This window comes from Tuber melanosporum, assembly GCF_000151645.1.
Source record: "Tuber melanosporum whole genome shotgun sequence assembly, scaffold_7, strain Mel28".
Classification (NCBI taxonomy): domain Eukaryota; kingdom Fungi; phylum Ascomycota; class Pezizomycetes; order Pezizales; family Tuberaceae; genus Tuber; species Tuber melanosporum.
Genome location: NW_003299117.1, coordinates 706,531 through 846,153, shown reverse-complemented (window position 1 = coordinate 846,153; position 139,623 = coordinate 706,531). Strand labels below are relative to the sequence as shown.

Here is a 139,623-nt window from a genome sequence, read left to right as displayed (position 1 = left end):
GTTATGTGTGGGATTTGTGATGCTTTCGCACATGGCTCAAGTATGAGTCATGGGACATGCGCCTGACGAGTATGCCTTACGAGTGTGCCTTACGGGTAAGCCTTGCGTATATAATTTATGTTTCGCACATGACCTCATTATGAGGTCGTGGGTTTCGTGCATATGACTCAGTCGAGTCATATGACATGTTTATTGCATTATGATTGGTTTATGAGTTTTGCACATGACCTTACTATGAGGTCATGGGTTTTGAACATGTGATCACTTTAGTCATATGATTAAGTTATTATGATTTGGTTTCGCACATGTGACCACTTTAGGTCACATGACTAAAGACGGGAAGAACACTATATAAGGACGCTGATGCGGCCGAGGAAGATAGGTTCTTCACGCTGTGTTCTAAGTACTTTTCCTATTTATTACTTTAAACGAATATAAAACACCTTTGCGATCATTATCCTTATTGCAACAATATCGTTACGCCAAAGAAGGCGCTTTACGAAGAAGAGTTAGAGAAAGGTTACGATAGGCATTCCCGGTAGAAGACAAGGGTCTTGCACTATTGGTAACGTAGGCAGAGGCCTAGAGCTATCGTAAGACAAAGGAAGAAGATGACAGGAAGAGAAGTATCGTTCCCCGTCACCAAGCACTAACTATCCAGAGAGGGATCGTTACATTACAAAGCGTCACCTAGTGCGACGCCAAACGATACAAGACGGCATCGTTCAACCCAGACAGGGAAGGAGATATTGACATCGACGATCAAAATCTTACTCTAGGAGGATTCAGCAACGCCCTAGATCACGTCTCAGCAGAACCCTCGAGAGCAGCAAGCTCAGTAACCCCAGAGAAAGGATCACCAGTCGATAGCTCTCCTGCTGGAACTCCACGACCCGAGAGAATGTCGGGATCCGCAGTACCTAGGCCAGCGGCCCCGGCCACTCCGGCACCAGGAACCAGCATACTTGGAATGACTGAAAATCAGTTTCAGGCATTTCTTGCAGCCACGCGAAATACAGGGCAAGGAAATGGCCAACGACCAAAAGCAAAGGAGCCCGACACATACAAAGGAGCCGAAGATAAGCTACGAATATTCTTAGTGCAATGCGAGGGATATTTTGCCGTTAAGGGATACGGAGATCACCATGATGAAATTAAGATTCCATATATGGAATCTTTACTCAGAGGACTCGCGGGATAATTGATCATGACCTTCCAAGATGGAAGAAAGCAGAGGGAATGGGTCATATACGAAGAGTTCAAGATGACACTCTTTGAACAATTTGGAAATCCCAACGCCAAAGAAACAGCAAGACGAAAGCTAGAAAAACTGCAGCAAGGAAAATAAACGTTGTCAGCATATTGGAACGAATGTCGACTGTTAGAATACGAGGCCGAGTTTGATGATTGGACTCTCTACATGATCCTTGTGAGAAACTGCAGTGAGAGACTCCGAGAGGCATGGGGAATCTCTGACCTGCGCTATACGACAGGCGAACGATTTGCAAGATGGGCAATCGACAAAGAAAGCAAATTAAACATGGTTCGGAGCAATTTGGAAAATACTATAGCACATAGAGTGGTCCAATCATCCAGGAATGTGGACAGGTCCTTCAAACTGCAAGCACCTCGAGGAGAAAGTCGAGCATTACCACCAGGCGAACTAATAGAATTAGACATGTCAAGAGCAGGGCCTGCTCTGAATCTGTCTAAGGAAGAATATGCCAGAAGGATGAATGGGAAACTATGCCTAAGGTGTGGAAAAGCAGGGCATCGGATACGAGAATGCAGAAGCCGGCCGGACAACGGATACCAGGGAAACAGAGCTGCTGGAAATAATCGTTTCCAAAATCAGAAAAGAAGTAACATCGGCGAAATGATAGTAGAGGATTCACCCGCGGAAAACAACAAGGGTCCTCAGTAAACGGTGGTCTGGGAGACCCAAGATGTGGCCCTGGAAAACCCATCAAATTAGCCAACTACTACACGGCACTACACATGCAAAGAGGAGAAGAAGATAGAGATCATGTGATGACCAAAACGAAGATATACAACAGAGAAAGCGAAGAAACAACAATATATGCAATGCTCGACTCGGGGGCCACTGAAGACTTCATTGACAAAGCAATATGCCACAAATACGGCCTCCACACCAAACAAGCGAAGAAAGCAAGACAAGTCTACTTAGCGGATACAAAACCAAGCGCTATGGGTCCTATAACCCAGACGGCGAGAGTATCGATGCACATTGACAGCCATAGGGAAATGGCAACCTTTCAAGTGGCAGATCTGAAGAACCATGAGATAGTCGTAGGGATGCCATGGTTATGGAAGCATAATCCGACGATCAATTGGAACGAAAACAAGATGACCTTTACAAGCGAACTATGTGCAACACAATGTCTTAACAGTTCACCTAATCTATTCAATACCAATACAAGAAGCGGAGGAAGAAACTTTGCATGCAAAGTTTGCCGAGATGCGGCAAGACAAGAGAGTCCGGATACAAAGACTGGACTAAGAGGCAAAAGTGCCTACCAAGGGTTCCAAAGGGGCAGCAGGACATGACCTATATGCCAACGAAGGAATTAAGATACCTGCCAATAGGCAGGCAACGATAGCAATGGGAATAGCCATTGGACTCCCAGAAGGCACCTATGGATGAATAGCACCCCGCAGTGGTCTAGCAGTCAAACACCGACTCATGACCATGGCAGGGGTGATTGACGTCGACTATACCGGTGAAATCAAAGTGGTCCTGGCCAACCTAGCTCAAGAGGACTACCAAGTCCAGAAACGCGATCGAATCACACAGTTGATAATCGAAGAAATCAACAAAGAGGCTCTGCATGAAGTAGATCAACTGGAAGAAACCATAAGAGGAAACAAGGGATTTGGAAGTACGGACCAAAACCAGCTCAATACAACAAAAAGAATTGAGATCAAAGAGATTACAGTACAAGCCTTTGGACGATATTATCGAAGAGGAGATACAACAGGAATTCTCAAATGGACATACGAAGACGAAAAAGTGGTTCTAGCAAAAATCAATATTAGCACAGAGCTAGCAATCCAAGACAAGAAATACCAAAGCAAAAAAGGATAGAAAGAATTGGTTCCAAAAGAATATCACTAATTCACAAATCTATTCCAAGAAGAGGAAGCAATAGAGCTACCAACTCGAAGACCAGGAATCGACCACGAAATTCAGCTGGACAAAGACGAAAAAACGGGAAAGATAAAAGAGATTCCCTCTAAGAGGTTATACCCCCTAGGGGAAGCAGAGCTCAAAGAACTTAGGAAGTACATCGAGCAAAACCTAAAGAGAGGATGGATCCGAGACTCATTGGCGGCAGGAGGATCCGCAATACTATTCGTCAAAAAGAAAGACGGAAAAATGAGACTCTGCGTGGACTACAGAGCCCTCAATTCGATTATCAAGAAGGACCGATATCCACTACCCTTGATTGGGGAAGCACTGGACAGACTACGATTAGCAAAATACTTCACCAAACTCGACATCAAAGACACATACCACAATATACGCAACAAGGCAGGAGACGAAAGGAAGACTACATTCGCCTCAAGATACGGAATGTTCGAATACTTGGTTATGCCCTTCGGGCTAACCAACGCACCGGCTTCATTACAGAGATGGATCAACAAGGTACTTAATAAGTACCTCGACATATGTTGCATCGTATACTTGGATGATGTACTCATATACTCGGAAAATATACAACAACACCAAAAAGATATCAGCAATATCATGGCGGCAATACAAGGATCAGGAATGAAGATCAAACCAACAAAATGCGAATTCCATAAGGAAGAAACAAAATACCTTAGATTTATCATCAATCGAAGTGGGGTCAAGGTCGACCCTGTTAAAACAGCAGCCATATGGAATTGGGCCAAACCAAACAACAAGACAGATGATCAATGCTTTATGGGATTCTGCAACTTTTATCGAAGGTTCATAGAGGGGTTTAGCAGGCTTGCGAAACCATTCTAAAACCTAACGAAAAAAGACAAGAAATGGGAATGGGGAGAAACGGAACAAAAAGCATATGATGCAATACGAACGCATCTAACATCAGCACTCATATTGGTTCATTTCAACCCAAACCGAAGGACAATGATCGAGACGGACGCCTCAAAATATGTATGCTCAGGCATACTATCGCAACAATGCGACGATGGAAAATAGAGGCCAGTGTCCTATCAATCCAAGACAATGACCCCCGCAGAGTGCAACTACGATGTTTCAAACAAAGAACTATTAGCAATAGTTCAAGCATGAAAAGAATGGAGAAGATATGTTTCGAACAACGACCATCCAGTCCGAGTTCTAACCGACTACAAGAACCTGGTGCCGTTCATGACTACGAAAGAACTGAACGATCGCCAGATAAGATGGATGGAACACCTCAGTAAATACAACTTCAAAATCAAATACCGACCAGGCAAAGAAAGTGGAAAGCCAGATGCTCTCACAAGGATTGCACATGACAAACCACAAACAAAAGAAGACGAAAGAATCAAACAAAAAACACGGACCCTATTACCAAAAACCTACTTCGAGGCAAAGGAGGTTATCCAATTCACATCAAAGGAGGAAAGAGGAATTGAGAACGCAAAGGTGAAAGACAAAACAATCCAGGCAATAAGAGAAGCCTTGGAAGAAGGAAAAAAGCAGAGGAAAGGAATTGCACTGGGGTTATGCCAATGGAAGGACGGAAATATGTGGTACGATAGAAAACAAGGGATCCCGGAAGAAGAGGAGATAAGGACAGACATCATACGACAACACCATGATATCCGAATGGCAGGACATGGTGGAACAGCTAAAACCACGGAATTCATCATAAGGTCATTCTATTGGCCAGGACTGCACGAAGATGTCAAACGATATGTCAAAAACTGTGACATATGCCAGAGAACGAAAACAGCTAAACACGCACCATATGGATTACTAAAATCAAACGAAATTCCCGAACAACCATGGGAAACAATTACTATGAATTTCATCACGGACCTACCAACATCGGAAAATTGCGATAGCATCCTGGTCATGGTGGATCGTCTGACCAAAATGAGCCATTTCATTCTGGTGAGAAAAGATATCAACATGAGGGATTTTATACAAACCTTCTGCAAAGAGGTCTTCCAACTTCATGGCCTACCCAAGAATATCATCACCAATCGAGGAACACTATTCACATCGGGACTTTGGAAAAAGGAAACTGGAGAAATGGGAATACAAAACAGAATGAGCACAGTGTTCCACCCACAAATGGATGGACAAACGGCATGGGTAAATGCGATACTTGAACCATATTTAAGGGCTTACGTCAATTATCAACAAGATGATTGGTACAAGCTGTTATCAATGGCCGAATTCGCATACAATAATGGAAAGCAAGAAATGATCGGTACATCATCATTCTTCGCGAATTACGAACAACATCCACAAAGTCAGACCAGATATCATACGATTAATGATGTGATACCGGAGAAAACGGATATGGGAAAACTACACGAAACCTTACAATACAAAATAAGTCTAGCACAACAAGGGCAAAAAGAACAATACAATAAGCATCGAATACCAGATCCGAACATACAACGGGGAGATATGGTATGGCTAATACCACGCAATATCCATACGACATGACCATCAAAGAAATTGGACTACAAGAAAATTGGACCCTTCAGGATATTGGAAAAAGTGGGCAGCCGAGCTTATAAACTCAACCTTCCCCCCTCAATGCGAATACACAATACATTCCACATCTCACTCCTCGAATTATACAACGACAATAAGTTTCCTTCACAAACACTTATTCCTCCCCCTCCGATCGAACTCGACAGAGAACCAGAATATAAGCTCGACGAAATAGTCGATTCCCGCTTCTTCCACGGTCACCTCCAATACCGAGCCAAGTGGGCAGAATATTCTTCTGAACACGATAAAACTTGGTACTTCACATACAACTTCGAAAACGCACAAGATGCCATCTCAACCTTCCACCAACGATACCCAGGCAAGCCCGGCCCAGGTGACGATCACATTCAACCAAGACAAAGGCGAGGGAAAGGCTTCCATGCTATTGCAACCACATGAGGGGTGGGGCGATAGCCCCCGCCAAAACACACCCACCAGCCCCGAATACTCATTCATGGGGCCAACCGACGAGGAACTTAAGGAAAGGGAACAACAAGCACAGCATAACGCCATGTCATGGACGGTATGCTACGATGACGGTTGCCAAACACACTTTGGTGATAAAGAAGGCTCGGGATGGTTCCCGAGAGAATGTCAAAAGCGTGGCCCATGCCCGGACCACGTTCTAAAGCATTGGCAACAATGCTTCAGAAATGGGTGCAGAATGCACAGGGCACAGAAAATATCTGCGGGATTCTACACGCAGAAAGATGGAAGCAGGAAAGAGTTGGAAGGAGAAGATGCCAGAAAGGCATAGGCCACGAGGAAGTGGTCCAGGGAGGGAGGGGCCCAAAGCTCCTCCGCAGACACGGAACCAGATGTCAGGAGCCTACACAGGCAGATCCGGGGACTCCGAGAACAACTGGGCCAAGCCGAGGCCACAATTTCGGTAAATGACAAAACGATCGCAGAGCTTAGACAGCTGAACGACAATCAGCGGCACACGATCGAGATGGCGAATCTGACTCTGGAATTGGTAAGAGTCAGATGGAGGATGGCAGACGAAAGGTTCCACAAGCTGAGAAGGACCATGCGCTCGGCAGGACGGGAACTATTGAAACTGTGAGAAAAAGCCTGATGGGACTCAGGCTTAGGAGGAGGGGAGCTAATGTCACGAACATGGCTTAACGAGGAAAGGGTTTTCACGTGACGCATAGTTATAAGTCACAGGTATGTTATTGTTTTGCACATATGACCTATTCGGGTTATATGATTTGTTATATGTGGGATTTGTGATGCTTTCGCACATGGCTCAAGTATGAGTCATGGGACATGCGCCTGACGAGTATGCCTTACGAGTGTGCCTTACGGGTAAGCCTTGCGCATATGATTTATGTTTCGCACATGACCTCATTATGAAGTCGTGGGTTTCATGCATATGACTCAGTCAAGTCATATGATTTGTTTATTGCATTATGATTGGTTTATGAGTATTGCACATGACCTCACTATGAGGTCATGGGTTTTGAACATGTGATCGCTTTAGTCATATGATTAAGTTATTATGATTTGGTTTCGCACATGTGACCACTTTAGGTCACATGACTAAAGACGGGAAGAACACTATATAAGGAGGCCGATGCGGCCGAGGAAGATAGGTTCTTCATGCTTTGTTCTAAGTACTTTTCCTATTTATTACTTTAAACGAATATAAAATACCTTTACGATCATTATCCTTATTGCAACATTATCGTTATGCTGTAACGATCCCCTTTCAGATAGTTAGTTCTTGGCGACGGGGAACGATACTTACCTTTTCTTTCACTTTCTTTCCTCTTCTTACGATAGCTCTAGGCCTCTGCCTATGTTACCGATAGTACAAGACCTTTGTCTTCTATCAGAAACACCTATCGTAAGCTTTCTCTAACTCGTCTTCGTAACAAGTGCTTCTTGGCGTGATGATAAGGTTGCAATAAGGATAAAGATCGTAAAGGTGTTTTATATTCGTTAAAGTAATATGTAGGAAAAGTACTTAGAAGTCAATCTAATTTTATTTAAACTCGTACCGCCAACACTGGCATATGACAAGCCCCCGCCGGCACAGGGATACCGCTAACCGGCATACCACTAATCCTAGGCTAACTAAGTCTACGGTCCCGCACCTGCCATCCCCGAGTCATGCCCGCACGGAAACTAATTACAAGACGATCAAACAACCCAGCGCCCTCCCCGTTCCAAGTCCGTAGCCCCTCTGGTATGAAGCCAACCAGCACCAAGCGTAGCCGAAGCCGAGCAAGAGACCAACCCAACCAGGTTCCTCGTCCAACAAAATTAAAACCACTACCACCTGGTCTAAATACGGTCCCGCAACACCTCCACCACAGTAGAAAACCAACAAAAAACCAAAATAATTATAAACTACAGGCGACACAATGGCAGAGAGGAGGTGACCAACATGTCCACCTCTCGCATCCGCATGCCAAGCCGTCGACCCTATAAAGCCTCTTTGCCAAGTGCCTCCGAGGAGCGTAATGGTGAGGAGGACCTGTACCCGCTGCCTGTCCCCCAAAACGAACTCGTAAATAAAGGAAATACATAGAGGTGGTGACAGACCGAAATAGTCAGTGGGGCCTATCTCCCACCCGTGGTGCCTTGCCCCTGCCAGCCATGCCCATTGCCAAACTAAAGAAACCAAACAAACTTCCACAACACCCAGCACGCAGAACCCAAACAAGTCCAACCAGGTGGTCGCAACCCACTATCCGCACAGGTGGCCATCAGTCCAGCGGTCCGCCGGGGAGCTTTACAGCACTCAGCAGCTTCGCCCAGCAGCCCAAACCGGTCCGGAAACACTTAATTAGACATCCTCCAACCTGACGCATGCCCGACCGGTGCTCGCAGGTGCCTCTCCCCCCCCAATCAGCCCCGCCCAAGCCCCACACACCAGATGCCACAGAGCCCATCCAGCCCCCCCAGCCCCTGAGACAGATTAACCATCCGACGACCATAGGACAGCTTATACCCAGCCCCGCCAGGCAGCCACTGATCTTGGCCACACGAACAGAGCCCCAACCCCCAGCACCATATAGCCGAGGGGAGCCCACCAGCCACAGCCGGGAGCCACAAAGGAGGCTGCACCAACACCTGAAGGCACAGGCACCAGCCATACCATCCAACCCAGCCGAACCGAAATCCAACCGAGTTGGGAAAAAGTAAGCAGAGCCAGCCAAAGCCAGCCCCACAGGTCCGGCAACAGGCACGGACCGAACAACAGGCAAGAGGCATCCCCAACTGACGCAACAAGAAGAAAAAGGGCGAACGAACAGAAGCAGACAAACGGAAGGTAGGCCCCACTTGCAATGGGTGAAGCCGCCAACCACAGACCACAACTGAACCACCCAGACGCACAGATAACGCGAGTGCCAGGCAGCCAATCGTCCCACACCACCCCAGGCAGCAAAGAAAAATCACTCCAGGGGGTAAGGTTTTTCAGGGTCAAAGCCATCCCCACCGTAGCTAGGAGGTGACACCTGACTGAACCACCGTATATGCCGCAAGGATAAAACTTCCAAGGGAACGGTGATAAACAACATCGTAGGATTCCGACCGTAGAAACATAAAGTAACGAGGCAGGAAGGGGCCGGTGAGGCACCCTCCCTTGAGGAAATGATGCAGCCGGTACGACGAGTTGATACTTGGGAAGGTCATCAGTCTAACCCAAGGGCATTTTGTATCGCGTGAACTAAGGACTCCGTTAAAACCCAACAAAAAACATGAGCTGGCCCGAAGAACGACACGGGTGATCCCCCCAAACACAATGTTCAATCCCCCCAATCGAACGCGAAACCTGCGAGTAGACGATATACAGGAAGCCGTAGACATTTTACCGAAAGGGGCTCGTATGCGACCGTGATGAGTGCTCGAAGTGCCAGTATCGTGAGATAACCAGTCCAACGAAACAACACGCAAACAAGTTATCCGCCATGCAACGCCTAACAGACCTCAACACCAAAGACCCCAGGAACTACTGAGCGAACTCAGATATCTCCCCCAGAATCAAAGGCATCAAGGCCCACCATGATGGCGAAAGAAACGCTCGGGGCGAAGCGACGGCAAGGACAAGGAAAAGTACTTAGAACAAAGCGTGAAGAACCTATCTTCCTCCGCCACATCGGCCTCCTTATATAGTGTTCTTCCCGCCTTTAATCATGTGACCTAAAGTGGTCATATGTGCAAAACCAAATCAAAACAAACTAGTCATGTGACTAAAGTGATCACATGCTCAAAACCCATGACCTTATAGCGAGGTCATGTGCAAAACTCATAAACCAATCATAACACAATAAACAAGTCATATGACTCGACTGAGTCATATGCACGAAACCCATGACATCATAATGAGGTCATATGCGAAACATAAATCATATGCGCAAGGCTTGCCTGTAAGGCATACTCGTAAGGCATACTCATCAGGCGCATGTCCCATGACTCATACTTGAGCCATGTGCGAAAGCATCACAAATCCCACACATAACTAATCATACAACCCGAATAGGTTATATGCGTGAAACAATAACATACCTGTGACTCATAACCATGTGTCATGTGAAAACCCTTTCCTCACTAAGCCACGTTCGTGACATACACCAAAGAAGGCGCTTTACGAAGAAGAGTTAGAGAAAGCTTACGATAGGCATTCCCGGTAGAAGACAAGGGTCTTGTACTATCGGTAACGTAGGCAGAGGCCTAGAGCTATCGTCAGACAAAGGAAGAAGAAGACAGGAAGAGAAGTATCGTTCCCCGTCGCCAAGCACTAACTATCCAGAGAGAGCTCATTACACTTGAATACCTTTTTGATAATAGTGAGTTGTATCCTGCGATTGCAATTTCTAAGTTAGTTTCCTTGAATTTTTCAGCTTTAACTCTATCACCCTGTCATCATTCTTTATTTAGTATTTGATTTGGGTTTAGTCCCCCCTTTGCAATTATTCCTTACATTTATGCCGTATGCTAAATAATTGGTAATGGGGGACACCTTGGTGAAAAAATAAATACATGCACTTATTTAATTCCCATAGACTTTTTTCCGCAACTTCTCAAACCACAGGTTCATCATTAGAAATGATGATTTGCTAATGCGATCAAATATGAGCTCTAGAAGCTGGGAATTACTGCAAGAGCTGGTCCTGCTCAATAAGATGAGGAATGGATTACAGGGATGACAGGTTAAAGCTAATATTAGAAAATTCTGTTTTTCTGTTTTTCCATAACCTCCAACTTCTTGTATTATTCTCCTTGTTATGAGATTTTCTTTTACTTTATACTCCCTTAGCTCTAATTTGACTGTGGAATCTAAATCCTATCTAGAGAATGGTTTGCAATCCCATATTAGTAGTGTTCACAGTACAGTACTAATAGAGTATTGCTACCATGAAAACTCATTAAATCCACTATTGGTGGCCAGGCACTTTGATTATTTTTTACAGTATGATATAGTATGAAAATATATATCCAAATGTTGTACTAGTCCTGTATGAGCCTGGCACCAAAAATGATCGCTAGTGTAATGGTTATCCACTGAAAACAGCCATATTCATGGCCTTCTAATCACTGATCTAGTGAGGTAATCCAAACCAGATATTGAATTACATGTGAAACAATTTCTGCGATCTTACTTTCTAACTCTTTAGAATTCTATAACACAACTGGTTGAGGGGTTATCAGGAGAGCTATAATTTATTTGAAAAGATAGGACTGATTTGGCGATGTGAAACAATAGAGTGACCAGCTATGATGGAACTGAAATGAAAATTACTGATGACAAAGCAATAAAAAGAGGTTATTAGAGTGAGATGAAAAATTTCTCTCTTCTAATTCAACTCGACACATGATGCTTAGCTAACAAATTGACTAATGAAAAAGACAGGAGATATTTATATCTAAAAAAAAAAAAAAGGACGAGTGTACTGCACGGAAATCAACATTCTATCCTTCTATATATTACCACACATTCATTTTCCACACATGTCTCCTGCTTCCTCATTCAAACTCCTGCACTAACAAAAGAAAGATAAACTTAAGGAACTCTCTCCCTCCTTCCTAGCCTCTGCACATGCCTGCACTCCCTTACCAAAGAACTTTCCCAATGCTTTCCAGCATCTACTTTACAGATTCCTCACAAGAGACTCTCCCGCTCCTGCACAATGGACTCTCCTGCCTTCCTCCAGACGTTAAAGAATAACAATAGCAGTAGACGGTGAGGTAGCAATACAGATGGACAATAGCACACATGCAGGTAATAATGGACAAAAGAGAGGACATATGGGCGGATATCAAAATAACAAAGAACAACGACGGAAAGTGATGGAATATAAATACCTAATAGAGGGTAAACAAACAGGCTATAGCAATAGCCTGTCGAGCAGTATTTCCAACATAGTTGGTGCAATGGTACGGGTGCAATTTTGTTTATCACTTGATTGCATTATATTAACTTTGAATTTTTTCAAAGGATGCTGCTAAATCTCTAATATCCCTGTCTACGTAATCTTCGTATCGTCTTTATTCTCCAATATAATCAGCCCCTTCTATCCACCTCATTTATTCTACTAGAAGCGCAGAATCAGACTCCTTAGTAGCTTGCCATAAGAGTTGTGTAAATTCTTGTCTCAGCCACTCAGTACTAACTGGATCCGAAGGATTTGCCTCTGTGAAAACACAAAACTCATTCCAGATTGTATGAACTACACAATCCATAATATTTATTTGCATGGTACATTTTTAATAATACCAGGACTTGGTAGGAAAAACAAAAAGATGGATGTTATACATACTACATATTCGTATCTCCATTCTTTGGCCATGTTGTTGGAGATCGTACTCATTTTTTTGAGTTCCTTTTACCAGATTCAGTGACAGCCACAGAATTTTAGGTGTATCTGCTTTTTGGCCCCTCTCTGCATTACTTAAGGAGTCATAGATCTGTGCACTTTGTTCCTGCCAATTCATGACTGCCAAAACCCAGTGGTTTCTGCTAACTAATAAATGAAATACAATTGTCTTCTCATGAAAATTAGGATGGCACCTCTGCACCAACACCCACACTCCCGAGTTCATGATAATGCTCAAAGCCAATAGTAGTAAAAGGGCCAGTTTGGCCCCTGTGACTCCAGACAGGATCTATTGGCTACTCCTCTTCTCCATCTTCAAGAGTAAGTACCCCTAATGAGCCCTGGTCACTGCCACTATTCCAGACAAATTCATTTATTGGAAACCCTCTGAGACTGCCCTCACCACTGATATCAGGAAGTGGTCTCTCTCCACCTCCGCTTACACCACTCTCCAGCTGCCACTTGTTGCGGCCCATAGGAGATAGTATTTCAGGTTATTGCTATTCATTGTTCTTCCCACCACCACAAATGTCTAGCTGGTTCACAGTGTTCCCACTGGTCGGGTGTTCCAGTTGATCCACATTATTCCCCCTGGCACAGCCGTCCAGTATTTCACTTCCCTCCCCGCTGGGAGTGTTGTTTTGCATATTTCCATCGCTCTTGCCTGCTATTGGAAGTCTTTGCCTGGCCAGTGCTGCCATCTCCGGTAGGAGGGGGTTTCAGTTGATTCCCATTATCCCCCCTGACATAGCTGTCTGGTGTATCACTTCCCTCCCCTATAGGAGTGTTGTCTTGCATATTTCCCTTGCCCTCCCCACCAGCAGGTATCTTTGGCTAGTCCATACCGCCATCTCCACCAGACAGACCTTGAATATTGATACCAGAACCCTCCGCAGCTAGTTTTACAATCTCCTTGCAATGGTTTTGTAGGTATTCGATAAGTACTTCAATACTATTGTTTCTTAGTCTTTGCTCGTAACTAATCCCATTAGTTGGTTTTCAAGGGGGACTACCGGTGACGGGCTCTCTCTTCTACTGTAGGCAGAAAGTTCTGCACGCCAAGCTATCTACAACGCAGGGTTTTTCATGGGCGCACAAGCACTCTCCCAACTGCTAAACTACCCTATGAGATCGCCCTAGCCCACACCGGAGTATCATACCCGTAATGTGGTACTGGGAGGGGGGGCAGATTGGATGACTAATCGTGGTCTAATATACTCACCCGACAAATGCCAAGACCTGCACTGGTACGTTTTGGGTAGGTTGTTGTGCCAAGAATCTGGCGAAAGCAACAGAAAAACATCTGTTCAATTTCCTTTCCTCCATCCATCCTTCCTCTCCTCGCATCGCGCATTCCCATTAGATCCTACCACATTAAACACAACTACCACGCGAAACACAATACCACAACCGACCCCCCCCCTTTGGTATTCGCTATCCCTAGAAAGGCTTTGGATTTAGCCAGCATTAACGACCTATACGTGTGCCTCCGCCTCGCCCAATGTCACCACTGCGATCCACTCCAACAATCGGGCCAGGGTCCCCGGGGCCTCACGACAAGGGGGGCCGGGAATCAGCACAAGCGACAGCAGTAGTGGAGCTAACGCAGGAGGCCGATGACACCCTGCAGGTATATAAACAGTTCAAGAAAGCGTTTAATCAACACATCGCACTGTACCATGATGCAGGTATGGTTCAGACTGTGACGTGGTAGTGGTCACTAAGCCGGGAGGTATGGGGAATAAAATAATACTCGGGCATCATGGTGAATACGGCTATTCTGGTAAAGGCCAGCTTGGCTCTACACATCACTCAGGCGTTATGGAGTGTGGTAGCAATGAGGGTGGTTATAGCAGGCATATTCTTTTGCCTTATCAATACTTTAGCCTTTCTCCTATCCCTTGGGGGTCTGAAACAGTAAAATTCATTGCCAATTACCGCAGATTGGAGGTACCGAACACGGAAGAAGCAGAATCCGCATGTTCCATAATCCTGAAAACCTCCACCATTGCTGCTGTACTAGTTAGGCGGTAGCAGCCTCGAAGAAGATTGAATCTAACTAGGGCCGAATAATCGATAGCAGAGATATGTCTAGGAAGGCTTGTTTTTAAATAAAGTATGTCGTTCAATAAGGATATGAAAGTGTATGTGTGATCGATTATTGAGTAATAACTTGTAATATTATTAAGATATCTTCTCCGTTGCTTGATGGTTTCTTAAGCTGGGGAGGAACTCTTATATTTATATCCCTTGTGAGTTTCCACGGCTGGTACATCTAATCTCACTATAAACTAAGCACCTCCCACTGTTCCGCCTAACCACTCATCATCGTCTACCAGTGGGAATTACTGTAGACCCTGAGAAATCTCTTAACTAATTTCCTGAACATCGTATAAGTACTGACGACCTCTTATTATTCCAATGTGTGTGGTTTGCATGCGTTGGTAAGTAGTCTTCTACTCTTCAACTGCCAATAACTGGTGATGTCTGTCCATATACTCCAATCCTATATATCCAGTATGTACATGAAGCGGCCAGCTTCGTCTTGTTAGACTAGTAGTGCTATGATGTGTTATCTTCCCAGCTAACTGTCATGTGGACAGAATCTAAACAGTTCTACTCCTTTCCATCACCTGGCATTACTATTCTTTCTTCTCTGTCAGAATACTAATGTCCTATCACATTGTTGCCTCATTACTTCCAGACACGTCTACTACCAATAGTGTCTGCATAGTAACTGTAAGGTGGCAATCAACCGAAATGCCTTGTTCTTCCTAAGTGCCTTATAACTAACCAACCGTTTTCTTCCTATTGACTTCTCACGTGAAGCCAGGAGTCCTTTCCATAGGATAAAGACAAATGCCTTCATTTAGGGCAACTAAGTACCAAGTATGAAGGGTTTGTTTTCTTGCTTGTTACTTGTAGAAAATATCTCAGGATAATTTATTAATATAGTAACTTCTACTGCAAGTGGGATTTGGACACATGATCTCATGAATTAAATTATGTGATATTACTACTGTGTTCCTCCATATGCCTAACACTATTACAAGTACCGTACTTAGGATGTGAGCATAAGTCTGTTGAATTTATTTGAGTAGGAAAGAGTTGGGAGAGAGAGAGGGGAGGGTGGTAATTGGGAATTTAGGGTGAGAAATTTGTGGGAAGGAGATGTAAGGAGGTTAGGGTGGAAGAAGGGGCAGGGAAGTGGAGAGGATTAGGAAGAGGTTAGAGATGGAAGGGGATTATTTTGGGGTTTAGTTTTTGGGGTTGTTTTTTTACTTCTGGAGGTCATAGTTTTTGTATTAAGGCAGATGCATTAAGTTCATATAGAAAGCCTTGTAGTCTTGGTATTCATGAGATGTAGAGAAGATGAGCAAATTACTATGTGTGTAACTGCTTTTTTGCAGCTGTTGAGGCCAATCTACACTAAATTTTAATAAAGGAACAAAGTCTATCAAACTCTTGGTACAGAGACTGGAGCAAATACTATTTGCTGAGTGGCTGTGAAGGCCTGGAATCAATAAGGGTAGGTTCAATAGACTTACTTATAACCCTCAGTACAAGTAACTTTTAACCTCCAAGTTCTGATCCAGCAGTAGATCTTCAGTTTTCTTAAAAGTTATTAATATTAATCACAGTTACAACTCAAACACATTACTTATATTCCTAAAACTGGTTTACTGGTAGACAATCTTCCAGGCCACCTGGACACCCCCCTACTCAGACATACTAACTGGTGGATTTTGTATCAGAAACCGCTATGATTATCACAGTAGCCTCAGTTTATCAGAAAGTTTCTTATTTTAGTTTAGTCCTCTAGGTGAGGGGAGTGTTTGAGTAGCTTTGAAGACTATCTACTCTGTACTTGTAAGAACCTAGATGCCAGAGGATGACGAAATCAAGAATAGACTTTAATGACCTACCTGTAGGTCACCACCTTCCTAAGTCTTAGGTGTTTGAGGAGCAAGTTCTTGGATATGGTATCATAATTGAGACACTGCAGACCAATCTGTAACTACTTGTACTTATATGGAGAACACTTAGATAGTGCAACTTTTTAGTCTTGCTCTTAAGACTTGAAGCCATTCTTTTTGAGATGATCAAAGAGAGTTGATTGGAAATTAACTGTAGGGGAGAACTTCATTGCCATCATGCAGGAGTGGTAGTGGGATTGCATGGATAATGTAACGTGTTCGCAAGATGCTAATCACGTTATCGGTAAAGATACGATAGTTGGCAGGTGGCCTGCTCTTCCAGAGAGGAGGCGAGAGCTGAGAACTAAAGGAGGCTTTGAGGGTGTACTGGGGAACAAAGAAGTAACCGTTCAACCAAGTATATTGAAATACTATCTGTCGAAGTCTGCCTTTTCTATCGTAGAAACAGGCGGTCTTTAAATACACAAATCTATTCATGTCTAGCATGAACGAAACTAATCAAAGGTATCAATTGATACTCTTTGGTAAAACTCCTTAAGTATCAAAGCGATACTTAAAACAAAACATAAAACAAAACCAAGTATCAAAACGATACTTAAAACAAACCAAGTATCAAAGCGATACTTAAAACAAAACATAAAACAAAACCAAGTATCAAAACGATACTTAAAACAAACCAAGTATCAAAGCGATACTTAAAACAAAACATAAAACAAAACCAAGTATCAAAACGATACTTAAAACAAACCAAGTATCAAAGCGATACTTAAAACAAAACATAAAACAAAACCAAGTATCAAAACGATACTTAAAACAAACCAAGTATCAAAGCGATACTTAAAACAAAACATAAAACAAAACCAAGTATCAAACGATACTTAAAACAAACCAAGTATCAAAGCGATACTTAAAACAAAACATAAAACAAAACCAAGTATCAAACGATACTTAAAACAAACTAAGTATCAAAGCGATACTTAAAACAAAACATAAAACAAAACCAAGTATCAAACGATACTTAAAACAAACCAAGTATCAAAGAGATACTTAAAACAAAACATAAAACAAAACCAAGTATCAAACGATACTTAAAACAAACCAAGTATCAAAGCGATACTGAAAATAAAACATAAAACAAAACCAATAACCAAGTACCCGTACCGGTTACAGGTAAAACAATAAGTCAAGGTAACCTGCACAGAAATACTCAATTTGACAATATTGTACTGTATTGTAATCCAAGAAATAGTCCACGGAGTTTTTTTTGTGAGATGAACAAGTAGATCTAGTAATCGCCTAGGTGTCATGAACGTGGCTTAGCGAGGAAAGGGTTTTCACTTGACACATGGTTATGAGTCACAGGTATGTTATTGTTTTACGCATATGACCTATTCAGGTTATATGATTTGTTATGTGTGGGATTTGGGATGCTTTCGCACATGGCTCAAGTATGAGTCATGGGACATGCGCCTGACGAGTATGCCTTACGAGTGTGCCTTACGGGTAAGCCTTGCACATATGATTTATGTTTCGCACATGACCTCATTATGATGTCATGGGTTTCGTGCATATGACTCAGTCGAGTCATATGACTTGTTTATTGCGTTATGATTGGTTTATGAGTTTTGCACATGACCTCGCTATAAGGTCATGGGTTTTGAGCATGTGATCACTTTGGTCATATGACTAGTTTGTTATGATTTAGTTTCGCACATGTGACCACTTTAGGTCACATGACTAAAGGCGGGAAGAACACTATATAAGGAGGCCGATGCGGTAGAGGAAGATAGGTTCTTCACGCTTTGTTCTAAGTACTTTTCCTACTTATTACTTTAACGAATATATAATACCTTTACGATCTTTATCTTTATTGCAACGTCATCGTTACGCCAATGAAGGCGCTTTACGAAGAAGAGTTAGAGAAAGCTTACGATAGGCATTCCCGGTAGAAGACCAGGGTCTTGTACTATCGGTAACATAGGCAGAGGCCTAGAGCTATCGTAAGACAAAGGAAGAAGAAGACAGGAAGAGAAGTATCGTTCCCCGTCGCTAAGCATTAACTATCCAGAGAGGGATCGTTACATTACAAAGTGTTACCTAGTGCGACGCCAAACGATACAAGACGGCATCCTTCAACCGAGACAGGGAAGGAGATATTGACATTGACAATCAAAATCTTAATCTAGGAGGATTCAGCGACGCCCTAGATCACGTCTCAGCAGAACCCTCGAGAGCAGCAAGCCCAGTAACTCCAGAGAAAGGATCAGCAGTCAATAGCTCTCCTGCTGGAACTCCACGACCCGAGAGAATGTCGGAATCCGCAGTACCTGGGCCACCGGCCCCAGCCGCTCCGGCACCAGGAACCAGCATACTTGGAATGACTGAAAATCAGTTTCAGGTATTTCTTGCAGCCACGCGAAATACAGGGCAAGGAAATGTCCAACGACTAAAAGCAAAGGAGCCCGATACATATGAAGGAGCCGAAAATAAGCTACAAATATTCTTAGCGCAATGCGAGGGATATTTTGCCGTTAAGGGATACGGAGATCACCATGATGAAATTAAGATTCCATATGTGGAATCTCTACTCAGAGGACTCGCGGGACAATGGATCATGCCCTTCCAAGATAGACGGAAGCAGAGAGAATGGGTCACATACGAAGAGTTCAAGGCGACACTCTTTGAACAATTCGGAGATCCCAACGCCAAAGAAACAGCAAGACGAAAGCTAGAAAAACTCCAGCAAGGAAAACAAACGTTCTCAGCGTATTGGAACGAATGTCGACTGTTGGAATATGAGGCCGAGTTTGATGATGCGACTCTCTACATGATCCTTCTGAGAAACTGCAGTGAGAGACTCCGAGAGGCATGGGGAATCTCGGACCTGCACTATACGACAGGCGAACGATTTGCAAGATGGGCAATCGATAAAGAAAGCAAATTAAACATAGTTCGGAGCAACTCAGAAAATACTATAGCACATAGAGTGGTCCAATCATCCAGGAATGTGGACGGGACATTCAAACCGCAAGCACCTCGAGGAGAAAGTCGAGCATTACCACCAGGCGAACCAATAGAATTAGACATGTCAAGAGCAGGGCCTGCTCTGAATCTGTCTAAGGAAGAATATGCCAGAAGGATGATAGGGAAACTATGCCTAAGGTGTGGAAAAGCAGGGCATCGGATACGAGAATGCAGAAGCCGGCCGGACAACGGATACCAGGGAAACAGAGCTGCTGGAAATAATCGTTTCCAAAATCAGAAAAGAAGTAACATCGGCGAAATAATAGCAGAGGATTCACCAGCGGAAAACAACGAGGGTCCTCAGTAAACGGTGGTCTGGGAGACCCAAGATGTGGACCTGGAAAACCCATCAAATTAGCCAACTACTATACGGCACTACACACGCAAAGAGGAGAAGAAGAGGGAGATCATGTGATGATCAAAACGAAGATATACAACTGAGAAAGCGAAGAAACAACAATATATGCAATGCTCGACTCGGGGGCCACTGAAGACTTTATCGACAAAGAAATATGCGACAAATACGGCCTCCAGACCAAACAAGCGAAGAAAGCAAGACAAGTCTACTTAGCAGATAGAAAACCAAGCGCTATGGGTCCTATAACCCATACGGCGACAGTACCCATGGACATTGACAGCCATCGGGAAACGGTAACCTTTCAAGTGGCAGATCTGAAGAACCATGAGATAGTCCTAGGGATGCCATGGTTACGGAAGCATAATCCAACGATCGATTGGAATGAGAACAAGATGACCTTTACAAGCGAACTATGTGCGACACAATGTCTCAACAGTTCACCTGTGGTCTACTCAATACCGATACGAGAAGTGGAGGAAGAAACTTTGCATGCAAAGTTTGCCGAGATGCGGCAAGTCAAGAGGGTCCGGATACAAAGACTGGACTAAGAGGCAAAAGTGCCTACCAAGGGTTCCAAAGGGGCAGCAGGACACGACCTATATGCCAACGAAGGAATCAAGATACCAGCCAACGGGCAGGCAATGATTGCGACGGGAATAGCCATTGGACTTCCAGAAGGTACCTATGGACGAATAGCACCCCGCAGTAGTCTAGCAGTCAAACACCAACTCATGACCATGGCAGCGGTGATCGACGTCGACTATACCGGTGAAATCAAAGTGGTCCTGGCCAACCTAGCTCAAGAGGACTACCAAGTCCAGAAAGGCAATGGAATCGCAGAGTTGATTATCGAAAAAATCAACAAAGAGGATCTGCATGAAATAGATCAACTGGAAGAAACCATAAGAGGAAACAAGGGATTTGAAAGTACGGACCAAAACCAACTCGATACAACAAAAAGAATTGAGATCAAAGAGATCACAGTACAAGCCTTTGGACGATATTATCAAAGAGGAGATACAACAGGAATTCTCAAATGGACATACGAAGATGAAAAAGCGGTTCAAGCAAAAATCGACATCACCACAGTGCTAGGAATCCAGGACAAGAAATACTAAAGCAAAAAACGATGGAAAGAATTGGTTTCAAAAGAATATCACCAATTCACAAATCGATTCCAAGAAGAGGGAGCTACGGAGCTACCACCTCGAAGACAAGGAATCGACCACGAAATTCAGCTGGACAAAGACGAAAAAATGGAAAAGACAAAAGAGATTCCCTCTAAGAGGTTATACCCCCTAGGGGAAGCAGAGCTCAAAGAACTTAGGAAGTACATCGAGCAAAACCTAAAGAGAGTATGGATCCAAGACTCTTTCGCGTCAGGAGGATCCGCAATACTATTCGTCAAAAAGAAAGACGGAAAAATGACACTCTGCGTGGACTACAGAGCCCTCAATTCAGTTACCAAGAAGGACCGATATCCACTACCCTTGATTGGGGAAGCACTGGACAGACTACGATCAGCAAAATACTTCACCAAACTCGACATCACAGATGGATACCACAATATACTCATCAAGGCAGGAGACGAATGGAAGACTACATTCGCCTCAAGATACGGAATGTTCGAATACTTGGTTATGCCCTTCGGGCTAACCAACGCACCGGCTTCATTACAGAGATGGATCAACAAGGTACTTAATAAGTACTTCGACATATGTTGCATCGTATACTTGGATGATGTACTCATATACTCGAAAAACATACAACAACACCAAAAAGATATCAGCAATATCATGGCGGCAATACAAGGATCAGGAATGAAGATCAAACCAACAAAATTCGAATTCCGTAAGGAAGAAACAGAATACCTTGGATTTATCATCAATCGAAGTGGGGTCAAGGTCGACCCTGTTAAAACAGCAGCCATATGGGATTGGGCCAAACCAAACAACAAGACAGATGTTCAATGCTTCATGGGATTCTGCAACTTTTATCGAAGGTTCATAGAGGTGTTTAGCAGGCTTGCAAAACCATTCTATAACCTAACGAAAAAAGACATGAAATTGGAATGGGGAGAAACTGAACAAAAAGCATATGATGCAATACGAACGCATCTAACATTGGCACCCATATTGGTCCATTTCAACCCAAACCAAAGGACAATGATCGAGACGGACGCCTCAAAATATGTATGCTCAGGCATACTATCGCAACAATGCGACGATGGAAAATGGAAGTCAGTGTCCTATCGATCCAAGACAATGACCCCCGCAGAGTGCAACTACGATGTTGCAAACAAAGAACTATTAGCAATAGTTCAAGCATTGATAGAATGGAGAAGATATGTTTCGAACAACGACCATCCAGTCTGAGTTCTAACCGACTACAAGAACCTGGTGCCATTCATGACTACGAAAGAACTGAACGATCGCCAGATAAGATGGATGGAACACCTTAGCAAATACAACTTCAAAATCAAATACCGACCAGGCAAAGAAAGTGGAAAGCCAGATGCTCTCACAAGGATTGCAAGCAACAAACCACAAACAAAAGAAGATGAAAGAATCAAACAAAAAACATGGACCCTATTACCAAAAACCTACTTCGAGGTAATGGAGGTTATCCAATTCACATCAAAGGAGGAAAGAGGAATTGAGAATGCAAACGAGAAAGACAAAACAATCCAGGCGATAAGAGAAGCCTTGGAAGAAGGAAAAAAGGAGATGAAAGGAATTGCACTGGGGTTATACCAATGGAAGGACGGAAATATGTGGTACGAGGGAAATCAATGGATCCCGGAAGAAGAAGAGATAAGGACAGACATCATACGACAACACCATGATATCCGAATGGCAGGATATGGTGGAACAGCTAAAACCACGGAATTGATCACGAGGTCATTCTATTGGCCAGGACTGCGCGAAGATGTCAAACGTTATGTCAAAAACTGCGACATATGCCCGAGAACGAAAACAACTAAACACGTACCATATGGATTACTAAAATCAAACAATGTCCCCGAACAACCATGGGAAACAATTACTATGGATTTCATCACGGACCTACCAACATCGGAAAATTGCGATAGCATCTTGGTCGTGGTGGATCGCCTGACCAAAATGAGTCATTTCATTCCGGTTAGAAAAGACATTAACACGGGGGATTTTATACAAACATTCTTCCGAGAGGTTTTTCGACTTCACGGCCTCCCAAAGAATATCATTACCGATCGAGGAACACTATTCACATCGGGACTATGGAAGAAAGTAACCGGAGAAATGGGAATACACAACAGAATGAGCACAGCGTTCCACCCACAAATGGATGGACAAACGGAACGGGTAAAGGCGATACTTGAACAATATTTAAGGGCCTGTCAACTATCAGCAAGATGATTGGTACAAACTGTTATCTATGGCCGAATTCGCATACAACAATGGAAAGCAAGAAACAATTAGCACGACACCCTTCTTCGCAAATTACGGACAACATCCACCAAGTCAGACCACATATCATACCATTAATGATGTGATACCGGATAAAACCGATATGGGGAAACTACACGAAACATTACAATACGAAATGAGTCAAGCACCACAACCATAGAAGGAACAATACGATAAGCACCAAAGACCAGATCTGAACATACGACCAGGAGATATGGTATGGCTAACACCACGCAATATTCATACAACGCGACCATCAAAGAAATTGGACTACAAGAAAATAGGACCATTCAGGATACTGGAAAAGGTGGACAGCCGAGCTTATAAACTCGACCTTCCCCCCTCAATGCGAATACACAATACATTCCACATCTCACTCCTCGAATTACACAACGACAATAAGTTTCCTTCACAAACACTTATTCCTCCCCCTCCGATCGAACTCGACAGAGAACCAGAATACGAGCTCGACGAAATAGTTGATTCCCACTTCTTCCACGGTCACCTCCAATACCGAGCCAAGTGGACAGGATATTCTCCTGAACACGATAAAACTTGGTACTTCACACACAACTTCGAAAACGTACAAGATGCCATCTCAACCTTCCACCAACGATACCCAGGCAAGCCCGGCCCTGGTAACGATCACGTTCAACCAAGACAAAGGAGAGGGAAAGACACCTGCACCGTTGCAGCAACACGACGACTGGGGGGATAGCCCCCGCCAAACCACACCCACCAGCCCATAATACTCATTCATGGGGCCAACCGACGAAGAACTCAAGGAAAGGGAAAGACAAGCACAGCATAACGCCATGTCAAGGACGGTATGCTACGATGACGGTTGCCAAACACACTTTGGCAACAAAGAAGGCTCGGGATGGTTCCCGAAGGAATGTCGAAAGCGTGGCCCACGCCCAGACCACGTCCTGAAGCATTGGCAACAATGTTTCAGAAATGGGTGCAGGATGAACAGGGCACAAAAAATATCTGCGGAATTGTACCCGCAGAAGGATGGAAGCCGAAAAGAGTTAGAAGGAGAAGATGCCAGAAAGGCATGGGCCGCGAGGACGCTGTCCAAGGAGGGAGGGGCCCAAAATTCCTCAGCAGACACGGAACCAGATGTCAGGAGCCTACACAGGCAGATCCGGGGACTCCGAGAACAATTGGGCCAAGCTGAGGCCACAATTTCGGCAAACGACAAAACGATCGTGGAGCTGAGACAGCTGAACGACAATCAGCGGCACACGATTGAGATGGCGAATCTGACCCTAGAATCAGTAAGGGTCAGATGGAGGATGGCAGACGAAAAGTTCCACAAGCTGAGAAGGACCCTGCGCTCAGCAGGACGGGAATTATTGAAACTGGGAGAAAAAGCCTGATGGGACTCAGGCTTAGGAGGAGGGGAGCTAATGTCATGAACGTGGCTTTGCGAGGAAAGGGTTTTCACTTGACACATGGTTATGAGTCACAGGTATGTTATTGTTTTACGTATATGACCTATTCAGGTTATATGATTTGTTATGTGTGGGATTTGTGATGCTTTCGCATGTGGCTCAAGTATGAGTCATGGGACATACACCTGACGAGTATGCCTTACGAGTGTGCCTTATGGGTAAGCCTTGCGCATATGATTTATGTTTCACACATGACCTCATTATGATGTCATGGGTTTCGTGCATATGACTCAGTCGAGTCATATGACTTGTTTATTGCGTTATGATTGGTTTATGAGTTTTGCACATGACCTCGCTATGAGGTCATGGGTTTTGAGCATGTGATCACTTTGGTCATATGACTAGTTTGTTATGATTTAGTTTCGCACATGTGACCACTTTAGGTCACATGACTAAAGGCGGGAAGAACACTATATAAGGAGGCCGATGCGGTAGAGGAAGATAGGTTCTTCACGCTTTGTTCTAAGTACTTTTCCTACATATTACTTTAACGAATATAAAATACCTTTACGATCTTTATCTTTATTGCAACGTCATCGTTACGCCAAGGAAGGCGCTTTACGAAGAAGAGTTAGAGAAAGCTTACGATAGGCGTTCCCGGTAGAAGACCAGGGTCTTGTACTATCGGTAACGTAGGCAGAGGCCTAGAGCTATCGTAAGACAAAGGAAGAAGAAGACAGGAAGAGAAGTATCGTTTCCCGTCGCCAAGCATTAACTATCCAGAGAGGGATCGTTACACTAGGTTGCAAATCTGTGCACAGGGATCTCTCAAAGAGTTATAGTTAAAATACGTATTGTATGTAGAGTGCCCTTAACACAGAATAATGGGCGATTTAGTACCTACTGTGATGCGCCGGGGTGTTGGGCGGCAGTGATGCACCGAGGTGATGGGCGGCAGCGATGCGCCAGGTCATGGTGCGTAGCCCCTGGAGGAACTTGTTGTTTGCTCAGGAGGATCAAAAAAAGGATCCTAACGTGCCCCAAAGAGGCATCCAGGGCACCGCTTTCGGACCTTCATCGTAAAAGATCACTCGTGTTACTTTTCGGAAGAGTTCAATAAAGTTTATTTATCCTTGTATCGCCGACCCGGCCCAACAAGGAGAAGAAGTCTGGGAAACGGAAGGCCATAGCTCCCTGAAAAACTACAGCGCGATATGGGTAGAACTGGTGAAAGGGAGAATGAATGAAAAACGCTTTTTGAGTACTTTATTTGTTTAGCCCCCCCCCTTCCATATTCTACCTCTAGCTTTCCCCCTTCTTCCGACGATTGGCGGTATTTTCTTCTTCTAGTATGGTGCGAACTTCTAAATTGTGTGAATGATTTGTCAAGATTTTAATTTTCGTGACATACGGGAAAACCGGTTAAGATAAGGAAGAAGAGCTAACAATGGAAAAAAGGAAAAGAAACACCTCCGGGAACATTTACTGTCCCGCAGGAGGAGCACCACGTCCACGACCGAATCCGCCACGGCTAGAAGCACACATGTTAGCACCTTTTCCCTTTTTTCCCCATTCAACTTCCCCCAGAAAAGCCGATGGAGGCACATACAATTGAGGTTGGAATTCGCCAGTTTGAGTGTCTTTACCACCATCCTTGTCTCCGAATCTTCTTCTATACCCGCCCTCCCTGTCACCCCTCTCACCACCACGCCCACCACCTGGCCTTCTGTCACCATCACCGCTCAACATTCCCCTGGGGGGTGCATGGCTGCGGTTCTGCTTAACGTGAGTGGCTGGAACAATCTCCGCGGGGAGATGGAGCCATTCGCGAAGGTAGTCAAGACCCTCGGGGGTCAAGGTGTAGTAGTAGTATTGCCAAGAGAACTGGGTCTTAAGGTATCCACGAGAGGTGAGAGACTGGCAAGCCTTGATGACCTATAACGACGCAAACGATGAGACCCGTTAGTTATGCTGGTATACCGGAAGTGGGTCGAGGAGAGGTTGTTGAATAAACTACGAACATAGAGGTTTTTGGTGTCAATGTCGGTATGCTTGGGAAGGTTGAAGTCCTTCTTTGCGACGAGAACTCCCTCTAGAAACGAACAATCAGCAAATCTCGTTGGATGGCTAGCCGGGAAGATGTGAGAGTTTACCGCGGAAGATGTGCTCATGGATCTTCTTACGGTCGGCCTTAGGAATAAGCCTATGTACCCCGCGATTAGCTATTTTCCTCTCTAGTTTCGAAAAACAATCAATCCAGAGAGAATGAGGTACATGATTGCAACTTCTCAATCTGCCCACGGAGAGGTGAGTCAGGTGTGTTATCGGATCGCGGTGGGCGGTAGGTTCGTTGTGTTTGTAGATGGTGAATACTGTGTGGTTGAGAGCTAGGGAAATTTCTGGAGTGACGTTGTCGTTGTGTGGATTGGGACTGTTGTGTTCGGAAGGGGTTTTGCCCTGGTAGGGTACTTGGGGTATCGTACACCGTAACCACAATTCTGCCAAAGAAATGCCGTAGTCTACTTTGTAGTACTGTAGGGGTTTTCATAGTTAAAAAGGCATTATAGAAAAAACTTAGCTTATGATACTTTGTTGTTTCATGTAAACCCGGCACACCCAGAAACAGTTCATTTACCATTACTTTACCTTACCATACAGTACTTTTTTTTCTGGTATGATAGAGATGGAAGTCTGGAGGTCGGACATGGCTACAGGACTCTATTTAACCGAACCTTACCAAGAGCCAGAAACAATACATGAAGCAAAAATAAAATTGACAAAATTGACAAAATTCCTAAAATATTGTCAATGACTCTAGAAATAATTTATCTACACTCTGTGGTGAAAATCTCTTGATGTTGACTTCTTATTAATAAAACAGGCTTTACACAATGTTTGTAAGTACGATACCACCTCAGCCTTGACACTTTTTTCCTTCATTTGCCTTGGTGTATTCAAATATGCTACCCCAAACATGAGGACGTGATTAGCTAATATTATAAAGTCACTTAATCCAACTTCCCTCTTTACTCGTTAATTACTGAGAAATCATCTTTTTTAACTTCGAAAACCCCTAGTGTGCGACCCTTACTCGAGTAGGCCCGGCTGGCGCACCAATAATCCTAATCCCATACTAGTAAGGGTATTCAAAGTTGAAAAACTTGAAAAACTTAGCTTATTTCACTGTTTCATGTAAGCTTGGCACACCCAGAAACAGTTAATTTACCGTTGCTCTTTTTTTTTGAGTAGATATGGATGTCAAGAGGTCCATATCTACCTCAAAACTCAGTTTAACTGAACTCTACCAGAGCCTAGACTTGATACATAATATGAAAAAGAAAATTCTAAAATATTAGAGCGTACATTGAAAATAATTCTCTACTTTCTCTAGCAATAAAACTCTTTATTTTGACTTTGCCTTAACAATAACAGAGATTTTATGGTATTGGTAAGATCGGTGAAAATATCTATACTTTACCCTCAGCTACCTCAATACACTCAAATATGCTACCCAAAATGTGTGGATGCTATTGGCTAACACCATAAGGTAACCTAATGCAACTTCCTGTGTTTAACTCATTACTGAAATCATCTTTTCAACTTAGAATACCCTTAGTAGTCTACCAGGTATGATGGACTGGTCTACTCGAGTAAACTATCGGTGCTTGATAGGGTGAAATGGTAGCGAGAACCACCGCCGCCTCCCTCGGATGAGTCAGCCTTTTTCATGGTTAAGTTTGATACCATACTCGTATCATATCGTACCGTATTTCTCGGAGAGAGGTGTTGTTCTCGCTACCCCATCATTCCCGGCTCCCCATAAGGTATAGTGCGGTATGAGTAGTCTAATCGAGTAATGGGATGTTGGAATGAGGTGTTTCTAGAACACGGCACGACACCGCCTATCACTCGCGATGTTATTACATTCTCGACCTCGACATAGGCTTTAGTTGCTATTAATTATGAGGCTCGCGTCTGTTTCTCTTCGGGATTATTGGTTCAAAAATACTGTTGTATGCATATGATACCGGTATATCAGAATTCTACAACCTCAATCCATACAAGTACTCAGATCATATGATTGAAGAACAAACGACTCACGATGGAGCAAATCTAGAGATTCTAGCTAGCACAATCACGAGGATGATATGGGGTATACTCGTCCGGTAAGGGTATCACATTCCCGTGGCATTGGATAAGAGCAATTTTAGATACACTAAAAACGCCTCTAATGCGCTCATCAATACATTAAATTTTGATCGTTCATGTTTTGCCTGGCTACGCATTGTCGCAAACACAAATCCCAGAAAATAATATTAAGGAATGAGAGTTTTCTAATGAAGTTTGTTGGTTCAATCACTGGCCGCCTAATCGTACCCTTGTGGTTTTGTTACTTTAATCAGATGCCATCTCGACTGTTCCATCATATCCATTGACAAGTAAATGTAAACATAGGACAAAATCATCGGCCTTGGAACCGGCTGTTTGGCCTCCCATTGTTCCAATTGGTGCCGTCCTCTGCGTTGAAGTAATCATGGTGACAAGCTTGTTTGGCTGATATGCGACCCGCAGGATCATACACGAGCATAGCCTACCAGTGTTTTTAGTATGCGTCAGCTGCCAAACCGGCTAGAAAGGTATCAGGAGTGTGACAGGCGTGTGTAGCACACCAAATATGAGGGAACGTACTTCTAACAAATCGACGCCTGCTGCTTCAAGGCCTGGGACCATTTTTTCGGTGTCGACCTTGGCCCATTGAGGGAAGGAAGGTTTGAAATCCGGAAAGCTGGTGACGCCAGGCCATGTCTCTTCGTCTGGGGTTCCAAGCAACCTATTAATGAGATGAGTAGCAAACTTAGCCCAGGAAAGACGAAAAGGTTTAATTGGCAGTAAAGAAACCCTTACTGGAATATCTTGAAAATTTCATCGATTTCCGAATCACCAGGGAAGAGCGCTTTTCGGGTACACATCTCTGCGAAGATGCAACCCACGCTCCACATATCAACGCCGGTAGAATATTGCTTCCCACCCAACAAAATTTCCGGAGAACGATACCAGAGAGTGACGACCTAGATTCAAAGAAAGAGGTGTTTTAGCCACTAACCACCAACTATAGGGGTATCTTAAATTGCCACTCTGGGGGATTAATCCTACCTCATGAGTATATGTCCTCAAAGGCACTCCAAAGGCTCTCGCCAACCCGAAATCTGCCAGTTTCAAGTTGCCCTCTTTGTCTATCAATAGGTTCTGAGGCTTCAAGTCCCTGTGCAGGATCCTATGCGCATGACAGTATCTCACACCCTCGACCAGCTGGCTCATGAACCTCTTGATCATGTCGGTCCCCAAACCCATACCTGATGGAATTGCTTCCATATATTTTTTCAGATCAAGGTCTAAAAACTCAAAGACCAGGTAGAGCTTATGGCCATCGGCGTGTACAATGTTAAGGAGCTTAACAATATTAGGGTCAGACATTTCCTTCAGAAGGGAGATTTCGCGAATGGCGGTGGACGGAACGCCCTCATCTTCGGCTTCGAGACGAATCTTCTTCAATGCAACGATACGGTTACCGTTCTTGAGATCCTTGGCCTTGTAAACAACCCCGTAGGTTCCTAGTTAAGGTCAAGTTAATCGGGGGTTCCGACGGGGTCTCATCCGCAAGAGCTTGCAGAGAGAAGGGGGTTTGCAATGTCGCAAAAACGCAGGGATCCCCAAGGAAATAATGCTAAACGAAGGAAGAGAAAGGAGGAAATCTACCTTCACCAATTTTTTCGATTTTCTGATAATTCTCCATTCCGAGAGATTCAAATTGTTTCTCCCTAAACAAAGAAGATAGGAGTGGGTGTTTGTTTTGAGCGGAACCAAGTTAAACCAGCAAAGAGATTGTTGGACGCCGAGAGTAATTCCAGCTTGAAGTAAGGGAGCTGCCGCGGGAAAGGCGAAGGGTTAAGTAGACTGCGGACAAGTGATTGTGGTTGGGTTTTGGGTCGTGGTTGCGGATGTAGACACAGGAGAAAGGAACGCAGTGAAAAAGGAGTGCACGGGGGGTAAACAACAGAGTAAGTACAAAAATTGCAGCTTTGCCACGTTCGCGTTCTGAGGCTACTTGCTGCACGTAAAACCCGCCCCGCGGTACAACAAGCGGGGCTCAAGACGATCAAAGCCGCTTGATTGGCTGGGCATAGTTGCGTTAGACTATGTCCGTAATTGAAGGTGTCCACTATTCCCTGCAAGCCCCAGCTATAGTATCTGGTGCTGGAATTTGCCAAACACCGCGTTCTGATAATTCGAAAACATAATCTCTCGAAAATATGGCATGGAACTAATCAACTTCTATAGGGATACGTATACGCAAGTACTACCTCTACGTAAGGTAAAAACCATAATACCTTCGGTATTTTTTTACACCTATGCAACGATGCTCGGTGTTTACCAAATTAGCTGGACTAAAGCCCCATAACCCGTGAACTATCATAGACAAACAGTCACTTATCTAGAATACTGTACCACCGGCAGAAAATTATAGATACAAGCAGTAATTCTGTCCACCCATAGCAGTATAACAGCTTCGCGAGGCCACAGGACCGTCCTGCGTCGACCAGTAAGTAGAACATTATTATTACAAGTACTGACACGTGGAGGAATCTAGGATCCGGCCAAACTCAATAGGAACTCGTATAAAGCTGTGATTCTCCACTGCTAGAAAATCGCCATTGAACCTGAAAACAAAGGGTTGCTATTTCTCTGAATTTTCATTGAGATTTAGTGATAGGTGTGGGATGGGACTGGCCCAAATTTTTTGCCCGTGGGGTAGGCAAACTGAAGTTTAAACATCTATTTCCGATCCCAGCCGACAGGTTTTGCGAAATGATACCGCTAGTAATTGGATACGTCCATGGCAAAATCCCAGCCCAAACCAACGCACCACCCAGGGAAGAAAGACCAAAGACAAGAAAAACAAAATGTAACACCGAAAAAAGTTTTTTTGCATTTAGAAAACCAATGCGGCACCTTTAGTCTTCTTGTCACCACTATGCATGGGAAAAGAAATTAGTACCAATAACGTCTAGACAGAACAGACGGGAGTAGCGTACCCAAGCTCGAAGTGTTTGCATCGCTTCAGGGCCAATTGGGCCTTCGTCTTGCAAACTGTGCACTCCAACCTCAAGACGACTTTCTTTGTTGTTTTGGCCTTCTTGTGGAAGACAGGCTTAGTCTGACCACCATATCCTGACTGCTTGCGATCATAACGACGCTTCCCTTGAGCGAATAGAGAGGCCTAACGTTTTTGATGAAAGAATTTAGCGCAAGATCTGGGAAGACCACAACAAGACTCAAGTGTTTCGAAGCTTCTATACCTTTCCGGCTTTGTACTGGGTAACCTTGTGCTGGGTGTGTTTTCTGCAAGTCTTCCCCTTGCAGTAGGTCTTACGGGTTTTCGGGACGTTGACCTAGAGATAAAACCGAACAATGTCAGCATCTAACCATTGAATATCTGCGTTCCCGTGCATTGAAAACTCCCTGGGGGCAAATATTCCAACCGGCGCCCTAAGAAAGGGCGGTAGGTTCAGATAGAGTTGTATTTCGGAGGAGGAGTGTAGTTTCGGTAATCTTGTGCAGCGAGAAAATGGTGTTGGAAAGGATGTTTGTCTTGGTTATTGATCTGTAGTTTCCACCTATATCTTTCATCCAGCCACCACAATCCCAAGTCCAATCAAACTAAATATCCTCCGGGTAAAGCCGCTCACTTTCTTGTGTATTCATATCTCTATCCGATCCGCCCGCTCACGCTTGTCGTCCGCCAGACGCACTTTGTCCAAAATTTCCAACTCTTCCAAAATCCAACCCTGGAGCCCAACCGTAGTAGGAAGGAAAAATAGGAAAATGCAATCTCACCATTGTAAATATTCGCTCGAGGGTAAAAGGTCGACGAAGCGTTTAGGTCGGTGTCGGTTTGGTTAGGTCTCGAAATCGGTTGTCGTAGGTGGTCGGAACGGAAATCAAATTTCGATTGTTCTGTGGTTGCTGTGATGTTGTGTTCAGTGGGGTCACGCTAGGGTTTCATGGGACTGCTTGTGCATTGCCCTAAGTCACCAACAAATACTCGAGCATGGCTGCATGAGACCAAGGATGTTATATTTACATTTCCCGAGCCTAAAAATGAACGTATGTTAATCAAGGCCAAAATGGAATTTATTGTCCTTACTCTAAAAAATCATTTTTTGCCTGAGATACCGTATCGAACCGCCAAAGACAATCTGGGGGATCTGATAAGATCCAATCCGTAGTGCTTCTTTTGCATCAGACCTCAGCACCTCATAGCTACCGGAGCAGCTCCGCAGCGATGATCAACGCAGTGCTGGTCTTTAACAACAACGGCCAACCGCGACTGACAAAGTTTTATTCGCAGATAGTTTGTTTACTCTAACTGCCTCTTGAGCTCCAAAGACTAATACAAGTTTCCAGGACGTCTCACTTCAACAGCGGCTCCTGTCCCAGATCTTCTCTCTTGTGTCAAACCGGCCCCCTGGTGCTTGCAATTTCCTGCCGTAAGCTCTGACAAGGCTCTAGGTTTGTCTTATCAGACTAACTAGTTCATAGTCTTCCTCCTCTTCTTGCCGGCTCCTCATCTTCGACTTCATGGAATACCTCAACGACTGATGAACCTACCACTCTCCTTTACCGACACTATGCTACTCTATACTTTATCATAATATCCGATTCCCTGGAGTCACCTCTGGGCTTACTAGACCTCATTCAGGTCTTTGTCCAAGCTCTTGATCAACTTTTTGAGAATGTTTGCGAACTAGACTTGATCTTCAACTTCGAGACATTACATGCGACGTTGGAGGAAATGATTACAGGTGGATGTGTTGTGGAAACAGATCTTGCACGAATCGTCAAGGCCGTGGGGGATTCTGGTAAGGTCTCCAAGAGGCCTAAATCTGGAGGGGGAGGCGGAGGCGGTGGTGGGATGGGAGGCGGTACCACTGGGCTGGGCAGAGGCGGCTTCATGAGCGGGGATCTGGTGTGGACAGGGAGATGAGAGAGGGATACCAGCATAGCACCGGTATGTTACTGGAATACTAGTGATTTCGGTTCGTTAATTCAGTAACGTGTCTTAGTTTTGCTGCTCTGGGGCTTGGGAGTTCAATGGGTGTGCTATTTGTGCCGATTGCGAAACCTGATATTTCAATAGGATAGGCTAGGAAAATAGGAAATAGTGATCACTTAACAGGAAAGGCAGCTGTGTTTAGCAGCCATTTCTGTGACATTATTATTGCACGGCCTTCGGTGGTTAGTCGCTTCGCCCAAGTGATTCGGCTGTAAGTCGCCGTATCACGATCTCCGGTCCTGTCTAAGAACAATGTTTTAGAGGGTCTCGGTAGTGTAGAGACTAAGTGGGCCCTGTCGATTGGAAAATAGCTATATCTTTCCACCCCTTACTGGTATGCTACAGCTTTCCTGCACCAGGATCCTGAGGAGGTCGGCGAAAGCTCACCGGCCGGGTCTCCGATGAAGCTCATCAATAGAACCTAGCGCTATAGAGAATACCAATGAGGAAATACCTCTCCTTGCCGTATTATGTCTCAATTTTGCCTATGATACCACGGCACCATGCTCCTTCCCCTCAACTCCCCGGACCCCGCTTTTCACCCTTCAGGTTAGGAAGGTGGTTGTGGGGTAAAACACCAAACCTACTCTCACGATCCCCCTGAGCCGAACCTCGGAGCTCCACAGGCTTTTGATACTAGCTTCATCGTAGGTTTTAGTAAGACTGCTGCCTCCTGTACCCGAAGACAACAGTCCTTATGGTGGAAAGTTGCAGAACACGAAAACACCAATGGCTGGCACCTGACTGCTAACCTCATGTTCTTCCATAGCGGCGCCTCGCCTAGACAACTATGAAGCAAGGTATTACCAGGTTGTCGCTCCTTTCAATAGGGGCGGTCCGCATGTATTACTTCCATCAGCTACTTGTTGAGTCCGTAGCAATGAGTTGCTGGTGCAGGTATTGCAAGCATTGCATCATTTCCGGTACAGTACACCCCTGTCCGGCTAGTTGTCAATTTGCAATCCCCTCCCAGGGGCCGGCACACCCAGGTTGCGTCTTGTTACTGCTGTGAAGGTTTCTTGGCCCTTTCAAACGAGAATAAGGGTCGATCGGTGAACCCTCTTGCTCTGCCGAGGTTGGGCTGGTGGGGAAATTGGGATTATTAAATTTTGTTGTTACACTTTCTTTTGTCTCGTTTTGGTGTCTACTGATGGTGCCCGCCTCTCTTGTTTTGAGGGAGGATGTGCTGTTGGTTCCATACCGGAGGGACTGTACTCGTGCGAGTATCATGGGATTAGAGGACATTGGACAGGGTTGGGATGCGCATGCTTTCGGCCTTTAACTTATGTCATGACTTAGTCTAGGTTGTGGCTATTCTACAATGGGCAGCGGGTGAGCCCTGGTCTTGGTACTCGTACAATGCCGTAGAATTTCAAATACCGAGGAATCTGGTAAGATTCGTTGTCCGGCCACTGCCAATCTCTGTAACTAAGACTTGTGCAATGTAGCTGGCGGGATTAAGCACAACCTTGCACCAGTTAACGAGGTTTGACAGATCCCACAATACCGCATTTAGTAGCTGCTATTCCTTCCCAAGCTAGATGGCTTTGTAGACTTTTCGTCTTTTTTGGAAGGATTGCGTGGGTAGTTGCGTGGTGGAGAAAATTAGAGACCTCTGTGTTTACCTGATTATTGTTTAAGCGGGGAAGAAATTCCACCCAGGAGCAAGGACAGTTGTAGGTTTTCTTTCATGGGAGAGAGAGCACCTTTGTTCTTCCTACCGGGCATTTTGTCATGACTCCTACATGTTCACAGATGAGCGAACCTCTTGAAAGTGTCCTGATTGGCCTCAAGCTTCTTCCTACAAGTCGCCTTTTTAGGGAGACAAGTTACCAAGATCGTCAAATCCCCACGAAAGAATGCTGGAGGGAAGAGGTCTCTCACAGTACTCTCTACTTGGGTGGTTGTCTGGAAAGCTCAACTGCCGTTGCTGGTACGGTATGCAACTGGATGCCTTAAACTGGGTACGTTGCCCTGGGCGATATATACTGTACAAGTATCATGGTAATACCATGAAGGGTCAAGACTGAGAACCTTTCAGTCACTGGCTATTTGACCAACTGGATCAGAAATTTCATTGCCACGAGAAATATAAGATTGGCCTACCCGGGAAGCCCAAGATGCACCCATGAGGTGAACAATGGAATTCTGCAAGGCTCTCCGCTATTCCCGCTCCTGTTCGTCATCTATGTGAAACCTCTTCACTTGTCAGATGACCCCACAGAGACCTTCACTACATCGTATGTTGATGACTTCCAGATAACGGTGGCTTCAACTTCTTGGGAGCGGAACGCGCGACTACTGGAGGCTAATGTTAGGCGGAGACAACTTGGTAGACTTCAAGATTGTCCAGGCCAATTGAGATTCGTTTTTGTAGACGGAGATTGTCTAGGAAGGCTCGGACTTGGCTCATTTCGTTTATGACTACTAGGAGTGAAGTAAAGTAGGTAAAGTAGGGTAGAATCATAAAAACAATATTATATTGTTAAGGTCTCTTCTCCATTGCTTGATGATGTCTAAAGCTTGGGAGGCACTTCGATATTTATATTCCACATCTGAGTGTTCACGGACTACATCTATTTATCATACAACTATGTACTTCTTTAATCGTAATTTACAACATCGAGTTTTCTTCCAAGGTGCGAACACCTGTGGACCCTGAAAACCATCACATCCTCTTTGGTAATTACGATATTTCTTCTTAGAAAACGTACTGTCTCCAATAGTAATATCTCGATTAGCAGAGTCTTTAGACTTATGGCTTAGTTCTTAAGTTGAACTGAGTTGGCTCCAGTTGTCTTCAGCATTGATAAAATGATCAGTTTTATCCATGGCTATATCTGCAAAGGTGGTCGTCATTACAACCATCGTAGGTCATCTGACTCTGATCCGTTGTAACTCCCTACCCAACTGATAGATTTTCTCTGGATGACTTCCTATTAACTCGCAGGAAGCTATTCCACCAGATTGGTAATTAATCCCTCGGTCAGCAACCCTTGGTTGCTCTCTGGGTAGTAGGTTTCAGTAACCATTGTAGTATTGAGAATCACCCCATGATTACGATGTGTTCCGAAACCCAGTTGCAACACTCCGTGAAGTTCATTGACTTCTTTGGTAGTGTCTTTTGGAGTTCTAGACTCTTCTGGTGTATGTAAATGTATTGGTCTCTAGCAGAGATCCTTTACCATTTGATACTATCTCTTTGTGCGAAAAGGTCCTGTTACCTACGGCCCATGTCAAAGATGTCATATTTTTGAAGCCAAGTAAGTCTCTGAGTAGTTGACGGAATCACTCCGTTCCACTTCTCAGACCTAGCCAAAGGTCCCCTCTCATATAACCTGCGAACAGGATCCGGTCGGACGGACAGCGGCAACGTATATGGTGTTATTCTAAGACCTTCAATTCTGTGGTAATATAGTCACAGGACGCAACTGAGATTGATATATATGATGACACACGGGCCCCAGAAGGGAGCTGGAGGGGGGTGTTGGAGACCAGAGATTCCGATTCCAAGTGGGGTTACCCTACTTAGGGTGGTTCCTAGGTATTGGGCTCTGGTATTTCTAACAGCTAAGGTCCAGCGGATCAACTAATGTGCTCACAGCTTGGGGCTGTCCTTCAGCATAGTGAAAACAGAACTTATGCACTGGCACAAGAGGAGGGAGAAAGGTCCCAGATCTACGGCAGTGGTTACGATAGATTCCCATTGGGTTGAGCTGGCCAATGGAACTTTGCGGTAGCTGGGTTTTTGGTTAGCGGACAATAGGGAAATGAGCACATACTTTACTAAGAGGTTATCCCTAACACAGGAAGCCTTTTGGAGAATACAGAAACTGTCAGGACCGGGCATGGGGTTGTCTCCCTACAGGATCCAAAGGCTGGTGAAAGGAATTCTGTTGCCCACACTCCTGTATGGAGCAGAGATGCTGACACTCTCAAAGACGATGATGGGGAAGATGTAAACCTTTTGGAATCGCGTCCTCCATTGGATTACGAATGCTTTCTACGCTACTAATCTAACGGTGCTATCGGCGGAAGCCTGCCTGGCCCCAATTTCGTTGTACGTGGAACAATTAAAGAAGATAATGGCAGTGCGAATTGTCTCCACCATTTCAGAGAATAACATCGCTATGGCAATGCTTCCATTGTCATTCCTGACAGCTAGGGACTTTAGGTTCCCTACAAACCGGAGGTTAGCATTTGATAACAATAAGGGCAGTATGAGACTGAAGACATGGGGTTCAACAGCCACAACAACAGTACAGGTACGACTTCTGATTGATGAGGTAGCCGCCGTGGCATCAACGGTGCTAGGGGATGGTACCACACTAATGTGACCTTCAAGACTCCTTTTGATTACTCCTACCCAGGCCGAGACTCATTTCAAAGCCAGGGAGAGAGTTAGGAACGAGACATATAAAAAGTGGGTAGAATGGCAATTCCCACCTTACTACAAGTATAGGCCTCCGTTTAGGGAATGCTGGTATTTTATGACCCTCCCTAAGTTTAAGGCCTCCAGAGTTCATCAAATGCGGGCGAACAAAAGTTACCTCATGGCTCAAACAGACTGGTCTAATCAGGGCTGGGACACAACCTGTGAGAGGTGCCTCAAATGACTGGAGACTTTTGACCATGTTGTGCAATGCTCAGCTCTTGCCGAGTCGAGAAGAAATATCCCCCCTCAGGTTTTTGACGTGGGTCCAGAGTCAGAGCTGTGGAAGGGGGGTAAGGCAGGCAAGAAACCGATTGGAGATTTTCTCTCTTATGTGATGGAGAATAGGATTAACTTTCTGGTGAAGATGGGGGTTTTTCCATTTATGAGGAGTGCTGATTTGGCATCATGATGATATGTAATGATTTTCATTTGTGACGGGACTTGTTTAGTGATTTTTTATCGTTTATTTGTTTGTTTTGGGGGTGAGTGAAGTTTCTTTTGTTATGTTAAGGAGGTTTTCAGGCCATACCTTAGGGTGCTTGCCATGGATTTTCCCGTAGTTAGCTACAAATAAACCGCGGATTTAACAAAAAAAAAAACCACGTAGGGTCAACAGAAAGCGAATTAAAAGTGTAGAGTGCAAGTGAGAAAAGGAGGATACAGTTTTAAGGGTTTGTCATTGGCTTCACTGGATTCTACTCCCCTTACTCGTATACTTTTCTCTTTTCTCCTTCGACATGCCCCGGGTCCTTGGATTGCCGATCCCTATTGGGGTTTTTCAAAAAAAAAAAAAAAATTTATGAAAAAAGCCCTAGGCCTTGCCGAGGAGGAGGAGGCGACTCCACGACATATGATATGTTACTCGGGATTCCACGTTACCTAAATCAACCCAAAAACTCCCATCAGAACACGGCTCCAAAAGGGAGGCCGGAAGGTGTCAGTAAGTACATGCCGGCACAACAGCCACGCAGAGCAAACTGTGTCTAAGCATGGTGCATATCAGTATGGTGTGATATAATAAATGGGGAAGCAGACAGCACGGGTTTGTTGCGGTATGATAGGCGCAAGCATCCGGTATGGGGTATCCGGACACAAGGGGATCAAAACCTTGTACCAAGGGGATCAAAATTTGGTGAGTGTAACTATGGAAATAATTCGGGCTCTAGAAGCTCCATGATATTCTGCTGTCTCTTACTGGCCGAGCGACCCAGGGGCCGATGGGGAGGAGCTCGTCTCACTTAGACACCACACCCTGAACACCCTGCGTGGTCCTCACAACAGGGGCAAGCGGAAAACTGGCATATGGTATGATACTGCACAAGTAAGTAGGGACCGGTACAAGGGCCGGGCGGTAAAAAGTGATAGGGAGCATGCCTGAGTTTAGTAGCTGTGGTCCACCCAGGAAACATGACCATGGAAGGGATCTCCACCTGTGTTTCCCTTTGCCCCTGTCAACTTCTCATGAATATAATTGATCGGCGAGGTACACAAACTTCGATCTACTGTCAAAAGAATACCGTTTTCCAGGCTCCTGTCGGGCATTGGGGGAGCTCGCGTTTCCAGATGAGCTGGTTGTGCTTAATCAAATATATTATACTAACCATACTATTCAGCTTTGCTGTATGATACCACTAATTCTGACCAAGATTGACATCAAGACTCCGCTCCGTACAAGCACTACCTTTTTTTTTTTTTCCTGACCCTTGTAACTTGAAAGGTATTTTCCCATTTACCTTATTGCACTACTAGTTTGACTGATTCACTCTTTTGCCCAACGAATACCCCTGTTCGTCACTCTTTGGTTTTCGTCGTGCCTCCGCTGGAGACTGTGCAAGTATCATAGTGTCTCCCACTTTGACTCGGTCTTACAGTACCTCTACCGTACCGGCATTTCAAGGACAAGTTTCCACTCTCTCACACCTCTCCCACGGGCTGATTTTCGTTCCTTTCATGAATCGAATTTTCCACCTTCTTAGGATGTAGTTCGAAACTGGCATATCCCCAGTTCGGACCTCTGAGTGGTGATGGTGTTTTTGGTTTGTTCTATTGTTGGTGGCTCCGCCCAGCCTTAACTTGTCTCGTGCTTTGACCCTTGGTATCGTGGCCAATAAGTTACTTGGCGATTTAGAAAAAAATACTGGGACACTAGCGTGAAATCTCAAATAATTGATATGTCGTTCGGGTTGCTTCTTCCAGTAAGGTCTGGTACTTTTTTTTTTTTTGTGCCATTGCAGATCTCCCCACCCGTTGTCCAAAGAAGGAAATTTTGGACGACCTGGCGCAAGGTCCAATTATTTGAGATTCTACGGTACAGGCATTAATTAACGTCAATGTGTCCGGACACCTGATAAATGGCCAAGTATAACGGTTGAGCTCCGGTCCTCTACCTCAACCCATATATTGGATCCAGCAAAGAGAAGAAGGAGGAAAAAAAAGGGAAAAAAAAAAAATCACTCAACCCCTTTATTATGGTCCCCTGACGGGTCAGGACAAGGGCAAGCTTACCGGTATTTAAAAGCTACGGACATCTCTTCATTTCATTCCACTCCCACATCCACTTTCCACTCCCGCTCGCGATTTTCATAGAACTGAGATTCTCTCCCTCCCTCCCACTCAACGAATCAAATCAAACCCAATTCAACATGTCTGATAACAAGACCGACAAGCAATTTGCGGTTTGCGTCTTGTAAGTTTTCTCCTGAGTCATAACTCTAAGACCCCCCTCCCAGAGCTAAATGACTAACGTGGCCACAGCTGCGGCTCAAGCCCAGGGACTGAATCTCAGTTCATGGAGACCGCCAAATCTCTCGGGGAGGTCCTCTACGAGAATGGTTGGTCTTTAGTCTATGGCGGCGGCACTTTTGGCCTCATGGGTGCCGTGGCTTCCTCTCTGGCCTCCTTGGGCGGGAAAGTCCATGGTATTATCCCTGAGGCTCTCATTCGCAGGGAACAATCTGTGGTTGTGCCTTCTGTCGAGGAGTTCGGAAAGACAACAGTGGTCCAGGACATGCATACCCGTAAAGCTATGATGGGGAAGGAGGCCGATGCTTTTGTTGCATTGCCCGGTGGTTTCGGAACCATGGAGGAGCTCTTCGAGATCGTCACCTGGAATCAGCTTGGCATCCACGATTGCCCAATCATCGTTCTCAACATTAATGGGTATTATGATGGACTCTTGGGGTGGATCTCGGCAGCAGTCGAGAAGGGATTCATTGCGGGAGACGCCAAAGATATCATCTCGGAGGTAACATCTGTTGGGGAGGTTGCTGAGAAGATCAGGAGTTACAAGCCCGCTCCGGGAAGGTTCGACTTGGACTGGAGCAGCCAGTAGAGAGGGTGGTCAATTATTTCTTTAAGTCGCTGGCGATACAGTGGATTCCATGGCAAGGCCGGAGTTTGGTGCTTTCTGCCCGTTAGTACAATGTAAAAGCCTGTATCTGTTTAGAAAGCCCTTGAGTGAATTTTCATCAAGTGAAATTATAGACGGAATCTCCCATTAAAGTTAGTAGGGGTCGCTTTCGTATTTGGCGCGGTATCATAGCTATATATATATATATTTATAAAAGGGCATCAATTAATAGCCGTGCACCGAACAAGCAACGCCTTTTCATTTTTTGGTCTATTCAGAGGTATCCATCGATTCCACAGCCTCCTCTCCGGTTCTACCACCTCTACTGCTCTGGACATTTCCTAACTTCTCCAGCCACTCACCCACCTCATCACCGTCGTAAAGCTTGAAATTCTCCCCAATGCCAACGACAGAGACGGTGGTATTTGCCGTAGTCAGCTCCTTGTCCTGAGCCAAACTGTCCCTCAACGCTTTTAACCCATGGAGGACCAACTCTTCCCTATTTGAGTCTACAAATTCCTCAAAGGCTCTCTCCAGATATGTTCTAGCTGACTGAGACCTAGCCCCAATTGCTGCACCTTTATACTCTAATACCATCCCCGAAGGCTGAAACTCCCAGAGATGAGGACCAGTTTCATCAACACCAGCAACGAGTAATCCAACACCGTAGGGACGGCGACCGTAATGCTGGGTATTCACCTGGGCCTTGTTGGCAATAGCGTTGACGACACGGGAGATAGGGACGGGGCGGTTGTAGAGGAGTCTGGAGGACATGGATTGCTGACGCATGAAGTTTGAGAGAACCCTGGCATCGGGTGCAAGCCCAGCCAGAGCTACTCCGAGGTGAGTGTCGATACCTAATGGCGGTGTTAGATAATGTGTGCTTTGTCAGTGATAAAAATAAATGTATGTACCAATAATTTTCTTTTGGTAACTTCCGAGCTCTTCGGCATTCCTCTATTAGGTACATTAGTATTGCTTGACCCGTTTCCCATCAAAAATTTATCTGTACCTTTAGAGCAACCAATACGGCATGTGTCTTACTGACTAGTCCTACCGCAACGGAACCTTGTTTTATCGCTTCGAGGGCATATTCAACTTGGAAGATGCGGCCTTGCGGAGAGCTGTGGGCATGTTAGCTACGAGACATTGTCAGAAATATGTGCAAACCCACAAAGTAACAGAATCGTTGTCATAATTATTTCTGAACATTTTGATAAAGTTATTCAGAAAGAGGGAAACTAAAAGGAGAGATGGAAGTAGATGGATAGCGGAGTTGTGCCAGAGAATGCGATGTTGGAGTTGCTCCTCCTGTCCTTGCCATTTACCAGAATGTTGACGCGGGCTCGTTAGGGCGGGTAAGCATTTCTTGGCGCTCTACAGAACTGCTCTTAGAACACAACTTCAGCTTTTCCACGGACATCTCTCTCGCTCCTTCGCGGACTTATTCCGAATTTTTATTATCATACAGATTCCGAGCCACCTACTTCTTCTCCTCGTCAATTTTTGTCTCCTATTCGTTCCGATTTTGCGGCGAAATTTGCGAGGCGGGGTTGAAGCTGGGAAGCCGGGTAAGTGATCGCTAATCTGATGGCGGGGCTATTCCGATAAACGAAATTTTTGTGATTGATAAGATTAATAATTCTAGTTTTTCTTCCCCTGAGCCACCGACTTCCTCGCCCTACTCAAGGTGTTCCTCTCACCACCACCCACCACTACCCAGAACACAAAATACAGAAATACGAATTATCACCGCCCTCGAGTAATTTTCTTCAGTTGTCACAATGACTCCACATTCTACCCTTTTAGACACCACATCAGACCTTGAACTCGCCACAACAATAAATACCAATTCTAAAACTCTCATTCTCTGTCCACCTGCCGTCTCTTCTCGCCCCGACTTGCTCGAGAAATCTCTCTCTACGTTCGACAAAAGCTCGACGGATGTCCAAATGCTGGACAGACTTTCGCTGAAGGTCGTCAACCTTCCAATCAGCGCTTACTCATCCGTTCTTATACTCACCGACCCGTCCTCTACTGCCGTATCTCAAGAGCTCGAGCCTTATGTCCTTCAAATTATTTTCAACTCAATGCTTCCGAAAGCTACACTTAGGAGCCAAGAAGAAGCTTTCGCAAGAGGGAATTCCCTTCAGTTTCTTGTCGCGGGGTTCATGGTTGAGAAAGATGTCGACGGAAGCATCATATTGATCAGGCCAGAGTTTACCGGGAATGCCTCGGTTCCATTGAAGGTGAGAAGGAAACAAAGAACCGATGATTTGAACGAGTTCAACACTACCAAGACTGAGCCTGTTGCCGCCACCACCGAAGCACCCGTCATCAAAGGTGTTGGTTTTGTCCTCAACGATGATGACTTGGAGGACGATGACGATCTAATCGATGAAGATACCCTTTTGGAGACAGGTGATCTTGGCACACTCATCCAACGTATGTTTTTCCTCTAATCTTACCATTTCAATTTACGGAATGTTAACACATTTTACTCAAGCTGCCGAGTGTAAGCCTAGCGCAGGAAAGCGTAGACGTGCTTGTAAGGACTGCACCTGTGGGTTGCGTGAGGAGCTAGAAGGTGAAGATAAGGCGAAGCGTGAAGCTGCAGACAAGGCGTTGGCAGCTGCAAAAGAGAAGGTTGCTGCTGGGGTTAAGCTCACTGTCAACGACCTTGCAGAGGTTGACTTCACTGTGGCTGGAAAGGTCTCTTCCTGTGGAAGCTGCTATCTTGGTGATGCATTTAGGTGTGTTTAACCCTTCATAATATCGCAGAATTTGCGCAGGTATCTAACCTATTTCTTGCTCTCTAGATGTGCGGGGTGTCCATATATTGGTCTTCCAGCCTTTAAACCTGGGGAACAAGTTACTGTTGATTTAGACGATGACCAATTGTAAACTTGTATCTTGTTTAACTCATCCTTTTTCTCTCTTTGCTTTCCGAATTTACTTGGCTCACGGGTCTGCGCTCAAGCAAAAATCTCTTGCTCTAATGGGGAAATGGTCACTGGTGTACTTTAGGTCTGATTTGTTTTTTTCTTCTAGAGGGGTTTGGGCAATACACTGTGTCTGGTTACTTTGATGTCGTTCTATTTTCTTGCCACTTTTCCTCTTTTCAATCCGGCGTCTTGTTCTACAATAAACGGAGTCGAATTTGTTGTGAAACGGGGGAAATTTTAGGTGACGTTAACAGTACTACAAGTACTGTTCTGATATTCTTTTGGGGGTGGCGATATTTCCCTGCTGTTGCTCACCTCGTGTTTTCTAGCCAACTGCGCAATAGGAAAAGTTATCCCACATTTTCGAGAAGCTCATAGTAAAAATTTGGAATATTATTCTCACCCCATAATATATGAGCATTAAGCACCCCCTACTGAAAAATTGTATCAAGCTTGATACCAATATTCTATTAACCCTATTAACGCCATAGTACCGTCCACAGTATGATAGACTACATGTGCTCACTGCGACCACCCGAGCAGCCAAAGTTATTCATAGGATGGTGAATGGTGAACGGTGCAGTAGGATAGTCTAGCCCGACATCAGTCCAAATGGTCTTGGCGGCGCGGATCAACTGGTTGCATAAGTTACAGGGAAATCACCCCAGCGTCACCTTCAGCCCCTTCCTCCCCAGCTCCCCTTGAGCCCCTCTTTGAAACTATCCCGACCAGTACCTCCCATCCACCGCCATCAGAACCCCTTCCTTCGCAAGTGCCACAGCTCCTCTTCAACCCTCCAAGCGAACCAATAATCCCCACCTCAAACTTCTGCACCTTCGCCGACCATGGCCGGTTTGAAAACCATCATCGCACTGTCCTTTGTAGGCGCCTCACTCCTACTTGCCACGGTCTCCCAACTATCTGATACCTCTAGGATCTAACCGGAACATAATGGCAGGTTCTAGCGATAGGCTTCCTCCTCGTCATCCTTTCCTCGGCTCTCTACGCAAATTACTACCCTCTCTTGGTCGTCGCAACATATATTCTGGCGCCACTCCCAAACGCTGTCTGTGCACGATGCTCCAGCCCTGATGATTTTATCGATGGGTCCGGAAACGGAGTGCTCGACTTTGGCAGGTTCCTTACGGGTTTCTTCGTTGTTATGGGAATTGGTACGTTCTCCCTCTTCCTACCATGGACGCGTGGCAGCGGTGGTGGTACAAGTGCTAATTTTGGTGTCCTTTGGGGTAGCTCTTCCGGCTTTATTGGCACACTCTGGTATCATCGTTGTGCCTGCTATGGTTATGTCGATTATTGGTGGTCTCTTGATATATGGCACTATTATTTCTTTCACGATGTTTTTCCAGGAGGAGTCAGATTTTTAGGTGTGGTCAGAAACTGCCGTATAATGGCAGAGTTTTGTCGAGGCCGTGCAGATTGCAGGGAGGAAGGGATGTCAGGCGAAGGAGAGCCATAAAACAAGTGTCCAGATGGACAAATGAACAAATGGATGGATGGATGAATGAATGCGAGTGTACTATATGCAGGGAAATCACACGGACGGGTTCGGATATGGTTTGGGCTTTTCAGTTGCTGGCAGTTATTTAGCGGTGTATATCGTTTGACCTTTTGTTTCTTCTTTCCTTTGGTTTCCTTTTTGGTTACGGTACTTTACTCGAGTACCATAGGGGAGTCGGTGGGAGTTCGGCTTGCTTGCTTTCATAGTGATCGGAGGCTGCCGCGCGATATCAGTAGTCTTGCGTACCAGTATTTATCTGTGGAATAGTACGGTTTTTTCTCACGCGTTTTGAATTGCAATCAAAGACTCGGGCGCGCTAGAGGGGTTTCGGGGTGCTTGGGGAGGAAATTGAACTATGGGGGGCATGAAGGGGGGCGACACAGCCTTAATTCCCTCATGGAAGATCACTCGTCTGGGGAATTTGGCTGGCCGCTGCTGTCCATAAAGTGCGTTGACAGAGGAAAGTTAGCCTGTTGGTTAAAACCTGTCTGTCTTGGGTGGATTTTGTGTACTCGTAGGCTGCTGTACGAGTACTGTGGAGCGGAGGCCGTTGGCCGTGACGCAATGTTGATGGATAGGTGTAGCCACGAGTACTCGAGCATTCGAGTGCCAGTAGCGGAATATAGAAATCTTAAGACCTATTTACTTGCTCCGCTAGAGAAGATATGAGAGCGAAAGGCTTCGAATATCGCAAATTTCAACCTGGACATGTCGCATGATGCGATCCCACGACTTTAAACCCCCTCCATCACTAGCTGACAATATCATTCCCACATCTCCACTGCCTGGGCGTACATCCAATCATCCTTACCTTATCGATAAGCCACCAAGCGACCAACCGTCCTAGCTCCCAGCATAGGGCAAAACCCTTCACTCCACGCAAATCTTCAACCTTCGAGCCCACTCAGGAGCTATCGTAGACGGAGCGGAACAGAAAAAGAGCTTCCCACAGCCGCCAAACAAACCGACCAACCGACCCACCACCAATTCATTCAGAACATCCCTCAACAGTCGAGACACCGTTCTTTTCGCCATCTTCTTGCAAAAAAAATGTCTTACAACAAGCCAGAGAAGGGCGAGTTCGGGGATGGGCCCAAGACTCACCGCATTCGTATCACTCTCACTTCACGCAAGGTTCAGTCTTTGGAGAAAGGTATCGTTTCTGAAGAAAGGGCTTTGTCTGGGTAGCTGCTGATTTTTGATTTTCTTTTGAAGTTACTACGGACTTGATTGAGCGCGCCAAATCCAAGAACCTTCGTGTCAAAGGCCCTGTTAGGCTCCCCACCAAGGTTCTTAAAGTCACCACCCGCAAGACGCCTTGTGGCGAGGGTTCGAAGACTTGGGATTGCTTTGAGATGAGGATCCATAAGCGTTTGATCGAGTGGGTTGTTCCTATTTCTCGTTCATTTTGTTTCTTTGTTTCGGCGTTTGGAGGGGATTGATTTTATTTGGGCTAATTTACTGGGTGGGGAATTACAGCTTGAACGCGCCTACCGAAGTCGTCAAGCAGATTATCATCAACATCGAGGCTGGTGTTGAAGTGGAGGTTACTATTGCAGCTTAAGTTTCTGGGCGGGCTGTGAATGGAGGTTTAGAAAAAAAAAAAATCAATAAAGTTATAATTTTTTTTTTTTTTTTTGAATGAGCGAGCAACAAAAACGCTCGTTAATTTGACGGCTTTTTTTTGGGGAGGGGGTGTGTGCTTTCTATCCATTGAGTATTCTACAGGCCTCATTTGGGAGGAACAAAGTTCGACATGGTGGGTTCCATGAGCAGTGATAATTTTTGATACGATTGAACCCTAGGGGATAGTTACCAATCTTGAAGAAATTGTACTTGTAGAATACATGTTTTGAACTAAGGTTCCACCGCTCAGACCAAGGGAAAAGGCTAACTAAAAACACAGAGATGGCTGACAAGAACACATGGGGAAAGAAGTGGCAAACTATTCCTCCTTTCAAAAGAGTTGAATCCGGGCAATAATAGGCCTGTACCATATTTTTGGGCATCATTGTAAGCCTCTCACTTGTCCCAGAGGCGAAAGGTACAGTCCAAAGTAATTAACCCCTAACCTGATGACTTTACTGGGTGTATCGGAAATGAGAGAAGAAAGAGCTTTAATGGGGATAGAGTCACCCAGAAGTACGCAAGTCCTTATTTCTCTTCTTTGGCGGGAGCCTCAACCGGGTTGGCAGGAGCCTTAGCGGTACTTGATACAGACTCGTCTGCCACGAGAGGAGGTTTTGAGCTATGTCTGTCAGTGGTAGACGCCATAGAATTAGATCCCTCGGGAGCTGCATTTGCAACAGAAGACTCGGAGGGCTTAGGTACTCCGGAACCGGAACCCTTCGCAGGAGTTTCTGCTTTGGAAAATTCGCTAGCCTCGACTCTGATCTTGTCGTCAGTGGTTGCGGCCTCGGGCTTGGCTTGGGATAAGGATTCCGCCGTGGGGATAGGGTCTACTTTTGTTGAGGATGTTGAAGATTGTGCGGGAACATCGGTCATTTCTTCATCCGCTACTTCATCTGTTAGAGCATCGGCACTTGGCGGTGGCTGCTCATCATCTCCCATCTCTACGTCTCCGTCGTTGTCGGGTTGAACCTCTTCTTCTGTCTCTTTTCTCAATGCCTCGAGTTCCTCGTCGAACTCGGTGAGGTCACGACCTTCTCCATCTCGTTTGCTTGTGGCTCCACTGCCTTTAGCTGTGTTACCACCGGCGGATTCACTTGCATTATCGCTTCCGCCAGGTCCTGTGAAGGGAGTTGCATTTCCGGATCCTGTCCCGGAACCACCCTCTTTCCAATCCCGAACATTGCGCAGCCCTTTTTTGCTAGTTTTCCGAACTCCCATTGAACTTGTGATCTCTTCATCCTCACTGTCACTGTACAGCTCTCCCTCCTTCTCTGTTGCGCGATCCCACTGCCTCTGAGTTTGACGGGCATCCATGCCCGGGCCGTCCTCATCAATATCGTCTAAAATTGCATCTTGCTCCTCCTGATGCTCTGTCAAACCTTTCCCAACGTCTGTAGTCTGGACACTGGGGGCATGTCGAGTACGTTCGAGATTGGACAGGACCTGTATTTTTATTTTTTCCAAGTACTCCTTTGAATTGAGGTTTTCCATGTTTGATGGGCGGACATCAAGCTCGTAATCGGGGCCAAAGTACTAAAAACCGATTAATATGAGCATATGGCGGGGCTATGGTAAGTGTATTTGACGTACCTCGTAAAAGTCACTAAAGGGCAAGTTTGGCCCAACCTTCTGGTTGACAAGGATGCCGGTTTCATATGTCCAAGCTCTACTGACATTTCTCATTGTATAGCCACCACCGCCGACCACAAGAGTTGGAAGGTTGAATTTCTTGACATATTCAACGCAATTTGCATGACCCGCCATGCTTAGATTGAAGCACCCCAGTCTATCACCTGACAAGCTGTCCGCACCACACTGCAGAACCACAGCATCAGGCTGATAGAACTCCATCACGTGCCCAATGACTGGTTCGAAAACCTCCTTATATGTGGTATCGGTAATACCATCGCGTAATGGGAAGTTTACTGCATAGTACTTTCCAGCGCCAACACCAATGTCACGAAGTTCACCGGTACCTGGAAAGTATTCACCGTACTTGTGGAAGGATACAGTCATAACGCGATCAGTGGTATAAAAAGCTTCTTCCACGCCATCACCGTGGTGAACGTCGATATCAATGTAAAGAACACGCTGTTTGTACCGGAGTAGTTCAATAATTCCGAGGACAATGTCTGGTATATGTGAGTATTAGCTTTGGGGGCGCAGGCCGAAAGCAAACTAACCATTAACATAGCAGAACCCAGAAGCTTCACTCTTTTTCGCGTGATGAAGGCCGCCGGCCCAATTAATCGCAATATCGCATTTTCCACGGTTGAGTCTGGCGGCACCTTCCATACTGCCACCCCCGGATATGCCGCAAAACTCAAACAAACCGTCGAATACTGGGCAATCGTCGCCGACATTGTATTTTCCTTGCTCTTTGGAATATTGTTCCATGTTGTCAGGCGTCACCTTCGACAGAAAATCGATGTATTCGTCCGTGTGGAATTGACACATTTCTTGTTTAGTGGCTGGTTTTGCTCGCTACAAAATTGGCAGAGTTTTAGCAGTGACCTCGATTACTTCAAAGCATCTAGGGATTTTACATAAATTTCCATTTTCTTGTAAAGCCGGTAGTTCATGATTAAACTATGGGTCATCCGGATTCTGTGCGGCTTCATAGGGTGGCCGGCGACGTATGCGTAATTCCTGCTGAAGTTAGCTGTGAGACTCGGGCTATGAAGGCAGTATATTTACCCAACGTCGGCTAGATAGTGCAAAAGACTTGTTAATCAAATCCTCTGTATAAAAAGCCCATCCTTGACATCTGCTTGCCACTGCTCGTCGACCGCTGGTGATCCAGAGGGAGCGATTTAGGTATAACAACTTACAATCATAGAACTAAGGTTTCGCATGTCAGTGTTTAGCTGGAATTACCTGGAGCGCCGAGGAACTTGACAATCCTGTTGGGGTCGAAGGATACTAACGTATGCAACTCTTTTCCCATTCTGCGATCCATTGGCTGTAGGGGGGTCGATGGGAGCGCTGTACTGAGCCATCTTAACCTAACCGTGGAACTATCGTTATCCTGCACCCTTGTTTGAATTCTAGGACTGGAGAGCACTCGAGCGGCGAGAGAGAAGTGAAGGTGGAGGTAGGTAGGGAGTTCTAGGTTGTGGTTGGGATTTGCAAGAGGGCTTGTGTGTACGGAAACGTATGGTGTAAGGTCGAGCGGTGATGGGGGAGGGTGAAGCTCAGCGCTGGGGTTCTCAACTGCGCGCTAAGTTGGTCACACAAACCAAAAATTATCAGAACGCAAGAGCAGAAGGCCGGGTGATAAAATTTGTGTTTCATAGTAGAATCAAAACCGAGGTGGCTGACTAAGGAATGCAGGGTCTAAATCACGTGTTTTGCAGGTAAGGTGGCATCTACAATTCGTTTCTACATTTTTACTTTACTCTCACATCTCATTGATCGATCGAAGTCGTTCAACAGGTCCTTTCCATTCCATGCCTTAACCCTACCAGCACTGGCGATCTTGAAGCAATCAAAGCTTGAAAGTAAGCAAGCAGACCTCTGCTCCCTTTGTACGCTATCTACCGTATTTTACCCTTGCTGATCCACTAGCTTCAATATTATTCTCTAGGACACACCCGAACACCATCAATCATGGCAGAAATGGCTATGTATCATTCTCTAGGTCAGGATGCTGACGACCTGAGTGCCAATCCTCCTTCGGCGGGATCTCAACAACAGTACCCTCCAGTAGCTCCTCCACCTACTGGGTATCCGCAACCTGGCCCAACCCCCTATCAACAGCAACAACCAGCAGCCTATGGGCAGGCATTATCACCTTCAGGACCCTCTCCATACCAATCATCGACTCCTTATGGCCAAGCTGCTCCTCTCCCCTCACAATCACCTTACCAGCAGCAACGTCCCTACGGACCGCCTACACAGCAACCAGGTCCATATGGACCTCCTGGAAGTGACGTCAGAGGGTTGGCACAGTCAATGTCCAGCATGGACCTTGCAGGCGGTGTTGGAAGCACCCCGGGAACGATATCCAAGGCTTCAAGAAAGAAAGCAAGAGCCTACCATAATCTTGATCAAAGCTCTGAGCCATCGAACGAGCCTAATCTGCCAGCATTTACCCCCAATGTTGCGAACCAAATGCCTTCTTCATTCCTTGGACAACAGCAGACCATGCCTCCGGGACAAGGAAATTCTCAATTTCCTTGTCCAGCAAATCCTGCTTTTGTTCCTGCAGCTCCTGCGGATCCTGCAGCCTTTGCCGCCCGGCCAGGTTCCTCGAATATCCGCCAGACTGGTGGGAGAGTGGATCCAAATGAAATTCCGTCGATCCCTGGGCACCGTGATTATTACACAGAACAGTACAGAACAACTTTGTATCCGACACTTGCCCGACACCAGCCCCCACACGCAACCTCAGACTATATCGCCCATGACCAAGGAAATGCGTCTCCGCGGTTCTGTAGGCTTACTCTTAACTCCATACCTGCGACAGCAGATTTATTGGCCTCTACGTCCTTACCACTGGCATTACTAATACAACCACTGGCCAAGCTGAAGGATGAGGAAGAACCAATACCTGTTTTGGACTTTGGAGAGATGGGTCCGCCAAGATGTCGTCGCTGCCGAACATACATAAACCCTTTCATGACGTTCCTACAAGGCGGCGGCAGATTCCGTTGTAATATGTGCCTCTTCCCTAATAATGAGGTTCCGTCGGAGTATTATGCCCCTGTGGATATATCTGGTGCTCGGGTTGATAGAAACCAACGGCCAGAACTCATGAGAGGCACAGTCGAATTTGTGGTTCCAAAGGAGTATTGGGCGAAGAAAGATGGGGAGGGCGCTGGCGGAGAGGAAGGGAAGGGTGGATCTCCAATGAGGTGGATTTTCTTAGTGGATGTTAGCGAGAATGCTATTAATAGAGGGGTGTTGGAAAGCGTTGTTGGGGGTATTAGAGAAGCGCTCTATGGCAGTAGTGCGTATGAAGATGCACCAGAAGGCCACGAATTCGAGGACGGCAAGGAAGGCAAGAGAAGGCGACTACCCAAGGGCTGCAAGATCGGGGTCTGTACATTTGATAAGGATGTGCAATTCTATAATCTGAATGTGAGTTTATCTGTCGCATATATATTATAATATTGTATAACAAAGGAATGTGCGATGCGAGTGCTAACCCATGATTCAGCCTAACTTAGATCAAGCACAAATGATGGTAATGCCTGACATAGAGGACCCGTTTGTTCCTCTTAGCGAGGGTCTATTTGTAGACCCATATGAGTCACGGTACGTTTCTACATTCAGGCTGGTTTTCACTGTAGAAATTGCTAATTATCGTTTCCAGGGCTGTCATTGAATCATTGTTGGAGTCGCTACCAACCCTTTTTGTGCATATTAAAAACGCTGAGCCGGCGCTCTTGCCTGCGCTGTCCACCGCACTCTCCGCCCTCCAGAGCACTGGAGGGAAGATTATATGCTCACTCTCTACATTGCCGACATGGGGACCACATCGTCTCTTCATGCGTGAGGACCCAAAGCTATATAGTAGCGAGAAGGAAAAAGTTCTTTTTCAGACCGAACATCAGACTTGGCGGAAAGTCGCCGGGAAACTGGTTGAAGCAGGTGTTGGCGTAGATTTCTTTATGACCCCAAGTGCCTATATAGATGTTGCCACCGTTGGACACATTGCATCTACTACTGGAGGAGAAATATTCTTCTATCCTAACTTTGTTGCGGAGAGGGATGCTCACAAGCTCCGCTCCGAGCTCTCCCATAGCTTTCACAGGGAGACAGGATATCAGTCACTCATGAAAGTTCGATGTTCCAATGGTTTGCAAGTGTCTACATATCATGGAAACTTTCTCCAACACAGCCATGCCGGCGATGTCGAATTTGGTGCCATCGATGCCGACAAGTGTGTCTCGGTAATGTTTTCTTATGACGGAAAGCTCGATTCCAAAATCGATGCGCATTTCCAAAGTGCTCTGCTCTATACGACAAGACAGGGTGAGAGGAGAGTTAGATGCAGTAACATTGTTGCCGGGGTGACTGAGAATATTCGTGATGCCATAAGGATGGCAGATCAAGATGCTGTGTTAGGAGTGTTAGCTAGGGAAGGTGTGTTACCACGCGTGTTTTGATGAGATTCCGCTTGATCGGCTGCTAATATTGTTTTCAACAGCGGCGAGTCGAATGATTGAAAAGCCGCTGAAAGAAATTAGAGGAGCTCTCATTGAGAAATGTATTGACATTCTGGTAGCATACAGAAAAACCGCAGGTGGAAGTCCGCCAGGCCAGCTCGTGTTGCCAGAGACTTTGAAGGAATTTGCGATGTATGTCCTGGCTCTATTAAAGACCAGGGCTTTCAGAGGAGGAAGTGTTGCGAGTGATATGAGAGTCCACTCGATGAGGCTATTGAAGAGCATGGGGCCAGCAGAATTACAGCTTTATCTCTACCCCCGAATCCTCCCGATTCACAGCATGACCGAGGAGGTTTGTCAACCTAGCTGACCGCTTTGCTTATTTATGCGTTCTAATTTGCCATTAGGATGGGTTTCCGGATTCTGCTGGACACCTTAAGATCCCCGCGGCTCTTCGTGCATCATTCGGATTCGTTGAGGAGGGAGGAGCGTATCTTGTCGACAATGGCCAATTGCTTCTTCTTTGGCTTCACACACATGCCTCCCTCAATCTCCTTCAGGATCTATTTGGCCCTGAAGTCAACTCCCTTTCAGACCTCGATCCCAACATGTGCGAGTTACCAGTTCTGGAGACTCACCTCAACGCTCAGGTCAGAAATCTGATCCATTATTTGAAGACCCAGAGGGGCAGTAAGGCTGTTTCTATACAGCTTGCACGGCAGGGGTTCGATGGTGCAGAATACGAGTTTGCCTCTTCCTTGGTTGAAGACAGGAACAATGAAGAGAGAAGCTATGTGGACTGGTTGGTCCATGTACATAAATTTATTCGACTTGAGGTAAACGGTGTCCATGGATTTCATAGAAATCATGTGTTCTGACTAACCCTTTGATACCACAGGTCACGGGAGAGAGGAAGCGAGATGAGGGTGACGCTGGTATGGCTGGCATGACCGGCATGAGGCCGCCATACTGGTAGATGGAGAAGAGAATTAGAATAGTGGAGGGTTGCTTTTTGTAATCGCCAGTTTGCTCCTTTGTTTCTGAGTACGCAATTTATTAGCCTTTTCCTATGTGCATTAAACGGGTGTATATACTCTCTATCATGGTACAGGACAGGAATCGCGGTTTGCAGCACTTTTTCATTTCGTGGTATACCCCCGTGTGGAAGAAAATTGAGTCAATGATCTAGCTATAGAGATGTTCTGTTTTGTTGGGCGGAGGATGTTACACCCGTGAATTATAGCGCAAGCATTCTGGAAGATAATATGCCACAACCAGTCAAAGCAGCACAAATGGTTTGCGAACTAGATAGTAATGAGAAATGTAATGAGGCGGTACGATTTTCCGTTCTACTACTGGTACAGTATTATCGCACGAAAACATGGTAGGTAGACTAATGATATTCCACGCGTACACTGCCATATTAGGGAGGTTTTGTTACGACGGTAAATTGACTTGAACTGCGCTTGGTCTAAAAGCAAAGTTGAGTGTGGCAACAGGTACAGTACCATTTTTGTGAGTTACACTAGATATCCAACAGTTCTGGAAAGTGGCAGCTATTAGTGATTAGGCTTCTTGGCATCCAGTATGCATTTAACTACCTAATACCCGACCGTTTCTTTGAATTTCAACCTCTAGGCAAAGGCTCCGTATCAACCACTGCCGCTCATAATGGAAACAAGCTTAGAAGCAGAGAACAAAGTTCTGAAGAAGCGTATATCAGAGCTCGAGGCCCAGCTCGCCGGTCACAGCGATCGCCCACTCGTCACATCCCAGAAATCCCATCCTCCTCCCAATATCGTGAGCAAGGGCGAAGTAAAGCTCTCACTGGAAGAATACAAACGTTACGGGAGACAAATGATACTTCCCGAAATCGGAATCGAAGGTATGAAACTTTCACCAGTTTTTCGCAAAATTTCAGTGCTAGCGGATGAATGACTAAATTGGGCTACCAGGTCAAATGTCACTCAAACAGTCCCGCGTGCTCATCGTGGGCGCCGGTGGGCTTGGATGTCCGGCAGCAGCATATCTCGCAGGAGCGGGAGTAGGGACCTTGGGAATAATTGACCACGATACGGTTGAGAATTCAAATCTCCATCGCCAGATCATACATTCCACTTCGAGAGTGGGGATGATGAAAGTTGTCAGCGCAGTTACATATCTTCGCGAGTATGTTCCCCGAAGGCACTTATATTTAGCGACTGAACAACCGACAACTAACTTGAGAGCCCCCCCAAAAAAGCTTAAACCCACATCCAAACTACGTCCCGCATATCGAGCCGTTGACGACTGAGAACTCACTGCGGATCATGGCAGAGTACGACCTTGTCCTAGACTGCACAGATCATCCCGCAATCCGGTATTTAATTAACGATGTAGCGGTGATCATGGGCGTTCCCATAGTCTCCGCATCAGCACTAAGGACAGACGGCCAACTCGTCGTCCTCAATAACCCCCCCGGTGTGGGTCCCTGCTACAGGTGTATATGGCCACGTCCGCCACCCGCAGAAAGTGTCGTCGGCTGCGGCGAGGGCGGGATTCTTGGCCCTGTAGTGGGATTAATGGGCGTTATGCAGGCCATCGAAGCCATCAAGATCATCACGAAGAATCCCGTGCGGGACATAGGGAGGACGGAAATGACACTTTTCGCCGCATACGGAGCCTCGCCATTTCGGTCTTTGAAAATGAGGGGGAGGAAGGAGGGGTGTGTTTCCTGTGGAAGTCCGGAAAGGGCGGAAAAGATTACGAGGGAGAGTATTGAGGATGGGAGGATGGACTATGTTGCATTCTGCGGGGGGAGGGTGGGAGTGCAGGTATTGCACGAAGGTGAGAGGGTTAGTGTGGCAGAGTACCAGGAGGTAGTCGATAGTGGGGTGGATCATCTACTATTGGATGTTAGAGATGAAACGCAGTTTGGGATCTGCCAGCTGGCGGGGAGTTTGAGTAAGTTTTTCCTCTTCTTTCTCTATGGTCTGATTGGGTGGGGTTAATAAGATTAGATATCCCATACGCCGAGTTTGAAGCTTTAAAGTATGAAGATTCGGAGGCCGAAGAGATCAAGTCAAAATTCCGGGATCAACCAAAGGACCGGCCAGTATACGTCATATGCAGACTCGGGAATGACTCACAGATTGTGGCGAGACAGCTAAAGGAAGCGGGTGTCTTCCCAGATGATCGGGTATTTGATATAAAAGGTGGGATCGTAGAATGGGCGAGGAGTGGGGTAGCAGGTGAATTCCCCGAGTATTAGAGGCTTTAGATGTTTTGGAGCTCAGCCCTCATGTATTTACCAATAGTGTTAACCTGGGGTGTTTTTTTCTTTTCTACTCGCATCATTCTAGGAGCTCGGCATGTGTTTAAGGATAAATACGCGAGAACGGCCCTGGGTTATCATTGTTTCTCACTCGCGGGGCAAGATGATTTGATACAGCTGTAGATACCTACCAACTGTTCGAAAACCGGCGCCGAGCGTCGACCCAAATTGTGCCCTTCTGATCGAGGTTTGCCCTTTGCAAGCCATCGTCTGATATGGGCGGGAGCGCTAAGAGTTCGTTATGAGTGACGAGGACAATAGTCTGGTCTGGTAGTTCTACAACCCCGCATGGCCAACCTCCTTGGCTACGACAATATCATGTGGAGTGAGCCTGTAAAAAGAGACGTCTAAGACCCACTTAGCCTCTCCGCAACCCCAATAGGACCCATATTCTTCAGGGGGCGTGGGCCTATCTTCTACTGACGAAGTGTGTCATGCACCTGTTGGAGCTAGCTATAATACCATATCCAATAAATGGCCGATGAGTCCCGAGGCAAGTTATGGGTTCTGGGATTTACCCCAACGGTTAAAACCCACCAATTATCGTGTTTTCGCAAAGGGCATGTCGAGTCTCCAGACTGATTAGGAAACGTGAAAGAGTTCCTTTGTGGGATGGAGATCTTCATGATATAATATTTTCCACAAGGAACCTCAGAAGTCTTGAATGGAAGACATACTTCTTCTAACAGTGCGACCGTCATTGTTTTCAATCTTTATATCCCCCTTCCAAATTTCTCCATTCATCTACCGAGTGATATACCATGACACCACTCCTTTTCTTTTTCCTCTTAAACCCAGTCCCACAGTTACTCTAGGGAATCCCCACTCCCGGTAGCGCCAATCGCCTCCTCCCCACTGCCAAGCCCTCCCTCTCAACACTACGAGCTGCCGGTTTGCACTTTCAATTACCTGTGATTCTCTGCACCGCAGCCCAACCAGGTGGGAGTTAAAGCTAGTTCACGCTTCTGGCGGCAATGGTGCCTGGCGCTGCCCGAGAGCGCTCCGGAGAAGGTCATCTTCGGCACACCGGTTATACAGGTAGATATTACGTAACCAATGTGCTCGGTTGCTATGATACTTCGTAGGTAGGTGGGACACTTAGTAATGGACCAAGCGTTGGAATCGCCGGTGCCGCAGACGTCGATCGATGTCCCGGGTGAGAGCTGGGGGTGGGGTGGAGGTATGGTGTCCAGCCAGAGTGGCGGGGACGGGGACGTGGAAGGGAGTACCGGCGGCGGTGAAATCCATTATTGGTATCATATAGAATATAATATATCAAAGGCAAAGGGTACTTATAGTATCATAGCAGGTAATAAAAGTACTGGTACTGTAGAAATACCATTTTACTTCCAACGGATTCCCCCCCACTCCGATTTTTATATGATACCTGAATCTTCCCCCCTAAGTTACATACCTCCCGCCCTCCAATCCTCACAACTCTTCTCTCCCGGCAACCCCCCCCCCCCCCGGGGAATGTGAAAAACCGCTGAATCAAACCATCCACCGCCTTCCAACCCGCAATCGGATGGGGGAAGTGAGGGCACGTTACAATGTTCGCTGAAGATTACCTGCAATAGTATGATACTAGTATGGAATGCCAGCTATTCCCAGCGCATCATTGGGCTGGGACTTTGGGATGTAGTGTGCTGTGCTGGAACGTATCCCCGGGGAATTGCACCATGGTTGTATCTAATATTTTTGTGACGGTGGGGTTAAACTGTAGTCTATACTTTCTGGAATCGGGGAGTTTGGTATTGTACTGAATTTTTGTTGAGTAGCATGGGATTGGGGTCCTTTTGCTATGCTCCATACGAGCGCTGTACAGGTATACTGTACGTGGTATGCGATAATGTAATTTTGGGGGTTTTCCCACTCTGAGTTCGAGTTGAATAATCAGAATTTAGTTCAGGGATGTTTCAGTTGAACAAACTATGATAGCATAGTAGATGGGCTAAAAATCGATGTATACTAAGTTAGGCAAGAAGCACAGGTTCAACTAAATACGGATATTCATTATATAATTCTCTGATCACTAGTGCAAAAATGTAGTTACATATGTGCTGCTATTGGTACGAAAGGGGGAAAGAGAAGGAAGAACTAAAGGCACCACCATGTGGGTACTCGAGTAGACTGTGGGTGGTGGGTACTCAATCCAGCGCTGTCCCATTTCCCCAATCACGATCCGGGACTAGCTGGACCATCACCGCCGCCACCATCTAATTGGCCTTCACTGGCTAGAACGTCGACATAAACCCCACCTCTCTCCCCCTCCTCGCCACCCCCCTTCCTCCTCCCAACAACTCCTTCAAAATATCTCTCTGTGCACTCCCCCAATCCCAACAACACCTCTTCGCCCCCCCACGCCGCCATACCCATCAACCCGATCGGCACTCCTTCAGTCAGGGAGTACCCCACGGGGACCGAAATACTCGGACACCCGGTGAAGTTTGCTAGGAAGACGTACTGCATACTCTTCAGACTGGTGTTTGCGTCGCTAATGCCGGAGCCGCCCTTAGCAACATGCGATTCCGAGCCGATCTTCACGCCGATGTGGGGTGTTACTGGGGAGAGGATTACTAGGCTGTCGGTGTGGGTGGCGAAGAGTGAACTTAGGTGTGACATTAGCATTGCGCGGACGCGTTGGGCTATGTTGAAGTCCTTTCGCACAAGTCAGTATCGTAGCAGTAGTGGCAGAGGGCCCTTGAGGGAGAGGGGAAATACCCTAGCAGGTGTCTTATTGGAAACACCCACAAGCAGCTTATTAGCAGGCGTCAAGCCCGAAGCCTCACCTTTGCAAAACCCCTGGCCAATCTCTGTCATAATGGTAATCGCGTGGGCCGTTCTCCCCTCCTTCAGATAGGGGATCTCAATATCTACGACTTCGTAACCGGCCTCGGTCTCCAGCCATTTCACGGCCGTATTTGTAACATCTTTGACCTCTTGGTCGCAGTCTTCGAACCAGGGTTTGTAGATTCCGATTATGCGCTTTCCCGTGTGTGCTTCCACCGGGGGCTTTTTTGGTTGGGAGAAGTTGATTGAGACGGGGTCTTGCGGGTCGGGGGTTGCCATGATACGGTAGGCGAGTTCGAGGTCCGAGATCGTGGCTGCGATCGGGCCGACGACTCCATTCTGCGATCTCGAGTCGTTAGCAAAATCGTGACTCACCGCTAGGAGAGGGGGGAACATACACTCGCGGCTATACTCAGTGTAGGACGATGAGAAACGCGCCCGTGGGTCGGCTTCAGCCCATAGACACCACAATAAGCCGCAGGTATCCTATCACGCACCCCCATAAACTGTTAGCTCTCCCAATCCTCCAATTGTAAAAGCCGAAGTGTACAAAAGTAATACCTGATCGACCCTCCGCCATCCGCGCCAACGGCAATTGGTACCAACCCCGCGCCGACAGCATACGCACACCCACCGGAACTCCCACCAGGGTAATAGCCCTTATTGTACGGATTTCTCGGTGTGCCCCAATTCGGGTTGTTATTGGTCGTGTCGAACCCTATCTCGTGCATATTGGCTTTCCCAACGACTAATGCACCGGCATCAATCAATTTCTGCACACACCAAGATGTCTGCCCTTCCTCTGACGCGCTATATGCACGACGTGTCATCTCGGCTTTCGTCAACCCCATTGTGCGCGGTGTCCCCGCGAGGGAGAACTCGTCTTTCACGAGAATCGGAACTCCATCAATGCCGGAAGTGTGTGCTGTTGAAGCAGCATACCTAGAAGTAGACGCGGACGCTCCGGCGGAAGGGGTGACGGGGGTGATCACGCAGACGGAGTGGGGGGATTTCGGGGACGTAAACAATGGCAAGAGTCGCTCGTTTATGACGGTCACGGGAGTGAGCTTACCAGAGGCAAACTGGGCGGTGTAAGATGCGGAAGAATTGAACACTGAGCTGGTCATGGAGGACTCGCTGGGTAGGGAAGGGGCTGGAGCAGGGAGTTTGGACGGAATCACGGTCGGATCAAAGCGTGGGAGGAACCGGTCAAGGACGCCAGATTCCTCGAGTTGCCTGAGGGAATCGAAGTTTGCGTTGCTCCAAAGGATAGATTGCAAAGGCCCGAAGCTAGAAACACTAGGGTTGTTTTCAGCCTTTTTCTATGTGTTTTAATGCGATTCTGAGGGGAAAACAAACACTTCACCGAGAACTCTCAGCGGGAGGCCCGTGAGCGTTGGGTTCGAGTCCCGTGGGTTGACGTATGGGGCGCTCGGGGCAGCAATGGGCTCGGGGTAGCCGACTCCCTTAGAGTTAATTACTTCAGCCATTCTGGCGATGCAGAGGTATTGTGTTAATGGGGTGGGGAAGGAAGGGCAAGAGAGAGAACAAACGGCAAGTCAAGAAGGAAGGTTCATGAGCTAGGTATATATATTATTGTCGGGTTAGTTCCTCTCCGACGTGACGGGTTCTTCCGTCTTTGCTGGATTCTGACACGACAATCGCTCCAACCCCGTGAAAAGGGAGCTACGGTGATCATAAGCAGGAAAAAGAAAAAAAAAAAGGCATCCGGAAAATAGTTATTCCGTTATCGTACAGCTAGGAGCTCATAACCCATCACTCGTTTACCCACAAAAATAGGTATTTTAGAGTCGCACTTTTCAGACATGTCTTTACGACAATGCTGTTCTCATTTATGATACCTTGGGGCACCGCCCATGGCTTCCAGGCCCAGCTATTATACTACCCCTGGCTTTTGTCATTCCTACTGGGTCCTCAACCTACCCTGTTATGCCTATCATACTACGCTCTGGTTCATTTGCTATGCGGACCAGCGAGTACTGTAGTCCCTTCACCCCCCTCTTACATAAATGGACCCAGGGAAGACCACCGAAAATCCTCACCGAAAAATATCCATGAGAGAGAAAAAGCGCACCTGGATCAAATGCCTGGGCGTTATTATGCAGCTTGATAGTGCCGAGAAGGCACCACATACCAGTATTCTCATCAGACAAATGATAAGTTTCTAGCAGGAACTAGATCAGAGGTTAGGGGACTTAATAATAAATCCCCGACCCCGTATTACGCGAAGGGAGATTTATTCAACACAAACCAAATGCCATACCGGTATCGTAGGCGATGGGATTAACGCTCTCACCGTATCACAGGGTCCAGATAGAGCAAATCACAGGGAATACTTCGTGAGTCAGAGTGTATTGGGTTCGTTGTGCCAATGGAGTTCCGAGCCCTTCCGCATGCATCTATACGTCTCGTGGTAGGGTCAGTAACATGAAGTAGCCGGCAGAAGCCATACCCAAAGCCAGTACACCTCGTGGAACTCTCTACTACTCGAGTGTATCTCTAATAATCCCGGATATTACGCCGGATATACCACACATTTTCACTCACCACGAGGCATCCGGTGCAACAACCTGAAGGTATGCCAAATAAAAAGCTTGGCTCGGATAATCCTTATCCAAACGGGATATAACAGCTGTTAGGCAGGAGTGGATGAGGTATGACAAGTGGTGTTAAAAACTCCCCCGTCGAGCTACACAAGTGGGTCTATTCTCGTTCTCACCACCCCCACGCTTCAGTAAGTCGAAACGGAGCTTCGAATTGAGGGGTGGATTCATTTTACCTCTGGGTCAGATGGTCGAAGGTTCGTCAGGTACGCGGGGGCCCGCAGTTATGACTGGCATTAGCTACCCGCTTTCGCGCGAGTGAGAAGGCACCCACAACGAGCGAGTACCAAGAGCACAGATATGCCTTCAAAAACGAATTTATGAATACTGGTCGCTTTTGAGTAGCGCCATGATCCCCCACGTTCAGATAGATGGACAATCTAGCTACAGCAACAATGTTGGGGTTAGAAAACGATGGGGGGGGGGGTGATTGTGCACAAGGGCCGTGCTTTAGAGTTATCTGAGATAATTGGTGCGTTGTGGCTGATTGTGGAAATTTTGGGAGCGTCGTGGATTCTTCTAGAGTTGTGATGTGCGGAGAAGGTTCTCTAGGCACGTCTTTCCTTGTTATTACGGGAGTATGCACTGGGATGGGGACTGGTATATAGGCATGGCAATATATATAGTGATATGTGGAAGTATTTGGATTCTTATTATGCTTATGTACTCCTGCCCCTACCGCTAGTTTCGGAGACCGAGCAAGAGAACGAAGTTTATCATTACACACTTCCTGAATTTTGTACACTCTTTCTAATCCGCGAATTGGATCCACTCACTACCCCACTGGCTCATCGATAGACAAACCAAGTGGTGTATAGGTATCCCAACTAGCAGCCCAAACCCTTCAGAAACAGATATACCCATAAACTGACGGGGCTAGGGAGTGACAGAAGTGGGAGCCATGAAATTACCACAGATACCAAAACTCTCACCATCGAATCTCACCATACCCCGTTAGGGAATTGCACCCGACTTTCAAGTCGGTCCTCACGAGAATCATACTGGTATGGTATACAGCAAAGGTATGGGCAATGGGTAGGGGACAATGACACAAGTGATCCCTTATGATAACACTACTTATCCCTATCGAGCACTTAGATTCTACCTGTCTGCTGATATGGGTATCAAGTATCGTACCCTTACCCACGCTCGAATTGCGCAATCCCATGCGAAGAGAGTCTACGGCGTTAGAATGGGAGAGGGTACTTCTGTCCCAGCTGGTTTGTTCTCAAAGCATCACATGACACCTGTTTCGACTTGTGAAGCCCGACTTGGGAGTCGAGCGTTGTGCTCTAAAAGAGTCACCATAACACATGAATATCGTATGGTATTATAGCACCCTTCTGTTATACGCTTGCCAATGTATGAGTGCCTGGAAGCTTCCGGCAGTACACCTGTAAATCTGTAACCCTCTCCAAATCCTAGCCAAACTCATTGCTGGTGGTTTAAGTAGGTTAACATATTATTAATTTCCATACCTTGTTTTTTTTACTTTTTAATATTTTGAGAGGTTTAGCCTATACATTTGCTTTGCTTTTTCGGAATATGATATAATGCTTAAGTAATAATAATATCATAAAAATTCATGGAAGTAAAGGACGATCCCGACTGTACAGTACATTCATACGTACTATGATAATATTATATAATTGTTTTTCTCGACTTATCGCAAAGATGAGGATGCAAAAAAATTTGCCCCGAGTTTTAAGCACCCACATAGCACTGAATATATATAATCCAAATCACCTAACCAAACCGGTTTTCCAAATCATGATTTGAAGCTGCGCTTCCAAAAACATCTCTGATTTCATATCGCAATTATTTGAAATCGCAATCATACCAAGGCTCTATCCAAGAGCAGATTAACCCCATATTTAATTATCAGGAGCCCAGGTGTTCAACCCCCCCCCCCCCTCCTCTCGTAATGAGGTACAATTAAACCATTCACCAATTTGGGGAGGAAAAAAAACTACGCCCCCAAATATCCACTCGGACATGGGGGGGGGGGGAAACCTTGGTGCGCACAACGCAGTTCAGGGAAGCTAGTTGCTTAAAGGCCAATGGATGATGTTCGGGTTGAGTCACACATCATAATTGATGACTTCCTGCAGACATTTAGATAGAGAAAACCCCTACAGTAAATCCCACTGGGCATATGTATCTATCTACACTGAACGGAAGCTATCGAAAATGGTTGGCCGAGTATGGGTTGATTTCGGGGAGAAAGGAAAAAAGCTCTGTGGCAATAGTATAAAATCACCAACGATTCCTGTACTGTACGTCCCACAATAAAGGAACTCGTCCAGATGGAAAGTCAAATACTATCCCCAACTAGCATATACCCAATCAGAGCGAGCGCGCGCTCGAACCCAGAACGCCAGCAACCAAGATGAGCCGAAAAAACCCAAATCGAGATTAATAAGTTCCCCGAGGGGGCGTTTTTGTCCCACTCGCGGAGTAAAATTACATATAACTCTCGATTCTAAAACATTTTAGCCCTAGCATAGCGGTAGAGATACTATACGAGCAGGTTAGGGGTCTTTGTAGTTGGTAAGGGTATGATAAAGGAAGAGTACTATGGGTATGATACAAACGATATCTATGACTGGTGATACGCCCGCTCCGGGAGTTACTGTATATCCGACTTTTGGGTCGAGCGTCACGAGTATTACCGTACGAACCCGAATTCCGTACTTGAGCACTTAGCTTTACGTTAGAGATTGCAGACAATAAATCGAAGGTTAAAGGCGAGCTAATACTGATAGGAAGGGATATATGAGAAAGGATTTTGGGGGATGGAAAAGAAAGACGATTGCTTGCTTGTCCTCTAGCTCGCCGGCTTACCGGTACCCTGAGCTGTCCTTCATATGATAAGCAGCAGTATCTATATATGTATCAACATGACTCTTGTCAACTTCTAGATCCCGATGTTCCAAGAAGTATCATACGACGGGTGTCCGCACCGTATGTGCTCACCATCACATTGAAGTCATATATTCGGCACCTTATTTTCCGGCCTGGCGAGTGATACTTTATGCGTACGAGGCGGCGCCAGGTTTACGTTGATTACTTCTCACAGTTATATGATACTTACAATCATCTATCCCCCCCCCACAAGCCCTCATAGATATCAGCAAACTCTTTATTCCCATAATAGCAATTCAAACATCAGGCGACAATATGAACGATAACAAACTAATCAATTACTAAAAGGGTGACCAAATGAAGGCACCATCTAACCTAATACTCATGAAAACCCTCACCACCGTAACATAATAATAGCCAAACGAACAACCCATAACCACCCTACACCCAATCTATCCGATTTTGTGGAGAAAAAAAAAACTCGCACAGAGGGAGCAAGAAATAACCATAAAAGTAACCAAAGCTCAGCTCACCCCCCCGACCGACTACTTTGCCAAGCAATCTATGTTCAAGAATATGCAAGACTCAAAAACCTATAAAAAAAAATAACACGTGAAGGTTTATTAAAAAGGAAGCAATAGTGAGCAGAGAAACTTGAAAGAAAGAAAGAAAAATGTTGAAAAGGATTAGATGATGCCCTCCACGAACTCCGTCCCACTAATCCTCTCCTGGGTCCACTGCCGACTACCAAAGCTCTGTCGCTTCCAACCAAGGACTGGCCAGAAGCGCTCGTCGACACGGATGGAGGCAACGCTGGTGATGCCCTTGCGGTTAACTTGCTTGACACGGATGTACTTGCCAGTCTTCCACTTCTTGCTCTTAACAACATCGATGAGGTCGTCAATGCTGGAGGTAGAGACCCCGTCGACTTCCAAGATCCAGTGGGTCGGACGGATGTTATCGAGTGCCGGGGACCCGTATGATACACCTCCGACGTAGACGCTAGGGGTCTTGATAGGGATGAGGGGAGATGGATCCTTAGAATCCACCTGTTCGAGCACTGCAGCATGGGTTGCGTGAACGATCGCACCAAAGAACTGAACGACGTGTGTTCCTGTGGAGGGGTGAGCGGGAGCGGTTGGTACGGTCAGGGTGAGTTCTTCGCCGCCGCGGAGGACAACCATTTCAACGGATTCCTTCAACTCAAGGTTTAACTCCGTGAGCTGAGAAACCCGGTGGATTGGCTTCCCGTCAATCTCCAAGACGATGTCTGCGATCTTTGGGTACATTTCCTCGTTTTCCGGGGAGACTGGTAATGAGCGAATATGAGACTCGACAATGAGTGGTCGGGGAGCACCACGAATTCGCTTTGCTGCTTTCACGTAAGCATCAAACCTCTTTTGCGAAAGTCCCATGGTGGACACGGTCGCGAGCGACATGTCGGAGAACTCAATTCCGAGATCCCGACAAGGCGGCTCAACAGGCCCAGTGGCCAGTTCCTCATTGATACGAGCGACAACCGGAAGGACATAACGCTGAATATCGAGACCTTGAGTCCAGAAAGAATCATCACCATTCTTGTTCTGCGAGGAAATGGTCATGTAATAAGCAGCAACCTTCAAAACGCGCTTCTCCTCATTCGATGCGGTCTTAGGTTGCTTGCGCGCAATAGCGCCGCCCCAGAAACCCGACGACTCAGAGAGATTAATATTCTCAATGTTGATCAACCTGTGACGCGGGGGATTGCACTGCCAGGTGTTGAAGCTTACGCCGATCGATGAAATTGAAGTCTCCTTCTGGGCAAGGAGTTGGTCTGATGTCAGACCAATTACCTTGACCTCATCGCGCACCTTAAGGGGTTTTGTGTCCCATTCCGGCACGCTGATGCCCTTGGGAAGAAGTTTGCTATCAAAAGTGACAAGCGTAAAGGCTCCGAGATAGACTACCTGTCCGGGAATGTTCTTGTTTGAGACCGTAAGACGAATATCCAACATTTCCGTTGGAACAGATGACCTATCAAACAGGATCAAGGGAACAGGTGATAGTGACACAATTATGCCGACACCCGAATAGTTGGAAGCAGATGTGTGGCCGTAGATGGAGTACGGGAGACGGCAAATAACATTAACGAGAGAACCCTTGAGTTTCTCAAGAGCCGCTTCTTCCGGGTCTTCCTCGTCTTCCTCTTCAGCACCAATGGCATCTTCATTGGTAATTTCTGATACACTGGGAACTTCCTCAGGGAGCGGGGACCCAAGTTCTTGCCTGACCCAATGCCCAGCCTTGTCATCTCTCTCGAACAAGGCAGCGAGGAAGAAATGTCTATCGATATCTACCATCATCATCTGATCTTCGTTTCTGCCCATAGACCTCGTCATAAAGGGTACCCGCTTATAATCCGGGATCCCTTTAATGACTTCAATGAATTGGTCCAAAGTCTTGGTAGGCTTTCCATCGACAGCAGTGATCAAGAAATCTCTGCTCCATGAAGACCACAGAAGGAAGCCAGAAGCTAGCAAGCAAACAGCATTAGAAATACTCGTAAACGTAAATGGTGGAATAAAGTCTTAACTTACCCGCACAGAAAACGCCAGTCCCAAGTTGGACGTTGTGATTTCTGCCCATCTGGTAGCTCAAATCATGAATCACAGCTCCACCAATTTCGAAGAAGCGGCTGGGAGTGATAGTGTGCAAATCCTGAACGGTGCATACAACCTGCAGCATCCCAGTGGCACCAGCCCTACCCTCCTTTCCGGCACGGAAAACCTCGATCACGATATCCCCTCCAACACTATCGTCAATGATACTCCAAAGCCCAATAAAGTCCGTAATGTGCTTTCCGTTACAGGTGAAAAGAATGTCCCCAGGCTCCAACCCGCGAACTCTGGTTACACCGGGTGGAACAGCGACCTCTGCCTCGTCCGGAAGTCGTTTCCTATCTGGGCTTGCGGGGCCGCCCTTGAGAACCCGGATGACACAAAGGAGACCTGTAGCAGAAGGGTTTCTAGCCCTGCATTCCTCCTCAACCAACTCCGTCAGACCGAGCCTTCGAAGTTCATCGTAGCTGTGGTGCAGAAACTCGGTCTGCAAAGTACCACGGCTGACAGCTTCTCCTCTCTTAATCTTCTCCACCGCGCGTACGACCCTGTGTAACGGAAGATAGAAAGAGCTCTGAGAAGAGTTACTTCCTCCGGCATTCAAGGCCACAGCCTGGCCGTTAATGTTCAACACCGGGGAACCGGAGGATCCGCCGGAGGTTCCGGAAGCGGCTTGCATGTAGAAGGTATTGAAGTCGTTGTAGGAGTCGGTTCCGTAACTTGGGGCCTGGCGGTCGAGCCTTGCGAGGGTAGAGCCGAGAATCGATAACTTCTCGCCGGAGTCATTACCGACGACCTTGATATCCTCGCCTACGCGGGCGAGCTCCGGTCGAAGCTCGATCTCTTCGACGTTAATGTGCTTCAATTTTGATGGGTCATACCTAAAGATACCAAAGTCGTGGGTGGGGTCACGATAAACGGGTTTGATTGGCACCTCTTCGTAGTTAACAAATACAGCAACCGAGGTTATCGGCGCAGGTGACACGACATGACGATTAGAGAGGATAAGACCGTGCTTCTTAGAAATCACAAATCCGGTTGCAGTATAGTCGCCCGCAGATTCCGTATCGAAGGGTCTGGTAGTTGTCGCCTTAATTGAAACAATTCCATTGATCACCCTGGCGATCGTCCTATCCCACGTCTCCTTATCAGGTGTCGAGGGAGCAACACTCACGCCTGAGGCAAGGCTCATCGCGGACATGCTTCTAGACAATGGAGGTGTCGGGAAGGCATAGATTGCCGGCGTGCGTCTTGTTTCCGGAGGAGGCTGTTCGATTTTAGGCATTGGTATTTCGCGTGGTGGCTTCTCATCCTCACCTGGGGTTTCTGGCTCGACTTTTGGGGCTTCATCCTCAGCAGTAGCCGGCATTACTGGGGCAGCCATCTTCTTTGGCTCTTTCTTCCCCAGCAACCCTGGTAGGTCCGCTCGGGAGCTCGGAACTTTGGGTGAGGTTGAGGAGGATATCGAGATTGCCAGCTCGCTCCCTTGTGGTGGGAAGTAGGAATCAGTGTTATTACATCGAAAAGCGGAATCCAACGCTCCTGTCTGAGTTGTCTTGATGATATTCTGAGCCGGGGCCGGCTGTAAGTATTGAGGATAGGGAGTATTGCTGCTCGACTCGTCCATAACGGCTATAGGTTTGTGGTTGCGCTGAGGATTCTTGGGAATGAAATAATTCTATAAGTGGCGGAGGGATAATGGAGTGAATAAAAAAGGGCCAACACAGAGGACAGGTAGGGATCTTATAGAGAGAGGTTGAGGGGGCTTATTAAGGTATGGGTCCGGGGGGGGTGGCAAGGTCAAATACTGGACTCGGGATAAGTCAACCAGGGACCTGAGGACGGTTCATACCGTACTATTATAAATTCTATGGAAAAGTTGGTACTCCCTTAGAAGAGCTTCACAGGCAAAGACTAAGTTATACTGGAGCATTGAATTGTCAGTTGGCTCACGCCTAACTTAGACCACTGGTCTCGAGGCCATGAACAGACAATACCTTTCCCCCATTCGCCCGACAGCTAGGCCTGCTAGGGACAAAGGCCCTAGATCAAATGGTAGTAATCAGCCGTGTGACGATGGGTCTGTCACAACCTCTCCACCAAATGGGCATGTCTATTGGCTGATAAGGGCTTCTGGTGCCCCTTGCTAGCCTTTCTTCAATACTGTTGCGCCAACAAACCCTTTCTTAGAAGCTAATTTTAACTATCGTGAGAGAGGGGAGGGAGGGAGGGAGGGAGATGAAGAGTCTTGAACTCAACTGTTGAGTTCCCTTCCTCCCCCCAAGTTAGCTCGAAGCAGGTCTACTACCGGTACTCGTACAGTCTCCTACATACGGAAAACACTTGTTATTCATCGGCCTTCCCCTCTCCGTGTAGGCACAGCGGACACTCGCTGTTCATTGTTCAACGCAGCCATCGTGTGCTTCCTTACTTACTCGGGGTTCGCTTCTTTCAATTCGCTATAATAGCCGGTGGAAGAGGGACTTTTTCCCTCCTAGCTAAGCCCTCGCTAAGATAGTTACGGAGGTGTCGGTGGTATCTCCAAAACCAACAAAAAAGCGGGAGAAAAATTGGGGTATCATACCATGCGCCCCTTATCAAAACGAAGTTGGGCCCACCGAAAAATTGAGGGAGGAAACAGAAAAATGGCTCCTCGGAAAGAGAGAGAGGTGTTTATGAAAAAAAAAAAAAAAAAAAAAAAAACCTCCCTCTCCCCGTCCCCGCTCTGCCCGATAATCACGGGCTACCGGTGGACCTCCTTCCTCCGCATAATGCAGCCTCCCGGGATAAATGAAATGTGGGCATAATGACACTCTGACACATGCATAGGGAGAGTACGAGTACTCTAGAGCATCCTCGATTCGCAGCGGATGAAAATCACCCCCCCTTGGAGGCCACATGTCTGTCTACCTTCCCTCTCCTCTTCTGAAGCTAATTAGTCCAGGCCCATCTGGTATCATCAGCCACATTACTTCGCCCGGGCACCGGCGGGCAATGTCGCGCGAAATGATTCCTTTTTCTTCCAACGGGGGGGACCCTGAATTACGGTGCGGTACCGGTAGTGAATTTCCCGTCTTGCAATCAAACCTACAAGTAGATTTCAACAAAACGCCCTTGCGGGATGAGTACTCGAGTAAAGTACGATGTTGCCGCAAATTTACAAAAAAAACTGCGGAGGCTGGTATTTCGTGTCAAGTTATCCACTCCCTTTTGCTTGACCGGAAGGGAGGGAACGAGCGGCTCCTTCGACGCGAGTCCGACAAGGCCTACCGTACTGCACTCGTAAGCTTCTGACGTTCACGAACACAGCTGCTATCGGATGCTGGCAATAAATTAGCCAGAGCCCCAAGATTCCGGCTGTTCACGAAGGTCAGAAGATTGCAAGGACCGACCAGCCAGAAGTCATTTGGCACCTATATTTTTTTTGTTCGGAAAATCCCAAATTTCGAGTCGCCACTCCACACAAATTATGTCCGTGCCCACCAAGAATCGAGGGACTGGCTGGCTGGCGTTTTTTCCCCCTTTTTTCCCCCTTTGGACAGAAGCAGTAATCATCAAGTTGCGGGAGGCCTGTCACTACTCGTAGTGGGGGGAGCTGTGGTGAGTAGTGGGGAAGGGTACAGTACATTTATTGATGAATGGATGGATAACATGGAGCGAGTGACAAGGTCAGTCAGTATGTATCTGACCACTTGAGAAAAAAATGTACAGTGCTATACGTTACCGGTATGATACCCTACAGTACCAGTTGAGTAAAGCCCTTTGCCAAAAGTCTATTCCCAGGTGCTTGTACTATTATAGTACAAGTATGATACTTATGTCATGAAAAATCAAATAATAGAGCCGTGTGCTATGAAGTCCAGAATTCCCTACTTTGGAAGAGGGGCGAAACGCACCGCAGAAGAAGGAACCTGCTCACCCCCTCTGAGAGGCACATAGAAAAACAAAAAATAACAAAACGCCAGTCCTTGAGTTACCACCCAAGAGAAGAGAACTCCAACGACGTGCCACAGGCGAAGTCACCCCACCAGCCACCCCACCCCACCCATCGCGCTGCCCCCCCATCTACTCGAGTACTGTACCAGTGCTCATAGTCCCGACGACTTGTGCCCATCACAGACAGCGCTCGCAGGGCTGCCAACGAACCCGGTTATCGGATTGGATATTGCCGAGATCCCGCAACTCATTATTTGAAAGCGTTCTGAGTATTTGCTACCAGTATCCTTAACGGGCTTTGGTACGATACGGTAACCTTGCAGGTCAGCAGGCAAGCCTCAAGGAGAAAGAAGGCAGACAAAGTCTGCTGCAGCCTCACCCTGCTCTCGCGAAACGGGCTGCATCCTCCTCCCTCGCCTCTTGGACTCGGCCTAGATTCCAGTAAGGTACGGCAGCACTTGAGTGGCCAACAGACAAATACACAATGATTATGATATAATATATAAAAAAGAGAAGTTATGATAATGTACTGTACGGGTACTTACAAGGTTGTAAACATTTGGATGCCTACCCGCCCACCTTACGGTAGAAGCTTGAAATGATTGGACCACCGGTAAACTATGAGTATGCGCTCGGTCGAGGCTTCCTTTTCACACACTCTTTTTCTTCTCTTTTTCTTTTACTTTTTTTTTTTTTCTAAAAAAAAAAAAAAAAAAAAATGCAGCGAGAGCTGAACCCAGCCCCTCGACGGACGGACACAAGAAAAAGTCCGGAACGCACCAATGGAGATGTATCGCAGTGTTGTTATTTTTATTTTTATTTTTTTCCTGAAAAGAGCACAAGTTAGTCCTATACCGGTATTGACAAAGCAAGCCGACCCTAAAGAAAAGTGTAATAGTCGGATAATAGATGCTTCTCTACTCGTACTGGGGCATCATAAACTGTGATGGTGCAGAATATCTCACTCATCGTCCCACGGCATTTTGCTGCATCCGAACCTGCGCGAGCCTTGCGTTACTTTATCTTTTGGAGGGAATGGGAGAACGGAGGAGTCTCTGGTATGATATTAATACCTTCCTGGGATAGAGCCTGCTTGGTATATTAGGAGATATGTGGGTGTTTTTTTTGTTTTTTTTTTCTTCAAAAAAAATATCGCAAAAATGTTTTGATCGTGACCCGCCCCATTTCACAGAACAAAAATGTGGCAATTGCCACAATTAGATTTCCATGTCGCCACAATTGATTATGTGTCAGTCTGCGAGTTATCGTCAGTCCCCGGGAGTAGACTTCGCGATGCCGGTGCCCGGGATTCAGCTGGATCAGACATGTCCTGCCTTATTGGTATGATATGGGGCTGTGGAATGGGGGGGATTTTCAAACAAGCACCGTATACGAGTACAATATACCGTTTTCTATTAGCCCCCATACAAACCTCGAGGCTTGGCATGAATATTTGAATATCATACTCATACCTTAAGCCGTTTGCTTGCTTGCTTGTGGGAGGGCCAATTCACAATTTAACTGGTATAATTTGCGGTTGAAGTGACATGAACTAGATTTCCCAGGTTTCCTGGCCATGATTACCCGCAGCTGCGTTTTTCAGTAATAATCTGCCTTGGCCGGGGATTCTTCAACCCCCCTGCCAATTTGGTTGGCGTCAAATTTGCCTGATTTTGGTGTGATTTCAGCGGTATGGTACAAGCACTTTTCCTGGCCGACGATGACTTTATGTGACATATGTCGAGAAACTACGATAATATTATTATGATACCGGTATCACCAGCCTTACCGTAAACTATGACATAAACACTTGGACCGATTACCGTTCTCCGGGAGCGAGATGTTGATAATGGATTGATTGGGTGAGGGACGACTCGTATTCGAGTCAGATCGTGTCCGGGGGTTTGTGTTAGCAAACACACCGTATCGGTACCTGCAAGTGGTTCTCAAAATAGGCAGTTCCTTTTACCTACCTTTGTCTGGCCAGATCTCCTAATTTTACCGCTGCCTTGGCCACGGTAATACTCTGCGCATCGTACTCCTCGGTCTGGATTGGATATCTCGCTCTTCCGGCCTTCCTGCTAACGACATAGTCTACCACCCGACACGATTTTACAGCCTTCACCCGCGATGAATAGGGATTCCCAACAAGTGTGATAACGGCAGCAAGTTTTTCGTTACCCTGCGTTGACGAATCCATCTCTCCTATAAGTATCCCTGTCCCGCTAGTGAAGGCCGCAGAGCGGAGTATAAGTTAAGTCAACACAGCACAGGATCAAGTGACACTTTGGTCTGCTGGTGCGGCAACTCGACTACCCACCAGGGTGCGAGAACAGTCTCGCACCAGCGGTATTTCAGCCCGTGTCGCATCTCTCACGCCGGTAGGGTCTGCACCATCAAGGCACCCAGCAAACCCCAACCTTACCGCACAGGTACTGCGCGAAACATTCGACGGTGCAAAGGCCACCTGCACTCATCACACCCAACTGTGCTATTCCCATGCCATTGAGAAGCTCGCGAGAGTTGCCATACCCTAGTACGCAAACAAGCTCAAACGGACAACCAGGTATCATTCCGACCCATGATTGCAACCAGCCAGCAAGCCATAAAGCAGCTCCCCGCCTTGCCATCATCAGCTTCTCCAGCGCGGACAAGACAGGGGACGAAGAACTGGATAATTTCAAATTTCAAAGGTGGGAGGTGAGGATGGGGTGAGTCGGCAATAACCCAGAAAACTTGACTTATCGGACCTACCGTATACTATGCATCGCCCAAGTAAAAAAAAACCCCTCCAGAAATGGGGCAGAAATGGGGCGAAAAGACTCAGCAGGAACACAGCCTTTTCGAGGTAGGGAAAAACGAAAAAGAAAAAAAAACCTCGACCTTACCGGGGGGGAAGCGAATGGCAGCAGAATTGGTCTAACTATTCTAGCCTTTTAACCATACCGATACTGCACTGTATAGTGGTCACAAAAAATCACTAGGGTCACAGCATGGCACGATAACAATGCGCTGGAACGCGCACCAAAACCCTAGCCTAAGGCTCCGAATAGCAATCTAAAGTTGAGCACCTCGCTGGACTAACTTTCAAGTTGCGGCGTTTGAACACTCTCCAATAACTACGGCGCCTCTGTTCGCATTCACCCTTGCGCCTCATTCTGATTTCACCTTCCTGATACAATCCGGGCAGGGTGCGAAAGGTAGCTAGTGGGGATCCCGCTCACGCCGCCGGAGGTATTGAAGGGCCTTAGCTACTAATGATAGGGCCACATTAAGGCGTTTGAAGCCGACGATGATATACAAATATGGGGGGGGGGGAGAAAGATAGAGAGGTGTAGGTGGGAGTGTCGTCTATTCATTGATTGATTGATTGATTGATTGATTGTGTGTGTTCTTGTTTGTATCATAGTTGGATAGAGAGGGTTGTGACTAGTATCGGTATGATACGTTAATTTAAGCTCGTATCCTAATCACGCAAGTGGCAAGGTTATAGAGTAACATCAAGGTATGAGTACAGTACCTGAGTATTGTGAGTGGACAAAATTAACTGCGATTCAACAGAGGAAAATCTTCGGCAATGACAACCACACTCACCCACCAATCCACTATCATGAAAACCAAAAAAAAAATTAAAAGATGTAAATACATAGTAGAAATTAATATTTGGTATACCATCCATCAGCCTTAATAATTGCCTCTATTCTATCCACCATTGATCCAGCTAAAGTATCAAAAACCTTTGGGTCAAGAAGTTCCCAACAATAAGTGATGGCCTCTACTATTGCCTTCTTGACCACATTGACATCACCCTTTATAAGATATCGTTCAGGATAGTGCTTGTGAAGCTTACCTTTCACCAGAAACCAAATATTTTCAATTGGATTGAGATCTGGTGAATAGGCAGGAATTTCCATCAGTGTAATTACCTGCCCTCTAAGCCATCTCCTAAAAGGCAAGTGAGTCTTAGCATTGTCAAATTATAAAAAATACCTCTTCTTCTCCAGCCTTTTCTCTGATATTCTCCCATATTCCTGGAAAGTCATAATGATCATAAATATTAATAATTGACTTCCCAGGAACTCTACCCCTAGCAGAAGAAAGATCAGGAAAAACAGGCAAAAAATGACCATGAATTTGACTATAAAAACAACCAGTCATCATCTGGTTAATCCCTCTCTCCCCTCTCCTAGCCTTAGGTTCAACACAATCCTTATTCCATTTCTCAAATGGGTATCTGAAAATCCATTTTCTCTTCTTTCCTCCTTCCCTTTCTGCAGCTACCTCATCCTCTGTACTGATCCCTCCTCAGAGGGTTAGTTCTTGGCGATGGGGAACGATACTTCTCTTCTCTTACTTCTTCTTCCTTCGTCTTACGATAGCGCTAGGCCTCTGCCTATGTTACCGATAGTACAAGACCTTTGTCTTCTATTGGGGACGCCTATCGTAAGCTTTCTCTAACTCTTCTTCGTGAAGAACTTTCCTTGGTGTAACAATAACGTTGCAATAAAGATAAAGATCGTAAAGGTGTTTTATATTCGTTAAAGTAATAAGTAGGAAAAGTACTTAGAACAAAGCGTGAAGAACCTATCCTCCTTGGCCGCATCGGCCTCCTTATATAGTATTCTTCCCGTCCATAGTCATGTGACCCAAAGTGGTCACATGTGTGAAACCAAATCATAACAAACTAGTCATGTGACCAAAGTGGTCACATGCTTAAAACTCATGACCTCGTAGTGAGGTCATGTGTAAAAACTCATAAACCAATCATAACACAATAAACAAGTCATATGACTCGACTGAGTCATATGCGTGAAACCTATGACCTCATAACGAGGTCATGTGTGAAACATAAATCATATGCGCAAGGCTTACCCGCAAGGTACACTGGCAAGGCATACTTGCCAGGCGCATATCCCATGACTCATATTTGAGCCATGTGCAAAAGCGTTACAAATTCCACACATAACAAATTATATGACTCGAATGAGTCATATGTGTGAAACAATAACATACCTGTGACTCATAACCATGTGTCACGTGAAAACCTTTTTCATGCCAAGCCATGTTCGTGACATTAGCTCACCTCCTCCTAAGTCTGAGTCCCATCAGGCTTTTTCTTCCAGTTTCAATAGTTCCCATCCTGCCGAGCGCATGGTCCTTCTCAGCTTGTGGAACTTTTCGTCTGCTGTCCTCCATGTGACCCTTACTGATTCTAGGGTCAGATTTGCCATTTTAATTATGTGCCACTGATTATTGTTCAGCTGTCTTAGTTTCATAATCGTTTTGTCGTTTGCCAAAATTGTGGCCTCGGCCTGGCCAAGTTGTTCTCGCAGTCCCCTGATTTGCCTGTGTAGGCTCCTGACGTCCGGTTCCATGTCTGCTGAGGAGTTTTGGGCCCTCCCTTCCCTGGACCACGTCCTCGTGGCCTATGCCTTTCTGGAATCTTCTCTTTCCAACTCTTTCTTGCTTCCATCCTTCTGTGGGCAGTATCCTGCAGAGATTTTCTGTGCCCTGTGCATCCTGCACCCATTTCTGAAGCATTGTTGCCAATACTTCAGGACATAGTCCGAGCATGGACCACGCTTTTGACATTCCCTCGGGAACCATCCCGAGCCTTCTTTGTCGCCAAAATGTGTTTGGCAACCGTCATCATAGCATACGGTCCATGACATGGTGTTATGCTGTGATTGTTTTTCTCTTTCCTTTAGTTCTTTTTCGGTTGGCCCCATGAATGAGTATTCAGGACTGGTCAGTATAGTTTGGTGAGGGCTATTGCCCCAGCCCTCGTGTTGTTACAATAGCGTGGGAGCCTTTCCCTCGCCTTTATCTTGATTGAATGTGATTGTTACCTGGGCCTGGCTTGTCTGGGTATCACTGGTGGAAGGTTGAGATGGCATCTTGCGTGTGTTCAAAGTTGTGTGCGAAGTACCAAGTTTTATCATATTCGGGTGAATATCCTGTCCACTTGGCTCGGTATTGGAGGTGACTGTGGAAGAAGTGGGAATCAACTATTTCGTCGAGCTCGTATTCTGGTTCTCTGTCGAGTTCGATTGGAGGGGGAGGAATAATTGTTTGTGAGGGAAACTTGTTGTCGTTATGTAATTTGAGGAGTGAGATGTGGAATGTGTTGTGTATTCGCATCGAGGGTGGAAGGTCGAGTTTATAAGCTCGGCTGCTCACTCATTCCAGTATCCTGAATGATCCGATTTTCTTGTAGTCTAATTTCCTTGATGGTCGCGTCGTATGGATATTGTGTGGTATTAGCCATACCATATTGCCTGGTTGTATGTTTGGATCTGGCCTTCGGTGCTTATCATATTGTTCTTTTTGTCATTGTTGTGCTTGACTCATTTCGTATTGTAATGTCTTGTGTAGTTTTCCCATATCTGTTTTGTCTGGTATTATACCATTAATCATGTGATATGTGGTCTGACTTTGTGGATATTGTCCGTTTTTCACGAAGAAGGGTGTCGTGCCGATCGTTTCTTGCTTTCCATTATTGTATGCGAATTCGGCCATTGATAGCAGTTTGTACCAATCATCTTGTTTGTAATTGATGTAGGTCCTTAAATATTGTTCGAGTATTGCATTCATCTGTTCCGTTTGTCCATCCATATGCAGGTGGAACGCTGTACTTATTCTGTTTTGTATCACCATTTCTCTGGTTACTTCCTTCCATAGTCCCGATGTGAATAGTATTCTTCGATCAGTAATGATATTCTTTGGGAGGCCGTGAAGTCGGAAGACTTCTCAGAAGAATGTTTGTATAAAATCCCTTGTGTCGATATCTTTTCTGACTGGAATGAAATGACTCATTTTAGTCAGACGATCTACCACGACCAGGATGCTATTGCAATTTTCCGATGCCAGTAGGTCCATGATGAAATCCATAGTAATTGTTTCTCATGGTCATTCAGGAACTTCGTTCGATTTCAGTAATCCATATGGTGCGTATTTAGCCCTTTTTGTCCTTTGGCATATGTCACAATTGTTGATAAATCGTTTAACATCTTTGCGTAGTCCTGGCCAATAGAATGACCTCATGATGAATTCTGTGGTTTTAACCGTTCCTCTGTGTCCTGCTGTTCGGATATCGTGGTGTTGTCATATGATATCTGTCCTTATCTCTTCTTTTTCCGGAATCCATTGTTTTTCATTGTACCACATGTTTCCATTCTTCCATTGGCATAAACCCAGAGCAATTCCTTTCATCTCCTTTTTTCCTTCCTTCAATGCTTCTCTTATTACCTGAATTGTTTTGTCTCTTTTATTTGCCTTCTCAATTTCCCTTTTCTCAGTTGATGTGAATTGGATAACCTCTATCACCTCGAAGTAGGTTTTTGGTAATAGCATTCGTGTTTTTTGTTTGATTCTTTCGTCTTCTTTCGTTTGTAGTTTGTTGCTTGCAATCCTTGTGAGAGCATCTGGCTTTCCACTCTCTTTGCCTGGTCGGTATTCGATTTTGAAGTTGTATTTGCTAAGATGTTCCATCCACCTTATTTGGCGGTCGTTTAGTTCTTTCGTAGTCATGAACGGGACCAGATTCTTATGGTCGGTTAGAACTCAGACTGGATGGTTGTTGTTTAAAACGTATCTTCTCCATTCCTTTAAAGCTTGAACTATTGCTAATAGTTCTTTGTTTGCAACGTCGTAGTTGCACTCTGCGGGGGTCATTGTCTTGGATCAGTAAGACACTGGCCTCCACTTTCCGTCTTCGCATTGTTGCGATAGTATGCCTGAGCACACATATTTTGAGATGTCTGTTTCGATCATTGTCCTTCAGTTTGGGTCGAAATGAACCAGTATGGGTGTCGACGTTAGATGCGTTCGTATTGTATCATATGCTTTCTGTTCCATTTCTTCCCATTCCCATTTCTTGTCTTTCTTTGTTAAGTTATAGAGTGGTTTGCAAGCCTGCTAAATCTCTCTATAAACCTTCAATAAAAGTTGCAGTATCCCATAAAGCATTGAATATCTGTTTTGTTGTTTGGTTTGGCCCAATCCCATATTGCTGCCGTTTTGACTGAGTCGACCTGGACCACGCTTCGATTAATGATAAATCCAAGGTATTCCGTTTCCTCTTTATGGAATTCGCATTTTGTTGGTTTGATCTTCATTCCTGATCCTTGTATTGTGGCCATGATATTGCTGATATCCTTCTGGTGTTGTTGCATGTTTTCCGAGTAGAGGAGTACATCGTCCAAGTATACGATGCAATATATGTCGAGGTACTTATTGAGTACCTTGTTGATCCATCTCTGAAATGAAGCTGGTACATTGGTTAGCCCAAAACGCATAATCAGGTATTCGAACATTCCGTATCTTGAGGCGAATGTATTTTTTTATTCGTCTCCTGCCTTGATGCATACATTGTGGTATGCGTCCTTGATGTCGAGTTTGGTGAAGTATTTTGCTGACCGCAGTCTGTCTAGTGCTTCTCCAATGAAGGGTAGTGTATATTGATCTTTCTTGGTAACTGAATTGAGGGCTCTGTAGTCCACACAGAGTCTCATTTTTCCATCGTTCTTTTTGAAGAATAGTATTGGCAATCCTCCTGATGCGAAGGAGTCCCTGATCCATCCTCACTTTAGGTTCTGCTCGATGTACTTCCTAACTTCTTCGAGCTCTGCTTCTCCTAGTGGGTATAACTTCTTGTATGCAATCTCTTTTGTTTTTCCCATTTTCTCGTCTTTGTCCAGCTGAATTTCGTGATCAATTTCTGGTCTTCGAGGTGGTAGTTCTGTAGCTTCCTCTTCTTGGAATAGGTTCTTGAATTGATGATATTCCTTTGGAATTAATTCTTTCCATTCCTTTTTGCTCTAGTATTTCTTGTCTTGGATTGCTAGTTCCATACTGATGTTGATTTTCGCTAAGACCTCTTTTTCATCTTCGGATGTCCATTTGAGAATTCCTGTTGTATCTCCTCTTCGATAGTACCGTCCAAAGGCTTGTGCTGTAATTTCTTTGATCTCAATTCTTTTTGTTGTATCGGGCTGGTTTTGGTCTGTGCTTCCAAATCCCTTGTCTCCTCTTGTAGTTTCTTCCAGCTGATCTACTTCGTGCAGATCCTCTTTATTGATTTTTCAATGATCAACTGTGCAATTCAATCGCCTTTTTGGACTTTGTAGTCCTCTTGAGCCAGGTTTGCCAGGACGTCTTTGATTTCACCTGTATAGTCAACATTTATCACCCCTGCCATGGTCATGAGTTGATATTTCACTGCTAGACCACTACGGGGTGCTATTCATCTATAGGTGCCTTCTGGTAGTCTGATGGCTATTCCTGTTGCTATCATTGCATGCCCGTTGGCGGGTATCTTGATTCCTTCATTGGCATACAGGTCATGTCCTGCTGCCCCTTTGGAACCCTTTGTAGGCACTTTTGCCACTTAGTCCAGCCTTTGTATCTGGACTCTCTTCTCTTGCCGCATCTTGGCGAACTTTGCATGCAAAGTTTCTTCTTCCACTTCTCATATTGGTATTGAGTAGACTACAGATGAACTGTTAAGACCTAGTGTCGCACATAGCTCGCTTGTAAAGATCATCTTGTGCTCGTTCCAATCGATTATGGGATTATGTTTTCGCAACCATGGCATCCCTAGGACTATCTCATAGTTCTTGAGGTCTGCTACCTGAAAGGTTACCGTTTCCCTATGGCTGTCAATATATATAGGTACTGTCGCCATATGGGTTATAGGACCCATTGCACCTGGCTTTCTATCCGCTAGGTAGACGTGTCTCGCTTTCTTTGCTTGTTTAGTATGGAGGCCGTATTTGTCGCAGATTTCCTTGTCGATGAAATCTTTGGTAGCCCTGGAGTCGAGCATTGCGTATATTGTTGTTTCTTTGTTTTCTTCATTGTATATCTTCGTCTTGATCATCACATGATCTCTGTCTTCTTCTCCTCTTTTCGTGTGTAGTGCAGTGTAGTAGTTCGCTAACTTGATGGGTTTTCCAGGTCTATATCTTGGGTCTCCCAGACCACTGTTTATTGGGGACCCTGGTCGTTTTCTGCTGGTGAATCTTCTGCGATTATTTCGCGAATGTTGCGCCTCTTTTGATTTTGGAAGTGATTATTTCCAGCAGCTGTGGTGCCTTGGTACCCGCTGTCGGGTCGGCTTCTGCATTCTCGTATCCGATGTCCTGCTTTTCCAGACCTTAGGCAGAGTTTTCCGTTCATTCTTCTGGCATATTCTTCCTTAGACAGGTTCAGAGCAAGTCCTGCTCTCGATTGGTCTAACTCCCTTGGCTCACCTAGTAGTAATGCTCGACTTTCACCTCGAGCTGCTTGCAGTTTAAAGGTTCTGTCCACATTCCTGAATGATTGGACCACCCTGTGTGCTATAGTGCTTTCCAAGTTGCTTCGAACCATGTTTAGTTTGCTTTCCTTATCGATCACCCATCTTGCAAATCGTTCTGCTGTTGTGTAGTGTAAGTCAGAGATTCTTCATGCCTCTCGGAGTCTCTCGCTGCAGTTTCTTAGGAGGATGATGTAGAGAGTAGCATCATCAAATTCGGCCTCGTATACCAGTAGTCGGCATTCGTTCTAGTATGTTGAAAAGGTTTACTTTCCTTGTTAGAGTTTCTCCAGCTTTCATTTTACTGTCTCTTTGGCATTGGGATCCCCGAATTGCTCAAAGAGTGTCGCCTTGAACTCTTCGTATGTGACCCATTCCCTTTGTTTTCTTCCATATTGGAAGGGCATGATCCATTGCCCTACGAGTCCTCTTAGTAGAGATTTCACATATGGAATCTTGATCTCATCGTGGTGTACTCCATATCTCTTAACGGCAAAATATCCTTCGCACTGTGCCAAGAATATTCGTAGCTTGTCTTCAGCTTCTTCCTATGTGTCGGGTTCTTTTGCTTTTGGTTGTTGAATGTTTCCTTGTCCTGTGTTTCGTGTTGCTGCTAGAAATGCTTGAAATTAATTCTCAGTCATTCCAAGTATACTAGTGCCTGGTGCGGGAGCAGCAGGAGCCGGTGGCCCAGATACTGCTGATCCTGACATTCTCTCGGGTTATGGAGTTTCTGCGGGGGAGCTATCGACTGGTGATTCTTTCTCTGGAGTTACTGGGCTTGCTGCCTTTGAGGGCTCTGCTGAAATGTAATCTAGGGCATTGCTGAATCCCCCTAGGTTGAGGTTTTGGTCGTCAAAATCAATATCTCCTTCCCTATCTGGGTTGAAGGATGCCGTCTTGTATTGTTTAGCGTTGTACTAGGTGACACTTTGTAATGTACCGATCCCTCCTCAGATGGTTAGTTCTTGGCGACGGGGAACGATACTTCTCTTCTCTTACTTCATCTTTCTTCATCTTATGATAGCGCTAGGCCTCTGCCTACGTTACCGATAGTACAAGACCTTTGTCTTCTATTGGGGACATCTATCGTAAGCTTTCTCTACCTCTTCTTCGTGAAGAACTTTCCTTGACGTAACAATAACGTTGCAATAAAGATAAAGATCGTAAAGGTGTTTTATATTCGTTAAAGTAATAAAAGTAATAAGTAGGAAAAGTACTTAGAAGTCAATCTAATTTTATTTAAACTCGTACCGCCAACACTGACATACGACGAGTCCCCGCCAGCACAGGGATACCGCTAACCGGTATACCACTAATCCTAAGCTAACTAAGTCTACGGTCCCACACCTGCCATCCCCGAGTCATCCCCACATTAGAACTAATTACAAGACCATCAAACAAGCCAGCACCCATCTTGGTCCAAGTTTGTAGCCCCTCTGGTATGAAGCCAACCAGCACTAAGCGTTGCCAAAGCCGAGCAAAAGACCGACCCAACCAGGTTCCTCATCCAACAAAATATAAAATCACTACCACCCGGTCAGAACACCATCCCACAAAACCTCCTCCATAGTAGAAAACCAACAAAACCACAAATATAAACCAAAAGCGACACAATAGCAGAGAGGAGGTGACCAACTTGTCCACCTCTTGTATCTGCATGCCAGGCCGTCGACTCTATGAACCCACTTTGCCAAGTGCCTCCGAAGAGCGTAATGGTGAGGAGGACCTGTACCCGCTGCCTGTCCCCCAGAAACCAATCCATAAACATAAGAAATACATAGTGGTGGTGACAGACCTAAATGGTCAGTGGGGCCTATCTCCCACCCGTGGTGCACTGCCCCCACCAGCCATGCCCAGTACCAAATCAAAGAAACCAAACAAACCCCACGAAACTCAGCAGGCAAGACCCAAATAAGTCCAACCAGGCGGTCGCAACCCACTATCCACACAGGTGGCCATCAACCATCCGGGTCATTGAGGAGCTTTACAGCACTCAGCAGCTTCACCCCACAGTCCCATCAGACTGGAAACACTTAATTAGACGTCGCCCAACCTGATGCTTGCCCGACCGGTACTCGCAGGTGCCTCTCCCCTCCCAATCAGCCCCCCCCCAAGCCCTACACACCAGGCGTCACAGAGCCCATCCAGCCCCCTCAGCTCCTCAGACAGATCAACCATCTGACAGCCACAGGATAGCTTATACCTAGCCCTGACTGACAGCCACTGGTCTTGGCCACCCAACAAAGCCCCAACCCTCAACACCATATAGCTGAGAGGGGCCCACCAGCCACAGCCTGGAGCTACAAAGGAGGCAGTACCAACACCCGCAGGCATCGGCACCAGCCACACTGCCTAGCTCAGCCGAACTGAAGTCAAGCTAAGTCGGGAAAAAGGTAAGCAGAGCCAGCTAAAGCCAGCCCCACAGGTCCGGCAACAGGCACGGACCGAACAACAGGCAAGAGGCAACCCCAACTGACGCAACAAGAAGGGGAAGGGCGAACGAACAGAAGCAGACAAACAGAAGGTAGGCCCTACTTGCAATGGGTGAAGCCGCCAACTACAGACCACAACTGAACCACCCCGACGTACAGACAACGTGAGTGCCTGGTAGCCAATCGTCCCACACCACCCCAGGTGGTAACAATAACCACACCAGGGGGTAAGAGTTTTCAGGGTCAAAGCCATCCCCAGAGATGCGAGGAGGAGACGCCTGACTGAATCACCGTAAATGCCGCAAGGACAAAAACACCTAGGGAACGGTGATAAACAACATTTTAGGATTCCGACTGTAGAAATAAAAACGTAACGAAGAGGGGCTGGGCGGGTACCGCCCTCCCACCTGAGGAATGATGTGGCCGGTGCGATGAGTTGATACATGGGAATGTCATCAGTCTAACCCAAGGGCGTTTTGTATCGCGAGAACTAAGGACCCCATTAAAACCCAACAAAAGACATGAGCTGGCCCAAAGAACGACACGGGAGATCCCCCCAAATACAATGTTCAATCCCCCCAATCGAACGCGAAATCTGCGAGTAGATGATAGACAGGAAGCCATAGACATTTTACCGAAAGGGGCTCCTATGTGACTGTGATGAAGAGCTCGAAGTGACAGTATCGTGAGAAACCATCTGGCGACGAAACGAGAAGCAAACAAGTAGTCCGCCACGCAACACCTAATAGATCTCAACACCAAAGACCTCAGGAACTACTGAGCAGACTCAGATATCTCCCCCAGAATTCAAGGCATCAAGGCCCATCGTGATGGCGAAAGAAACGCTCGAGGCGAAGCGACGGCAAGGATAAGGAAAAGTACTTAGAACAAAGAGTGAAGAACCTATCCTCCTCGGCCGCATTGGCCTCCTTATATAGTATTCTTCCCACCCATAGTCATGTGACCCAAAGTGGTCACATGTGCGAAACCAAATCATAACAAACTAGTCATGTGACCAAAGTGGTCACATGCTCAAAACTCATGACCTCGTAGCGAGGTCATGTGCAAAAACTCATAAACCAATCATAACACAATAAACAAGTTATATGACTCAACTGAGTCATATGTGTGAAACATAAATCATATGCGTAAGTCTTACCCGCAAGGTACACTCGCAAGGCATACTCGCCAGGCGCACGTCCCATGACTCATATTTGAGCCATGTACGAAAGCATCACAAATCCCACACATAACAAATCATATGACTCGAATGAGTCATATGTGTGAAACAATAACATACCTGTGACTCATGACCATGTGTCACGTGAAAACCTTTTTCATGCCAAGCCACGTTCGTGACATCCTCCCATATTGCCTTCTTTCTTCACATTTTCTTTGTCCAATACCTATGAGCTAATACCTATTCTGACCTCTCTTGAGCTAGATCCTCATCTAAATAAACTCTCTCTTGTACTATCCACTTTCTAAGATGCTTTTTTCAAGTCTTCTCCTTACTGTCCTACTAGAAACATTGGGAGCAACTTGCTCAGCAATTTCAGAATAGGTAGTATAGTGGTTTTTAAGAGCTTCCTCCACTATAGCATCATCCTATGACTTGGTAGTTTTAGGATGTCTTACTCTACCCTTATTCTCCTTATCCTCTTAATATCCCTTTTTAATTGTATTTCTGACAATAGTATAGGGGATATTAAGGTTGTGGGAAATTTGCTAATATCTCATCTGAGGCTCATGTAACCAGAGAATCCTCCTCCTGGTAAACTCAGAGAGATGTGTGGAGGGAATAGGTTTTTTGGCATGACCGTGAAGAATAAGAGGCATAGTTTATTGAAAAAAAGAATTGAGCAGAATGGTTTCTTCTTGATTGACTTAGAGCAATTTTTTTAGATACTGTTGAGAGTGCAGTGTGATGAAGAGGGGTGGGTTGCTACCAATTGTTGAATCACAGTTAATTTTGTCAACACATAATAATAAGAATTTTGCATTGTAAAACAAACATTGGGGTAAACACTTTGTATTATCGATTAGACAGTGACATCATCTCCTCCTACCTTCAAATATCTGCCTAATCCCTGTGCATACCTCAAAAGCCTAACAAGTGCTACAACAGAATATTAAAACTAATAGTCAGCAAATTTCTCTTGCTCAGTAACTAGAAACATTCATCACCTTTAACACTAAAAAACAAAGTTATTGCCAATAGCCTGCTCACTGAATACATGTGCAATCTCTCAAATCTCCATCCTCCCCCACCTGTCAGCCACAGCCCAGCCTCCCACAGCCCAGCCTCCTACAATCCAATCTATGTCTGAATAGATGCCTAAAAATACATGTATTGCATTGGTTGATATTTTGTTGGTGGAAAATATCGTGTCCCTCCCTGTAGGATGTTGGATATCAATGATTACATGATAGGGAATTATCATTGTATGGTTAGTTGGAGTAACCACTCTCAAATTATTATTATCAAAAGACTGACGAAATCCTGGTTGTGGACTAACAAGCTGACCACTCCTTGAGACTTACAGGTACCACGGAGGTATTATTTCCTAGCATTCAATTCTCATAGTATTAGGATTTCTGTCATGAATGTGGCTTGGCATGGAAAAGGTTTTCACATGACTCATAATTGTGAGTCATAGGTATATTATTGTTTCATGCATATGACCACTTTGGTCATATAACTTGTTCATATTATGTTTTGTTATATTTTCCTTGGTTTGTGGACTTGATCTTATCCCTTATCTGCTGTGGAAAAGGATCAACATAGCAGGTCTATCTCTTCTAGTTGCCCTTCTCTTCCCCCTGCTTTTGTTTGATTTCTACCCAGCATTGCTCAAGATAGTAAATGGAGTAGTTCTGGACAAGATCAGAAAGCCCTCTTATGACACCCCAACCTCCTTCCATCTTATTGTCCTTCTAGAAACAATCTCCAAGATTTTGGAAAGAATAATAGCAAATCATCTCCTGCCTCTGGCAAGGTCTCTTGGCCTGCTCAACCCAGACCAGTGTGGCTCCCTTCCAGGTCTCAATACATTTGATGTATATGATACCCTAGCCTATGAGGTCTAAACACTCCAATGTCCCAAGCTCGTGGCTTCCACCTTATTCCTTGACATCAAGGGAGGTTTCGACAATGTCTTCCCCAATAATCTTTTTCATATATTGCACTCTAAAGTTATTTCCCCTTACCGCTGCTCCTGGATCAGAACCTTCCTCACAGGCAGACAAGGCTAACTCATCTTTCAGGATTCCTCCCGGGTCTTCAAGCTAGTCCAGGTTGGCACAGTGCAAGGATTCCCCATCTCGCCACTCCTTTTCATCATCTACATCTTTTCCCTCCACTTTGTGATCCCCCAGGGCCTGATCCTCTTATATGTGGACAATTTCGGGGTAACAGTGGCCTCCAACTCATATAGAAGGAACATCCAACATCTCCCACATCTGGTGAAGATGTTAATTCAAAGAGGAAGAAGACTGGACATCTCATTCTCTGTTTCCAGGACAGAGCTCTTAGATTGGTACACCCTCTGACAGAAAATTCCACTCTCCCATCTTTCTATTGTTAAAGATGGCCTGCTCTTTCACCCCTTAGGGGTGATATGATAGCTTGGTTATTAGTTCGAGCCTGCCTCTTGCTTCCTCCGCTGGGTAACCAGCACCCACTTCTCAAAGTACCAGTCCTGGCTGTTAGGTAGAGACAACCTGATAAACTTCAGAGTTATCTATCCCAATCAAAATTCTTTTTTGTAGACATAGATTGTCTAGGAAGACTTTGACTTCACTCATTTCGTTTATCACTACTAAGAGTGAAGTAAAATAGGTAGAGTAGAATTGAATTGTAAAGACAATATTATATTGTTACGGGCTCTTCTCGATTGCTTGATGATATCTAACGCTTGAGAGGCACTTCAATATTTATATTTTGTGTTTGAGTATTCGTGGACTACATCTATTTATTATACAACTATGTATCTCTCTGATTATAACTTGCAACGTCAGCTTTTCTCAAAAGGTGTGAATACCAGTAGATCCTGAAAATCACCATACTCTCATTGGCAATTACGATATAATTAACTAGGAACCAGACTGTTCCCAATAGTAATTATTGGATCATTAGAGTCTTTAGACTTCTGGCCTAGTTCTCAAGTGGAACTGAGTTGGCTCCTCAATGTCTTCATCATTGATAAAATGATCAGTTTCATCTGAGGCTTTTATCTGCGAAGGTAGTCATAATCACAATCTTTCTAGGTCATCTGACTTCAAACCTTCATAAGTCCTTACCCAAGTAATAGATATCTTCTGGAGAACTTCCTACTAATTCACAGGAAGCTATTCCACTAGATTGACAAATAATCCCTCAGTTGGCAACTCTTGGTTGCTCTGGGTAATAGGGTTTCAATCACTACTGTAGTATTGGGAGTCATCTCCACAGCTACAACATATTCCGAAACCTGGTTGTAACACTCAGTAAAGTCCATTGGCTTCTATAGTCATATTCCTCAAAGTTCTAGACTCTTTAGGTTATTGTAGGATAGATGCCAATATATTGGTCTGTTGTTGAGATTATTTATTATTTGATACTATCTCTTGGTATGAAAATGTCCCATTACCTACAGCTTATACCAAAGATGTTACCTCTTTGAAGTCTAGTAGCTCTCCGAGTAGTTGATGGATTTACTCTATTCTAATTCCTAGACCTAGCCAAAGTTTTCCTCCCATATAATCTGCAAACAGGACTTGGTTGGACAGACATCAGTGATGTATACAGTATTATTCTGATACCTTTAATTTTGTAGTATTATAGTCACAGGACTCAATTAAGACTAATATGAATAATGACGTGTGAGCCCTATAAGGAGGCTGCAGGAGGGTCTTGGAGACCAGGAATTCCGATTCTGAGTATGGTTACCCTACTTAGAATAATTCCTAGGTATCAGTTCCTGGTATTCCTAATACTGGCCTAAGGCATATTCTCCATATTGAAAATGCTATCTGGTTCCAGAAAGGGGCTCACTTTATTTGTCTGCAATCATCTGGCTTCCTCCCTGCTGGCACCTATCCTACTCTGTGGTGCCCATCTCTTCTCTCCTTCTACCTCTATGACAGACTACTTGGCTTGTTTCTGAAGACAGATCTAGAGGTGGATAATAAATTGCTTCATAGATACTCCAACTGGTATCCTTCGATCTGAGTCAGCTCTTCCACTGATCCAAAGTCTTATTGAACACTAACAAAACCTTGCTGCCTTTATATTGGTCCGTCTCCCTCCAGAAAGGAACTCGGCTATGTCAAGACTCCACTTCTCCTTCCCTACCACCTCGTCTTTCTGCTTACCAGAAGATCATTATCTCCTTACAATAGATCTTATACCAGGCTACAGGCACCTGAACTGGATAACTCATCAACCCACTTCAGCTGTAAGAAAGCACCTTCTGCTAGATGCCATCATCTACAGAGTTATCAAACTTGTAGTCCATCTCCTCTATGTTTCCTCGGCATCCAATGTCCTCATCTCTTTGTCTTTGCCTCTCCCCAGTCTTGGGTGATCCCCAATTCCTTACTATCAAGAAAGGCTGCACGCAACTGGTTCTTAACATCTGGGCCAAACAATACCTGCCTCTGCCCCACTACATGTACTCCTCCACTCTCGCACTCCACCCCTTTATTGGCCTTTGAAAGTTCACAGCAGGTCACATCCATCAGATGAGGTCAGGTAAAAGTTATCTCATCAGCTACCACTCCTGGTGGGATTCACACGCTCCAGATATCAGTCTGTACTGTGAGACAGAGTGTAAACCATTCTACCATGCCATCCTTTCCTGCCCTTCCCGCGAATATGCCAGGAACCTCCACCTCCTGGGGGTCGAGAGCCTGAACGAGGAAAAGCCCATCTTGTTGACACTGGCCCTCTTAGGTGGCCTAGCCACCTACATCTCCAACACCTCAACTAGTTTTCCCCCCAGGATGCCCACATTCAAGGATTGTAACCTCCCACCTCGGCCCACTAATGGGGCATCCCCCTCGACTGCTACCGTATCCTTCTTCGATTAAGTTCAGAAGCTGGAAAGGTTTTCTTTGTTTTATTTGCCTTGTAGTTAGGTAGTTTGACTTTTAATTTGAATGTTTCCCTTTATGTTTAGCTTTATGCATCTTGCGATATTAGTTGTTCGTGATTGTTGGAGGTACTAATGTGGTTTTTTTTGTTTGAGTTTGTTTTGGCATTAAGGTTTTGTTTATGCCATAGTTAGTGCTGTATGTGAGTTCTTGTACCTTAACAATGAATACCTTATAACAAGAATAATAATAAAAAAGTCCTCTGAGGGGGCTGGTGTGGCATGGACGGTATTCGAGAAAGAGACCTTGATCTGTAGTGACGGGAGCACAGTTCCCCCATCATGGATCATTGTTGAGTACGAGCTGTTTTCAGTTGTCTGTACCCTCTGACATGCCTAGGATATGGATGAGGGATGTGCTCTCCAGGTCTTCTTAGACTTTGTTCCAGTCCTCGGGCCGGTTGACAATATGTTTTTGGAAGATGACTTGGCTGAGTTGTGGTAGGTCATAGTACCGCTATTTAGTACCTTCTGTCCTAGTAGTCTTGGTTGGGTCCCTGGTTACATGGGCGCCACAGGTAATGAGATGGTTTATCATTAGACCGAGGCCTATATTAGACATGCTTTAGGCCCCCTACTCTGGAAAGAGGTCAGCTTTGGGATCAGATATCTGACCCTTGCTTAAGAGCTACAAAATGAGAAATGGGACTTCTTACATGACAGAGAAGGACATGGGTACTATGCTTGTGAACTCAAGGCATCCTGAGACCTCTGTGGTCACACCCATATAAATTCTTATATTTTATAAAAGATCTACAGTGGGACAGGTCTGGTTGACCACAACAGCTATAATGGAAAGGAAGATAGACACCACCGGTGTAACGATCCCTCTTCAGATAGTTAGTTCTTGGCGACGGGGAACGATACTTATCTTTTCTTTCCCTTTCTTTCTTTATCTTACGATAGCTTTAGGCCCCTGCCTATGTTACCGATAGTACAAGACCTTTGTCTTCTATCGGAAACACCTATCATAAGCTTTCTCTAACTCGTCTTCGTAACGAGTACTTCTTGGCGTAATTATATTGTTGCAATAAGGATAAAGATCGTAAAGGTGTTTTATATTCGTTAAAGTAATATGTAGGAAAAGTACTTAGAACAAAGCGTGAAGAACCTATCTTCCTCGGCCGCATCGGCCTCCTTATATAGTGTTCTTCCCGCCTTTAATCATGTGACCTAAAGTGGTCACATGTGCAAAACCAAATTAAAACAAACTAATCATGTGACCAAAGTGATCACATGCTCGAAACCCATGACCTTATAGCGAGGTCATGTGCAAAACTCATAAACCAATCAAAACACAATAAACAAGTCATATGACTCGACTGAGTCATATGTACGAAACCCATGACATCATAATGAGGTCATGTGCGAAATATAAATCATATGCACAAGGCTTGCCCGTAAGGCATACTCGTAAGGTATACTTGTCAGGCGCATGTCCCATGACTCATATTTGAGCCATGTGCGAAAGCATCACAAATCCCACACATAACTAATCATACAACCCGAATAGGTTATATGCGTGAAACAATAACATACCTGTCACTCATAACCATATGTCACGTGAAAACCCTTTCCTCACTAAGCCATGTTCGTGACAACTGGACTGAGTGCCCCGGTCATACTAGCGGTCGTCCTGCTAATAAAGACTTGTACAAGGATTTGGAAGTCTCCTGATAGACGAGCTCATGGGTAGATTGTAGCTGGTTGGACCAGAGAGTTTCCCACCATATTAAGGCAGTGAATGGAGACTTAGTTATAACAAGTAACTCCTTTGATAGCACACTGATAGTGGAAAGTAATAGCAGGACTGCCACAGTGGAAGACCTGACATTGTGTGCCTGGTGTGAGAAGAAATAGGATGGCAGTGGATGCATCCTATAGGGTATGGTGAGCATACCAAAGAAATAGTTCTTCCTGCCCAACCAACTGCGATGTGATTACACCAGCTGTGGCACTACCATTTCTGTCATAGCTACGTAAAAGCATGCTACAGTTGCCAAACATTTTGAGAAATAGCCTTAGTACTGCTGGACATGTCACGATTAGTTTTGATATTCTCAACACCAGTAATGGGATAAGATGAACCTCGCGACACAGACAATAGTGGTCTTGAGTTGGGCAGAAGTGAATATATTGTTGAACTTGGACTACTGCCCCTTTCGTGGTTTGGTTTTGGCGAAGGAATACCGTGATCTCAGTTTGCATTATAAGAGAAAGAAGGAATGTTGGGATAGACTGTATATTTGCTTTGTTGAGTATGTGGGACAAATTATGTTGGAGGCAGATGAGGGTGAGGGTATATGGCAGTAGTTGGGTAGCAAGGTGGGAAGACATGATAATCCTGTATGATACTAGTCGTCTCGAGTACACATGAGCTTACATAAGTAGTGATTTTTGGGTTTATGTTTGGGAGGAGAGGGTGCGGAGCAGAATAGTCTGTAGTAGTGTATTTTAAATAGTTTGATTTCTTAGGGTGCAGGTGAGACTAGTCATATGCCAGTATTGGCTGTACTAGTATAAATAAAATTAGATTGAATTCTAAGTACTTTTCTCATTCTTACTTTTACCCCGTCAAGGAATGTGAATGTTTACACTTGACCAATCAAAGCCCTTAATTTCTATCTCATGATAGGCTTCAAGTCTTTAATTTCGGGTACCTCCTTTGGGCCTCGTTGTTATCTCCTCCTCTATATTTGCTGGAAACCTTAATTTGTTTTGCTTATCTTTATATTTGTTCATCTATATCACTTCTTCGTGATCACAATGGCTAAGCGAGCCTCCTCTCCTGTTAGGCAGAGACAACTTGATAGACTTCAAGATTGTCTAGGCCAATCGAGATTCATTTTGGTAGATGGAGATTGTCTAGGAAGGCTCGTACTTGGCTCGTTTTGTTTATGACTACCAGGAACGAAGTAAAGTAAGTAAAGTAGGGTAGAATAGTAAAAACAATATTATATTGTTAAGGTCTCTTCTCCATTGCTTGATGATGTCTAAAGCTTGGGAGGCACTTCGATATTTATATTCTGTGTCTGAGTGTTCACGGACTACATCTATTTATCATACAACTCTGTACTTCTTCAATCGTAATTCGCAACATCAAGTTTTCTTCCAAAGTGTGAACACCTGTGGACCCTGAAAACCATCACACCCTCTTCGGTAATTACGATATTTCTTCTTAAGAAACATACTATCCCCAATAGTAATATCCCGATTAGCAGAGTCTTGAGACTTATGGCCTAGTTCTTAAGTCGAACTGAGTTGGCTCCAATTGTCTTCACCATTGATAAAATGATCAGTCTTATTCACAGCTATATCTGCAAAGGTGGTCATCATTACAACCATCGTAGGTCATTTGACTCCGATCCTTTGTAACTCCATACCCAACCAATAGATTTTCTTTGGATGACTTTCTATTAACTCGCAGGAAGTCATGACACTAGACTGGTAATTAATTCCTCGGTCGGCAACCCTTGGTTGCTCTCTGAGTAGTAGGTTTCAGTAACTGTTGTAGTATTGAGAATTACTCCATGGTTATGACATGTTCCAAAACCCAGTTGCAACACTCCATGAAGTTCGTTGGCTTCTTTGGTAGTGTCCTTTGGAGTTCTAGACTCTTCTGGTGGATGTAAATATATTGATCTCTAGTAGAGATCCTTTACCATTTGATACCATCTCTTTGTGCGAAATCGTCCCATTACTTACAGCTCATGCCAAAGATATCATGTCTTTGGAGCCAGGTAACTCTCTGAGTAGTTAACAGAATTACTCTGTTCCATTTCCCAGACCTAGCCGAAGGTCCCCTCTCATATACCTTGCGAACAGGATCCGGTCAGACTGACGGCGGCGACGTATATGGTATTATTCTAACACCTTCAATTCTGTGGTAATATAGTCACAGGACGCAACTGAGATTAATATATATGATGACGCGCGGATCCTGTAAGGGAGCCGGAGGGGGGTGTTGGAGACCAGAGATTCCAATTCCAAGTGGGGTTACCCTACTTAGGGTGGTTCCTAGGTATCGGGTTCTGGTATTCCTAACACCTCCCTCTGCCATACCCACTGTACCTTCATCAGTAGTTTTATCTCATGCTGTTGAGAAGAAGTTTACCCGAGAGGCCGAAGTCTCTCCCCTTTGGCATTATGTCTCTGTTCTTCTCAATGATTTCATCACGCTGAGAAGGAAGTAACTACCTTGTTGGCTATTCTGGTCTCCAAATGCTAAATGGTCAGCAGTTTGGTTACTATGCTGGCTACTGCCAATGCTCCTACTATTATCACCTCTTCACCAGTCCTTTCAGTCACTTCAGTTACTATTGTGATCTCCATTATGGGGGGTAGGCAAGACCCTGAAAATTCTGTGGGTGCAGTAGAAGAGCCCCCTTAGGGGAATGTTACACCGGCAGTTATCTCAGTCCCACCTGCAGCTTCAGTTGCAGATAGTATGGGTAGTCTGGTTCCTGGTTTGTTGGGGCTGGATTCTCCAGTAGTGGTACCAGCTACAGTAGTATCACCCCTCTTTAGGGATGCAGGTGCCTGAGTCCTCTGTAGCTGAACTCGTGGCTGGTCAGGGTAATGTCTCTAGTAGTGTCCTCCCTGTAATGATGAGTAGTAATAATGGTGGCCTGTCTACTCCCATTTCTAGACCTACACCTGGGGGTAGAAAGAGTAACAGAAACAAGATATGCTGGGTTAAGCAAGACTAATCCTCACCTGTACTACTTGTCTCTGACTCTGAGCAGTCATCGCCTTCACTGACTCATTATTATGAACTAGCTGCTACAGAGTCTGCAGTTGGTTCACCATCTGTAGAGGGAGCTGAGAAGTCTGTGGAGGATGTTCCTTAAGTATGCTCAGCCAAGTATCGATGGCTCAGAGAAGTAATCTTTCTACCGCCTTCTATTAAGATGTTTAGATTGCACTACTACTGTAGTACTCCTTGGATAAAGTACAACAGTTCGTATCCCTTCAGCTTGGTAGCCCTTGTCCTGTAAGATAGCTTTCCTTTAAGTCTACATGCTTGGACCTTTGATGTTTCTTTTGTTTGGGATTTAGGGGTAGGTTGCTAGTGCAGTCAGTGGGATTGTTCAGGAAATATTGATTGGGAAGGTCTGGATGGGCTTCTACTATAGAGGAGGCCTTACAGGATACTATTCAGACCAAGAGGTAGTGTTTTGATATAATTTGGATGAGGAACTTAGCTGGCAGGTAGGCTAGACTAAGGAGGATTTTCTTTACCTTTGATGGTTTTGTATTTAGTATTCATATTAGGGCATAGCACAGGCATGTTTGAGGTACGAGATTGGAGGTTTAGTTGGTTTGTAGTTAGTGGTATCTGGGTTGCAGTAACCTGGGAGCCTGGCCCCTGTGCTTGTCGTATGCCAGTATTGGCGGTACGAATTTAAATAAAATCAGATTGAATTCTAAGTACTTTTCCTATTTATTACTTTAACAAATATAAAATTCCATTAAGCTCTTTACTATGATCATGACCTTTATTGCTACTATGACAAAAGAACTGTACACAAGGTAGAGTTAGAGAAAGTTTAAGATAGATAATGCAGATAGATGTAACAATCCCTTTCTAAATAGTTAGTTCTTGGCGACGGGGAACGATACTTATCGTTTCTATCTTCTTCTTTCTTTGTCTTATAATAGCTTTAGGTCTCTGCCTATGTTACCGATAGTACAAGACCTTTGTCTTCTATCGGAAACGCCTATCGTAAGCTTTCTCTAACACGTCTTCGTGATGAGCGCTTCCTGACGTAACGATAATATTGCAATAAAGATAAAGATCGTAAAGGTGTTTTATATTCGTTAAAGTAATAAGTAGGAAAAGTACTTAGAACAAAGCGTGAAGAACCTATCTTCTTCGGCCGCATCGGCCTCCTTATATAGTGTTCTTCCCGCCTTTAATCATGTGACCTAAAGTGTTCACATGCGCAAAACCAAATCATAACAAACTAGTCACGTGACCAAAGTGATCACATGCTCAAAACCCATGACCTTATAGCGAGGTCATGTGTAAAACTCATAAACTAATCATAACACAATAAACAAGTCATATGACTCGACTGAGTCATATGCGTGAAACCCATGACCTCATAATGAGGTCATGTGCGAAATATAAGTCATATGCGCAAGGCTTACCCGCAAGGCACACTCGCAAGGCATACTTGTCAGGCGCATGTCCCATGACTCATATTTGAGCCATGTGCGAAAGCATCACAAATCCCACACATAACAAATCATATAACCCGAATGAGTTATATGCGCAAACAATAACATACCTGTGACTTATAACCATGTGTTACGTGAAAACCTTTTCCATGCTAAGCCATATTCGTGACATTAGCTCCCCTCCTCCTAAGCCTGAGTCCCATCAGGCTTTTTCTCCCAGTTTCAATAGTTCCTGTCCTGCCGAGCACATGGTCTTTCTCAGCTTGTAGAACTTTTCGTCTGCCGTCCTCCATCTGACCCTTACCGATTCCAGAGTCAGATTCGCCATCTCGATCGTCTGCCACTGATTGTCGTTCAGCTGTCTGAGCTCCGCGATCGTTTTGTCGTTTGCCAAAATTGTGGCCTCGGCTTGGCCCATTTGTTCTCGCAGTCCCCGGATCTGCCTGTGTAGGCTCCTGACATCCGGTTCTGTGTCTGCCGAGGAGTTTTGGGCCCCTCCTTCCTTGGACCGCGTCCTCGTGGCCCATGCCTTTCTGGCATCTTCTCCTTCCAACTCTTTTCGGCTTCCATCCTTCTGCGGGTAGAATCCCGCAGATATTTTTTGCGCCCTGTGCATCCTGCACCCATTTCTGAAGCATTGTTGCCAATGCTTCAGGACGTGGTCTGGGCGTGGGCCACGCTATCGGCATTCCCTCGGGAACCATCCTGAGCCTTCCTTGTCGCCAAAGTGAGTTTGGCAACCGTCATCGTAGCATACCGTCCATGACATGGCGTTATGCTGGGCTTGTCTTTCCCTTTCCTTGAGTTCTTTGTCGGTTGGCACCATGAATGAGTATTCGGAGCTGGTGGGTGTGGTTTGGCGGGGGCTACCGCCCCAGCCCTCGTGTTGTTGCAACGGCGCGGGAGTCTTTCCCTCTTCTTTGCCTTGATTGAACGTGATCGTCACCTGGGCCGGGCTTGCCTGGGTATCGCTGGTGGAAGGTTGAGATGGCATCTTGTGCATTTTCGAAGTTGTATGCGAAGTACCAAGTTTTATCGTGTTCAGGAGAATATCCTGTCCACTTGGCTCAGTATTGGAGGTGACCGTGGAGGAACCGGGAATCGACTATTTCGTCGAGCTCGTATTCTGGTTCTCCGTCGAGTTCGATTGGAGGGGGAGGAATAAGTGTTTGTGAAGGAAACTTATTATCGTTGTTTAGTTCGAGGAGTGAGATGTGGAATGTATTGTGTATTCGCATTGAGGGGGAAAGGTCGAGTTTATAAGCTCGGCTGCTCACTTTTTCCAGTATCCGGAATCGTCCTATTTTCTTGTAGTCCAATTTCTTTGATGGTCGCGTTGTATGAATATTGCGTGGTATTAGCCATACCATATCTCCTGGTTGTATGTTCGGATCTGGTCTTCGGTGCTTATTGTATTGTTCTTTCTGTCGTTGTTGTGCTTGACTCATTTCGTATTGTAATGTTTCGTGTAGTTTCCCCATATCGGTTTTATCCGGTACCACATCATTAATCGTCTGATATGTGGTCTGACTTTGTGGATGTTGTCCGTAATTTGCGAAGAAGGGTGTCGTGCCAATTGTTTCTTGCTTTCCATTGTTCTATGCGAACTCGGCCATAGATAACAGCTTGTACCAATCATCTTGTTGATAATTGACATAGGCCCTTAAATACTGTTCGAGTATCGCATTTACCCATTCCGTTTGTCCATCCGTTTGTGGGTGGAACGCTGTGCTCATCCTGTTTTGTATCCCCATTTCTCCGGTTACTTTCTTCCATAGTCCCGATGTGAATAGTGTTCCTCGATCGGTAATGATATTCTTTGGGAGGCTGTGAAGTCGGGAGACCTCTCGGAAGAATGTTTGTATAAAATCCCTCGTGTTGATGTCTTTTCTATCCGGAATGAAATGACTCATTTTGATCAGGCGATCCACCACCACCAGGATGCTATCGCAATTTTCCGATGTTGGTAGGTCCGTGATGAAATTCATAGTAATTGTTTCCCATGGTTGTTCGGGGACTTCATTTGATTTTAGTAGTCTATATGGTGCGTTTTTAGCTGTTTTCATTCTCTGGCATATGTCGCAGTTTTTGACATATCGTTTGACATCTTTGTGCAGTCCTGGCCAATAAAATGACCTCGTGATGAATTCCGTTGTTTTAGCCGTTCCTCCGTGTCCTGCTGTTCGGATATCATAGTGTTGTCGTATGATGTCTGTCCTTATCTCCTCTCCTTCCGGGATCCATTGTTTTCCATCGTACCACATATTTCCATCCTTCCATTGGCATAACCCCAGTGCAATTCCTTTCATCTCTTTTTTTCCTTTTTCCAAGGCTTCTCTTATTGTCTGGATTGTTTTGTCTTTCTCGTTTGCGTTCTCAATTCCTCTTTCCTCCTTTGATGTGAATTGGATAACCTCCATTGCCACGAAGTAGGTTTTTGGTAATAGAGTTCGTGTTTTTTGTTTGATTCTTTCGTCTTCTTTCGTTTGTGGTTTATCGCTTGCAATCCTCGTGAGAGCATCTGGCTTTCCACTCTCTTTTCCTGGTCGGTATTCGATTTTGAAGTTGTATTTATTAAGGTGCTCCATCCATCTTGTCTGGTGGTCGTTCAATTCTTCCGTGGCCATGAACGGGACCAGGTTCTTGTGGTCAGTTAGAACTCGGACTGGATAGTTGTTGTTTGAAACGTATCTCCTCCATTCTTTTAGTGCTTGAACTATCGCTAATAGTTCTTTGTTTACAACCTCGTAGTTGCACTCTGCAGGGGTCATTGTCTTGGATCGGTAAGACACTGGCCTCCATTTTCCATCATTGCATTGTTGCAATAGTATGCCTGAGCATACGTATTTTGAGGCATCTGTTTCAATCATTGTTTTTCTGTTTGGGTCGAAATGAACCAGTATGGATGCTGATGTCAGATGCGTTCGTATTGCATCATATGCTTTTTGTTCGTTTTCTCCCTATTCCCATTTCTTGTCTTTCTTCGTAAGGTTATAGAGTGGTTTTGCAAGCCTGCTAAATCCCTCTATGAACCTTCGATAAAAGTTGCAGAATCCCATAAAGCACTGAACATCTATTTTGTTGTTTGATTTGGCTCAATCCCAAATGGCTGCTGTTTTAACTGGGTCAACCTTGACCCCACTTCGATTGATGATAAATCCAAGGTATTCTGTTTCTTCCTTATAGAATTCGCATTTTGTTGGTTTGATCTTCATTCCTGATCCTTGTATTGCTGCCATGAGGTTGCTGATATCTTTTTGGTGTTGTTGTATGTTTTCCGAGTATATGAGTACATCGTCCAGGTATACGATGCAACATATGTTGAGGTACTTATTAAGTACCCTGTTGATCCATCTCTGGAATGAAGCAGGTGCGTTGGTTAGCCCGAAAGGCATAACCAAGTATTCAAACATTCTGTATCTGGAGGCGAATGTAGTCTTTCATTCATCTACTGCCTTGATGCGTATATTGTGGTATGCGTCTTTGATGTCAAGTTTGGTGAAATATTTTGCTAATCGTAGTCTGTCCAGTGCTTCCCCAATCAAGGGTAGTGGATATCGGTCTTTCTTGGTAACCGAATTGAGGGCCCTGTAGTCCACGACCAGAGTCTACATTTTTCCGTCTTTCTTTTTGACGAATAGTATTGGAGATCCTCCTGACGCGAAAGAGTCTCAGATCCATCCTCTCTTTAGGTTTTACTCGATATACTTCCTAAGTTCTTCGAGCTCTGCTTCCCCTAGGGGGTATAACTTCTTATAGGGAATTTCTTTTGTTTTTCCAGATTTCTCAACTTTGTCCAGCTGAATTTCATGGTCGATTCCTGGTCTTCGAGGTGGTAGCTCCATAGCTTCCTCTTCTTGGAATTGATTTGTGAATTGGTGATATTCTTTTGGAACCAATTCTTTCCATCCCTTTTTGCTTTGGTATTTCTTGTCCTGGATTGCTAGTTCTGTGCTGATGTTGATTTTTGCTAGAACTGCTTTCTCATCTTTGTATGTCCATTTGAGAATTTCTGTGGTATCTCCTCTTCGATAGTACCGTCCGAAGGCTTGTGCTGTGATTTCTTTGATCTCAATTCTTTTTGTTGTATTGAGCTGGTTTTGGTCCGTACTTCCAAATCCCTTACTTTCTCTTGTGGTTTCTTCTAGTTGATCTACTTCATGCAGATCTTTTTGGTTGATTTTTTCGATTATCAACTGTGCGATTCGATCTCCTTTCTGGATTTGATAGTCCTCTTGCGATAGGTTGGCCAGGACCACTTTGACTTCACCTGTATAGTCGACATCGATCACCCCTGCCATGGTCCTAAGTCGGTGTTTGACCGCTAGACCACTGCGGGGTGCTATTCGTCCGTAGGTGCCTTCTTGGAGTCCAATGGCTATTCCTGTTGCTATCGTTGCCTGTCCGTTGGCAGGTATCTTGATTCCTTCGTTGGCGTATAGGTCGTGTCCTGCTACCCCTTTGGAACCCTTGGTAGGCACCTTTGCCTCTTGGTCCAGCCTTTGTATCCGGACTCTCTTATCTTGCCGCATCTCGGCAAACTTTGCATGTAAAGTTTCTTCTTCCGCTTCTCGTATTGGTGTGGAGTAGACTACAGGTGAACTGTTGAGACATTGTGTCGCACATAGTTCACCTGTAAATGTCATCTTGTTCTTGTTCCAATCGATCGTTGGATTATGTTTCCGTACCCATGGCATACTTAGGACTATCTCATAGTTCTTTTGATCTGCCACTTGAAAGGTTGCCGTTTCCCTATAGCTGTCGATGTCCATAGGTACTGTCGCCGTATGGGTTATAGGACCCATAGCGCTTGGCTTTCCATCCGCTAGGTAGATTTGTCTTGCTTTCTTCGCTTGTTTGGTGTGGAGGCCGTATTTGTCGCATATTTCTTTGTCGATAAAGTCTTCAGTGGCCCCCGAGTCGAGCATTGCATATATTGTTATTTCTTCGCTTTCTTTGTTGTATATCTTCGTTTTGATCATCACATGATCTCCATCTTCTTCTCCTCTTTGCGTGTGTAGTGCCGTGTAGTAGTTCGCTAATTTGATGGGTTTTCCAGGTCCACATCTTGGGTCTCCCAGACCACCGTTTACTGGGGACCCTCGTCGTTTTCCGCCGGTGAATCCTCTGCTATCATCTCGCGGATGTTGCTCCTTTTCTGATTTTGGAAATGGTTATTTTCCAGCAGCTCTGTTTCCCTGGTATCCGTTGTCCGGTCCACTTCTGCATTCTCGTATCCGATACCTTGCTTTTCCACACCTTAGGCATAATTTCCCATTCATCCTCCTGGCGTATTCTTCTTTAGACAGATTCAGAGCAGGTCCTGTTCTTGACTTGTCTAACTCCATTGGTTCGCCTGGTGGTAATGCTCTACTTTCTCCTCCAGGTGCTTGCGGTTTGAAGGTTCCGTCCACGTTCCTGGATGATTGAACCACTCTGTTCGCTATAGTATTTTCAGAGTTGCTCTGAACTATGTTTAATTTGCTTTCTTTGTCGATTGCCCATCTTGCAAACCGTTCAGCTGTCGTATAGCGCAGGTCAGAGATTCACCGATACGCTCTCGGAGTCTCTCACTGCAGTTTCTCAGGAGGATGATGTAGAGAGTCGCATCATCAAACTCAGCCTCGTATTCCAATAGTCGACATTCATTCCAGTATGCCGAGAATGTTTATTTTCCTTGCTGGAGTTTTTCTAGCTTTCGTCTTGCTGTTTCTTTGGCGTTGGGATCTCCAAATTGTTCAAAGAGTGTCGCCTTGAACTCTTCGTATGTGACCCATTCCCTCTGCTTCCTTCCATCTTGGAAAGGCATGATCCATTGTCCCGCGAGTCCTCTGAGCAGAGATTCCACATATGGAATCTTGATCTCATCATGTTGTTCTCCGTATCCTTTAATGGCAAAATATCCTTCGCATTGTGCTAAGAATATTTGTAGCTTATCTTCAGCTCCTTCGTATGTGTCGAGCTCCTTTGCTTTTAGTCGTTGGACATTTCCTTGTCCTGTATTTCGCGTGGCTGCGAGAAATGCCTGAAACTGATCTTCAGTCATTCCAAGTATGCTGGTTCCTGGTGCTGGAGCTGCTGGGGCTGGTGGCCCAGGTACTGCGGATCCCGACATTCTCTCAGGTCGTGGAGTTCCAGCAGGAGAGCTATCAACTGGTGATCCTTTCTCTGGGGTTACTGAGCTTGCTGCTCTCGAGGGTTCTGCTGAGACGTGATCTAAAGCGTCACTGAATCCTCCTAGATTAAGATTTTGATCGTCGATGTCAATATCTCCTTCCCTGTCTGGGTTGAAGGATCCCGTCTTGTATCATTTGGCATCGCACTAGGTGACGCTTTGTAATGTAACGATCCCTTTCTAAATAGTTAGTTCTTGGCGATGGGGAACGATACTTATCGTTTCTATCTTCTTCTTTCTTTGTCTTATGATAGCTTTAAGTCCCTGCCTACGTTACCAATAGTACAAGACCTTTGTCTTCTATCGGAAACGCCTATCGTAAGCTTTCTCTAACTCGTCTTCATGACGAGCGCTTCCTGGTGTAACGATAATATTGCAATAAAGATAAAGCTCGTAAAGGTGTTTTATATTCGTTAAAGTAATAAGTAGGAAAAGTACTTAGAACAAAGCGTGAAGAACCTATCTTCTTCGGCCGCATCGGCCTCCTTATATAGTGTTCTTCCCGCCTTTAATCATGTGACCTAAAGTGTTCACATGCGCAAAACCAAATCATAACAACCTAGTCATGTGACCAAAGTGATCACATGCTCAAAACCCATGACCTTATAGCGAGGTCATGTGCAAAACTCATAAACCAATCATAACACAATAAACAAGTCATATGACTCGACTGAGTCATATGCGCGAAACCCATGACCTCATAATGAGGTCATGTGTGAAATATAAGTCATATGTGCAAGGCTTACCCGCAAGGCACACTCGCAAGGCATACTTGTCAGGCGCATGTCCCATGACTCATATTTGAGCCATGTGCGAAAGCATCACAAATCCCACACATAACAAATCATATAACCCGAATGAGTTATATGCGCAAACAATAACATACCTGTGACTTATAACCATGTGTTACGTGAAAACCTTTTCCATGCTAAGCCATATTCGTGACAATAGAAGACTTTGGTCTTGTACTATCAGTAACATAGGCATAGGAACTATCATAATGAAGAAGAAGAGAAGTCTCATTCCCTGTCACCAAAAACTAACTATCTGAAGAGGAATCATTGCACAGGATCAGATTGCAGAGAAAATGTGGAAAGATTACTGTAAATATATTTTAGCCCATAAGAAGTGTTAATAGTTACATACTACTATGAGTCTAATTCTGCAATTTTTGAATCTCCTAATAAAACCACCTTTCTTGCAGCTCACTTAATGCTACTATGTAGAGCCATGCCTTTACTATACTCTCCATCACACTCATAGCATCAACCAAGTCCTTTATACTCAAAATATCCCCATAGCATACTTGCAGGTCCTGCACTGCCTCTTTCTGCTTGCTGATTTGAGCTGAACTTACAGTAGTATTAAGCTTCTCAAGTCCATTATTGATCGCAATGCCTGCTCTTTTCCTTTTCTACTTTAGTCGAAAGATCGATGAACTCTCAAGTTTCTCTTCTGAGATGCGCTTTCCTTTAATTTTTCCCTCTCTATGCCTCCTAGCCATTATTTTTATCTCTATTGTACTACTCTCTTCCCTCTCCTCTCTCCTAACAATAATATCCACAGCAGCTGGTATATCCCTGCTACCAGAATCATCAGACCCTATCTGCTGCTCTACCCTTTCTACAATAGCCTCTACCACTGTAGAGGTATATAGGCCATTTTCTGTATGACTAGAGCAAATCTCATTTATCACAGCATAAAATGAAAAGGCTTCTTGGCAGAATTTTGCTGCTTCTAGGTATTTGGTAATATATTCATCCCATACTCCTTTCGCTACAGTTGGCAAACTCCTCCCCTCATCTCGCTTAAAGCCCGAGTTCTCTTCTAACCTCCAAGACATACAATAGTCCGCCTTGAGTTTTTTAATTTAAATACTATTAACAATCCCACTATTACAGATACCTGATAGAAGAAAACTCACCTAAGCATACTTTGTCTTACATTGAGTAAGATTGAGCTTAGTTCCATAAACAGCATTGGCAGCAATACAAGCCTTCTGCCAGGCTTCCTTCTTGAAACAGCTTTCTCTGCACTTTCTTTCTTTAACAGACTATAATAGTGAGCTTAGGATTTAGCATGCGCCATCTTATCTATCCATATTGCTTTCCCAGAGGCTATAGTTTTCACTACTGGAAGAGAGCTTTTTTTGAATTTGGGGAAGAACATACTACAAGCTTGAAAAGATTTTCAATCCTACAAGATGGTAGCGCGCTGTCACAATCCTGATTCTAAACCTTGTATTTCAACCTATCAGGAATGGCAAAACACGCCCTTAGAGTATGTATGATACTCAATCTCTATTACCAATTCGACCAAAATTTTTACCTAGGCTAAATTCCCATCTTACGCAGCCAATATGCCAAGTTCTCAGGAAAAGTGCCCTGAAACACAGAATTCCGAAACCCTCTACGTAACCATCATATTTGCCTATACCATACTACTTGTCAGTTTTCGGTGTTTCAAGAAGTCCAATTCAGTGCTCGAGTAATCACTGGAGCTTATGTGGGCCGACATTTAGTTTTTAGTCTGAACCCCCAAAACCGGACTATTAAAACAACTTTTTTCGAATATTGTAAGAAACTAGAATATTGAACCTCACGCTAGGTACCGTAGGATATTACTGTACTCGTACTAGAGTACTATACAGTCGTATTCAGAAAGTTTTCGTACTCTTGCATAGCAACCGTACAACCACAACCCCCAACCATAAAAATTTCAAAAAAAATGTAAAGAATTCAATTAAAGAAAACATGATAGTATTGCTAGTAGACAATAAAAATACATTATTACCAATTTTGTATGGCCTCTATTTGCATCCAGTACAGCTTGCATTCTCTCAGGCATCCTATCTATCCATCCATCCAACTTCTCTTGGAGAATTAAATCCCACTCTTCCTTTGCTGCCTCAAACAATTCAGCTGCACTATGAGGCCTTCTTTCCAGTCTGGAGAATCGCTTGGTAAGGGCTCTTTTGAGTAGTGCCCATGTGTTCTCAATAGGATTGAGATCTGGTGAGTTGGGTGGCCAAGGGAGTTTTTTGTAACCACAGTCTGCTTCCAATCTTCGATTTTCCTCACCACCATGCCAGGAAGCATTGTCTGCAGCAAGGTAGATATTGTCAGAAGGTCTATCCAGACCCTCTATAAAAGGGATAAGGTAAGGCTGGTGGATCTCAGTTGCATATTGGTGAGAGTTTAGGCCAAGTCTATCTCTTTTACTGGTTCTTTCCTCCTCTCTTCTCTTTCTCACAAGAATTAACTTAGTCTTTCCTCCCTTTATCATTACAGCATATACTCCAATGCTAGTCCTTCCAGACTTAAAGCTAGGCTTTAAGTTTTTTTCTTCCAGCTTTTTACCAGGTCTAACTCTGACCTTTTTGCCTGTTGGATTTGGATCATAAACAATAGTAGCTTCATCCACAAAAACAACCCAATTCCATGCCCCTTTCCAGTTCTTCCTTCTCCTAGCAAACTCCCTTTTTTTCTTCTTTTGTCCTTTTCTCCAAAAAGGCTTTTTCCTAGGTATCAGAAGCTTAAAACCAGCTTCTGATATGATCTTTTCAATAGTGGTTTTACCAAGACCAATATTCGCTTTTTTGGTAATGTCACATAACGCTAAATGAGGCTCAGCATCAATAACTGACTCCACTATCTTTCTTTTTATGTCAGTAATCTTTGTTGGTCTTCCACCTCTTTTTGCATGGTGAGTGTTTCCACCCCTAGATTTAGCTCTTTTGACCACAGACTGAACAGTTGACTTGGATACACCTAAAGACTTAGAAATTTTGTCATATCCCATATCGGTATGTTTATACAGAGTATAAATTTCCTTATTCAGGTCTTCTCTTGCTCTTAGGTTATGTGGAGGGGCCATGGTGAGGAGGGTTGTTGTGGTGATGAGGTGTTGCGGGGTTGCACCTCAGGGGTACGAAAACTTTCCGGACACGACTGTACATGAGCACGATTGCCACTGCTGGTAGAGTAGGGGTCCACGTATCATATATTTCTTTTCTTTTTCTTCCCATTTGTCTCAGCTAAGTGCTAAAAGACAAGGCACAATACGGGTATGGTTGGAGGGGGGTGGCGAATTTCAGACACTTGGACAAGGCGTCACACATCTTAAAATTGACGTGCTATCGTACAAGGTACTGTATTGTACAGTAGTCCTCGGTTAATACGGCTGCCGAGCCATCAGGGCACATAGCACAGCGCCATTGTGTTCCCTTTGGCTTAGATGGGAACGGGGTGGGGGGGGGGCAGATCTACCGTAGATTGCGGCTGCGCATACCAATCCATCCCTCCGGCAGTGCAGTACTCTACTCGTACGGTGCTCGCGGCTTGGCTCAGCTTCACGGGTGTGAACTCGTAAATTTCGTGAGGCAACAGATTTACGTGTACGTTAATATACAAGTGTGAGTTGTTGATGTCCTGTGATGCGCTGCACCTCAAAAGCGCAGAGCCATCCATCTGCTCGCCGAGGTATCATATTCTTGGCAAAGATGCACCAGTGCGGTATTGGTCGTTGGGCTCTGGGGGGCCTCACATAAAAGCACTAGGAATTGCGGGGTTAGACTATGTGCAACAAACAGCCCGTGTGCTCATTTCTATCCGCACAGATATTTATATTAATGTCTCAGGCTCCACCACTGCACAAATTCTCACTCGCGGTGAGTTTTAGGTGTACCGGCAGGGACTGGCCGGGGAGTGAGAGGGTGCGCATCCCGACTGCACCATCCCTATGGTCTTGTAGGGTAGATGTTAAAGTGAAGTTAGTAGACTAATTTATCTTGACGCGTATGATATACCCCCCGCAGTCGATTCCGTTTGCAGAGTTTTCACGGAGCACCTGAAGAAAGCGGGGGGCATGAAGGATTGGGTGCGAGGTTTAGGAATCAGCGATTACAAGGATATACTACCCTCGAAGTTAGTTAGTGCTTACAATTGACCCCAAAGGTGCTTCACGAGATGGCCAGGTGAGCGTACCGTACAGTGCTGATACACAATTCCGTCGTCGCCGCGGGTAACCGAGTACCAAATGTCAAAGTCCCGTATTTGATTGGCATGATAATATTGTCAGGGAAGACTGGAAGTCCTACCGTGTCATGATTTTATCACACGAGAATTGCACCTACCTTTGCGGGCACAACCCTTGACCCGTCGTAGACCCCGAAATCCACAAGCACTGCATGTATACCTATCATACCACTCCATAAAAATAGATCCTATGGTGTGATAGACTCCCGTGGACCCTTTCCTCAGCCACACTCGTATCGTATACCCCCGATCTTCCGATCTTTCCCATGCCGAGCCGGAAGGTCCCCAAAATCCTGGAGTGAGTGATAATTGATGATTGTTTGACCATAATTTTCCCATCTTGGGCGAAGGTTCTCTCCCGCTGAAACCGCCGTAGGTGCTAGCTCTTGGGGGAGCCGACCCCAGGCCTGTTTTGGCTTTCTCTGGGGCAGCTCTAATTCCTGACGGCGGGAAAGTAGGCCATGATGGAGTCGGTAGTAACGAGGAAAGCCATTCTCGGTCTGCCTCGCATCATAAGTGCCTTCGCCTTGGCCTCCTCCGGTGGTAGTATACCGGTATTTTGAGACTGCCTGTCTGCCCGGGCCTGGGCTGTAACTGCCGACGCGCTCGAATGCCGGTACAGGTGAGAGCGGCTGTGGAGGGGGTCGTATTTGGAGTGGGTATGGTTAGTGCTATCATAGGTGTAGAACAGACTTTTCTACTACCGTGATATATCCCCTATTGCTCCGGTGTCTTTGTAGAACCTGATGGACCGCCATGCATGTCGTATTCGGGACTATTGCGAGCAAGCCACCTATTCTATTCACCATCCCCATCAGTGGTTTTAGGTGTAACTTGGCCCACCACATGCGTCGTCATCACCCAACCCTCCAGCATCCCTCTCTTATCCCTTTTACCACAGCCTCTTTTACATCTCCTCGGTCCCCCCAATTTGCTCGGAAACCGCCGTGATAGAAATCTAGCTAACCAGCCTCAATCCACGTATTATTGTTGTAATTCTTGATTGAAGTTGTACTTCTTGCTTGATTTTCCGATCCCTGAGGGTGCATAGGACCCTATTTATGCTACAGGGAGGCCGACTAAAACAACATATGATGTACGGTAGGGGTAAGGAAAAGAGGAAAAGTCAACGACAGCGGTATTGCATAACACAACTATAACTAAAGTAGCGGCAGAATAGAGTTTCCGAAGAAACTCTGTCATAATCAAATACGTAACCGATGCATATTTGAAAGTCAAATTACAACAATGATCAGTGACCCATATCGAGTGATAAGCCATGATAACCGTATGGCATTACGATACAATGTAAAAATCCGTATTCAACCGACTGCGCTTTGTTTGGCGCAGGATCTCGGGAACCCCGCTTATTGGGGATTATCACAAGTGCTTGTGGGGTGTGTGTGTGTGTGCCGGTGTTTGAGGAGTATCAGTATGTCTGCGTCGTTGTTCGACCTGCGTTCAAGTTAATCCGAACTCCTACTAGGAGATTTCTAAAGTATCATATCCAAGACGTGAGTTATCTGACGGTAGGTTCCGGTTTACAGTTATTTCCACAAAATTGGACATCTGTGTGGGCCTTGGATATGCCATAACCCTATCGCTTGCTTTTTTTCCTTTAAAAAAATCGCCTTTCAGCGGCACAGTTTGAAACGAGTTCAGTGTTAAGCCTCGGGATAAAGAGTGCTTGGGGGGGAGGGCATGTCCATGTGGTGGAGAGGTGCCTAAAAGGTACAGTGTTAGGGTCCGTACTGGTATTCAGGGGGGTTGGAGAAAATAGTCTGATAAAGTAAATAGTTGTTAGAATGCGGATAGAACGTTGGTTTATTTCAATACCCCTTTCGCGCTATCTTGTGTAATCCTATATCCCAATGATTTCCTCATGTTTGCTCCCTTAAGAAACGTCTTACTTCCTCTCCTTCCCAATTTTCTGTTCCCTCCTCTTTCTTCACTCTTTGAACAAATAACAACTGAATAAAACTTCCTCTCCTGTTTTGTTCCAACACGCAATTCGTAACAGCTGTGAATAGGTTAGTAACCCATATACTATATATTTGGAAATATACCGGGTGATAGAGAAAATTTCCCAGCATCAACACCTCGATGTCCCAGATCTGCAGGGGTCTTCTTGCTTCTATTCGCGTATCCCGGGCCCGAACCGCCGGTAGGTGTTTTTAGATATGGCATCTTGGTGGCAAATATCTGCGAATATCTGAATATATGGGATGTAGGCATCGAAGATATCTGCTACTCATTGATAAAATGTATATTAACCACGTAACACATTCCGAAGGACTGCTAGTACTATGTACCTTCGGCGTATCATGCCTGGCTTGCCGATTGTAAATACTAAACAAATTGTAGCTGCTGGGGGCAATATAGGCGCTGGATCAGTAGTAGATCCTTTTTTAAAAGGGATGGGAGGTATCTATGGGATACACATGATGCCAGGGAGTAAGCAATGGAGAGAGATGACGTGAGCAACCTAGAGCATCAAATCTTGAGCACTTGGGCTCTATTGTGAGGTGACTTATGGGATAGGCTATCTAGAGCTATAAATGGCCGAATCTATTATTCCCGAAGTAGTTGATCTGCTAGACTGAGGTTTCGACACATATCGCGCCGGGCGTTCTCCATATATTTTACGAACCCCTGTTATCGGTTAATCACGAGTAAAACGAACTCGTATAGGCTAGCGCTGCTGGATCCATGTAGAAACAAATAAGAAAAGAAAGAAATTGTGGAAATCGGGAGCGAACATCGGACATTGATTTTCTGTTGTCATCATCATTGATTCTTGTTTCATCTGGGTATCCCATTTTCGGATAAGCAAGGGATCCGGACGAGCACTCTCGTTATGGTCACATTGCTGTTTCGGTATTGAGGATCATTAAGACATCGATCGTGCAGGCAGAAGTACGAAGAAACCCCTATACCAAACACCTACCAAAGAACGTCAGGTACAGAGAGGGTCAAAATGTACTGTGGAGGAAAAGTAATAATCTTGTCGTTAGCCCCTGAGGCAACTTCAAGAACATGTCGAAATCTACAATTCCTCCTTCCAATCCTTTCACAATGCCGCCAGTGATAACGACTCTAATACACTTTTTGTTAACCTTGGCCAGCCTTTCTCGCAAGCTGGTGGAGCAAAGAGGAAGAAAGTAGATGGGAAATGGAAGGCTATTTCGACAATTGCTGGGGGGGGGTGTTGAAGGTAATGAGGTAAATAATGGGGCCGGGTAAGGGAGCAAGGTAACGCATTGTGAATGCTCGTGTTTTCCAAGGCGTTCTTCTCGGGTATTGGCAAGGTGAAAATCTAATGACCCTGGATGTAACCAGGCACGATACTCCAGTAGGCTGGAAGTCGTTGCTGTTAGAATCTCTTCGGAGGCACGTTCTCACCGGTTCTCGGATTTCTCTTCACAACGGGAAATAGGTTCGGAGAAGCCTGCAGATGTGAGAGAGATGTTCTTAGAGGAAACAAGAGCCAATCATGGGAGAGATGGAAATCCGATGGGGTCAAAGATCACTGGCACAAGAACTGAAATCCTAGCAAACCCAGAGAGTTCCTACCTCTGTCCCTGGAGGTGTTCTCTTCTTCATTTCTCTCTCTCCTCCGGTGCTCTGCAAGCTAGCTGCAATCATGGGCCATTCCCCTTACCCATAGGTCCCAGAACGCTGGTGACGCAACTTCCTCCCTATATACTAAGAAACAGGTAACTCCATGCCATGCCCACAATTCCTCCTAATCGTATCATACTCTGCTATGCAATTTCTAGCCCCCAGTGTGAGCAGAAGGGGTATGGCAACGTTCTTGTGTAGCATTGCTGGTTTGAAACTTCGGTTCATGACCTTTTTTATATTGCGATTGTAAAACGGGCTGGCACCATTTCGAATTCTCCCAGTCCAGACCAGTTTGTTATATACTCTAGAACCACGGATGAGGAACGGCAACACAACACACTACCTTTATCTAAAACACCACCTTGACATCTCCCTCCCATCCTACCGAACTGCGCAATTCTGCATGCAATACCGGTACGGCCAGAAACGGAGCAATTTCCCATTACCGGTATTTTTCCCATGCTCACACCCACACGGCAAAAGACTCTGTGAAACGGAATTTCCCTTTATCCGGGGGAACGGGCCTCTCGACCACACAGACCCCCAATTGCGCAATACCCTCCCCTCCCCAATCTCCGTGATGGTGAAACTCCGTTTCAAGATGACTCTCCCCCCTGAGCGACAGCACACCCAACTCTCCCTCTTCGAAGAATCCCCACTTCCCCGCCTCCGCTCAAACACGTGACCGGGTGCTGGTTACGAGTGATCCAACATGACTGCAAGTAGAGTGTTCCTGGGGTGGGGGAACATGGAAGAGGGAGGGGATAGTAGGCAAAACGCGCCAAGGTCAGGATCTCTTCCGGGGGTGGTTGGAGCACTGCAGATTCGAGAGGTCGAGCACTGGGATTGAATCTTTGCATCGCCTCGGGTCTTATCGGCGGATACACCGTTCAGGCCTCAGTCCAGTTTCAGGAGGGCGGAATCGGTTTCCAAAAAATTCTGACGGAAAGTGCTCAAGTTGTATCTGGGGTGGCAGAACATGGTTTTTCTCTAGGTCCTCGCTCCCCACGGTGAGGTAGCTAGGGTAGTCTAAGTATGATTATTTTCATTAGAACTCGGTACAAAACCTCTAAGTTTCCTTGGCAGGTGGAATATCACACATCGGAGTCCCTAGCGTTTGATGTCTTGCTATATTCCTCGTATTTAAAACAAGAAAAAGTCACCCCTAGTATTTCTCAATAATCTCGGTACATGAGTAAGCTTCATCCTTTTTCTACGGGGTTCTGGCTTAAGGTGGTCAAGTGATTGTATCATGGGAACCTCAATTTTCTTGGCTATTTTCCAAGTCACCGTCTAATATTTCTTCTTCGGTCAAAATTAGAGTGATATGGTATGACCCGAATCACACCAGACACCAACCTCCACTCCAAATAAAGTATTAAAACCCCACCAAACACAACAGTAGTAGGTAGGTAACACCCCCCCAAAAAAAAACCCATCTCGTAGGTCATCGGTTACTTATAGTTACCTGTAGAGGAAGTTGGCGGGAAGTTTGCCTACCCGTCTACCGTCGTACGCGGGACACTGCAATACGCGTGGTGGGTTAGTACATGCTCCAGTATGTGTATGTGTATGTGTGTATATGTGTTATAGGTGTCCGGCCAATCGCGCACCTTGGGGATAACTTATTAGAATATGGATCTGATTGCATTAACTTATTGTTGCATTGTTTTTTGTATGCATTACCAGGGTATTTCAACTGCTCTATGCTGTTTAACCTTGTGGTGGGAATGCGTACTTTGTGGGCTGCGTGAGCATTCCCGCACACTGATGATTTCCATTGAGTTTTCTTCGTTAAGTCTCATAATGCCTCGCTTCCTTTATCCTCTCGTTCTCTCCTTTCTTTTTCGTCCTCTTTTTTCCTTCAGAAGCCTTGACAACTATGTAAAGGTTTTTCCCTTGTTTGTTCTCACAACGCAATTCGCAGCCCAACCTGTGTCGCTGTGAGTAGCCGGTTTGAGTGATGGGGCGGAGATGGGGTAAGGTGAGGGTACTGGTTGAATCCCGTGCGGGTGAGAGGAAGTCCCCGCTGACACATGGTCCTCTCTTGGAACCCCACGCGATGGAGGCGCCGCTAGCATAGGTCAAATATGCTATCCGTCGAACGCCCACGAGTGAGTGTCTGTCTTCCAAAACGCATAATAGCAGACGAATTCAAAAGTTCCAACGAGATTATACGATACTCTTGCGATCACATCAGCTTTAGCGAAACAAACGAGTGAATGGGGAACATTGTGGAAGGTACCGAGGTAATACCTGATGCCCTCTCAAAGTCTCATTTTAGCGAGAACCGATAACAACAAATGGGTCCGCCCACGGTCTGTTATATCGTGCATCTGAAGCCTTTTACCACGCAATACAAACTTAGCGATCGGAATGTCTTCGCTGACAAGACGGGGAAATCTTCTGGGAGTTTTACATAACGATCATAATCTCTCGCCCTTATTTCCAGCAGTCATGCTGCATCACTCGGGTATTTGCCAAACAGTTTCATTGAGCGGAGGTGCTCTCGTTTCGGCGATGGTGAATGGGTAGGTGCGTTTGAGTGGGAGGGTTTGGGGGGGGGGGTATGGTGTTGGTGGGGTCTTGGAGCCGTTCAACGCATTCCCTGGTTTCCTAGTTAATTTTACAGGGTGAGATACTGACTTACCAGTCTGTATTGTGATGTCTCGGGTTCCCTGAGAGTTCGAGATCTGCTTTGGCTCCGGGTTATCGTTGTGAGTAGGTGACCCCCCGGAGAAGTTGGAGTCGGAAGCTGAAGGTGATGGCGAAGGGCGAAGGGCAAGCAGACTGGGGGGGATGATTGTATTTTCCTGGAATTCGGCAACGCATGCTGGGGCTTGTAGCATGCAAGGGATTTTGTCCTCTTATCCCTTTCCTGTCGTAGCTTTTGTTTACTAATTCGAATTCCTTTGTCCCCAGACTCTGCCGAACTAATGCAGTGATTGCCTTCTCGATGGTGGTTCGTAATGGTGGGATTCCGCTGGAATGGATCTGTCTCTGTTTTGTCCCCCATTACCTCAAAAGGCTCCGTCACTGCTGTTGTGCTGCATGGAAAGTTTATGGAAGTTCTGGAACTGAGCTGGTTTCTCACAGCCCTGTATGGAAATTGAGTGCCAGTGCCATATAAGCTCTCTCCGCTGGCTGAGATAATCAGCGGGTTTGATACAGCATCGTAGACTGTCCGACTATAAAAACGAACTACCTCTTTCTACCAATCAGGAAAATTACCAGAGCATTGTGCATTGTGGTTGGATTACGAATGCCCTACGGTAATCACCAGTTGGGTGGGGCGAAAAATTGTGGGGATTGTTAGAATAGATTTTGACATCGAGGGGATGTGATATATGACGAGTATATTATTCGCCTCCTAATCAGCGATGGTGGGACCTTGCTCCCTCACTCTCTCCATTCATTTGTTCATCCCTTCATTCATCCCTGACCAGGACTTACGGCACGGATGTATGTGTATTGAATTTATTGCCGAGCCGTACCATCGACCAGGAAATGGCCCTCTCTCTTGCTGCAGAGTAATAATATTATAATTCCCAATCTCCATCCACCCAACCAAAACCCATGAACTACAAGCCAAAACCCCCACGAAGATCCTTACCTACTATTCCCAACCTGAACAACTTGTACAATCAACCACGCCGCTGTGGTACCATACCTACTTTTTTTTTCCCTCCCTTTCATTCACGACTGCTTCTTTGGGTAGCAAATTCCATTGCTCTCGTTTCACCTTTCCTAATTTTTTCCCCCACTTTTCTCCCGCTTGCCCAACGCTTCATGCACCGCATCTTTACTGGGGTTATTCTTCCCCCCCTTTCCCCACAGATCGGTTGCACATCCGCACCTTACCAACCTACCGTACCAGCTCTAGCACTCGAGCACCGGTACGGCCATGCACAGTGCCACGAAGTACCTAGTACTCGTACCCTACTCGAGTACTAGTACAGCATTCGTCGTGAGAACTGAGAATTGAGTTTGGGATAACCCCGGCTAAAGCCATACCGGAGACATGGACAGAAGCTGTACCAGCCAGCAAGAGGAGTGGAAACATGGAATAGTACGAGCACTCAAGCGCTCTTATCGTAGGGCTGAGTTAGTCAAGCAAGTTAAACTTGGCCGGTCCATGATATCTATCAATCATATCTAGGGCGCCGTCATCGTGAGGAGCCTATCGAGTGCACCACTCTGAGCAAGACGAGGGTGTGCACCACAATATGCTTTGGTATGGTATGTCACGTTGACTGTGTGGTGTCACTCCGGCACTGTAACTTACCGAACAGCGATAGCCCTCCTGCCTTGACTGTGGATGTAGTTAAAAGACAAGCGGTTGTTTCGGCCCCCGAGGGGGTCTCCCTTCCCTTTTTCTTTTTCTTTTTCCTTCATCTGCGACAGTGCTCACAACTGTACTAGTACGGTGCTGCAGTCGTACAAGTACATGTAAGTGTGGATCGATTGACACTTGCTTCCTGTGAATGGTGGGGTTTTCGAGGGATTGTGGAGGTGAGGCGTTTTGGAGAGCTTGGAATAAGAAATATTTGTACCCATGTATTTGCCAGTAAAAGTCGGGAAAACATAAGCCTTGTCTGCAAAGAGATTTTCATGGGATCTGATCAGAAACGGTTTTCCGATTTTTATTACACTGGAGTATCACACCGTGCGAGCGCCGCACCAGCTCTTAGAGGCACGGGAATTGTAAGCTTTGGTAAATTGATAGAGGCAGTCACGTATCATTGTGTAGAGCGCTGGTACGGAAGGGATAGTATGTTATTTGGGCATTCTGGGGACTTACTGTTTGTACATTCCTTGGCAAGTTACCGATACTTGCGCGCAGCTGGCCTCTTCTGTACGGAGGTACAGCTCCTAAGTTTTGTATGTTACACCGGTTGCTAACAAAATGCCCACTGCGAATGTAACATACAAAACTTAGGCACTGTACCTCCGTAAGGGCCCGTGATGTCGTAGGAATCCTCACACACAGCTGTGAGTCTATCTATATTGGTCCTCACTCTGCCCTATCGTCCGCAACTCTATGCCGACACTCAGGATTTCAAGATTCTTCCTCGTAAGGAAATGGGACGAGATCTTCGTCAATCGGCTGCTCCAGGCGTCTGCGTGCTTAGGTGACGGTTCCGGGGTAGAGTATCAGGTTGCGATAGTCCCTATTCAGGGTACTGGTACTCGTACCGGCAGACCCCGGCTTTTCCAGCAACCAAAGGAGAAGGAATGGAAACCCCCCCCCGCGGCCAAACAAGTCATTGTGAAGGTCACGCGAGCTGATACTCGAGTAGAACATCAAACCTAGTTTCTCCTGTTCTACCTGCATTGCTATTCTCAAAGAAGTCCGCCGTCCAGGGCACAAGCACCGGTGCCATGCCATCCAGAAACCAAAAAGCACTTAGAATCCAATTCGATCTGATCCGACTGATTTTAGCGCACTTGCAGCATTTCCTTTACTGTGAGATACATTGCCTCTTCCTCTTCCACGATTCCACACGATCACGATCGGTCAATCAGTCACTACCGTATACTGAACCTCTCCGTCTCAACAACCCTGCTGCGAAATACCAACTCGAGTACCATACATAACTCTAGGTTCTTGGCGACCGACGTTGAAACCAGCCAATCAGCTCAGCCCCCGCGAGCACGTTCCTCAATCCTGAACCCACAAAATCACTCCCACACCGAAAACTCCCGCCCGTTGTACAAAGCACGTTCAGAGGCTAAGGAAGTTTATTGGGTTCTGGGTATGGTTCCAGGGATGTGGGGGGGAACCCTCCGCTTTCCGCTAATTCCTCCACGCGGATGGATGCTCGGGTGCGATACTCGAGATACTGTTACCTGTGCTCCTCTCCCCCCATGCGACCAAAAAGGGAAGCTGCTTTTTTTCTTTTTTTTCCCTTCACTGGTTGTTTTGTTGGCGCGCGGGGTTGTTTTGATAAAAGCCGAGCGTTCGGGCAGCATCTCTTGGCTAACTTGGCTCTTTTTTTTTTCGCCTCGGCGGCGCTGGGAGGTATCATGCTGTGAGGTGTTTGAGATATCATGGGTTTTGGGTTTTATGTTTTGGGTTTGGATGGAATCGTTTAGTGGAATTCCCAACGATGAATGTCGTTATGGTATAGACTAGTGCCCCTCTATCGTCCGCTTTGCTACACTTTCGTTGTTTGAATTGTTTGGTAGAAATGGGACAGGATTTACCTCTCTCAATCTCGCTCTCCCTCTCTCTCGCTGGGCAAGGACCATCGCTGATTTGATCTATTTTGGTGCTGCCTACAGTACGATGCTGTGCCCTAGCCCACCAGATCTGCCTGACACCAAACGAAGCCAATTGCGCATCCAAGGCGTCAACCCCCCCCCTTTAAGTGAAGAAGAGAGGAAAGACAGGCAAGAAAATTCTTTATCGAACCGGAGCGAGCGAGCGAAACAAGCGAACAGAAGACACAGTAAAAATCTTCATAAAACGCCATCCGCTGAAAGCGCAAGCAATAAAAGTCTTGGCCCTTGGCAGAGCCGAAAAAAGATCAAATCAGAGCTAAAGATACCGGTAGGAGCTTTTCACTCTACTGCAAAGGCTCCCCCCCTCCTGGCGGTTGCTCGATTGGTACCCCACGTGGGCTATTCACCTGCTCGGGGGGGAGGATGGATTGACAGGGCTTTGGTCGATTGTTTACTTGTTTTGGGGAAAGAAAATTTCTTGCCTGTCTGTCCCCTTGGTCTGGTAAGCGAATGATTAGGCTGCGCTACGGTTTCGTACCGCATATCATATACAGCTTACAGCATGTGGGTTTTGCCGGTTGGTATGGGGAGGTAGGCTGGTCTACGGTACTATGGTAGGTAGCTAGGTAGCTCGTTAGCATGGGGAAAGATGAAGGGAAGGTAGGGGAGGGAGAGAGTGTGAGGTATCGGTTTGTTCTGTGGCGGTTTAGCACGTTCTATGGAAACTTATGCTATTGGTCTTTCTTTCTGGACTTTTCTGGCCGCGTGCTGGGTAAACGAACTTCTTATTATTTTTTATTTCCCTCTTGAGCAGGACGGTGGTGCAGTGCTGAGGTTCTCCGGTAGAGAATAGTACGGTTCCGGTAGTTTGCGGTAGTCAGCTCTAGTGAGAATCTTGGGTGATAATCATGAGGGCGCAATACTCGAGTATTACCGGTAGTCTTCGATACGAGTCAAGTTGGAGCCATACAAAAAGAGAAGGAAAAACGAGGCTGCGAGAGCACAGCAATGTACCGTATGATGGCATGTACGAGTAGCTCGACCAGCAAGAAGAAGCTCTCTCCAATTTGCGACAATTTACTCAGTGATGCGGTACAGGAGAGCATATTTTAAATCATACATTATCACGCTGGCCTTCGTTAGTCTTGCCATAGCAAATATCAAATTGGAGCACTGGTGCATAATTGAGGCGATAATTTAGTGGCAAGGTGTCGGGGACCACCGGAAGGGGAGGATGTGAGAGGAGGGAAGGGAGAAGGGTAACTTTAAGTTAAGGGTTGTTTCTTTCCCCCTCCTTTTCCCCTTCAACCTTTTTCCTTTTTTTCCTTTTTCTTTTTCCCCTACAATACTCCCTCTAGTTTAGATCTAACTTATGCTTCACAAAGTTACCGTGTATGCCAAGGGTGGCGGCGCCGAGCTCTCCCCTCTGCTAACCTTATACACTCGAGTAGGGCACCGGTAGGGTATTTTACTCTTTTCTTCTCAGAGGAAGGAACCGTAAATGGATGGAATCCGGTGCTATCTACTTGCGCCGTAACGCATGTACAGTACCATACCGGTAGGAGTACGGTACTGTACGGTACACGGTGGGCTCTCAAGTGCGACGAGTACTGGAGGTATCATAGCTATTTTCCTTGGCCAACAGCTCCGACCGAATTGTTATGCAGCGTGGGATTCGCCAGGTGCCTGCCTACCTGCACGTAACTTACGAGTACAGTACCCTCCTCCACTCTTCAATAGAACGCCTCGAATTGGTTGGTGGCAGCACCCGTGCTTGTATCACAATAAATTTTGTCTGATTTACAAAAAAGGCTTGGTAGTACTCACATCCCGCGCCAAGAAAAGGTCAAACCCCCCCTAACTACAACAGCCACCCTACCCTCCACCCCAAGGCAATCAACATTGGCAACATTGACACATTTCTTCATGGAAAGGGAAAAAAAGGGAGGAGAAAAAAAAGTAAAAAGCTATGAGGAATGGGAGAAATCCAAGACACGAGATGACCTTCCTTTATCGAGCTTGGTGTCCCCGCCCTCTTTTAGGTTGCGGTTCCTCCGTCCTCTCATAAATATCTGCCCCTCCCCCTCCCTCCTTCTCAGCCATTGTCTCGATACCACACATCGCACTCCCTACCCACTGGTTGAGGACTAAACCGGCAGACCCACGTTTGCCTCGCTCTTTCACTTATTGTCTCGTCCTCCATCGGAGAAAGCCTCGGCATTGCCCACAGCTGATCCGGACTTGATCCTCGTCGAGAATTCGACGCAACCGAGAGCGGGATGCAAGCTCTTCCACAATATGACTACATCTTTGCCATTGGCATGATATTTGCATTCTTGGTATGACAAGCTTTCCACCCGTTTGCCCTGCTTTACTTCGCTCCATTTCTATTTACTTCTTGTTTCATTTATTATTGCTTTTCTGCACGGCATTGCGGGAACCGGGTTTTTGGCTAACTGGCCGTCGGGTGATAGGATGCGTGGAATATCGGTGCCAATGATGTCGCCAACTCTTTCGCTACCTCGGTCTCGTCTCGGTCTCTCACTATGATGCAAGCCATGTGTATCGCCACGGTCATGGAATTCACTGGTGCAGTTGTTGTTGGTGCTCGTGTTGCGGATACTATCAGAAGTAAAATTGGTGAGTAATAAGCTACTACGATTTGATATCATTTCTCTGGCTCCCTTTCTTCCAATGTTTGTTTAGGCGGAGTGATAGGGCTGATAGCAGCGGCATTGTAAACAGTCAAGGTGGACAAATTCATCGACCATCCTGGTATTCTCATGTTGGGCATGGTGTGCGCTTTGATCGGTTCCTCCACATGGCTCACGGCAGCTACGGCAATGGGTTTGCCTGTGTCGACAACGTGAGTAGCTGGATGAAATGGGAAATCCCCGGGCTTTTGACTGATGCTGATGGCGGCTGCTGGGTGCTAGGCATTGTATCGTTGGTGGTGTCATTGGTATGGGCATTGCATCTCTTGGAGTTCATGGCGTTGTTTGGGAATGGGAAGGCAAGGGTGTCTCTCAAATCTTTGCATCTTGGATTATTGCGCCCGGTATATCTGGTGCCTTTGCCGCAATCATTTTCTTGATCACCAAGTATGGTGTGCTCAAGCGCAGTGAGCCTCTCAAGTGGGGTTTCATAATGGTGCCGGTCTACTTTGCCATCACCTCTGGTATCTTGACCATGCTTATCGTTTGGAAAGGTGTAAGTAACTCCCTTGGGTGAGGTATTAGGTCTTTTTTCTTTTTCTTGCAAGCTCTAAACTTTGTTTACAGGCTGCCTCGCTCGACCTTGACGACTGGAGTGGCGGACAAATCGCAGGATGCATTTTCGGCGTTGCCGGCGGTGTCGCTCTTCTCATTATCACATTCTTCCTCCCCTTCCTCCACAGGAAGCTCATCCAGGAAGACTGGACTTTGAGGTGGTACGACATTTTCTACGGCCCTCTTCTTCTTCACCGTGGACCCGTCCCAGAGGCGCCAGAGGGAGCCCAAACCCAGATTGTACAGGATTACTACCGTGGAAAGGCCACCAGAGCTGACCTCGAGGCCGCAAACATCAAGCCGTCCACAGTCACCGAGATGGAGGCTGCCCGCGCAGACACGCACTCGGACGACCTTGCCGTTCAAAAGGAGACTGGCGCTAACTCAAAGACCCTTGACGAGGTTGAGCGTGCAGATGCGGGCCCCTGGTACGCTCCCAAGAACCTTTGGAAGATCATGGTTGATGCCGCCCTCCACGGTGTCCGTGTCGACGTCATCTCCGAGCAGGGCCGCAATTCGAAACTTACCGGGAACATCAACGACATGCATGCCCGTGCCACGCGATTCGACAATAAGACTGAGCACCTCTACTCCTTCCTCCAGATTCTCACTGCTGCCACCGCATCCTTCGCTCACGGTGCTAACGACGTTGCCAATGCTACCGGTCCCCTCGCTACAATCTACCTCGTCTGGAACACAGGTGTCGCCAACAAGAAGGCTCACGTCCCGATTTGGGTTCTTGCCTATGGTGGTGCTGCTATCGTCATTGGTTTGTGGACTTACGGATACAACATCATGCGCAATCTCGGTAATCGCTTGACTCTGCAATCCCCTTCGCGTGGTTTCTCTATGGAGTTGGGTTCCGCCGTTACCGTTGTCCTTGCTACTCGTCTTGCCCTGCCGATTTCCACAACTCAGTGTATCGTCGGCGCAACTATGGGTGTCGCGCTCTGCAATGGTGACTTTAAGGCGCTTAACTGGAGGATGGTTGCCTGGTGGTATGTATTCCCATTCGCTAGGTCTTGAGGTTGCAATGGGTACTAACGTATTTCATAGTTATGCCGGTTGGGTCCTTACCCTCCCTATCGCCGGAATCATCTCCGGTTGTCTCATGGGAATAATCATCAATGCTCCTCAATGGTGACATTCCTCCTAATATTTTCTCTCTTTGAATATCTAATTTCTTGCTGTATTTTTTTACTGCCTGACGTTTGCGAGGACATTTCGTTCCGCTCCATTCTGAGTTTCTCTTATAAAACAGTGGCTTTCGCTAGTTTTACCCTTGCCATTTTTGATATATATAAAAAAACTGGGTTTTTGTTTGAGCTTTTCTTTCCTTTTTGTGGTTTTCGGGAATGGTGGTGGGGCTTTTTTAAGGCTAGCTATGATACGATGTGATTCCCACCCCCCCCACTCTACCTACGCTTCCAGCTTTCTGCATTGTCGCGACTGTCCGCCTTAGCGGGAATGGGTGCCGCGGCGTGGGGGGAGGGAGATGCGCACCTTGAGTTTGAGTATGGTATCTGTATAGAGAATATATTTATGCTTGATGGATGGACGGATGGGTGAATTTCTTGTTTTGAAGCGGTTTCGGCGTAAATTCCGATTTTGTAGGGTATCATACATTTTAAGCTTATCACGGGGTTATTTGGTCCCGCGGTGGGTGGTGATATCATATGGTTTCGGCTTCGATTGATCTGCAGGGCTTAATCGTATCGTATTAATATCGTTTCCGCTAGCCCTGCGCATCTGTCGGGATTCTGCGTGGGTTATAATAGTAATATTATTATGTAGGATGAGACGGACTTCTGAGCGATCGGGGAAGGGTGGGGGATTACGCCGTAGTACCGGTACTCCACTAGCGCGGCCGAGTATCTGGGTGAGCGGATTCGCTGGAACGGAAGTGGGGAGGTGGGGGGGGTGTATGATAGTGTATGATATTGGTTCCTTGTACAATTGATTGGCTTCCCTCATGCCATATAGTTACTTTGGCGATACCGGTACGATACCAGTATAGTTCTGTTTCGCTCGACCCGGCCAGTTCACTCATCAGCATCCGAGAAGTCATACCGTATCACTCGATTATCGCTACCAGCAGCGAGAGGGATGATAGGATAAAGTCTGGTGCTCAGACAGGGGGCCAAAAACGCATCATACTGTGAAAGTGAAGTCCCACGAGGATATCATTACCCGGAAGAGAGAAAATCCGCCGGCACGAAAAAGTATGGGATTTTTTTTTTTTTGCTTCCGTTCAGTTCTCCCCGAATAGTTTGAGGCGTGGAATTTCCCTTCTCCCGGCCGCCTATCGCAGGCCTTGCCCAGTCTCCCTCTACCGTATGTGTGCGTGTGCACTCACAGCTTGAAATAGGTGTGTATAACGCCTCGGATATGCTAAATCACCTTTTTTTTTTTTAATTTTTATTTAGTCGATGAAATGGAAAAGGTATTATCACAAGTTATATAACTGTAACTTACAGTTCTTCGCGGAGGGCAACTAACTTCTTGTGTAACTTAACCCATGCCCACCCCCCCCCCAACCGTTCAGCGCGGTATGTATGATATCATACGGTACTTGTGTTGTTGCGCACACATCTTGTGAACGGCACGGCAAGCTTATATTACATATGGATGAGAATGCGACGGGGTGTGATGTCCAGCTGTACCTGTACTCGTACAGTACTACCGTAGTACTGCACCGGTAATTCAGTATCTGAGTATCCCGGTTGTCGTGCGCTGTGCTGGTCTGCTGTCCGAAGAAAGTGCCGGTAGGATAGTGAGTGCGAAGTACGGTATCTACAAAGCCTAGTACTGTACTGTACTGCACTGTACGTAACTTGTATCACGGTGGGTGAACCGGTGTGTAACGCCCCCTGTATTTGTAAAAGAAAAATAAAATAAAAAGAAGTGGGGGTTCGATATTGAGTTTTTGTTATTATTGTTGGGTGATAAACTCGGTATCATGACGGATCTGGTTTGATTTAACAGATATTTCAGTTCCGTATTATTATGGTATACACCAATTGATAAGGACCGAGTTGATCATTGGACTTGTATTTAGAATTAGTATGATACCCTTTTACAAATACGGACGTTACAAGCCCCACCGTGGTGCGGTGCGATACACGCTTTAGACGCCTTGCTCCATATCACTATCGAGTAGGGCTTTACCGCACTATTCGAATTGGGAGTGGGAGTGTGATAATACGTTTGCTCCTGCTCCTTTTCTCCTTTTTTTTTCTTCTTCTTCTGACAATTAGTCTACAAGTTTGGGGCGGGAGCGAACTGTTAGGGTAAACTTAGGTTAATTACTTGTGAGATTTGTATTTCTCTTCCCGCTCTTGTGGTTGGTGGTGGTACACTTGCTGTACTGTACGGTGGTGCCGTTTGTGTGCGCATAACCTACAGAGACAGACGGGTTTCTGGTCGTTGACCGATTATCTGACCACGGTATAGTCTACTGTTTTAAGCAGATGCTGGGAACATTCTCCCGCCAACGGGTGGGAAGTATGATACGAGTGTGGCCGTAATAGTAATAGTGGTGGTGGTGGTGCAGTGACGACACGCGGGTTACCATACCTTACGATCCAGCGTTGGACTGCATTATTATATAAGTTATGTCCATTTGAGTATTATGAATTTTTAAAAAGGGGCTGTTGAGTTCGTGGCGCGAACTGAGTTTTACCGATAACGGTGTTGCATGATATGCGCTTGGAACGTGCTGATTGCCCTTTTGCCGAAGTGGGAGTTGTGCTGTCATGGGCTGTCACTCTGTAGAGTTGAATACGGTGTTCTGCTGGATAAGCTTCGGCTGACTGGGCTTTTCTCTCTCTCTTGGAATGGCAAGGCAGCAGCCAGCCGCCTTCCCAATCACGTATCACAACTCTCAAGCAACGCGTGACTCGTGCGCCCAAGTTATGGCCGGGAAGATGGAAGGAATTGGCATAGAAAGAGCTGTCAGAGCAATTCCCCCTTTGACAGGTCTAAAACGTTTTCATGTCGCTTGCCGCGTGGTGTTGCGCCTGGCTCATAGGGATCGAGTGAGATTGATTTCGAGACTGCGAGACTCTTCCTTCGTCCATTCGTAAGTTTCCCGAGCTGTAAAACCAGGTCTTGGTATGCTATTTTTCATACCCATGGGCTTGAGCACTAACAGGGGGGTTCGTACCAATTCTCGTCGCAAGGGTTCCCCTGAGACTAAATTCCCAAAGTATAATCCCCTTCACCAGACCTGCGAGCAGGCATAACAAATAATACCCCCTTTACCTAATTTCTCGAAAATCCCCTCGAAATTTCGAGCAGAGAAAAACAAGAGACGTGCGCAAGCGGAGACATGCACCACACGAATACGTATAATACCTGCACATAGCCTAAACACGTTACGTAACATGGAGAGAGTAACCCATAAACCGACCAACCGACCAACTAGCCGGACATATCGTTATGTGTTCGCCTGCCTGCGTACGGCTCAGTTTCACCAATGTCGGCGGGAGGGTTCGGCAGAAGGTGATTGAGATTTCGTCTGTTGTGGCAGGTTGCACGGCTTGTGTAGCTTGGGGGTGGGTGGTGGGATTTTTTTCTCCTTTCGGCGACATGGTTAGTCATGTGGAGTCACTCGGGTTTGGCATTTGTCCCGAGTCGTGGATGGGGAAAGTGGTTTGGAGAGGTTTCGAACCTGGTGTGTTGGGTAATCCCCTGGACGGGGTCGTCCACTCGTGTGTGTAGAAACTGGAATGATCGGCTGTGTGCTGCGCGGTCTAGAATTTACCTGCTTTTGGAAAGGGGGCGGAAGGTACGGCGGTGCTTCCGGTCCAAGACGGGGTCAGGACTGGGGTGACGGAAGGCTGCACCGGGATAGGCGCACATCAGAACTCGATTTACTGCTGCAGGTTGGAATGGGAGTGGAGGTGGGGAATAGGTAAAAAAAACTAAGGGGAGGAATGGTGGTATGGTGTCCATAAAAGAAAAACCCAGGACTAGCTCAGTCGGGCGACTGGGGGGGGGGGGGCGAGAGGGAGATTCTTGGCCCCTCTGGAAGGTGTGAAGAACAAGAAAGAAAAAAAGAAAAAACATGAGACCTTAATTGAGGGGGCACGGTCCAGCGACTTAAACATTTGTTCTATTATTCCTCATTTATCTATCTATTTGGGTTGTGATTACTGTGTTGAACAAGGAGGGGCCTTGGTGGCGATCAGTGACCACCTTTTGGAATTTCCCTTTCCTTTGAGGTATATCTACTCCCGGAGCTTACAGGTAGGCCCCCGGGAAACTGGATATCGGGTTCTTCGTTAATGGGTGATTTCATACAGTCACTCGGCCGAAGTCTAAAATGAAACCTGTCTCAAATTCCTGAGCTTCCCTCTCCAAAATCCTCGACTAACGCAATTGATTGTGATTTTTTCCTGAAACCCTCTGGTGAGAGTGCTATCATCTATGTTCAGTCCTCATGCTTCCTTTGAGCAGTGGGTAATGGGTCTGGAAATGTGTGCGCCCGAGAAATAAACTCTAAAAATATCCGGAGGAGACATGACTGCTATTGAGAAGAGTTTGGGAATTTCCTTTTTCTTCTGTTTCTAGAACTTTGCCCTGGTTGTTCGAACTATTGGACGGCCCTGGACAAGAGTGGAAAATTTCTGGACTGGGACATGTGCGCGTCCATCACTTTGTAATATTCTTCTTCCCGGTCATATACTAGTACTCTTCTCTTGGGCCCCTTGACATATACCGGGCGACAGCAGTGCGGTGAGCGGGATCGGATGGAAATTGAGCATTATGGAGTAGCTATAGGAAAGGTATAAACATGGGCTTCGTTTCCTTGTTCGGCACTCTCTAGGCTAACAGTGGGGGCGGGGACATATATAAAACATGACAAATTCATCCCGATCTTTCCATGGATACCAGTTATATCTCTTTTCCCCGGTGCATGTTCCCATTTCCTTGCCCAGTCCCATGACCACAAGGGAGAGTAAGGTTAGGAGAACCTTCCCGGTAAATTACCATAGATCTAGAAAAAAATAAACCACCTATGGTTCGAGCCATTCAAAACCTACACCAGGCTGCGAGCTTTCGATCAATTATATCTGTTAAAACCTCCGGCCGCTTCAGAAAAACTTCCAAATTATTCTCCCCACCGTTTCAGTAATCTGGAGTCTTTTTTTTTTTTTGAGTAAATATTTTAGCGTGGTGGCGTTGTATATTTATTTAAAAATGGTAATGCTTCGAGCAGATTTTGGATGGCATGAATCATACAACATTCCTGGAGCCACCACAACTGACCACGGCTCACTATCTTCTTTTAACTCGAGGGGTGTTCTGAGCAATCAGTAGCATTGCGAAATTAGCTAGTATTGTTTCTTTTAATTTCTCCATTGTTCTCGCGGGCTGATCGTTGATAGCTCGCAAACTCGAGATCACACTATCCTCCCCGACTCCGGGGCCAATTTTGCGAAATCACAAGGTCTGGGATTATGAACACTTCTGTTGAGTCGCTGTAGTATCTAAATCCCTCTCGTTTCTCGCATCTGCTTTGCTACCCTGGCAGTCCACTATACCCCCCAGCCCTGTACACGGCTCAGAAACAATCTCCGTTTAGACTCCAACGGTTCACCTGCAATAGTATATACTTAGTCGGGAAACTGGAGATGTAAGATCCCCCAGATATCGGGAGGAACATAAGCGCATAGGCAGCAACGGCAAACTCACTGAAAATATACTGACAGGAGTGGATCCTATTCGATTGTTATTCCGGAACAGTACTATACAGCCCAGCTCAACTCAATTCCCTGTTTACCAAGAAATATCAATAGCCTCCTATCTAACTCCCTCTGTATGAGATTTAGGGTAGAAAACTCGGGAGATTCCTGATCTTGACACACGTTACAATGCTAGCTTACTGTCGCTCAGCAATAGCGTTCTCGAGACATATCTCATATTAGTCATGTACCCTCCCCAAATGATAATATGATATTGGATTTAGGTGTTACACAACAAGCCACATCTCCCCGCTTTCTGCAGCTATGCTCACGGGATTTTGTCCACTCTCCCGATACCCCTACAAGTTATTTTACCATTTCTACACTCAACCTACACTTTTGACGGAATACGATGGCCCAAACTACATATATGCACTGAACCAGCTTCGGCGGCGGCAATTCCCATTGCGGCAATATAACAAGTAGTTTCAACAAAATCGTCAATAAGTTTGATGAGGATACACAAATTATGCGTTGGCTCTCTCCGCTGGAGCCAAATAACAGACACCAAAGCGTGAGCAACGAGCGGTTTGACGGCGTGGGGGATTGGCTATTAGAAACCAGAGTTTCGGGAGTGGAAGGGTGGTGAGGGTGGAGCTGATGGGGCTGCCTTGTTCTGCCGTGGAAATCCGGAAGTGGGCAAGACGTATCTAAGGTAAGTGGCGGAATTCCTTAAGAGAAAGCGAAAATCGTTGACCATTGGAAATACTAGTTCCCTGGTTATCGACAGACTGTGCGATCAGGCGGGGGAGGATATTATCGTCACAGGCTTGTACTGCGACTTCCTTGCACGGCAAGAGCAGACGGTCGCCAACATGATGGAAGCCATCTTGAAGCAGCTGGTAGATAGAGGGGGTATCCCGAATCCTCTACTGGAGGCGTTTCACAAAGCGAAAGGGGGGTTTGGTGGCAGAGGGCTACGACTTCCGGATCTGATGGGAATGCTGAGGATCGTGATTGCTTCGCTACCCCAAGTTTTCATCTGTATTGATGCGCTAGATGAATCCTTACCGGGCCATCTGCCCAGGCTGCTGGAGTCGCTGAGAGGTATTGTTTCGGGTCACCTAGGACCCGGATATTCCTCACTGGGAGGCCCCATATTAGAGAAGATATTCAAAGATATTTCAGTAGGACGGTTGTGATACCGATCAGTCGTAACACGGATGGCATTAGGAGTTATCTGGAGATGAGGTTGGACGGCGACGCAGATCCAGAGGCGATGAATGACGATTTACGGTCAGATATTATCAGAGTTGTTCTGGAAAAGATATCCGACATGTAAGAACATCTAACATTCCCACCTTATCATTGATCAATACTTACCCATGATTGTGTGCAGATTCCTACTTGTTTCGCTAAACCTCGACGCTATTCTGGGAGAGGTGACAATTCGCCAGAGAAGGTAGAAACTTGAAGAGATGACCAAAGGTAATGGACTGAGCGATGCCTACACAGCAACTCTAAGCCGACTGAAGGCCCGGAAGGGAAACAAATCGATACTCGGACTGAAGGTCCTGATATGGGTGTTGTATTCGGAACGGCCACTAGAGGCTACAGAGCTCTGTTCTGCCTTGGGGGTGGAGGTGGGATCTACGGATCTGGATGTCGATAACGTTCCTGCATTACGGACGCTCCTGGTATCTTGTCTGGGTCTTGTCACGCTCGAGGCATCTTCGTCCACAGTCCGACTGGTGCACTTTACTCTGCAAGAACATCTCTCAAGTAATCCAACCTTATTTCACAGCCCCCACTCAATAATTACAGAGGTTTGCTGGACATATCTCAATTTCGAATGTGTTCGGAATCTCTCGCCAACACTTCTCTGGGTTCCCGAAATGCCACTTCTTGGATATGCTTCTTGTCGCTGGGGAGAGCATGCAAAAAGGGGGATGACGGAAAACGTGAAAGCGCTTGCGTTGAGACTTCTGGATGAATGTAATGAGCATACATCTGCTCAAATAATGCTATTGCATTGTAATTGTATCCCGAGCCTTATTTTGACTGGCGGAGAGGACCTGTCGGATTTACAGGACTCCACGGAGCAGCATTTATTGGGATTGTGAGGGTAGCTGTTGCTGTATTGGGGATGGGGGGATGGGATGTTAATGCAACCGATAGCACAGGGAGTACGGCTCTCACATCGGCAACTGTAAGAGGGCATGAGGAGGTGGCAAAGGTGCTTTTGGAATGAGGGGATGTCAATCACGACCAGGCAGACACCGAATATGGCCGAACGCCACTTTTGTGGGCCGCTATATACGGGCATGGGGGGGTAGTAAATATGCTTTTGGAAAGAGGGGATGTCAACCCCAACCAGGAAGACTTCGTATATAGCCGGACACCACTCTGATGGGCCGCTATCTGCGGGAATGAGGGGGTAGTGGGGATGTTTTTGGAGAGAGGGGGTGTCAATCCCAACCAGGCAGACATCGGACATGGCCGGACATCACTCCTATGGGTCGCTGAGGATGGGTATGAGGGGGTAGTGAAGCTGTTTTTAGAGCGAGGGGATGTCAATCCCAACCAGGCGGATACCAAATATGGCTGGACGCCACTCTCGTGGGCCACTAGGAACAGGCATGAGGGTGTAGTAAAGGGGCTTTTGGAACCGAAAGGTGTCCGCGCCACCACTCCAGAGAGTGTGAACCAAGCACCACTGTCCAGGGCTCTCCCTCTGCTCGGGGTAAAGGACATTATCGAGTCGTAAAGATTCTACTCGAACGGGACGGTGACAATTCTGACAGCAGATCGCATTGGCTGGGCATCATAGCTAACAATCACACCTATCGGCAGACCCTAATGGGCGGGAGCTAGTATCGGACCTCAGAGACTCTCTTCCTAGTTCGCAGATAGCGACCTCCCCTCAACTGAGCAGTCCAGGCTGCCTCAACCCCCCAAGATTATAGCATCTTTTCAGGAAAACCGACGCCCATTCTAGCAACATTCGATAAATTCTCTCTTGCGGTTGGCCGGCAGACCGGTGTCTTACTATTGCCTCTTTGGTTTTGTTTTTTGGCTTTTCTCGTTTATATTTTCTATCTTCGTTACTTGAAACATTCCCGCTCTAGAAAGGACTACTAAGTGGTGATATTAATAATAGGCTTTGATGAGGGGTGTTTTTTTTCCGATTTTGGCTCGCTATTTGTTATCCATCTACCTTTGTTCATTTTTCTTTTCTTCATCATATCCTTTCTTGTTGTTCTCCATTCTTATTATTCGTTAATATTTGTTTTACTTCTTTCTGGGTGATGGTGCACAGTACTCGTACAGGCAATGGGCAGAAATAGACACTAAACTTTAGGATAAAGTTACTCGTCTTATATATTCGCAAGTTGTCAGTTTATCTCCCCCTACTAATTTCCCTCAATATCATCAAGTTATCGCCATCTGTTTCTTTTCCAGACCATCTATCGCACAGCGCAACGACATCCCATCACCGGAGGTGCCAAAATCCGTGGAACAGGACGCTTCCTAGATATGCCCGTTTTTGATACCAATGAAATGAAACCATGCTTGCATCAGCGAGGGGGTGAGGACAGGCCCGGCGTGGCTTGGCCTATTGTGCGACACGTACGGTACTGTAGTAAACTTGGACGATCCTAAACGAGTTACAGTGTCACCCCCACCCGGTATTTTCAGCAATACTGGTATAAGAGAATTCCATAGCACTAAAGCATTGCTCCCGTGAGCATGAGGTAGAAGGTCGAACGGGGGTTTTATCGGGGTAAACGGATAGGAGAAAGCCAAACATAACGGCCCTCCTCTCTCCCTCTCCCTCTCTCTTTTTTTACTTCTGAGAATAAGATTGGGGGGATTCGAGTAATCACTTCGAGTGATTGCTATCGCAGCTTCCGAAGATAACGAAGAGCGTAGAAAGGATGCCTGCAGGCTACCAATTAACTAGACAAGTACCATTAGAATAAGATACATGAATAAGAACCGTCTGGTGGTTCGGGAGAAAGGGCTAATATTCCCTACATCCCGACCCCTTTGCTTCTACGATGGCAACTCCGTTCTCCATGGAAATCCACAATTTCTTGGAGGAATTTTTTCGGGGGAACCCTCACTTCAAGTAATTTTCCGCTGTCTGACATCGCGATAGTGGATACCAAACAGGGGAGTACTGTACAGCCTCTAACCATTTGTGTCCATTTAAATACCCTTTCTTCGGGATGTCTCATATTTTCACGAGAAATTCTGACTGGGGAGTGCATGATCGGTAGTGATACATTCTATACGGTATCATAGTCCTGACAAATGATTGTAACAGCTCGTTCGACGATCAGGGATGTTGTCATATAAACGGTCGGATCAAACATGTTTCAGAATCACGGTAAGGTACTGTACATGATTAGAACTGGATTAGTTAGTGCGGTATCAATCTTGCGAACCACCCTCGCCGTTTATCCCCTGGCCCAGCACGTTATGCCAGTAAAACCCTGCACGGGTAGCATTACGTGAGCTCTTTTAAAAAGCCTTATTGTAAGAAGTTACAGCGAAGTTCAACCCTCCATTAGGACCGATCGGGAAATCTCGCTGGTTCGGAACGGCGCTGGGAGGGTCTGATACGACAGGTTTGGGACTCGAGCTTATGTCTTTTTTTTTTTTAGTTTCTTTTCTTCGGAAATGCCAAACGCGCATATCTGATCCCGGGATGTCTTCCCGATAATATTATCACGGAGCGCAAGCTATAAGGGATCGCTGTAGGTTCGGTACTGTACATCCCGGGACTAGGGGCATAATATGTATTACCTGATCTATGGATAAAACCTTTGCTCGCATATTCACGGAAAAACTTAGCGCATGATTGCGGATTCGCCGTGTTGTATGGCCAAGTTCCGGCGGTGCGGTGAACGGTGTAGTGATTTACCGGGGGAGGGGGGTGTTAGGAATCATAGTTGACACGGTAGCCATGAGTGAGGCTCTGGGACTGCTCACGTCACCTTCCTGTCTACAAGGTCATCTCCTCTTCTCCTCTTCTCTTCCTTTTTCTCTCTCTGGTTACTATAGCGACTGTCTACATCACAATCTCAACTCTCTTCACGCCTTTCTATCAGGGGGATATAGTATTGCGTGGCGTCATAGGCTGTCACTCTACCTTCTTGTGATTTGGTTTCGGATGTGCTATCCGATCGTCTGATAACTCATCTGGTTGGATTTTTCCCTAGGAGCTGGGTATGATATGATAGAACGGAAGGAGGGTATGATAGAAGGAAAAGAGGGTAAAAACGGAATCGACGGATATCTCTGACTTGGTGCGGGGTTGGAAAGCCTTCTGCCAGATCTCAATATTGCCAGAATCTAGGTGTTTATTGGGCTATGGATCTCGGACCAACTGCGCAGGGGGAAAATTGTTTCCAACCCCCTCAAGGTCTCGAGGAGCCTGCGTTTGTAATGTTGGTGGGCTGCGGGGAGAGGGGGGCATGGATTCGCCGGTTGTTTTACTGTGATAATGTTGGGGGAAATGTGTTTCGGATGGCTTGCGGGTATCGTGGCTAACTTTGATGCTGGGTGCTAAACCCATGATCTTGTCCACAAAAAAGTAGATATTAGTAGATAGGGAAACATAGAGAGTTTGAGCAAAAATAAACACTCGATAAACAGTCCGGTATCTAAGCAAAAAAGCGCTACATCCTTCTTCCAGGTCCTTGCCCTCAGAAGTGTTACGGCTTGCGAGAGGGCTCGAGACAGAGCTCCTGGGGAGCTCGAGTAAACCGGGTCAAATGGCTACCGCTAGGCCATTAGTCCTGGCTACGATTATTCCGTCTTTCTTGCAGGCTTCAGGGGCGTCCGCTAACCTTTGGGAGGAGGGTGCTTTGTTTTCCCATGTTAGAAGAAGGTTTGTGCTTGCTTCCTAGAGTGTGTATGGTAAGTTCCCTCTCCGGATCACCTCAGGAATTAGAGGCATTCGTCTTCAAAGACATCTGATTTTAGAGGCTTGTGGTGTATCCTTGCCACTTCAAACTCCGAGGTATGGGTGCTCGCAACCCTCTGACGTTTGTGAACACAACCACTATTGTACCATACACTACTAGGATCTTGAGGCCCCGGGAAATCTTTTGCCCATATGCAATAGTAGTTGTGTTCACAAGCGTCAGAGAATTATGAGCAAAGATTGGGAGGTAGGGCACTCACTTTGGTGACAGTGTGCTTTGCGGGACGCGCAGGGCGCTGTGCTCGGCCTGAGGATTGCGGACAGACCATCTCATGAGTCGGAATTTAGGAGGTTGGGTCTTACTGGGTTTGGGTGATGTTTGGTTGGGACGGCAAACCTTTTTTTTATTACATAGACTTGTTTCTTAGCTCATGCTTTCTGCTATTCTGACTTCGCAGTACCTAATTAATGCAGGGGTTTATGTTTGTTACTCACATCTTAGAGATGGTGTCGGGTGACCGAGACAAGACTCCTCATCCCGTTCGGAGACCTCGGCCAAGTTTAACACCAATGGGTTGCTCGTAGTGACAGTATTTGTCGCTTTGGGTCGTGCAATACCCATTAGCGTGATAAAAGCGTGTGATACTTCTTTGGTACTTGAGCGCTAAGTTGTGGTCGTTGTCGAGTACGCGGTGTCTTTTGGTTGTATGCTATCCTTTAATTGGGCTGTCTCTTTCCTTCATTCCTCGCCCCGGATTTTCCACCCGGTTCCTGGTGGGGGCCGTCAAGGCTGCACCCCTTTTGTGCTTGATTCACTCACTTTCAGCCCCAGTGGCCTTCCTCCAGATATCTGATTCCCCTGCCGTCTTCAGTTGATATGTTACCCAACTAGCGAATTACGGTCAATCGCCTAAGCTAATCTTCGGAGCTCATTCGCTCACCGATAAATTGAGGCGGTGATCCCAATGATTGGCCGATCAAGTGCAAATAACTTGCAGAGTTGTGCTTGTGCAGGTCATTTGGTGTATGGGCTTGTCAGCCCCCAAACATGCATACAGCAGGTGAGACAGAAAATCATCAATCATCACTCGCGCGTGCATTATCACTCACTGGAGGGCACTTATCCGAGTGGTCCCCGGAAAGGCGTCTCTAGAGATTCATGCGTTGTTCTTCGGAAAATCTTTTTGCGAACCACTTGCAATGGACCCACTTGGATAGAAGTGGCGGGACGGGAATCATTCAGCTGCAATTCCCTGACGTGTGCGTGGGCATGACGCCAGTCACGTAACCAGTTTTGCGGGACACACTGGGACACTGGCAGGTTGCGTATGAAGGCAGCGATACCAATCAACCCACCGGTACCTGGAGTTTAGAAATCGAAAGGGTTAATATATGCTATTTCCCCACCGGATCTCATCACGGTACCTACTTTGACCCCTCAAAGTATCAACTCCAGGAGTCCTCCTGGGCATCGATCTGACTGTATCTTGGTCGATCAATTGGCATCGACAGAGCACCAGTAGGTTTAACGCCCCCCTCAAACCCTTCTTTATTACTGCGAATTTCTTGCGATACTGATTTCTGTTGGGCATGAGATCTCCGAGTGGATACGAGAAGGGGATGTAGTACCTCAGGTGTCGGCAGTCCCTGCACTGTATACCCGTACACGTACTTCCACCTTACTCGCGGCGCGTCTGTCGTGCCACAGCGTCCTTGATCACCCCGCCTTGCGCTCGTGCTACTATGTTTCGGTGAAGCTATGATAAACACCCGGCTACGAATCCGTATACTCGCGTCTGCAGTACTCGTGATGCCGTAATTTTTGATTTATATATTTTTTTGCAAAACGGACTGCTATTGCATACGGCAGAGAATCGGGTAGAGCCTCAGAATTTTGGTGGCATGCAATAGCAGTCCGTTTAGCAAACTTCACGACATTTCCCATGTAGGGAAGTGGGAAACAACTCGCCAAGACCGGTATCACATGACTTCAGCCCTGATTTGAATCATACTCGATTGCAAAAGTCCGTTGAACTCGCCATCGTCCATCACCTTACGAAGGTTACGGTACCCCGGTTTATCCCCGGAAATCGTCTGGTCTAGAGTTAACTCCGTTACGGCTCAGTGGTTAAGCATCACAATCATTACGGAGAGGAGAAATAGTTCTCTACATTCTTCAAACTTCCATGGCGCCTGTAACTCGAGCACTGCCGTGGCGTTTGCGAACCCCCTGTGGGTGGCAGCCTACGCGCATTCAAAAAAGCTACCGGTAATCATACCGGCAGTATTCGCCCGCTTGTATGATATTATGCTTCTGCATATTTGGCGTTCCCCTGTCTTATTATACCCCACACCTTAGGTTTCTACCCCCCCCCCTCTATCCCACCCCCCCACATTTGTTCACATTTGTTCAATCAAAGACTTCCCCGCAGTTGTGTCAGGCGATGGTATTCGCCGAAATTCGCCTCCCACAGCTCTACGAGTAATCTGTCCGAAGGGTGATTCGTTTCTATGGCCGTCATAAATTTGATTGATTGCTTGCATTGAGGATTGGCGGAGAGGTTCTTTGTGGAAGTTTTTTTTTCTTTTCAGGTTTTAGAACAGGCAAGGATTAACCCCCCCACCTGCCCCATACCCAAACCGGGCAACTATTACTACGCCTCACACCTGGAGAAACGTTACGAGTGGGGATATTCCAGTACCGGTAGGCTAATTGAATCGGGATGTTACGGTACGGTTAGGGTTGTCTAATAGAACTTACAAATTCACGATGCGCTCGATCTCCATCGGTTCCGAAAGGCAGGTGTTTGACGGCAACCCATATGGGCCTCTAGGAGAAAGCAAAGAAGCAACTTGTTAGCGTGAAGGAGGCAAATCGCACATACTGAGCAGAATAGGCAGCAAAGAAAAGAAAAAAAATAGGAAGGGATGAAAGGCACCATCACATTATCACATCGTAACAAATGCAAAGAGGTTAGGAGCTTAGACCACTGGTTTGGAACCCTTTTCAGAATCTTTCATAACCCGTCGGTTCCGAAAAAGCCGTATCATATCATACCCTCCACCACGTTATCTAGATGGGAACCCAGCGGCTTCTACTGTAGCAACCGCGGAAAGATTAACGATTGCTTCACGCCCTCGGTACCCAACCACCCAACCGGCCCCGATGAATACATTAGCCCAACCAAATGGAAGGGGACAGACACAAGGGACAGACACAACCTGGAAAATGGTAAGGGTACGGAGAGGAATAAGCTGGCGGCGCGATTCCAAATTTCTTCAGGAACCATTTCATCCGTCTTGGAAACCCTTCCCCGATCGATCCGGGGCGAGTACGAGTAACGATTCGTGGAGGAAGGTCTGAGTAAGAGATCGGGGGGCAGTTTTTTTTTTTCACTCGATACACCGAAGCCCCGGGGGGGGAGAGGCAGGGGGGTGGGGCAAGTTTGCGATTCCCAGGATTTTATGTGCTTCACTTTGGGATAGATGGATGGATGGATGGCTGACTGGATGGTACAAGTATACGGTAGTGAGGCGGCAGTATAGTATCCTGTTCCCAGATTTCGGTGGGGTTTGGATTCGTACTGCTGCCGCTAATCTTGGGCTGTGGTTTGGATCTTGCCTTGCTCTTTGCCCTTTCTTCTTGCCACGGTGGATTGTTCCTTGGTGGTGATGGCTATTGGTTACTACTGGTTCAGCGCGCGGCGTTAGTTTGTATGTGTTATACCTACCTACACACGGCACCCCACGCTCGATGCATACGGGCACGGGATGGGGAGTTAAAAATCTAGATGGGTACTGTGTATCAGGATTTTGCAATAATATTTGATGACTTGGATTGGATTTGTGTGAGGATGGTTGGGCTGTTCTTGGTCACTGGCGCTCAATTCAATTCAACTTTTGGGGAGGTAAAATTCTGTTGAGATGGCTTCAAAATTATTTTATACAACTAAATGGTAGTACCGGTATACCAACTACATGTCCCCGTTCCCCTTCAAACTAACCGACTCAACAAACAACCGTGGGTTGAGTTATGCCTTCCAATAAGGACCAACTCCCATGCATCTTCGGATCGTCCTCTCCGCCCCCCCACCCCCCTCCCTTGTTTTTCGATGATTTTTTTTTTCTTTTCCCCATTAAAAAAGAAAGAAAGAAAGAAACGTGGGAAGAAAAAAAATAAAATAAAAATCGTAAATTAGGTTTTGGAAAAGGAAAAATAGATGATACAGGTCATAAGCTATAGAAACAATGTTTCGCGAGATGGAATGGCAGCGCTGATGATGCTGGGATATGGATAGATGGATGAAAATAAAAATGAAAAAAAATAGTAGAAAGATAGAAACACAGCTTCTTTTTCTTGTGCAGAAAACAAAGGAAAAGCCGTCAAGCGGTTGGCCGTGGTAATGGCTTTAGTGAGTTGGATGGTGGAAAGGAGAAACAAAAAGCTAAGCAAATGCCCCAAACTCCCCCAGTATGAAAACGGAACTGCAGCACGGCTAATGTGCACCCATAACCGCCCCTCCCCGGGCTACGAGAACCTCCTCAAGGACGGCGAGGTGTAAAAGCTCTCGGTGGAACTCGGCGCAGCATAACTCGACCTCTTATCCGGGCTGCCCGGGAACAGCCGTCTGTCGCTGGCCCAGCTATCCTCGCTGCTCGAGGACCCCCTATCGTCGCGATAGTCATCCCTACTGTATCCCCGCTCCTCTCGCCAACCATTCCTCTCGTCCCGGTAGCCAACGTACCTCCCGGACCTGCCACGCTGCGGATTCGCGCTGATGCTGAACTGCCTGGGAATCGAGGCCCTCGGCCCGCTAGAGTGCATGTGCGCCGGATGCCCTGTGTGGTGCGGGATCTGGAACCCGGCGGCGGAGTGCCCTTGATGGACTATCGGCCCAAGACCCCCGTCGAAGAGGATACGTGGCTGGTTGTATCCCATTTCACCGCTGCGCGCGCCGAATGGCCGGCGACCCCCACCAGGGGCTACAGAGCTGGGGCGATTAGGAGTGTCGATGCATCCCATTGGCCTGGTTTGGATTAGCACGGGCGGGGGAGTGAATGATTCCCGGCGGAGCGAGGCGCCCACGCTTTCGTAGCCACTGTCGTAAGGGTGTGGGTCATGCTCTGCTATCCTCACGGATTGGCGTTTGGATGGCCGTCCCGAACTCAGTGTGTAGTGGGAGGAAGGTTGGGCGTAGCGGCCGTAGGATGAGGATGACTTTTCTGACATCGAGACTACTCGGGGTACGCTGCGTTCTTCGTATGGGTACTCTTCCGGTCCGCAAAAGCACATAGTCTTTTGGCTGGGGAGACTGGAATATATGAGCGCCTGAGGGGCGGATAGGGCAATTGTTGTGGTGGGGGGGGGGGAGAAGGGGAGAGGGATAGCTTTGAGGAGAGGTGACCTGATTGATAAGACCTTTTGTTATGGTAGCAAATGGCTATTGACCTCGAGGCTAAGTCTTGTTTGTGGACAGAGCTAATCCTGCAGACTATTCGTCGCTCAGGAGGGGGGTTCTACTGGATCTATATCCTTTCGAGCTTCGGTAACTTGAGGAAGGATTTCGAGACAGATATTTCTTTCTTTTTCTTTTTCCTACTCTCCTGATAATTGCCTGCGATTGGCTCGGGGCTCAGCTGTAGGGATGGCCCCGGGGGGCAGGT

General features: G+C 46.0%; 16 protein-coding genes; 8 read left to right on the top strand and 8 right to left on the bottom strand.

Moving 5' to 3' along the window:
• Positions 1-25,970: 25,970 nt before the first annotated feature.
• GSTUM_00010416001 (uncharacterized protein) lies at positions 25,971-27,272 on the bottom strand (the record flags this gene model as incomplete). XM_002841271.2 has 6 exons in its annotated part: positions 25,971-26,255; positions 26,334-26,659; positions 26,746-26,816; positions 26,878-26,927; positions 26,999-27,011; positions 27,098-27,272. The coding sequence occupies 6 exons, from the start codon at positions 27,270-27,272 to the stop codon at positions 26,207-26,209; spliced, it is 684 nt and encodes a 227-aa protein (XP_002841317.1). The 3' UTR covers positions 25,971-26,206.
• A 1,690-nt stretch (positions 27,273-28,962) lies between these two features.
• GSTUM_00010415001 (uncharacterized protein) lies at positions 28,963-30,736 on the bottom strand. XM_002841270.2 has 5 exons: positions 30,482-30,736; positions 29,879-30,336; positions 29,630-29,793; positions 29,414-29,555; positions 28,963-29,315 (listed from the first exon to the last, which is right to left on the bottom strand). Exons 1-5 carry the CDS (start codon positions 30,516-30,518, stop codon positions 29,187-29,189), a joined length of 930 nt encoding a protein of 309 aa, XP_002841316.1. The 5' UTR covers positions 30,519-30,736; the 3' UTR covers positions 28,963-29,186.
• Positions 30,737-31,582: 846 nt separating this feature from the next.
• GSTUM_00010413001 (60S ribosomal protein L42) lies at positions 31,583-32,836 on the bottom strand (the record flags this gene model as incomplete). XM_002841269.2 has 5 exons in its annotated part: positions 31,583-31,755; positions 31,819-32,003; positions 32,083-32,175; positions 32,621-32,635; positions 32,819-32,836. The coding sequence occupies 5 exons, from the start codon at positions 32,834-32,836 to the stop codon at positions 31,716-31,718; spliced, it is 351 nt and encodes a 116-aa protein (XP_002841315.1). The 3' UTR covers positions 31,583-31,715.
• Positions 32,837-32,908: 72 nt separating this feature from the next.
• GSTUM_00010412001 (uncharacterized protein) lies at positions 32,909-34,001 on the top strand. XM_002841268.2 has 3 exons: positions 32,909-33,137; positions 33,191-33,273; positions 33,326-34,001. The coding sequence occupies exons 1-3, from the start codon at positions 33,069-33,071 to the stop codon at positions 33,768-33,770; spliced, it is 597 nt and encodes a 198-aa protein (XP_002841314.1). The 5' UTR covers positions 32,909-33,068; the 3' UTR covers positions 33,771-34,001.
• Positions 34,002-40,612: 6,611 nt separating this feature from the next.
• Positions 40,613-41,722, top strand: GSTUM_00010411001 (uncharacterized protein). XM_002841267.2 has 2 exons: positions 40,613-40,960; positions 41,029-41,722. Exons 1-2 carry the CDS (start codon positions 40,917-40,919, stop codon positions 41,603-41,605), a joined length of 621 nt encoding a protein of 206 aa, XP_002841313.1. The 5' UTR covers positions 40,613-40,916; the 3' UTR covers positions 41,606-41,722.
• Positions 41,723-41,758: 36 nt separating this feature from the next.
• On the bottom strand, positions 41,759-42,916 carry GSTUM_00010410001 (uncharacterized protein). XM_002841266.2 has 4 exons: positions 42,798-42,916; positions 42,636-42,747; positions 42,538-42,580; positions 41,759-42,480 (listed from the first exon to the last, which is right to left on the bottom strand). Exons 1-4 carry the CDS (start codon positions 42,833-42,835, stop codon positions 41,894-41,896), a joined length of 780 nt encoding a protein of 259 aa, XP_002841312.1. The 5' UTR covers positions 42,836-42,916; the 3' UTR covers positions 41,759-41,893.
• Positions 42,917-43,309: 393 nt separating this feature from the next.
• On the top strand, positions 43,310-44,609 carry GSTUM_00010409001 (uncharacterized protein). XM_002841265.2 has 3 exons: positions 43,310-44,068; positions 44,130-44,376; positions 44,443-44,609. The coding sequence occupies exons 1-3, from the start codon at positions 43,408-43,410 to the stop codon at positions 44,525-44,527; spliced, it is 993 nt and encodes a 330-aa protein (XP_002841311.1). The 5' UTR covers positions 43,310-43,407; the 3' UTR covers positions 44,528-44,609.
• A 667-nt stretch (positions 44,610-45,276) lies between these two features.
• On the top strand, positions 45,277-46,373 carry GSTUM_00010408001 (uncharacterized protein). XM_002841264.2 has 3 exons: positions 45,277-45,449; positions 45,527-45,740; positions 45,820-46,373. Exons 1-3 carry the CDS (start codon positions 45,414-45,416, stop codon positions 45,951-45,953), a joined length of 384 nt encoding a protein of 127 aa, XP_002841310.1. The 5' UTR covers positions 45,277-45,413; the 3' UTR covers positions 45,954-46,373.
• Positions 46,374-47,003: 630 nt separating this feature from the next.
• GSTUM_00010407001 (40S ribosomal protein S20) lies at positions 47,004-47,682 on the top strand. XM_002841263.2 has 3 exons: positions 47,004-47,240; positions 47,303-47,468; positions 47,567-47,682. Exons 1-3 carry the CDS (start codon positions 47,138-47,140, stop codon positions 47,649-47,651), a joined length of 354 nt encoding a protein of 117 aa, XP_002841309.1. The 5' UTR covers positions 47,004-47,137; the 3' UTR covers positions 47,652-47,682.
• Positions 47,683-47,869: 187 nt separating this feature from the next.
• Positions 47,870-50,888, bottom strand: GSTUM_00010406001 (uncharacterized protein). XM_002841262.2 has 5 exons: positions 50,643-50,888; positions 50,266-50,381; positions 49,903-50,203; positions 49,310-49,851; positions 47,870-49,252 (listed from the first exon to the last, which is right to left on the bottom strand). The coding sequence occupies exons 2-5, from the start codon at positions 50,338-50,340 to the stop codon at positions 48,242-48,244; spliced, it is 1,929 nt and encodes a 642-aa protein (XP_002841308.1). The 5' UTR covers positions 50,341-50,381; positions 50,643-50,888; the 3' UTR covers positions 47,870-48,241.
• Positions 50,889-51,123: 235 nt separating this feature from the next.
• GSTUM_00010405001 (uncharacterized protein) lies at positions 51,124-54,808 on the top strand (the record flags this gene model as incomplete). XM_002841261.2 has 7 exons in its annotated part: positions 51,124-51,219; positions 51,306-52,801; positions 52,881-52,978; positions 53,037-53,809; positions 53,874-54,184; positions 54,240-54,668; positions 54,731-54,808. The coding sequence occupies exons 2-7, from the start codon at positions 51,329-51,331 to the stop codon at positions 54,806-54,808; spliced, it is 3,162 nt and encodes a 1,053-aa protein (XP_002841307.1). The 5' UTR covers positions 51,124-51,219; positions 51,306-51,328.
• A 695-nt stretch (positions 54,809-55,503) lies between these two features.
• On the top strand, positions 55,504-57,082 carry GSTUM_00010404001 (uncharacterized protein; the record flags this gene model as incomplete). Its single annotated transcript, XM_002841260.1, has 4 exons — positions 55,504-55,717; positions 55,788-56,001; positions 56,075-56,775; positions 56,832-57,082. 4 exons carry the CDS (start codon positions 55,504-55,506, stop codon positions 57,080-57,082), a joined length of 1,380 nt encoding a protein of 459 aa, XP_002841306.1.
• Positions 57,083-59,142: 2,060 nt separating this feature from the next.
• Positions 59,143-61,425, bottom strand: GSTUM_00010403001 (uncharacterized protein; the record flags this gene model as incomplete). XM_002841259.2 has 5 exons in its annotated part: positions 59,143-59,803; positions 59,867-60,274; positions 60,334-60,421; positions 60,497-61,234; positions 61,295-61,425. 5 exons carry the CDS (start codon positions 61,423-61,425, stop codon positions 59,321-59,323), a joined length of 1,848 nt encoding a protein of 615 aa, XP_002841305.1. The 3' UTR covers positions 59,143-59,320.
• A 4,262-nt stretch (positions 61,426-65,687) lies between these two features.
• Positions 65,688-69,716, bottom strand: GSTUM_00010402001 (uncharacterized protein). XM_002841258.2 has 4 exons: positions 69,339-69,716; positions 68,401-69,288; positions 68,001-68,340; positions 65,688-67,936 (listed from the first exon to the last, which is right to left on the bottom strand). The coding sequence occupies exons 2-4, from the start codon at positions 69,220-69,222 to the stop codon at positions 66,111-66,113; spliced, it is 2,988 nt and encodes a 995-aa protein (XP_002841304.1). The 5' UTR covers positions 69,223-69,288; positions 69,339-69,716; the 3' UTR covers positions 65,688-66,110.
• A 50,472-nt stretch (positions 69,717-120,188) lies between these two features.
• GSTUM_00010398001 (uncharacterized protein) lies at positions 120,189-123,010 on the top strand. XM_002841257.2 has 6 exons: positions 120,189-120,405; positions 120,541-120,706; positions 120,812-120,932; positions 121,003-121,276; positions 121,348-122,333; positions 122,392-123,010. Exons 1-6 carry the CDS (start codon positions 120,346-120,348, stop codon positions 122,477-122,479), a joined length of 1,695 nt encoding a protein of 564 aa, XP_002841303.1. The 5' UTR covers positions 120,189-120,345; the 3' UTR covers positions 122,480-123,010.
• A 14,863-nt stretch (positions 123,011-137,873) lies between these two features.
• Positions 137,874-139,623, bottom strand: part of GSTUM_00010395001 (uncharacterized protein) — a 2,226-nt gene continuing 476 nt past the window's right edge. The window contains exons 1-2 of the mRNA XM_002841256.2: positions 139,379-139,623; positions 137,874-139,271 (exon numbers count right to left, since the gene is read on the bottom strand). The exon at positions 139,379-139,623 is cut by the window's right edge and continues 476 nt beyond it. Coding sequence (XP_002841302.1) covers positions 138,488-139,252 — 765 coding nt within the window. The 5' untranslated portion in view covers positions 139,253-139,271; positions 139,379-139,623 and the 3' untranslated portion in view covers positions 137,874-138,487.

What these genes read in the sequence shown, in the direction of transcription:
- GSTUM_00010415001 (XM_002841270.2), bottom strand. Translation starts at nt 30,518, where the DNA reads ATGGAGAATTATCAGAAAATCGAAAAAATTGGTGAAG. An exon ending in AATCGAAAAAATTGGTGAAG is followed by an intron (nt 30,337 to 30,481) that starts GTAGATTTCCTC and finishes GACCTTAACTAG; the next exon opens with GAACCTACGGGGTTGTTTAC. An exon ending in CAGGCGTCGATTTGTTAGAA is followed by an intron (nt 29,316 to 29,413) that starts GTACGTTCCCTC and finishes AAACACTGGTAG; the next exon opens with GCTATGCTCGTGTATGATCC.
- GSTUM_00010412001 (XM_002841268.2), top strand. Translation starts at nt 33,069, where the DNA reads ATGATCAACGCAGTGCTGGTCTTTAACAACAACGGCCAACCGCGACTG. An exon ending in CAAAGTTTTATTCGCAGATA is followed by an intron (nt 33,138 to 33,190) that starts GTTTGTTTACTC and finishes ACAAGTTTCCAG; the next exon opens with GACGTCTCACTTCAACAGCG. An exon ending in GGTGCTTGCAATTTCCTGCC is followed by an intron (nt 33,274 to 33,325) that starts GTAAGCTCTGAC and finishes ACTAGTTCATAG; the next exon opens with TCTTCCTCCTCTTCTTGCCG.
- GSTUM_00010411001 (XM_002841267.2), top strand. Translation starts at nt 40,917, where the DNA reads ATGTCTGATAACAAGACCGACAAGCAATTTGCGGTTTGCGTCTT. An exon ending in CAATTTGCGGTTTGCGTCTT is followed by an intron (nt 40,961 to 41,028) that starts GTAAGTTTTCTC and finishes ACGTGGCCACAG; the next exon opens with CTGCGGCTCAAGCCCAGGGA.
- GSTUM_00010410001 (XM_002841266.2), bottom strand. Translation starts at nt 42,835, where the DNA reads ATGTTCAGAAATAATTATGACAACGATTCTGTTACTTT. An exon ending in GACAACGATTCTGTTACTTT is followed by an intron (nt 42,748 to 42,797) that starts GTGGGTTTGCAC and finishes ACATGCCCACAG; the next exon opens with CTCTCCGCAAGGCCGCATCT. An exon ending in CCGTATTGGTTGCTCTAAAG is followed by an intron (nt 42,581 to 42,635) that starts GTACAGATAAAT and finishes TGTACCTAATAG; the next exon opens with AGGAATGCCGAAGAGCTCGG.
- GSTUM_00010409001 (XM_002841265.2), top strand. Translation starts at nt 43,408, where the DNA reads ATGACTCCACATTCTACCCTTTTAGACACCACATCAGACCTTGAACTC. An exon ending in TCTTGGCACACTCATCCAAC is followed by an intron (nt 44,069 to 44,129) that starts GTATGTTTTTCC and finishes ATTTTACTCAAG; the next exon opens with CTGCCGAGTGTAAGCCTAGC. An exon ending in TATCTTGGTGATGCATTTAG is followed by an intron (nt 44,377 to 44,442) that starts GTGTGTTTAACC and finishes CTTGCTCTCTAG; the next exon opens with ATGTGCGGGGTGTCCATATA.
- GSTUM_00010408001 (XM_002841264.2), top strand. Translation starts at nt 45,414, where the DNA reads ATGGCCGGTTTGAAAACCATCATCGCACTGTCCTTT. An exon ending in CCATCATCGCACTGTCCTTT is followed by an intron (nt 45,450 to 45,526) that starts GTAGGCGCCTCA and finishes ACATAATGGCAG; the next exon opens with GTTCTAGCGATAGGCTTCCT. An exon ending in CTTCGTTGTTATGGGAATTG is followed by an intron (nt 45,741 to 45,819) that starts GTACGTTCTCCC and finishes CCTTTGGGGTAG; the next exon opens with CTCTTCCGGCTTTATTGGCA.
- GSTUM_00010407001 (XM_002841263.2), top strand. Translation starts at nt 47,138, where the DNA reads ATGTCTTACAACAAGCCAGAGAAGGGCGAGTTCGGGGATGGGCCCAAG. An exon ending in GGTTCAGTCTTTGGAGAAAG is followed by an intron (nt 47,241 to 47,302) that starts GTATCGTTTCTG and finishes TTTCTTTTGAAG; the next exon opens with TTACTACGGACTTGATTGAG. An exon ending in ATCCATAAGCGTTTGATCGA is followed by an intron (nt 47,469 to 47,566) that starts GTGGGTTGTTCC and finishes GGGGAATTACAG; the next exon opens with CTTGAACGCGCCTACCGAAG.
- GSTUM_00010406001 (XM_002841262.2), bottom strand. Translation starts at nt 50,340, where the DNA reads ATGAAGCCGCACAGAATCCGGATGACCCATAGTTTAATCATGAACTAC. An exon ending in ACAAGAAAATGGAAATTTAT is followed by an intron (nt 50,204 to 50,265) that starts GTAAAATCCCTA and finishes CCAATTTTGTAG; the next exon opens with CGAGCAAAACCAGCCACTAA. An exon ending in CCTTTAGTGACTTTTACGAG is followed by an intron (nt 49,253 to 49,309) that starts GTACGTCAAATA and finishes ATCGGTTTTTAG; the next exon opens with TACTTTGGCCCCGATTACGA.
- GSTUM_00010402001 (XM_002841258.2), bottom strand. Translation starts at nt 69,222, where the DNA reads ATGTCCGCGATGAGCCTTGCCTCAGGCGTGAGTGTTGCTCCCTCGACA. An exon ending in CTGCTACAGGTCTCCTTTGT is followed by an intron (nt 68,341 to 68,400) that starts GTCATCCGGGTT and finishes CTTCCGGACGAG; the next exon opens with GCAGAGGTCGCTGTTCCACC. An exon ending in GACTGGCGTTTTCTGTGCGG is followed by an intron (nt 67,937 to 68,000) that starts GTAAGTTAAGAC and finishes TTTGCTTGCTAG; the next exon opens with CTTCTGGCTTCCTTCTGTGG.
- GSTUM_00010398001 (XM_002841257.2), top strand. Translation starts at nt 120,346, where the DNA reads ATGCAAGCTCTTCCACAATATGACTACATCTTTGCCATTGGCATGATA. An exon ending in GGTTTGCCTGTGTCGACAAC is followed by an intron (nt 120,933 to 121,002) that starts GTGAGTAGCTGG and finishes GCTGGGTGCTAG; the next exon opens with GCATTGTATCGTTGGTGGTG. An exon ending in TGGAGGATGGTTGCCTGGTG is followed by an intron (nt 122,334 to 122,391) that starts GTATGTATTCCC and finishes CGTATTTCATAG; the next exon opens with TTATGCCGGTTGGGTCCTTA.